This window comes from Anas acuta, chromosome 1, assembly GCF_963932015.1.
Source record: "Anas acuta chromosome 1, bAnaAcu1.1, whole genome shotgun sequence".
In the NCBI taxonomy this organism is placed as follows: Eukaryota; Metazoa; Chordata; class Aves; order Anseriformes; family Anatidae; genus Anas; species Anas acuta.
The window spans coordinates 81,620,794-81,740,064 of NC_088979.1; the positions used below are offsets into that span (position 1 = coordinate 81,620,794).

Below are 119,271 nucleotides of genomic sequence, written 5' to 3' on the forward strand. Positions count from 1 at the left end.
GCTATAAAGCAACTTTTTAAAGGGTCAGCGCCAGGTATGCAGGGTTCTTTCCTTTCTTAAATATAAAGTGATACCAAATCCACTGTTAATACCAAGGCCTTGACTGTTTTTTTTTGTATTAGGGGAAGTACAAACACTGAACAATCAAGACAGTTTATGCCCTTGAGAGTGTCTTTCTTTTATTGTCACAGTTTCCCTTCCCTGGTTGTCACTCTGATAATGCTACACTGTGTTGGGGCACGTGAACCTGACTGGCAACTGGCTACAAACACATGAAATAATTATGAAAAAAAAAAAAAAAAAGAGAAGTGGGCCAGGTTATTTCCATTGCCCAGGATAAATGAAATGCAGAAACTAAACAATCAACGCTGAAGAGTTGCTTATGAATTGAAGTTGTTTTTCTTCCCCTCAGTTGTTGAAGCTTAATGACCAGAGGTGGTCACAGTCCTGGAAGCGCACCTTGTGATCTAGCCAGATTCAATTAGCAGGAACTCATTTTACAGCGTGTGGGCTGATTATCAGGGATGGAGAGCACCCACAGGTTCTGCCTTCTAATGGAAGTTGCCACTGCTCAGCATCTCCGCAAATGCATCCGTGTCTCCTGCGAGACACCAGGCTGAGCTTTCTGTAGGGTTAGCACTTGCAGTTTAACATCAGCCCCCCCACTACCCGCTGGAACGTGGGCGGGCAGGCGGGCCCCACAGAGAAGAGGCTACAAAGAGGCTGTGGATGGGGCGAGCTGGGAAGAGCTGGCAGCAGGGGATGTAGCGTTGGAAGCCTCTGGTGTCAAGGTGAGGGAAGGAAACCCACTGATAGTGCTGCAGGAAGACTGCTTGTGTGGCAAAGCCTTGCTGGGGCAGGAACGAGCTGCAGAGGCTGCCCTGTGCGGGCCCCGAGCTGCCAAAGAGCCCTGCCTCTTTGGAAGAGGGCACTAACAGCGTTTCTCCACCACAGCATGCTGAAAAAACAGGAGCTTCTCCCCTCCCCCTTCCCCCTCTCTGAAAGAAAACAGAAACAAAATAGGAGCCGCATTCGCAGCACCGTGCCTGTGGTACAGTTATTCCACGGGGAAAACCTGATATATCCACCTATTGTCTGAGCCACTACTGAGGGCCCTTAGTGAATGACCCAGCTACGAAAACAGGTATCCTTCCTTAGAGATTAATGCGATATTTGCGTCTGATGTTTCCTGCCATGCAGCACAGATTGTTTGTGCTGATGGACAAGTGAGAAATATGGCTTTCCAGAGGGGGGGAAGGACTGTTGCCACACACCTTTACTGTCGTCCTCTGGAACAGCGTATTAAATTCGTTTTCCATCCATCCCCGTAAATACATTTCCTATAATTGCTCCTATGTCAGATGCACTGTAATCCGTCCCCTCCTACGTCAGCTGCATTGTTGTAAACCCCCCTCCCTCTGATGGCAGGAAAGCTGTAATCCTCCTCTTACGTTACACAGGAGCTGCATCTCTGACATTTTCAATTGCACTCACCCCAAGCCAGGCAGAGCGGGGATGGAGAACAAAACCCCAGTTTCTAGACCATGAACGTAATGAGTTCTCTGGGGTTTTGAGCGTGCATGTGGGTGTTTGAAAGTAAGGTCAAACACGTTTTACACACTCAGCTGGCTTTCTCCAGTCGCAGACCAGACAAAGATTGCTATTGCTGCAGAACATGAGGAGCTCAGCAGAATTTCTGCATGACATTGAATCATGCATCATATATCCTTACGTACTGGTTCAGTGTGTAGGCTGGGATGAAGGGTAAGACGATAAATAGCACTCCAGAGAAAAGGGTTAGCAAAAATCTTGCTTCATAAGCCCCGAATGGTGGAGTGACTCCCATGAAGGAGTGAGGGAGGGGGGTTGGCTCATGGTTTGTGAGTGGGACACCAAGACAATCTATTTTCAGGTACGTACGCGTCTGTTACGCTGCAGTCCCAGGAGCTGAGCAAGAGCCTGTGAACAATAACACACAAAAGGCAAATTTCTTACGTGCAAGTCTTGGCACAAGCCAGCTCTGAGCTTCCAAGGAAGGAGAACACAGGGCATATGGCATCTAAATATATGCGATCATGGATGACAAGAACCATGGAAGAACTTTTTGGACGGAGCTGTTTGTTAACATCCTGAAAATATCTTTCTCAAGATGGATACTGACAAGACAACTCAAATCCAGATGGTTCCCCAGCGATTGTTTCAAAAGAGCTCTGACTCCGGGGTGGAATAAGCAGCTTGTGTTACTGGAGAAGGTTGCTTGTGACTCCTCGAATGGGAAGCCAGGTGTTTGTACTTCGGTGAGAAATCCCCCTCCTGTCACACAGCTGATAGAGCCAGAGGGCACACAGCTTTGTCTTCGTACCCAGCAGGGCGTGCTATCTTCAGAAGCTCCTCATGTTCTCGACCAGTTTGGGGTTGGCTCAAACTCTCTTTCTGCTGACAGCCATCGCCTCTCAGAGGATCAGCGGTGATGGGTATTGACTGATTTGCACCGGGTCCCAGGGCAAAACCCCTTCTGGTGGGGCTGTGCGTGGGTGTGCGTGTGCATTACCCCACAGCTGCAGATGGCACATCCCATCAGAGGTGAAGATCTGGGACCGACAGGACTGGCCGTAACAGAGAGTATATGGTCTGGAAGGCCTCCAGAGACATCTCCTTACTTCACTGCTTGTCAATAAAACACAATCTGATGGGCAAACCTTTCCAGAGTCTCATTCGTTAATGACAATAAGAGATTACAGATAGGAAAGCCTATCTATTTTCTAGTTCATTCCTTTGATGGGATGGAAACATTTTCATTGCTTGAAATATGAAGCACAACTTAACCTGGGATCGAAGGCTTTCGCTTACAGCAATATCGGCAAATATTTTTCTCAGTCAAAAAGTAAATTTCTCACATTTGAAATCAAAGGGATATGTGCCTTCTCTGTTAATGCTGGAAGGTCCTCCTCCTGGTGCTTTTTGGGAAGCAGAACAAGCTGCCTCACAGAACATATATCAAAGCAGACGAGCACAAGCTCTCAGTGTGGTACAAACAAAGTACGGGGCACAGCAGCTCATCTCCACAAGCAGGATGGGGCTGTGGTGGAAACATCTACCCTGCATCTTCATAGGACTGGAAGGTACTATGGAGCAGCCTACAGCAGGCTCCTCTGTTTCCAGAACCTCACAATTTTTGCTGTTTTTCGTAAACAGGAGGCTTGTTAAATAACACAGCAGCTGCACGAGTGTTTAGAGAGGTTGTACTCCTGCAACAACATTTATAAAAGGGAAATATTGGTTTGGGAATTGGGGGCTAGAAAAAAATGCCAAGACCAAACCGACGGAATGAGCAATGAGTATTAAAGGCATGAACAGTTCACCAGTGATCCTGTGCTGGTCACTGAAGCTGTTCACTAAGGAGTTACCAGTGATGATGAACTCTCAAAAACTCTCAAGCTTCAGAAATAGACAATTTTTCCTGAAAATGTTGTTAATGGAGGCAGACACAGGTTTTGCTTTTGGGCTTCCTGTTCACTCAGGGGACAGTGGCACATGAGGCTGGCTGAAGACCTTGGAGAGAGGATAGCAATAGCTAGACTGGAATGAAAAATTAAAAATGAAAAGTAGGAAATAAAAATTAAAAAAATTGCAATGTTTTCCCCTCTTTCTGCATATGTGCTTTAGTGCCTTATGGAAACTCGCATTTCTCCCTCCATCACAAACACAAATTGCGCCTCATTGCAAACTTTTACCCTTCATCGCCTTTCTGCCTTCACTTCCCGAACTGTAAAGCACATAATGGCTCTGCCCATCCTTCCTGGCCTGAGGGCTGGCGGAGAAGGGCTGCCCCTGGGGTTCCCAAGGGCTCAGCTTCAGCTCCCAGCAGCTCCCTGGCCCATGGGGTTTGTTGTCTGTGAAAGCCCTCGCAGCTGTCCAGTCCTACATTCGCTCTGGAGCCGGGAGAATCGGGGTGCTCCAGGCTGAAAATAGTTTAAGACAACTGCATCCTGTCCACCTGGCAGTCCCCCCGCAGGTTCTTGCGGATGGCCCCAAACAGCTGCTCAACAGCTGTATTTGGGAGATGAAGGGACCTGTGTAGTGTGTTGAGTTGTCAGAGCTGCCTCGGAAAGGCACAGCGTGCCTGCCTGTCCTGCCTTGGCCGAAAATTCATGCACAAGGGAAAAAATAGGGGAGGGAAAAAAAAAAAAAAAAAAAAAAAAGGAGGCCTTTGCATCAGACCCCTGTGTGGTGTGTGCAGTTACACAGCTTTCTGGATGTGGCCCCAAAGTACCATCCACAACCCAGAGGGAACATGCTGATACCGTGGGCCCTATGCAGACAAGGCTGACAACCCTTCCTTGCACACGTGGCGCTGTTAATGCCGACGTTGTGTCAAACAGTGAAAATGAATGCTTCCCTAATAATTGCTCTCAGGAGAAGTCACATTGTAGTCTGCGTCCCACAGAAACATCATGAGTCAGAGGAGAGGTAATTCCGCGACAATTGTGCTGTTAGCTGGGGTCTGGGCTGTGATGAGCAGGCAGGTCCCAGTAGGGTGGTAATTTTCGTTCTGTCATCCTACATTTTCCTTTTTTACTGCTAAATTGTTCGTACTCTGAACCCCTGCCCAGGTGTATTTCATTGCCTGTGTTTGCAGGGGGAGAAGCACCCTTTAGATGCATGGTTTGCATCATTCATCACAGACTGTGGTCCTTCTGCTCCCGTTTTCTCTGTGGCAAGAGCCCAGTCTCTCTTTCTGACACTGTTTTGCAGGGCCAAGTCCCTTTGCCACTGCACTGAGCAGCACTAAAAGCTTTTCAATAGCTCATCAAGAGTCCAGTGACCCAGCTGCAGATGGAGATGCTGAAAATATTCTGATACATATGTGCTGATGGCATCTAAAGTTTGCTGAGCGATAAAATGAAGGAGGGATAGTGGGATACTCCTGGAGGAGAGCAGGGCCCTCCCTGGTGGGTCAGCACCTGAAATGCCCGGCTTTCTGTGGTGTGTGAGCTGTGCTAATGGGATGGACGTGTCAGACAGATGGGCTGGGCACCAAGCCTCGTGCAGTTAGTCTGTCAGATGGGAACGTCCTGTGCCAGGGGCTGTGTCTCACAGGCAAAGAGCTAAGCACGCTGTTGGCTCTTCGTAAATACCACATTAACAGCTGGCATGTGCAGGGGCCAGTGCTTCAAAAGGACACGCTGAGGAATGGGACCTCTCTGGGGGCAAGGGGGAGGTGCTGCAGATGCACAGGGACAGGGCGAGAGGCAACAGAAATGGGAAATTCTGATCAGACACTAGAAAAATAAAAGTCCCCATGTGGGAGGTAAAGGATGACCAGAGATGCTGTGCGATCTGCACCCTTGAGAGTATTCAGAGCTCAGCTGGATGAGTCCCCAGCACAGTCCTTGATGTGTGTTGGCCATGCTTGGAGCAGGGGCTGGGACCAGAAGTCACCTGAGGCCCTTCCTGACCTGCACAACTCACCGGTTTTATGACCAAGCAGGACAAGTCCCAGTGATTCACAGAGACAGCCTGAGGAGGGAGACTGAGCTAAATTCTTCTCTGCTCTATCACCATTAAATGAGAAGGTGCAAAAGTCACCTTGCTCACCCCGGGGACTGCGAGGAGCTGCTCTGCATTAGGAACCCACGAGATTGTGTGTCTCATGGCATGTCTCTAAGTTCATTAAGGCAGGAGAGTTTTATTTAGTTTATTTTATTCTCTCATTCATGAGAAATCACTGAATCACAGAACTGAAGGGGTTGGAAGGGACCTCGGAAGATCATCAGGTCCAACCCCCCTTGCCAAAGCAGGTTCCTCAGATGCTTGGCCCAGGCCAGCAGGAGGTGGCACCACCACCACCGCTGCCGCCATTTTGTGAGGAGCACCTGAAGCTGAAGGGAAATGGACAGCTCAGGGTGTTTGCCAAGGATCACATGAAGTGCTTCATCCTGTGCAAAGCTCATTTCCACATTTTTATTTTTTATTTTTTTGGCTGCCAGAATTACAAGGCCCCTCCAGCCCAGCTGTCCCCAGCTCCAGGCAGCAGCGGTGCCCTGGGAGCAGGAGCAGAGCAGGGGCACGGCGATGCCTGGCCCGTCTCAGCCAGAAAGTAAACACGATGGAGGCAGGGAGGGATGTTCACAGGATTTATGGCTGTCACCCTTGAAGCCTGCGGCTCGTTTTACTCTCTGTGGCAGGTAGTTTTCTCTGAATGAGTTGCAACACCACAACAACTCCTCGTGCTCAACCACAGCAGGAGCGCGTGTTTGTGACAGAAATTGTGAATAAAACTGATGGGATTTTTTTAGTTTTTAGTTTTTAAGAAGTAGAAAAGTAATGATATGAGAACTGAGCACAAGCACTTTCACAGGAACTGGCTGCTCTCTCTCGTTGGGTCGGTGTCTTCGCCCAGCACATAAACAGCACCGCTCACACAGCCCGCAAGGAAATCTGACCGGCAGCGCACGCTGCCTGGGTGGGGAGATATTTTTGTCCTAAAGCCCCAAAGAGGAAGAAACAATATTGAGCAGAGAGCATAGGTGAAAGGCAAGCTGTGTGAGACAAGCCTCAGGGCAGCCTGGGGAAGACGGGTGAGTTGCTGTGTGGGTGAAAGCCAGAGACCTCTGTGGCCATAGGGATCAGCCCAGGAGGATGGGAAATGGGAATTGTGTGTGGGAGCCGGAGAGATGAGCCCCTGGTGCTCCCAAATAGAGGGGAAGAGTGGGAGGAAAGATGAGCCGAGTTGCGGGCAGAGGCTGCTCAGCCCTGAGCTTTAAATGTCAGGGTGAGGAGGTAACCAAATGTGGAAGGAAAGAGAGCTGGATGGTATTGGAGGGATGGAGAAAGTGGGATGGTTTGGCTGGAGCAGAGAAAAAGATGACTGCAGCTGCCCTGCCCTGGATAAGCCAGAGAGAGTTGGGTAGGATGAGCTTACAAAGCGATGCAGTGCTTGCCCATCCATCAGGGAGCACAGAGAAGGTGGCACAGACTCGGGGTACGAGGGAAGCAGCGCTGTAGGGACAGGGGAAGGAGAGGACTTCATGATGCTGTGCACATGGGCAGCTCCTACCCTGAGAGAGGGAAGCCCTGAGTGCCAGAGGTGTGGTGGGCATGGATGGGCCATGGCCAAGCCCAGCAAAGAGTTGGGACCAGCTCTATTGGCGTTTTGAAATGAGCCTCACACACCCCATCCACCAGAGGTTTCCCCATGGTGGGCTCCTTGGGGAGCTGCCACCCAAATACAGTGCCTCAGCCTTGCAGGAGGGCGGTGGCTGCTGGCAATACCACTATACCTTGGGCTTCCTCTGTATGCTCAGCTGTGTCCCATCCCATCCCATCCCATCCCGTCCCGTCCCGTCCCGTCCCGTCCCATCCCATCCCATCTTTGGGATAGGAACAGCAGCCTTGGGAAGAGCTGGCTGAACAGAAGCAGTAGCTGTGCAAAGATGGTCCAGGAAAACTCAAAACTAAGAACCACCATGAAACCATCAACAGATGGGGCAGCAAAGGCCTGTCCCCAGGCCTAACACATCTCCACTGAGTGGTATCTGTGACCCAGCCTCCTCGTGCCCATGCACAGAGCTAGGTAAGGTGCAGTAAGCAGTGCTACAAGACCCAGGGAAGCCAGATTTGAAGAACTGTCACACCTGGGCTTTCTTAGAGCTCTGGTCCAGATTTGTTCTCCAACACCCCCAGTGACTGCTGCTTTTTGTGTCTGTCCTGGACAGCAGTGGTGGGGGGGACAGGACTGCAATGTAACCAGTCCTGGTGGGGGTAGGAGAAGTCCTCCTGCAGCCTTGTCTGCCAGACTGCTCTCACCCCTGCTGTCAGCAAGCAGTGATAGCGGAGGGAAAGTGTTGGTTTTCCAGAAAGGTTTATTTTCTTAAGAATTCCTATCCCTTGTAAGTCACTGGAGGATTTTCTGCTGACTTCAAGGGATGAAATCCTAGCACTGAGATATCCAAAAAATGTGTGCAGGGGCCAAGGAAGTTGCTCTATCAGCTTTTGGGACACCATTTGGCTCTAAGAGCACTCTGCATGGAAACACGGTGGAGATTTAAAGGCCACATCTCCAAGTGGAACTCACCAGTATGGCATTCCCAGTCTGAAAGATCTGTAGCCCCCCAAAACAAAGTGCTAGCCCAGTATACATTGAGCCCACTGCAGACTTAATTAAATCATTTCATGCTCCCATCCCATGCTGCTGGAAGAGCAGTTTGAAATATTCTCAAATAAACAGGCACCAAGTAAAAGCAAGGGTCAGTGTTTAAGAGCCCATGGCTTGTGTGAGGCAGAAGAAATTCTCTGGGTGCTTGCTAGATCACTTTAAAAACAGCTGGTATGGGGGAAAGGGATGCACTTACCTACAAATACCCAGTCTCCTGTAAAGAGAGTGCTATTTTCTGGGCTCTCTTCGAAACAGCCCTCTAGATGGGAGCATCCCGACCATCGCACAGGAGGCATTCTCAAACCACACGAATGTGCAGTGAGGTGGAGGCTCTAAGTGCTGGTCCAGACCTTCTGGAGAAGGTCAACACCCTGTTTAACTTCCATTAATGTTACTCCAGTCACTTTTGATGGTACTGAATAGAAAAGGAAAAAAAAAAAAAAAAAGTATAAAAATAATCTTAAAAGCTTTGCAAAAATACCACATTTTTAAAGACAGGCGCATTTGCTTTAAAGTGGTTTTAAAAGGAAAAGAAAGAATGAAAGGATAAACCTTTCTTCCCAGATTCCCAAATTCTGGGCTGGGCACTGACCAGGACATGATTCAGGGCTGGTCAGGCCGTGCTAATGTGGCCAGTGGAGATGGTCAGGTAGCAGCAGGGAGTGTGGGGCAGGAGGTGTCCCCTGTCAGCCCACACTTTTGGAGCAGCATGGAGTGAGCAGAACAAAAGTCAGGTTTTACCACTGCCATGACAGCTTGAAGGGTTGGAGAGAAAGGCCGTGAGGAGCAGTCCGTGTCCAGAAAGAAGAGAAGCAGTGGTCACAAGCTCCGAGTGACCGCAAGTGCTTTACGCCACGCATAAATGTCACACCACATTTTAACTACTGGATCAGCCTCGTTCAGCCAGCTCTGGACTGGTGACAAGTCTGCTGCACTGCTTTTCAGCATGTTTCCCTCACAGGATTATCTAGCAACAAACACTGCGTTCAGAAAAGTGCTGCTGCTGCAGTTCGAGATTTATTTTAACTCTCCAGAAAAACAAAATCTCTGAATCAAAACAAAAAGAGCCACGAAGGAGTGTGGGAAACTTTTTTCCTAGATAAACGTGAAGTGACATCGCCGTGCTCCCTGCACCCCGACGAGGCTGCTCGGATGCCACCCGGAGAGGAAGGAGGATGTGTGGGCTAATGAGTAATGGTAGGACTTCGCTACAGGGCTCTGAGTCAAGGAGCACCTCAGACAAATCGCTAATTGCCTGTGATTTACTCCCAGTTATCTGAGGAGCAGCAGCCCAGTCCTGGGAACACAGTGAATGTTTAATCAAGCAGATCTCAACTGCTGCTTTCAAACCCGGGCTTCTGAAGCATGCGGGATAGTTGCAGCATGTCCTTTAGCCCTCCCAGCAGTGGGGGCAAGCCCCCTTTCCAAATGCAACCTCTTGGCAACCTGCAGGGACCCCGGGCGCAGAGGGGCCAGCCTGTGCCCCCTGTGGCCATGGGGCTGGAAGAGGGTCGGCCATCAGCTGCGTGGAGCCGAGCCAAGTGAGATTTTTTTCAGGCATCTCAAGCCGGAGGAAGGTTAGCTAGTATTACTAGATAAGGCATTTTCCATCACAATATGACATTTGAAAATGCCCCGTTCCCAAATAAGCATTTCTGAGAAGCCTGAACAAAAACAAAGTGTCAGGATTCATTGGTGAGACTGCTGCATGCCGCTGCAACTAGCCCCCCGCCCCCCTGCCCCTGCGTGCTTCCCCCTTTGCCTTCTTCTTTCAAGGAAGAAAAATAAATGTTGAAATTGGAAGGCTTCCAGCAGAACTGAAATTTCATTTTCCAGCAGCCGGGACAGGAGGGTCGTGCAGGCCCATGGGGCTGGGGGCTGCAGCCACTGCTCCAGGGGGTCCTGGAGGTGGTGTCAAGCAAGGTGACAGCTCTACCTGCCCATGGAGCAGTGGGATCCACAGGGATGGGAGTGCTCGCTTTGTGCAGCTTGCTGTGGAAGCCAGTACTCCTGGATATGGCTTCCCTTATTGGGATTGTCCCTCACCTCCCCAGCTAGCACCCCATCGGCCTGGGGTGGTCTGCACGCACCTCTCGGGTGCAGGGCTGGGACCTCGCGGTCAAGCACCCCCTGTGCCAGGCAGCCAGCCAGCCCTGCACTCCCGCAGGGTAAGCATCTGAGGAGGATGACCCCTCTCTCTGCTCCACGAAGCTCCTGCGTGACATTCGGCCATTGCCCGCCACATCCAGGGGCAGAGTTCAGAGCCCACGCCGGTGACTCAGCACCTCGCTGGGCCACCAGCCCGCAGCAGGGCTCTCCTGACCCGATAACCAGAGCGGGGTGAATCAGCCAGTCCCTCGAGGCTGTTAACCCAGAGGGAAGCTGCTCCTCCAGAGAGCACCCCGCACCTTGTAGATGAGGCGAGGTGAAGCAGGCACCAGGCTGCTGCGGGCGGTTTTGCAGCCGCAGCTCTTTGTGCCACGGGTGGTTTGAAGCACCATCGGAGCCAGGGCTGCTCTCCCCACCTTCGGCAGCACAAGTGCAACGCCTTCCTGCGTTGCGGCGCTGTCTCTGTGCCAAGTCCTGCTCTGGCTGACGTCTGGCAGAAGTCTTGTCAGATAACCCCAGGGGTCAACACAGGGGAGAAAAACACCGCCAGGGAGAGTGCTCGATCGCTCGATTGCCACTGCCCTCGGCACTCGCAAATGTGGGGCTGGAGGGAAATCTGTTGAGAAAGACGAGGTCTTGCAGGGACCCCGATGAGGAGAGGGCAGCAGGAAAGCACTGTAGATTCACGTTTCCTAATTAACAGCATTGCCACACGACAGAAGAAGGAGAAGTGAAGCAGCATGAAGGTCACCCCCATTGCCTCCTCTCTGTCTTTCCTCCTGCCCTGTTCTCCTCAGCTCATTCTGGGTCCTGTTGTTGGGCATGCATTTATTTCTCCCTCTTACCAGCCTGCTGCTGTCACAGTGTCTCATGATGGGCGACCTATGTCATGAGACACCATTTATTCCCTGTTGGGTTTTGTGGTGGTTCCCCACAGTACTTTGTCTGCTAACACCCTTCTTTGCAGCCAGGACCCCTTCATGGCCTAGCTGAGCACCAGGACCCGTCACAGGGCATCCCCACACAGTGGGGCTCCAACCACCTGCAGCCTCACGGGCACCCCATGTGCTCCAAAACATCTCCAATGCTGTCTGTCAAGGGGGTGACACAGACCGGGCATGACCCAGTGAGCAAAGGGGAAATACAGTTCAGTTCAGTGACAGACAGCAGTCATGGGTATGAGTATCTCTGACAAAAACGCCCCAGTGTAATTGCAGTTCTTCATTTCCCAACCCTTTTCCTCTCTTACAGCTCTCTGCTAGCAAACCAGCCCAGCTTTTCTGCCTCCTGCTCTGTTGGCTGAAGGATCTCTGACTGCCTTGGTGGAGAGGAGATGTTGGGGGGTTCTTATTCTGCAAGGACTATTAAGCTACTAGGGATGTAACACAAGCACAAACACATACATGCAACGCACGGGTATTTATTTATCTAAGAGCTGGGAATGCTGCTGCCCTTTTTCTTTCAGCTGTAAGTTCACTTCTCCCACAGTGCCTCCTCCTGCAGATCACCCCACATCCTCTATCCCAACGCATCGCCTCCATGGGGCTTCTCTAACCCCCTGCTTAGCAAAAGGCTCAAACACACGAGAGCCCCCCAGCACCTCCTGTTCCCCCAGCAGCCTGCTGAGGCCACCCATGTAAAGCCGCTCCTGGGGGAAGATGAATAATTTAGGAACAAACTGAAGCCTCTATTGTGTTCCGAGCTGGCTCTCATGTTTGCTTATCACGGCGACGTCTGAGCCCCTTCCTGTAATGCATTTCAGCTATCTGATGAACCTTTGTCGTGTTTAGAGAAACATGATGAAGAGGAACCTAGGGTAGTCATGAACCACTCGTGGTCCATTAAGAGCTGAGGAACACAAATCATCTCCGAAGGGTTGCCACTGCGGTAGGCATCTCTTCCATCTGGGTCACCCATCGAAGCCACACAGACCACCAGAGCCAATTTAGGCTCTTTGATTTTTAAAATCAAAGGTTTTTAAAAGGGTTAAAAGGGTTCCTGGAGCCCTTCTGGAAGGGCTGTTCCTGGACGGGCCCACGTGTCGGCACCCCGGCCCAGGGCGCGCGTGTGACTGGGGGCAGCCATTTTGACTGAGGCATGCAGGAGGAGATGGTGTGATTTAAAATTTAACACCAGAGAGATTTTAGGTAAAAAAAAGAGAGTGTCCTAAAAAGATCAATTACCTACATAAGTGAAAATCTGGATTGGCAGTGTCCCGTTTCAGGAAAAAGTGTATTAAGCCATACCACAGGTCAGGAGCAAGACGCAAACTTTAAACGTAGGTACAAGCAGAAGCTAAGAGCGAGACACACTCACCTTCCCATCAGCTAAGCGAAGGGATTGCCTATGGGAAATGCTTAATAAGAGAAGAAAGGGTGGCTGAAATGCAACTCAATCTGCGCCGTGTATCTCATGAAAGCACCACACTGACAGACGCCTTCTGAGAAGCCTCGAAGCGGGATTACCGAAAGCCGGCTGGTTTACAGGAATACACAGGGCAGCTCGGTGTCTCCATTCACTGCTAGCTGGGGGCTGGACAGAGGGAACAGCTTAGTCACTGTTAGGGGAACCAAGAGCTGAAACCTTCACCTCTCTTGCAACAGAGGAGGAGTTGTTTTTTCCTTGCCCACCGCTGAAGTCACAGCTTGTGTGTGGCGGACAACTCTCCCCCACCTCCCAGCAAGCTTTCCATGTCACTGAGTCATACCACTGATGTCCCTGTAGGGAGGTGCCCGAAAATGAATATCTCACAGGGAACGTTGCAAATACCTTGGCTGAACAGCTGGTGGGACAGCAGGGAGCATGGGGGCCTGACTTAGTGGCCGTGAGGTAAATGCCGTCACCAGAGGCCAGCCCAAAAGCTCCCTGAGGTCAAAGAAGACTCACGCTGATCCCGGTGGATTTCTACTGAGGGGTTAAGGACTTTGGGTTAGGTTTCCAGAGGTGTAACACTAAGGTGTCGCCTCTCATAAACTTACTTCTCCTAAGTTACTTCTCATAACCATAAGGTTGGTCAGTCCTCTCAAAGCCTTCCTGGCAGCAGCATCCTCGTATCCAAGGGTTCAAGAATTGAAACGTCCGAGTAAAAGGGTTTAAACCCACATTCCCCATCCCACGTGGCACGACAGAGCACGCTGGGGTTGGAAGAGACGATCTCATTCCCTCCTGCTGAAGCTGTTCCACTTCACATAGATTAATTAAGTATTGATGCAAGTATTGATTACTCTTGTGCTACGTATCGGAAAACTTATCCTCAACCTTTCGTGGGCATTTTTCCATCCCTCTATAATTAGACACCTGGGCAGATACTCATCCCCTGGAGAAGGCGATGCTGGGTCATCACCATGTCCTGCAGGTCAAGACCAGTGCTGGGCAGCAAGGCAGTGGGAAGGAGCACTGGTGCCTTGGCAGGCAGGAGGAGAGCACTGCCCTTAGGCTCAGCAGCCAGCAGCAAGAGCAGTACCACCAGCAGAGCCCGCACTTGAGGAAGGTGAATGCCAGCCACTATATTAGCTGTTATATTAGCCATTTGTGCAATGGGAGTGTTTTACCAACCTGGGCTGCTTTGGGTCAACGCAGTAAAGGCACACACACATCCCTGAGGAAAGCCCACAAACTATTGCAGCAAACCAGTGGTGGCTAGGCTTGTGCTGAGGGAGATTGCAGCTGTCTTGGTGAGCAGCACCCTTCTTCATACCCCAGCTGAACAAAGCAAGCCTGTGACTTGTAGACATGCATTAATCACATCCCCTTCTTGCATGCAGACACCTCTTAAAAACACCTTAACTGTGATATTTTGGAAGCCCTTCGTTTGCAGGATGCCAACAAGGAAGAGTCAAAGAGGCCTACAAATACCAAAAGCAGAGGAGTGTGAAACAGTTCCTCCTAGTGTGAGGTTTGATCTATGCCTTCCCCAGGTTTTGCTCTGAGTCACAAGGTTAATGCAGGTCTTATATTGCAGAGCTATATTTCAGCAGAAACTTGTGCTCCCTGTGGTGAGGCAGTATACAAATGCAATGGTTTCATACTTATGGGGCAAAATTAAAAGGGAAATGTGCTTTTGTTCAAAGTGGTTGGTGGATCTTTCGATCAGAAGTCGATTTTCCAAGGAGACTTCAAGTAAGGTATGTCAGCACTGGAGATGAATCTGCCGGGAGTGCTCCCAGAGGGTGGCACTGACCCGACCTGGGGTTCTGCCCCAGCATCATTGATAAACTCCCCAATTTTTGAGCGAATTCATGCTGTGTGTCAGCACAGTTCATTGGCATGGGGTGCATTCGCTTCAGAAATAGGAAGTAAACAATAGGTCAGATAAGAGCTGTCACATGTTATTCACAAACAGCGAAAACAAAACTCAGAAGTTAAATAGGGCAGCTTTTCGTAACACCACCTAAGCTAAAGCTCTGCCGTTTGTCAATAAAAGCACCCTTGTCTATTTACTGGCACTGAGGGAGACAACTGAGACGTTTTGCAATTTATCATCCTCTTTGCAGCATGAATATTTGCACATGGCCGAGCATTTTTTTTTTTCTTCCTTGCCCGAAATCAACAGAAGAGTGCATGATTTCTCACTAACGACATCGCCAGTTTCTGCCAGAATCAATAGGCTCCAGCGATGCCTTTGATGTGGAGATGTGCTGGTGAAGCAAACTCACTGCGGTCTGCTTTTAATGCTTTCGGCGTGCATGTTCTCAGTGGCGGAGGGTGGAGAGAGGGAGATAAAACAAGAACACAAAACACATTTTACATGACACCTTATCCTACCCAGAAGCAGAGAGGCGCTCAGATCTCACAGTCCCTCCCCGAATGGTGCTTCGGTCAACAACTTGAAGTAACATTGCCTAAAGTGGCATTTATCTTTGGGGCTATCTATCAGATTCCTTTCTAATTTTGTTGCCTGCGTGTTCCTTGCTGTTTACGCCCTACATGGTTAAAGGGAATCTTTGTTGCTTCTCCGCAGGTTACAGCAAGGTCAGGACTCAGCACTGTTCATCCCTTCGCCTCCTAAATAGCGGACGTTCAGTCCTAAAGGCTCTGTCTCAGAAGGGGAAATGTACCCATGAAGATACCTTCTCTCCTGGCTGCCCATAAGGTTACCTTCTGCACACAAAGCTGGCCACGCTGGAAGCCTTTTCTGGAAGCCTGCCCCAAGGTCTGCAGTGCAAGAACGAGTTTATGTATGATTGCAGACAGAAATGAGCCTGTTTCTTCCTGCTTTAGGCTTACATCTGAAGCTCGGCTAGAGGGATTTATCCCTGCACTGACCTGAGACAGGCAAAGCAAATCAGGAATGAGCCGAGACCACCACCCAGGTCACGCCAGGGCCTGATTTGCTTCACCTGTCTCAGAAGAGAAACAGAAATGCATGGAGAACACCTTCTGTGAGGACACCTCTGAACATCCCTCCCTCTCTCCTTCACCACGCAAAGACTCAGGGTACAATGAGTTGCCAGGATGAGGAACCGAGTCTAGATTTTGGGGCAAAAGTTACACTTAGCAAATCTCCAGCTGAGAAGACAGAGCAATAACACGGGTCAACTAAAGATGAAATGAGGAGAAAACAGGGAACACCGTGCATGGTCAAAAGCCTGGATGTTACTCAGCTCGCAGAGCTTCCCCACCTCCTTGAGGGGTTGTGAAAGCTTGATTGATTCCTCCGACTGCAGGAGAGGAGCTGAGCAGGGAGCAGCACTATTAATACCTCCAACTCCCAGCAGTGAGCCACCGCGGTCTGAATCTGATGAATTTCAGGAGGAGCCTGAAACAGAGGGCTCCTTTGCTGTCTGTGGGGCACTGAGCAGCTGTTCGAGGAGGGAAGCAGCTCTGCAGAGGATGAGTCTGCCCTAAAAGTCATCGCTAGATTTTCGGGAATTTCTGGCAGTTGACTCCCTTCTATACTGCAGCTGTCCCAGCAAGGCTGAGTGCAAATGCACGCCCCTCTGTCTCATGCAGAAGCCTGAAAATCTGATAAAAAAAAGGCAAAGTTAACATCAGACTACCTGAATTGACTTTAACAAAGTTAATTTTTCTGAATTGCTCCCTTGAAGCTGGGAGAATAATCAAGAGCTTCACACTGAATCTATTTTACTGTCTTACGGTTTTGTAGCACCAGAAAAAGGTGGACGAATACCCACCAAAGCAAGCTCAGACATCCCCATCCCACATCCACCTGCATGGGATAAAATTTCCAGCAATTCCTGGAGGATCCAAAAGCTTGTCAGAGCCACTGAAATCTGGCAATGGTCAGTTAATAGGGACCAACAGAACGGGATGACCGTAATCTTGCATGTAACCTTAGGAAACCTCCTCGTCCACACATCACGGGGAGGAATAGCAGCCTCTACCCTATGTGAACAGTCTCACAGGGCTTTTCTCAGACCTCTAGGATGTCTATATGCACGTCTGTGGGTGTGTAATTGTGCCTCTGTGCAGAGCAGCACATACAGCAGGACACATCTTCATTGAGGACAGGGTCACTTATTAAGATTTTTTGTTATTATTATTATCTTTCCCTGAGCACAGTCAACATTTAAGGGCTGCGAGAACTTAATTCGCTGCTCATGTGCCTGGTGAGGACACCCTTCTGAAATAATGCTGCATTTATTGCTCCTGCAGACAGCAGTGCCCCTTCCAACCGCCCTGCCGGGGCAGCTCCTGCTGTGGTAATTTTTTGGGAACTGGCTTTTGCTACCTCACCCCGCAGGAAAGCCCAGGCAGGGTTTTACTGCAAAGCATCCCCGTGCAGCTGCAGGGGCCGGCTTTCTGGTGGGAACTCTGAGTAGGACGGGTGTAAGGCTGCCCTGCCACGTGCTCGGGGCTTGTAGGAAGGACGGTGGTGGGAATCAATAAACAGAGCAAGAGGATGAAGACACGTGGCCCCGTGCTCCCTGGAAATCCCCCGGCTGCCAGTAGGAGCCTGCCCAGGGAAGGGTTAAAAGCAGCGCCTGGAAAGTTTGGCCAGATGACTTCCTGACGGAGTTTATACAAGTGTAGTGTGCGCAAGGACGTCTGTGCCTACGTGCCACTTCTCCCGAAGCAGGCTGAGCCGAGCAGAGGGAGGAAAAAAAAAATAAAAGAATAATAATAATAAAAGCAGCGCAGATGGGACCAGCCTGAAAGCAAGCGCCTGCTGAACGCGCAGGGTCATCGCAGCCCTCTCCTTGCAAAGCTGCCAGGCAAACGTGAGCCGTGCCTCCTCCACCGTGCAGGGGTGTTCACAGCACCCCACTGCAGCTGGCGGTCGTTCAGCCCTCAGGGCATCCCCAGCAGCCGGTGAGACCGTGCAGTCATTTTCTGATGCTGGGGTGATGCCAGGATGATGCCAAGGAGAAGAAGCCTCACCTGGGACATCTCAGCATGCACACGAAGAGGGGAGCACTTGGCCAGGCGGGCTCCACCTGCCTCTGTGCTGCGTGGCAGCCCTCGCTGGCCTCCCAGACGAGAGGAGCAAGGGGTTGGGGACGAATCAAGGACCCTGCACAGTGGCTTGTCTGATGGACTGGCCTGCTCTCGGCAGGTCAACGAGAAGGCAAGCTCCACATCGCTCACGTTTCGCAGCACATCAACCTTACTCTTAATCATGTCATTCCTGCAGGGCATGCCATCCCTCCTGCTCCTGAGCGGGGTGAGAGGGCATAGCCTGGGGAAGGATTAAGCCCCGGTCCCTGTAGGGATGCTTAGTCAGTGAACCCGTGCTTCTCATTACATACTTTCAACCTGCTGTCATTCAACAGTCTTGTGGAAGGGTTTACAAGCTCGTGCTGCCTTGGAAATTTCTGCTTGTTCATTGCAGCTGTTCCAAGTGCATCTCTCATTGATACCACAGCTAATTGCATCTGGAGGTCAAAAGGAAGGTTTTTCCAAAGTGCCCACATTGCAAACCCAGCCTGCAATCCCAGAGTCGAGCCGGGCTTCTTACAGACCCATCGCCATCACCAATAGCTAAAAAGCTGCAGATACAATTTAGATAACGATGTGAAGCAAAAACAAAAAGCACAGTTCCTTTCCCAAGAGCTGTGCTGACTTTGGAAAGTAAGACACGTAAATAGTAGAAATTGGCCACCTAAGTAAAATGAGCATTGCATTCATTGATTGCTTTTAGACCAGAATGATAACACTGAATCCTTTTGTTTGGCCATCTAGATTCCAAAAACCATGCTATTTTATTCAGCTGGCCCCTACCCCCCCCTCTTTTTTTTTTTTTTTTTTTGTATTGAACTTATATTCAACTTAAGCAATCACAAATCCTAAATTCTTGGTTTCAATTCTCTGGAAGGCGGCTTTGAAGTAAGTGTTGACTCGCTCTCTCCATTTTCTGGCTATTCCTGCCTTTAAATTTCTAGCACAGACAGCGTCATTTCCATCTCGTTTCTCTAACACCCAAAGCAGACCTGGTTTTGTTACAGTCCAAAGTGCAGGCAGGGCAATTAGGAGGAAGAAACGTTGCTGTTTTGTGCCACTGTCAAGAACTCTGCTGAGGATGACAGGCCAGGGACCTGCTTCTTGCAGCATAAACAGATTCAGAGCTGATTTTCCACCTCTTGGAGTCTCCCCCTCTCTACAGGCTAGCACAGGCTCAAGCCAGGATAATTAGGATTAGGCTGAAGCGAGACACTGGAAAAGAAGTGATTTCATCTTAACGCCAGCGCCTCGCACCGGATTGTCTCCCCCTTGAGCTGACGTGCTAAAGAACGGAGCTGTGTGGTGAACTGTTTTACACCAGGGACACAGCCTGTGTCCCAGAAGTGTCCCTGCTCTGGACAAAAAAGAAAAGCGAGTTAAGGTCAAATACTTGCATCTGAAGCAACGTGACATGAAGAACAGCCCGCTTTGGTTGGCATCCTGTGTGGTTTACCAGCGGTCTTTTGGTCCGGGGGAGGAATGCAACATCCCGGACGCCTGCACAGCCCAAAGGCCAGCAGGCCCTGTCGCAATGCTGACAGCGGGTCACATTGCATGGGAGCACGCCATACAGAAAAGGTCGCACCCTGGGCTCCACACCAGCCTGCCCTAGTTGGAAAGCAGGCTTTTTTGGACGTGGCACCGCGTCTGCCTTGCTCCGGAGAACTTTGATCAGGCTCAGCTGCTTGCCACGCGGGGCAGATGGCACCCAGGTCCCCGGCAGCAGTGGCATTCCCAGCAGGGAGGCGCTGAGCTGGGAGCACACAGAGGGAGGGCTCGTTTCTTAGAAAGAGGGGAGGAACAGGGTGCTCCGGGGCTGGGCAGCCAGCGCAGGGTGTTTCACAAACACCAGACCCGTGTGAACCGAGCTCGACCCCCTGAGGGTGGAGAATCCCAGCTGAAATCCCTTGCAGGACAACTTCTCCTGCTCTCCCCTCCCCTCTGGGAGAGCAGGCGCCAACCTCCATGAGGTGATTTCGTGTCCCTCACCCATCCAGTAACCTACGGTGTTAACGGGAGCTTAATTTTGCCCCGTAGGGTGATGGCTTGCTGTTTGGAGCCCACCTCTCTCCTCATCCCCATCCTGCTCTGACAAGAAGCGCGCTGTGTGACTCGCAGTCACGCCACTTTTTCATGCCTCAGTTTCCCCCTCGCTATCTAAAAGGGGCTGAATTTGAAAACGCGCCTTCCCTTTCTTTGTGAACGTCTTTGATACCGAGATCTGAAGGACAACATAAGAGCTAACGTTGACCTACGCTTCCCTTTGCTGTGTCCAGACCTATTTAGTGCCTATTTATGGCAACCTGGTCATTAGCACTAGAAGAACAAATCCAGTACAAAGAAAGCTTTAAACCACTGAAGTGGGGTGTGCCGGACTGTCAGAACAGCTATTGTACATTACTTTCCTCCTTGCCCTATCAAAAGACAAAAGCTTCATTTGATGATTGAAGACACAGAGAAACCAGAATAGCAATGGAGGCTCCTCGTGCAAAAAGAAAGCAATTCCATGTTTCCTAAACCCCACATTTCTCCCTTCCTCTGCTCAGTCCTCTTGGTCCTCTCCACAAGGGGATGAGAGCAGAAGTCCTCCAGCAGCTTCCAGCTCACCTCTTGCCGCTCCTCAGGTCAGTGCTGGGCTGTTATTCCAGCAGTGCCAGAAGATTTGGATGTGTTTTGTTGCTTGGTTTTCAGGCAAACAGCTGAGCAAGCAGCTGATGTGAGATGTGGACAGCCTCTTTGTCACACAGAGAGCTGCTGCCACTTGCTGGCATCTTGTCATGTACATTTGAAAAGGATTTTCCCTCTGCATTTCTTCCCATGGAAGATTTCGAGGGTGAAAACGCCTTGAAAGGAGGCAATGTGCCTCCTGCTGAGCCTGGAGGTTTCAGTATCCCACAGCTCTCTCAGCACCCTTCTACTGCACATTTCATTTCCTTTTATTTCCTCCCTGTCCCTGTTCCTGAACCAGGGCTGCTAACTTCTAGCTCTAGACCAAGGAGAAGTCTAGGTGCCTTGGCTTCACTGAAACTCAGAAGTGATGAGAAGACGTGGGTTCATCAGATTCTTCAACACTCTGCCTTTGTCCTACAATCAGGCTGGAATGGGATATTCGTGTTCAGGTAGGACCAACAGGTGAGATTGCCTCAGAAATGAAAAATAAGAATCTTTTTGTGAGAACATAATGTCCTGGTGGGTTTCATTTTAATGAAAATCATTTTCATAGCAGCTCGATAACCACTGAAAACATGCACGGCAGCCACTGTGCATATCCTATCTGTATGTTTTGTCACTACGTCATTTCTTGTCTTTCATTCAATTCCACTTCAAAATGTCCATCTGGCCGACATTGCCTGCAACGTAGCAAACTAACTCCAGTCTTGACCAGTCCTAGAGACCCACAACTCTGTTTAAACAACACCGTGGAAGACGTGGGTTTAGTAACATTTTCCAGCCTGGGTATGGTGGAAATGGAAATCCATACCCTCCTCAAAGAGGCACCGCGTTGGGCAAGTGGATGCAGAAAGGAGGGAAATCTAAAAATCCAGAACAAGACGAGATCTTACGAAACAAGCACTTTACTTCAGGTGTCAGGTGCTGTGGGTGCTTGGAGGATGTTGTGCTGTCTGAACAGACCTCTTCTGGCACCTCCATTTCCTGAGAAAACAGGCTTAGAGAGATGTTAGAGTTGACACAAATACACGATCAGGAGGGGATGGATTCCTCTCAAAACATGCACCACGAAATCACCGGGGAACACCTTTCTGCCCAGGAGGAGAAGCCGTGCTGTGGAGCTTGTAAACTCAAGGAACACCCGTAAAGAGAAAGCCCTGTTTGTTTGATGACCGTTAGCAGGAGATTAGATAAAGCCTAATTAATGCACTCCAGTAATGCTTTCTAGGCTCAGTGCTTGACAGACAGATAAAAATGATTGCAGAATGTCACAGGCTTACCCCCAGCAGAAGTCAAAGGAAGAGAGAGCACTTTGGCTGCTAAGTCAAAAGGGTCTTTTCTACAAAACAAATGCATTAATGAGTTGTTACCTAGTCTGTGCTCACTGCCTCCTTTGCTACCAACAGGCTGTAAAGGGCATCATCCGGGGGAAAGCCCAGAAACAAGCATACCCTTCTAGGACCCCAAATATCTATTTTCTTTATTAATTTGCACATATTCTGCAGCATGGTGGAGCTCACCTTACATCCTTGGTAAAATATCAATTTATTTTTTATGTATAGTCACAGAATTACAGCAACTTCACAAATATCTTAGCAGAACCCTTTAGGGTCACGAGGACCTCCAAGTAGGTATTGATGGCATCCCAGTTCACAAAATCTTATCAAAGCCTTGCCACTATCCAAGCAGGTTCTCATGGAGCAAACTAACACATCACAAGGCCTTCCTGCCTCCCACCCAGCCTCCAAACGCAATGCTGTCTTCTGGCTCAGGGCAAACAATTCCTGTTTCTGTTACACTGACCAGTCACCTTCCTGACTAACCTGGGGTCAAATTCTTTCCTGGGCCTTGGTAGGAGTCAAACTGCTAGCTGGTTTTATAGCCACCCCCAACCTTTTTGTGGTCAAGTGGCAGCAAAATGGAAAAGAGATGAACTGAAACCAGGATGGTGGCTGATGGAGGGAATGGTAGGAGCAGTAAAAATGACTGCTTCAAGCTCCCCAAACCACCTCTGACTGAATCGGGCAACCAGCAAGGACAGAAAAGTATCTCAAAGGCTGCGTGAAACACCTCAGGATTGTGAACCACACACAGCAGGCAGCATAAGGGAGAGAAAGGGAGCTGGATGCATGCAAAGCAAACCACCCAGCGCTGAGGTTGGTGAGGCAAAACGCAGCAGAAAGACAGGCAAAAGGAGAGGTGGGGCCTGCCGACACGCAGGGCCCAGTGCTGCTGCCACAGTGTCAGCAGGAGCAGGGCCAAAATGATATTAAATCTGCAGAAGCATTGTCAATATAGCAAAACGCTAAATGTCGGAGGGTCAGCTGCAGGCCAGCTACCGAAACCCAGCCAGGCTGTCTGAAAATTGAAGGGAGGATAAGCTATAACATGCTAATATTGCAATTCGTCATTTCCATTCCTTCTCTGTAACTCACACAGCTTCTTGCCTGTTTTCTTATGGAAACAGAACACCCCTTCTGATCCCCTTCCTCCCTGACTTTAATAGCTTTTGAACCTTCTGGCCAATTTTGATTGAATTTACTGAGCAGAATATCAAAGGTGCTCAAGCTAGTGCAGGGGTGAGGAAGACAGAGACAGAGGAAGGTGTCCCAGCACCAGGAAAAGCTCTGGCCAAACTTACGTCTTAGACATCAAGGCCAGTTGAGCACTGGACACGCTTTCTTGCTAGTGATGTGTTTGGGAGACAGTCTCTTCTTAATGACACAAAACAAAGTCTCCTTTTGTATGCATGCACATCGAGTGATGCCCTCAGGTTCGGTCAGAGCTTGTGCTGAGGCCCTGCCCCGAGCCCTAACCAGCCGCCCTCCCAGCGGATCTGCACACACCTGCCTCCCCTTTCCACCCAGGGCAGAGTGGGAGCTATTTCACAAGAGTGCTCTCCTCCTGCTTGCTGGCTGTTTATAAGCAGAGCTAACAATCAGCCTGCACAAAGCAGCAGAATAGAAATGGAAAGCGTAACACGACAATCACATGCCTGGCAGCAGGCCAAATGCTGACAGGGAAGAAGCCCAAGCAGGCTTGTTAACCTACTAAAATCATGTAACTTTTCCCCACTGTCATACTCATAGATGGCTTCTGCCACAGCAGGTCAGTAAAGATTTATTTATCAGGTCTGAAGCACAAAGGGTAGGATATTCTAGCAGGACCCTGCTGGGAGGCTGCAGAAAAATGTGGTAAACAGCAGCAAAACGATGTGCTTGTGGTGAGCATAAGTGTTTTGGGGTTTTTCCTTTTGCTCAAAGCTCTGCTGGTGGCTACAAATCTTTCAGTGCAACTTGCAGTGTGCATTTATTAGTTACAGCACCAGCACGCCTTGTACCAGCCCGAGGAACCTCAGGAGAGCCTAGCATAGCAGCAGAAATCGTTTTGCAAGGAAGGCAGGATCAAGGAACGAGTATCTCAACGCTGATCTCTTCACCGCTCTGGCAGCAGCGCTAGGAAACTAAGGATCACAATACGGAGAACAAGGATGTTAATTCTGCCTAAATAACAGACTGCATTTCCTCTCCCCGGCTGTTCTGGGGAGCTAATTACACAGATTCCCAACTCAAAGAAATATAAAACAGTCTGCAAATGATTGCAATGTTGATGTGCTGGCAGTCCAAACCGTGACATATGGTCCTTCAGTATGCCATCCCAGAGAACAGGCTCACGAGCAACGCTCATTACGCAAAATAATGTCGTAAATAAGAGAAAGAGGCTGATTTTAGAAACGTGCTTGAGGTAGCCTCCTCATTTAGCCCCACAAGAAGACAGTCAGTGTTTTGCAGAGCTGCTACCAGTCTGGTGATAGGTTCCCAAATGCACCTCCCTTGAGGGGGAAGGAAGGTGAATCACACCCAGCCGGGATCCCTGCCCAGTCAATACCCACACGCAAACTTTGCTAAGTTTTTGGCACCTGTGCTCCCTCACTTGGACCCTGGCTGAGGAGCTCATGGAGTGAGGGATGCGTGCACAGAGTGCCTGTAGGCCAGGAGGGAAGAGGGGTGAGACACCAGTGCCCCAAGAGCTTCCACGTGCCTTGGCCAGCAGCCACCTGCTGCAAGCAGGGTTGGTGATCCTGGAGGTGGGCATCACTCCTCGTGGCACTGTGCTTGTGTAGTGCCCCACAGGGGAGATCTTTCCTCGCTCCTCATCCTCCACGCTGTCCTTGCCCAAGCTCTTCCTCCACAGTACCTGACTTGGTGTTTGTGTGACCTGGCCCACTCCCACCAGCCCACCCAGACCCCATCACCCACCAGTGCCCCCTTTTGCCCCGGAGGGTGCCTGGCCTTGAGCAGAAACCCTGAGGACCAGCTCAGCACTCTCCCCTGGCAAGCACAGAAGTGAACTTCCCTGTGCAAAGGTTAAGGACAGACGTAATTTATTTTCTCCTTCCCCTTGGGGAAACAAAGTTCAGCGGCTGGGACAGCACAGAGCTGCATCCCCACACCAAATAGCATGGAGACCAAGGTTATAGCCCAAAAAAGAGGTTCCCTAAGCTCCACTGCCTGCATCCTCAGCCCAGCCCAGCCAGCCCTCCTGCTGTCCCATCAGGACAGCATGGCACCAGCAGGGCAGTAGGGGAAAGGCAAGGACAGCACGACCAGCTCCTCCCTTAAGTCATCATTTTGCTGCTCGTAGGCCTGGGCAATGGGTTATTTTTACATACCTAACATCTGCCCTGGACACGAGTAATTTGTTGTGGAATTTATTTTTCCAGGAAAGAAAAAAAAAAAAAAAAAAAAGAGCACAGTGCCATCATTTTTGCCTTCATTACTGCCCACTGATATCCCAAAATCTGGAGTGCCGAGGGCCCCAGATAGCCATTACCTTGCCCTGGCTGTGTTTGGCCTTCAAGCAGGCAAATATAACTCTGGTAACTGCATAGAGGAAAGCTCAAAGAGGCCACTGGAGCCTTGTGCCTCTTGGGAAGGAGGCAGCAGATAAACAGGATTAGGGAATTTAGCATAGCTCAACCTGCCAATTTCTGCAAAGAGGAAATGTAGGCAGTGCCTGCAGCCCTGAATCAGAGGAGAAGCCTTTGAAATGCCTGCCAGGCCAAACATGTTAAGATACAAGCTGCTTTTCCTCCGTCCCGCGGTGCAGTGTGGGGACCAGCCCTCCTCTGTGGAGCCCACCCTGCGCCCAGGACACCGTCCTCAGCAAGCAGGCCTGATCCTGCGCTGCCCTCATGCAAACCTGCCAGAGGGTCAAAAATGAGAAATTTCACCAAGGAAAGGTTTCCCGGGATAATCTTCATTTATTCAGCTCTTTTTCGTTGGAGCCCATGGGGAGCACACTGGGAGAAAGGGCAGGAGCAGGAGGAAAACAAGCCACTGCTGCCTCAGCAGCTCTGTGGTGGTCAAGCCCAGCTGAGGCGGTGTCACTGGGCTGCCCTTTCGCTAATACTCGGTGTTATCACTAGCAGACGTGTCTTTTTGGCCCTCAGGCTCAGCTGGGGATCGTGCCTTTTGCCAGCTTTGAGCAATTCAGTGGAGCTGGGGAGAGCGGGGAGAAGGACTGAGAGCAGAAACCCCAATAGCCTCCACACCACCCCATGGCAGACCCACAGGGGTGCTGTGACAGGAAAGAGGACCCCCCTGACATGAGGGTGGCCCTTAATGGTCAGTCCTCCTTGGGGAGCCCCTCTGGGGCTCGGTGGCACCCGGTGCTGAGCTGCTGTGACACGGGTTTGCCCCAGCCACGAGCTCCAAGTCGGGGCGGCCATTTTCGTCTTTGCCCGGCCTGACCTACCCCCAGCAGGCACGAACACAAAAAGTAGCTGCATCCGTGCATTACTTAGCTCTCACCAAGCCCTGCTAAAGTAAAGTAGAGAAAACTCAACAACTTTAGTGCATTAGCCTAATTTTAAAAGTATTTATTTGCCGGTAGAGATCCACAAAAGGTTTTTTTTCAAGGTAGGTCTGGGCAGCCTTTTGTTTAAACTTCCTCTGTTCCTGCACAAATGGCATCCACCACTGGCGAGTTATGCAGGCAAAGAATTAAGTGGGGAATCACTTTTGTTCCCTGCATCTGATCTGAATTTTCTTTCTTCCACAGCATGTGATATTTGTTCTCTCCCTCAGGGTACTCTTGTCCTTGGATGAGATTTCAGTGATGCTCTTAAATCCTGTTTGGACAGACTTCCAGCGAGCCACAGACAGCTGAAAGCCTGGTTTTGCAGCGTGTGAGGTAGGACCATTTAGTACATGTCACGATGAGAAGGCACTGGGAGAAGCTGCTTCTTGAAAAAAGCCCTCACATGTGGTGGTCAGGTTTCCAAAGCAATGCATCACTTTCAGACCTGGAGGACTGCATGTACACTGCTTTGTTGGCTCGCTCCATGGTGTCCCATGTCCACTGCTCACCTTGACAGCCCTTCCAGGAGTTCCTCACGGACACCACCTGCCCCACATCACGTTCAGCCTGGTCCTGTTGATTCAGGAGCTGGCAAGAACAACTGGCAGAGCTCAGCAGCACCCAGAGGCAATGCTGAGGGCTGGGAGAAAGGTGGGAGACCTGTGAGTAAAGCAGGATGGTGACCACAACAATATGGTTCAATACCATGCCCATGGAGGTCCTGAGCTGTATCCTGTGTTGTCCTGAGCACTGATGCAGTTGGATGTTAAATGATCATAAACTTTGGACCCATAGCTTTATACAGGATCAAGCCCTCGAGAAGAAACTCAATTCCTTCTTAGTCTTTCTCTCTCAAGCATGATTTACATCAAGTTACATCTATGCAGAGGTCACTCAGAACAGACAGTAGAAGCTGCAGGTAAAGAAAAATGATCAAAGGAATGTTAAAAAATATCAAATATCCCACAGCAATCTGAAGTAATGGCTCAGCTGCTATAAAAGGTGAAATTAAACAGGACAATCTGTAAAGATGTGCCATTTCATGCCAGATAAAGGAGCTAGCTTCTCGTCTGCTAGACTGTTTTATCATCTGCTCTTCCAAGAATCCATCTCTGCTAGTAATGATGTCAAATAAATCTTCACTAAAATGTAAAAATGTTTATGATTGTACTTACTGACCCGTTCCTTTATTAAATGAGGACAATAGGATGATGCCCTGATATTTGCTAATGGGTTACTCCCATCTAACCTTTCCTTGTTCATTCAGATCATCTGTTTTCATTTCATCATACAATAGCTGCCAATAAAATTAAGCCAATTAAATTAAAGGTCTATTATGTTCTTTGAAATCAGGCGAGACCTTTTTTTTTTTTCCCTCAGTCAATGATCTGAGAAGACTTTTGATAGGGCAGCTGGGAAATCTGGAGCAGATTCTCATCTGCTGTAAATTGGTTTAGCTTTTCTGAAATCAATAGAGTGGCATCTGCTTACCCTAGATGAGGGCCCGAACCCTTATGCATATGAAGAAGACTCAAGCCTGCAGTTGTGGCAAAGTTTTAATCTGGATTTACTCCTTCATGCAATGTCAAAGTCCTTGTCTGCATAGGGAAGTACTAACAGTTACACATCTAAGTTCTGCAGGTAGGTATAGCATTAGCAGCCAGGTACGCAGTGCAGTTACACCATGATCTTTTCCCTGTGTTAAGTGCCCCTATTCCAGTATAAAATATGACCTTTTAGATTTCATTTTAAATGTGAGCTATTCCCAAGAGGCATAAGTTAGATCAATATAAGACTCCAATGTCACATACTAGTGTCTGCTGCCTGCTTTGCTACTCTGATATAAAACATTTTACTGCATTTTTTTTCCAGTCGAGGCAAGACCTTAGTATCTCATTCAGTGATTATTTAAATAAAAAGGCAAACAGAGGAGGAATGTTCTACATCCTAGTGAAATCCTCAGCTTTAGCCTTGAAATGCCATTTAATTATTTTAAGAACTAGTTCTGGACATTCCAGCTGAAAACAGTCTTTATTTGCAGGCAACGCATTCACTCTGCCACATCTCTGAGTGACTTCTCATTTCTGAGCCAGGCTTCCAGTAATTTATTTTATTTATTTTATTTTTTATTTTTTTTCGGCGGAAATCAGCTGCTTCTTGGCAAACCTCATGTAGCTAGATCATGGTGATTGAAAAGGCTGCGGCTGATAAAGCAGGGCGCCCGTAGTTTGTTCTCCTGCCTTGCCATGGGACAGACGCTGTGTGCAGGGCGGAACATGCCCCTTGGACAGGATGTGTAAGTGAGGGGGGCCGAACCGCTTCAAATATCCCCTGTGTGACTCACCGGCTGATGTGGTCCCCAGTCCCGTCTCATCTTCTTTTTCCCCGCAGTGCCTCTGGGATGCCTGATCAAAACATGACGGAAAAATGCCCTCTCATGTGGTGGGGTGGGGGCAGACACCTCCGGTCAGCCAGCGGGAGAGGCCAGGTCACAGTCTGGGTCTCCAGCCCAACCAAGGCAGTGCCTTGGGGTAAAGACGTCTCAGAGGAGACGTGCAAATCCCCTCGCACCTCCTCAGCAGTCGCAACCGGTTCGTAAGCCATATGTGGGACCGAGGCCGTGGCTTGCTGAGGTCTGGGGGCTGCTGTAGGAGGCTGAGCTCTCAGCCACAGCCTCCAGCAGCCTGCCTGGCGGAAACCCTGCGCTGTGGCAATCACAGCTGGGTGCAGGGATGGGGCAGCTCCTTCTGCAGGCACGGGCGAGCAGCAGCCACTTGTGCAAAAGGCCACGTGCCAGCATGTGGTCACGGGGGAGAGGAGGAGCTGCCGGAGCCGCTGGGGACTACCTGGAGGAGGCTTCCCGCAAGGTGTTGGGCTGCGGTCCCATAGCCTGCTGGTGGGGTGAGGGACACCAGCTGGGGCTGGCCAAGTGGTTTCCTGCCATAGAGTGAGAATGAGACCTGCCTTTCTGCAGTCCCAAGTGGCAGGCCTTGGGAGGACAAAGTGTAACTCTTGTAGAGGCCCAGGATATCCTGATTGACCCCTTAGATGGCGTAGAGGAGTGAGCTTGCTCACATCTCCCCAGGAGGCATTTTTCTTTTTGAGTTGTAGTGTCTTCTCCCTAATATTAAGAAGAGCTGTAGATCTTTTCCATAAAATTCTTACAGCGCTAGTGAAAATTTCAGGAATAAACCTGGCAAAGACACCATCCTTTAACTCACACTGCAGTCCTAGATCCTTTTTTTTCAATTTGAAAGCGTTGCATCTTTCTTAATACTCTCTCTGAATGCTCTGCCAGAAGACAGCTGCACACCCATAAATCATACCCGTACCGCTAGTAAATTTTAACCTCCACCCCTCTGTTAGCCATCACCCTGAGGAGCTGGCACACACCTAGAAAGTGTTTTATTTGTCTTCCTACAGACTTGATGGCAAAGTTAGCGCAATCCCCACCAAGCCTAGACAAACTCTGCTGTGAAAGAAAGGCAAACAAAGACCTGAAGGGGCTCTTCCATAAAGACTGAGAAGGGAGAAAATGCCTTCCCGCAAGCCTTAAAGCAAACTTGGGAATTAGCACTGAACAGCTTTGTGTGTACTTCTAAGTGAGAGACTTTGTAAGCAAAGCTTTATTTAACTCTCTGCTGTCAGAAATTCAAACAGCGAGACAGCTCCTAACCCTAATTAACTCAAAATGTTTGACATCTTAAAAGCTTTGAAGCACAGAAGGGCTCCCTATCAGCCAAACCTACAGTGCAGACCAGAAGTTTCCGCACTCAAACGTTTTTTATTCATATCAGGCATCGTATAAACTAGATGAAACCGCACAGAAGATCCAGCAATGTCTTTTGCTCCTGGAGTGCATTTTTCTAGGATAAAAGCTTTGAAGTGATCCACCCCACCCCTTCCTAACTCTAAGCAGAAAATCCCAACTCTGTTTCAGACCCTGGGGGCAGAAGATCAATACAACAGATAACGTCACGCAGCCTGAGCAAGAGGGACAGGCCGAGAGGAATGGGGAGGAAGGTAAAAATATCTCTTGTGACAAGATCAGGCCTTCCTCTGAGCTGATCTCCTCGCCGCCACCAGGCAGGGGACCGGCCAGAGACACCCTGCAGAAGCTTCTTGCCACCACAGTCCTCACTCGGGCTTGAGACTGGCCAAGGAGAGAGAGCCGAACAATCTCTTTCCTCAAAGGATCTTATCACTCATTTATGGGTTTCCAGCTCTAAACAGTCTCTGAGACTATGCAGACAAGAAGCGACTGCTCGCTGCCTGCTGATGACCCTTGTACGTGCAGTTTCATCAGCTCTGCGTGGAACCAATTTCTGCTGAACAGTCACAGCTGAGCTGCTGGAAACGCACACGTGTCATCAGTTTCAAGAGCCATCAAGGTGAAATTACTCCCGGGAGATCCACACCCCTCCTGTAATTGTCAAAATAGCGGAGTTATGTTGGGATAAGAGAGGTGTAAAGAAAGACAATACTCGCTTGGCTCTTGATGTGCTGCATCAGGAAAACTTTATCATGTCTGCCGTATCAGGCGGATTCTCTGATCGCTCACACCTTTGTAACACAAGAGGTGATTTTGATGAAACTCTTTGTTAGTGGTTACATCAATAGATGAAAAAAATACTGAAAAAAAAAATAATACGGCGTTTCCCATCCGCAGTGAGCGTATGACAGTAACTCCCACAGAGTGACCCCTTTCCAGAAGTGGAGCAGGGAAGCTCGGATGCCTGGATTTCATCAAAGCAGCAGGCAGCTTTACAGCCACTTCCAGTTGCTCACACGGAAGCAGCATCTTGAGATGCTTTACTACCCTCCGGCCACAGGTGGATGCTGCCTCTCGTCACATGGAGCCTGGGAGCCCCAGCAGGAGAGCCTGGTGCCAGCAAGACAGACAGGGAGGGGATGCTGGCAGCTGGCATGCTCACGGGGGGCATGGTGTTTGACCAAGAGAGGCAGCAGAAGAACGGCTTCTTCACCTCCAGATCTGCCTCGTGCCTCTGATTCACTCACAACAGTGGGTTTTGAGAGGAAATAGGAAGATAAAAGTAGAAACTCGATGAACGAGATAGTCTGAGTTTGGATATAGTGGCAAGCCAGCAACCTTTCCCTCAAAGAATCACTGTCTTCAAGGTGCCCCCATGAGGGCTAGCACCAAAAATGAAGTGTTGCTGTGGTAAGGATGATCCCAGGGCTGGGGAAAACAGGGTACCGTGTTTGGGGTTAGATCCTGCACAGTATAGGGCATGCAGCCGCAGCTCCCACACACGGCACCCGTGCACCTTGGGGGCCTGTCCAGCACCCATCGTGTGCTGGGGACAGGTCCTGCAGGGCATCCCTGGTATCTCCACCGAGCTCCCCTCAGGGAAGATCGCGGAGCCCTCTCCCTGAAGGCTCTCCCTGGAAGAGTGGAAAACCAGCAGCAGCTGTCAGCAGGGAAACGCAATCATTGTAAGAGAAAAGGAGGATGAGATAATGCACGGACGGGGGTGGACTGCAGCGGGAGGGAACAGCAGTCATTTTATAGTCTGATTTATCGAGCAGGGGTGATTTACGACAATATCCGTAGTGCGGGGATGGAACCACAACTTTCGGGGGGTGACGTGTCCCAGCTCAGCGCTAACAGCTGGGGCACGGGTCTGTGTCACGGGTCCCTGCTCTCCTTTCTGCCAGGTAGACCAGACTCCTGGGGTGTGTTGTGGTTTATTTTTTCTTCTTTCCTTTTTGTTTGCTAATGTAAACAAGAATCCCATTGAATTCATCTGGGAGCAAAAGCTGGGAGCGCAAAAATCAGATGTTGCAAGGCGTACAGAATCACTGCACCGATGTGTCTGCACTTTTCCAAATCCAGAACAACTGGGAGAGACTCGGCTAGCCCTCTGCCAGACACAGGGACACGTGGTGCCTTGTAAAACTCGGAGCAGAGAAGAAAGCGAAGGGGGACGGTGCAGCCCAGCTCCCTGCAGGTGCAGAAGTGTGAGAGAAGATGAGCTCCACGATATAGCGGGTGCCTTCCCCTCCACGCCAGCACCAGGCAACAGATAGCATTTGCTGCCTCATCACCTCCTCCTGCCCCTTTCGCTGGGGTTTACATCAGCCCAAATCCGGCCGGGCTCGTTTAAACAGAGCTGTCAAAGAAAATGTCACCGTGTTTTCCTAAGCACAAAGGGATCTGGAGAGCCTCGCGTGGCAAGTAGCAGTGTAAAACCCTCTTGCTTTACAAGCACAATCTTGCTGATGCAAACTGTAAGACACATGCTGAGGGAAAGCTGAACAGTCACCTGGAAAAAGCATTAACTTGAGCTACATCCATTTTCTAATGGCATATTGTGTAGGTAACAAAACGCCCACCAATAATTTCGGGACCAGGGATGTTCCCCCTTCTAATTGTTTTCATCACGGGGGCCGCCTGGGCTCTTACGTGCGCTTTCGGCTGCCGCTGTGAAATATGTGTTCCCTGTTTGTTCTTGTTCTGCCTCTGCAGGAAATCAGGGACTCTGGCTTCCTGCAGGCTGCAGATGCCTTATTCTTTGTATTCCCCAAATAGGAAGTCCTGGGGTCATTCTGCCAAATATATGGAAACTCGATTTCATTTCGACGCAGGATTAATCACTAGGAAGTGTCAGGACATTGATGGCCCGATAACGAGACAGTTACAGCAGAAACCTTTTACGGGCACCAGGGCTACAGCATTTGGCGACAGGCACGGAGCTGCAGGGCCCTGCATCAAGCGGGGAAGGAAGGCTACCTGATGAGAATTAACCCCGGCAATTGTGGTAGCCGTGGTGTGTTTTTGTTGGTTTTGTTTTGTGTGTGTGTGTGTTTTTTTTTTTTTAATGCCCTGTAAACCTCACCAAACTTTTATTCCCCCCCTTAGATTTTTCGGAGGAAGGTCGATTGCTCGCGATGACTAACCCCGGTTTTTGATGACTAAGCTCTGTGTTTTTGCTCTGCGAATCACAACAGTCTGCATGCAGCGGGCGTCCCCTCGCTTACAAAGGGCTGGCGAGCACACACCCCCGCCCAGCTGAAGGAGAGGCTTCTGCTTTGCACCCTCGCCAGGCCTCATCCGAGCAGGTGAGCTCCTGCAGGCCCCACCTCTCCGACTGCCCCCTGCTCAGCTCCTTAGATGTTTTCACACTTTTTTTTTTCCCTGAGGTCTGGTTTTAGGGACAGGTACAACGTTATTTTAGCGTGACACGGGGCCGTGTTCATCCCAGCTGGAGCTGTGACAGAAACGCAGCTCTGCAAGTGGTTAACATGCTTCATGGCAAGCCATTAAGGCAAAGACAGGGTTGCCTGAAGTGTTTCGTGAGTCAAATGTCACCTCCTGCCTGAGAGGACGAGGTCTGCCCAAATGTTAGGCTTCGCAAAGACAGCACGCTCCTAAAAACATGCTCGGATTAGCATTTTCTTGGAGGAACAGTGAAAGGGGAGGGGGGAATCTCCTTCACCGACAGCAAGAGCTCCTTCACAGGGACCGGCAGGCACACGGTGCCTGCTCTGCAGAGCCCCTACCAGCAGCTCTGCCCCCTGATTTATGTCAGCGACGGCTCCTAAAGGAGGCTGAGCTTTTATGTGGAAGGGGGTGATTTGGAAGATTTATTTGAACATCCTCCCCGAATGAAATAAGCTGTGTTCTTCCGCTGGTCCGAATTCTGCTTACTGCGTGGCTTTTCCTGGCCCACCTAACCTGGTTGGGGAAATAATCACTTTTTCCCAGCAAAACTTCTGAACGTCAGCTTGACTGGAGAGGCCGATGCAGCAGCAAGCGCACATAAAGGAGGGCAGCCTAGCAGAAATGAAATATAAAGGCGACAAGAGGCAGAAAAGTGGGATAAAAAAACAGGCAAGGAAAGGATTCTCAACTGTAAATCACTTTTGTCACGGGCAAAACCCAAAGGAAAAAAAAAAAGGCTAAACAGCTTATCAGAGAAAGAATCATGCTAAAAGCCTGTCACAGGCTGAGTCCAAAAGAAAGACATCAAAAAAAGGAGAAAATGTGGTCCCGAAGGACATGTCCTCCTCAGAAACGGCCCGGCTCTGGAGGACACAGCAACTGGGGATGTGAAGAAGCTGAGAGACCCAGAATAAGAGATCCTGCTGAAATCTGTTGAGATATCTGTTTCAGTGTATAAATCCTGAGCTGGAATAGACAAAATACGTGAGGGACAGCATTTCATCAGCTGAAGGGTTTCCCCAGAAGCCCTGGGCAGGTTTATGGGGTGCACACATGTGGATCAGCTGCAGCCCGTGGTGGTGGGTGCAAGCAAAGGGGATGTGTCCAGGAGGAGCTGGCACCAAGGAGGAGCCTTCAGGGCCTTCCCCAGCCCTCGGGAGGCTGTTCTGGCACCGACGCCTTCTGCCATGGCCCTTAAGGATGTCTCCACGCAGCTGGGAATGGGCAAAGGGGCGAGGGCTCCAGCAGGGATATACCGGGAATAAGGCGAGCAGTGAGCAAGAGTGACATTTCGCAGAAAAGAAGCAAGGAGCGGGATTTCGACACTTGTTCCCTGCTGCATGCCAGAGCAGGAACTGAATTTTGGATGGCTCTGTCATGGGGAGAGGAGGGAGGAGAAGGGAGCAGGGGAAAGGGTGAGGGGAGCACGTGGAGAAGGCAGGAGAGGAGCCCTCGGTGGCAGCCAGCACCAGCTGGGGCGAAGCCAGCATGGTCAGGCGTGAGGAGCACTTCATCCTCAGCATGGCCATTCATTTCCTCAATGTTTTTTAAAAAATATGTGTATTTATAGGACTGTTCAGGGTCGGGAAGCTCTTTGAAGCAGTGTCTGGCTGTCGGTGGCCGACCCCGATGAAGGCAGGAGTAACTCGGAGTGCTGCTTGCAATCCTCCTGGTTGGATGCCATCAGGGCTGCTCTCACCCGACCCTACACTGCTGTCACGTTGATGTAGCTCCAGCGATGGCTCTTACAGACCTTGGCTCACCTCCCAGAGCAATTTAGGGGGGCTTTCTCTTCCTGCCTTGACGTTCTTCTTTAATGGCCATCAGCTTGTGGAAGTGTGAAACCTCCCAGCTTCGTGATAGGAAATCCTTCAAATGAAGGTGCCTTCTCTGTCCTCCACGCCATCCTTGGAGCTACGCTTCTACCCTAAGGTGCCCTTGATGGTGTTTGCTGCTTGCACAGCACTCCAAAAAGCGTACTGCCTGTTCCCAAAACCCATGAGGATCGCCACGAGACAGCAGGGGGGGGACTGAGAACAGCAGCGTGCTGCTTCGCCTGATCTGGTGGCAGGGCTGCTAAGTGCCCTGAAAGCTGATTTACCGTCTCGTTGAACCAGGGCCTGCGCTGCCTGGGAAATTTGGAGTAACGTTTCCAGAAATACCTAAGGGCTCATGATGATTTTTGCTGCCAAAAAAAATTAATTTCCTTCATTTCCTCTTTTTCCTCCCACTTTCTCCCCTTATTCCCATTACTGTTTCAGGAGCAAAGAATTGATGTCATTGCCACGAATAGCTCTGAATTCATTTGCTTACAGTTTTGGGTAGGGAGATTTTTTTTATTTTTTTATTTTTTTTTTCCACCAGAAGGTCTTATTGCATTCATTCTCTCCTCCTTCCTTCTTGCACCTATGCCCGGCCTCTTCCTCCCTGCACTAGCATCTCGAGACTCCCCCTCGCCACTCTCCACGTGGAGGCATCACTACTGAGTCATCCCTCTGCATCCAGCCCATTGCTAATCCACCTCGTGCCGTTCCTTTCACAAGGGTTGCTCACTCTTCCTCCCCACATCCACCCCAGCGGTCCGTGCCTTCAGCATCTTCACCCTCAGTCGCCCCTGTTGCCCCCTCTCCGAATTTTCGCTCTCCTTCCTCTGGAGTCTGCATTTTTTAAGGTGCTGCCTGCCCCTTTCCCCTACCTGCTGTTTATCTGAGGGCATCCCTCAGATGTCCTCCCAAGCTTCTGGCCTTTATTTTCCCTCCCACGAAAGTCGCTGCCTTATCCTCATCCTTACAGTCACTGAGGGACAGTAGGGATGGGCCTGGCAACCTTCTCCTTCACGGGAAATATATTTCCCTCTGTGGTTTCTGCTTTTGTTTCCCTGCTCTGCTCCGGGAGCCAAAGTCCCGAGACGTCCTCCCGGAGAGGAGGCAGCCCCGAAGGGGCTGATAGTTACGAAGCAGGAGGCTGCGTGAGTTTTTGCATCAGGGTCAGGAGCTCCTCCACGGGTCCATACCAGCCTCTTCGTGGTTCTTGTCTGAGCGCAGAGTGGAGGTAAAAGACGGGTGGGGAGCAGGGTACGGCTCATCCAAAGACCCTTCTTTCAGAGGTGTGTCAGCACAGCCTGTGTTGCCACGATGTCAGATGGCACCCAAGTAAAAGGGAGAGTTATAGAAAAAAAAAATAAAAAAAAAAAAAAAAGAAAAATGTGTTGAAGTGGCAACAAACGATTCAGCCAGCAACAACCTTTCAGCAACTATCCCGGCACCGGCCATTCAGCCGGTCGCTTTTGCTGCCATTTTTATTAGCCACATAGGATGGAGGTTATACGACCCTATCCGGGTTACATTGTTAAACCAGGAAAAGATACGACAGCAAAACAGTTTTTCTGTGGCTTAATTAAATGGCCTTGATCCAAACCCCACTGAAGTCAATAAGGAGCCTTGCCGCTGCCCTTAACGACTTTGCATGACTGAATACTCCCAGCAGGGCTTTAATAGGGAAAAAAAGAGTGAGGTTCAAGCTGCAAAATACAAGATAGGCTCTGTACAGCAGGAAAGCTGCTGACGTGCTTCCATGGCATAGGTAGCTCACTGGTGGGAGAAAGGAGGCTCTGACCTGATGGGAGAGCCGCGGGGATCCGCATCTTTGTTTTCTCTCTGCGGACTCCAGGAGCCATTTGTGATTTCCATGAATAAAACATCTATTTTTTAATTATAAAATGAAATGCTGAAGCAAGTAGAAACACTTCCCCAGACTTCAGCAGGACGGCGATCTCCCCGGGAAGGGCTGGCACTGTGCAGGGCACGCTGTTGCACACTCTGGCCTTGCCGTTGCTTCGCAGACTCCTTTCTGTAGATGCTTCTTGTTTATAAGTAAAAGTACTTAGATTAACGGCGCAAAAACAAACAGTCTAATGTTGTTACATTTTAAGGGCACATTAGCTTGAAAGAGCAGCCAAGTTTGTTGACTAAAACGATTTACACAACTCTAAGGCCACTAAACAACTATTTCTCAATGTCTCATCAGCTGCGCAGGGGAGCAGGAGCTAAAAATGCCACGGCTCAACAAACAGTTCTGTGTTCCCGCTGTTGATAAGCACATGATGTTTCTTTGTAAATACAAGGCTGTCAGGGGTTGCTTTAATTAAAAAAAAAAAAAAAAAAAAAAAAGGCAACACCACAAACAAATAAATAACATGAATAATTTCTAGGCATGTACTGTCCTCTTTCCCTCCTTTCATTTCCCTCATATGACTCCATTAAAATATCCCCAACAAATCCTCTGCACTATGCCCAGGATTCCCAAATTACCTCCAAACAGGCTTCTGCCTGGCCAAGAGGCAATCCCTAGTGTGGCTGATATAACGCTACAGCCCTTCGGTTGGCAGGGACAGGAATGCCCACGTGTCACCACTTACATGAAGGGATCGTCTAAAGTGCCCAGGTTGACTGAGGGATGCTGAACATCCTCCACCACCAAGGATTTGGAAGAAATTAAAGTTTTTTTTAGAAGTCCCCATCTAATGCCCATTGAAGGTGGACATTGATTAAGAGCTCGGTCAGGATTTCTACTCTGCCCATCAAAGGCAAGTGCCCAGGTGCCTCACCAAGGAAGCCGGGTAAAGCGGAGATGTTTTTTAACAAAGCAGGCGAGGGAGGTGTAAGACAAGCAGATGGAAACTGAATTCAGAGAAAACATTGTGCTAGCAGGCATCTAATAGCGAGAGCAATCAATCAAGGAGCTCATTACCAAGGGACACTGTGCAATCCCCATTTCTTGATGTCTTTACGTTGATAGACTGGCAAAACTGTCCTAATGGGACACTATTCAACCAAAAGGTGTTGTGCTTGAGTTTAGGACCTGGAGGATAAAATTAAAAGCCTTCCACTCTACAAAGGTCAAGCAAGGTGAGCACAAAGGATTTTAAAACATTGAAGACTATGAATGGAGTCATTGAAATGCCTCAAAAACTTTTCATCTCTGTCAAACATGTAGGAGAAGCGGGATGGGAGAGCATGTTTTGCAGCAGGCAGGGAAAATACCAAGAGGTATTATACCAAGAGGCACAGCTCCATCTGGTTTGGTAATTTCTTCGGCCATGGCTGCCAAACAACAAAGACATCCTCGCTGGTGTGTTGACTCCAGAAGGTCTAGTGAGGCACGAGCCCTGCCAGCTTTCACAGCTACAGAAGGAGATGAGAACCACTGTTTAATGTCATCCAGTCACATAAAACATAAATATGTCCTGGCGGAGGTATGCAAAGTACTCGCCTTACTTCCTCTGCTACGCCAGCTCAGAATGTGTTGTGCTGCTGCAGTAAAAATGGTCAAACTACTGACTGTCAGATCTGGGGCGTACCTCTCCTATCTTACACTGTCTGTCTTTTCCCTTGGATTTCCATCTGTTCTCTGCAGGGAGCAAGAAAGCCTCACTGTAAGTAGACAGACGTCTCGCAAACTCGGTTCTCACTCGGGTCCTACATCCTTACTGCGCGTATTCGTTAACACAGCTCTGTTCTGCCACACAAAGACGTCTGGTCTTCTGCCTGTGATATGGTTATTTGCCAGAAATGATTTCAAATAGAGCAGGCAGCGAGCCTGTCACTTAGTTGTCTGATAATTTTGTTCTGTCACCCTGAGCCAAAATGATAATATCGGTGCTCAAACAGCTCCTACACAGATGCTGTCTGAGACCCCTTCTCCTCCCGGAGGCTTGCTGACCAGCACAAGACGGAGCAGGAAAACACCGCTTTGAGAGACATTTGGCAGTGTCTCCGGGATGCAGGGATAAGGCCATGCGCTGAGCTCTTTTTACATAAACACCAATAGGGGATAAGTCAGAACTCTTGAAATCGGTATGTCACCTTATTTCAACATCCAGCTAAAGTTTGATGTGAAAGTTCAGTCAGAGCTGTATCTGGCCCTGTGATTTATAGTGTTTACTGAACTGGGGAGCCAGCATGATAGTAAAATATCCCAGATATCTCTTTAATCTGCATAGTTTATTTCCAAAATCATATTTAACTGCTGAAGGATGGGGAGGAGGGAGAGTCACGTTTTGGACTGTGTTTTATGCTGTGCTTGAGGAGAGGAGAGGAGAGGAGAGGAGAGGAGAGGAGAGGAGAGGAGAGGAGAGGAGAGGAGAGGAGAGGAGAGGAGAGGAGAGGAGAGGAGAGGAGAGGAGAGGAGAGGAGAGGAGAGGAGAGGAGAGGAGAGGAGAGGAGAGGAGAGGAGAGGAGAGGAGAGGAGAGGAGAGGAGAGGAGAGGAGAGGAGAGGAGAGGAGAGGAGAGGAGAGGAGAGGAGAGGAGAGGAGAGGAGAGGAGAGGAGAGGAGAGGAGAGGAGAGGAGAGGAGAGGAGAGGAGAGGAGAGGAGAGGAGAGGAGAGGAGAGGAGAGGAGAGGAGAGGAAACACATCCATGGGGGAGGGCAGAAGCCTTGGGATTTCCCCCCAGATGTGTGCCACAGGGCAGGAGGCTCAAACGAGAAAGGCATGGGCCAAGCTTGGCACATGAAGCAGCTCAAATGACTGCCCCTCCCTGGGAGCGAACAAACCTCAGCAATTCAGTAATCCTCCCCCTGGGACATGTAGCTATGCATCTGGATTTTTAAACACCATTTTTTTACATTCTTTATAATATAAACACATGTATGCACATAAAACTCGAGAGACCTTTTCTTGAAGATGTTTAAATATGGTTGGGAAGCCGCCCCGCTTCCCTGCCGGCAGGGCCCTGACATGGCTCTCATGTCCAGATGATGGCCCTGACATGGCTCTCGTGTCCTTCCTTTCTCCACCGATGTCTTCAAGAGACAGTGGAGGTTTTGTGCTTGCTGCAGTCCCTCAGGATCTGCTGGGGCAAGGGATGAACCTCCACAGGGGACACTGGACGAGGTGTGTCCATGCTGACCCCATGGCAGGAGCTCTGCCGTGTCAGGGAGCTGTGTGAAGAGGGAGGCCTGCCACCCATTGGTGCCATGTCAGGAGCGGCAGGACCCCAAAGTGCCACAGGTCCCAGCACAAAGCTGCTGCGGGGGGCACAGGCACGACACAACACCAGGCCCAACACCGAGCCCACCCACAAGTGCAGCGTTGGCTTGTTGGGATGGTGACAGGACCAAACAAGGCCCATGGCTTCTCCAGGACACCATGACCAAGGCAAGGTCCGACGGTCCTCCCTGAAAAGCCGGCATTTCCCGACTTTGAGTCCTAAAAACACTCATCACCGGACACTCGAGGAGGCAGACCCGAGTGATTAAACCAGCAGGAAAATGCCAGAGAGGAGATGATTTCACTGCACTACTGAAAGCACATTTCGGCAGATAAGCCTAGCAACAGGGGCCCTGTCTCCAGGCTGGCTCCCAGCAAGGAGCTCCTGCTGCAGCTCCCTGTCAGCCCACTGCACTGCTGCGGGTGAGTGAATGAATGAAGAAATAAATAACCTATCGCAGCCTTCGTGCAATAAGCCGAATATTAGCATGTGGCTCTCAAGACGACCTTTATCGAAGGAAGCAGCATTTACAGGGGAGAAAAATTATCTAAAAATAAACGATTATCGCTCGTGTATACATAGAAATACCGAGGGCAAGATACGACTTTCTATAACATGAAATGACTCATTTTCCCCCTGAAGTTTTAGTGAGTGTCGAAGATATGCACTTCTAAGAGTGAATCACTCCAAATGGCCACTGGGTGACTGGCTGGGATTGAACTAATCTTGGGGAGGAGAGCTGACGTAAGAGCCATGGGACTGGGAATGCACGGGCTATTTGCAGGGCAAGGATGGCAGGCATTAGCACTCAGTTGTCACTAGTAAATCTTAGATTGCTTTGACAGGTGGCAGATTGCAAGACGTGAACGGCTACAGCTTCCAGGGGAACACTCTTTTCATGGAAAGTGGGATGAGGCCAAGGGAACAGCCCGTATTTCTTTTTTATGTGTGTGCGCAAACACACACACACGTGTATATATAGCTGTAAAAAATAAAGCGTATCTTTTATGGATAAGTAAACTAACTTGAATCCTCGTTTATATTTGCTAGCTAAACCCAGGAGTAAGAGCTCAAGCCTTCTGGAAGCAAAGCTCAATTGCCAGCCTCCAGAACAAGCCAAAAAAAAAAAGTTATGGTGAGTTATCTACAAGCCTCATTAAGCACGAGAGAATCTAATGGCTCCTCAGATATTCGTGGGAGAGCGTGAGGCTGGATTCAAACCACTCCTGGGACAAGCACGGACCAGATTGTGGTGCCTGAAGTGTTTTCCAGCCACCCCTGTGAGTATACCTTACATACACATAAATATCAGCTTTGTGTTGGATCCATGTCCAGAGGAGGGAAGTGAAAGAGAAGCAAGCCATGCCTTTTCAGACGAGCTCATGGCTTTTAGCAGTCTCCCTTCACACAGTGCTTACAGCAGCCTGGCTGATAGGGAAAGAAAGATCCCAAGAAAGCCCTGGCATCCGGAGGAACTCAGCCGCCTCCATAAGCAATGTAAGCACAGCTGTGCTTTGCAGTAGCAAATGCCAGCCATGCAACTGATCGCACAGTTAAAACAGGCTGCAGCAGCAATGCACCAATGCTGTGTAAATGGCTGGACGTGCAAGCTCATGTCGTACTGCCAGCTACTTGTAGTCCCCTGCCTGATGGATGTGTAGGTGGCTTATACCTGGTGAATGCAGTCGCTAAGCTGGGCACACGCTTTGCACCTTGCTAAGGAACTGCCTGGTATGGCTGGGTCTTCTGTTCTCCAGCCCTGTGGAGAGCAGCCAACGCATCTTGCCCTGCATTTCATAGGGATGTTTGTGGAAACAAGTGACACTGGGGTACAAGTTTTGCTGTGGGCTATAAGAAAACATGAAAATCGAGCCAAACTGATTCAAGCCAAACTTGTTACGAGTGAATGTTTCCTCAGAGGACAGAGCTGTCAAGCAGAAGGTCTCTTGGAGAACAGGAGAAACCTCTTTTGACTCACACCATCTGCCAGAAAGGATGAAATACTGGAAGGAGTTTGAGAATGACATGCGGGTATTCCCAGCACTGCCATGGTGATTTTGTGTGACCTAGGTGCAGTGGTTTGGCCCCTCTTTGAACCGTAAGCTCTGCCTGCCCTCCCAAGGCAGAGATGACAGGAATGCCTGCGGTTTCACCCCCTCCTAGCACACCAGACAGGTAGGGATTTTAAGCCGATGAATTATTTGCTGCAAACATTCTTTTCCACTTTGCTAATTGTTCCCATACCCGCTTGGGCGGCTGTAAATGTGTTTGTGATTACTGCAGAAGAGAGGGATGCAGCTGTGCTCCAGCCCCATGCAAACCCTTCACACCACGAGGCTGCAGTCAGCCCCTGTCCCACAGCACAGAGCTGTGCAGCTGCACATCCACAGCCAGCTGCTGCTGCAGGGAAAGGGCCAGCCTCGCTAACGAGCCTCACACGGGAGCACAACAGGAGGGCAAACCACTCGTTTTTTTTGCTGACATGGAGTTATTCAGTTGCACTTCCCAGTCCCATGGTACCTCGTAGCCAAAGCCACAAAGAAACCCCAAACTAACCTGATGAACTGTTCCAAATACTGGTATGTTTTCATTTCCCCTTCCTGAAAACAGACATATAAAATCACATGAAGCCCTCTAGCCTCAAGAAAGTGGAGCCCTCAACAGCGAGTAACTCATGGTTTCTAAAGAAGTGAAAGTTTCTGGGTTCTTTGGGGAAGAATTTCACCAGCTCTGCTCTTACTGTAATGCAGCTTATCTAGAGGGAAAGATACTGTACACAAATACAGACAAACTGGTTTCCAACCCCAAATCTGTGATTCCAGACCAAGTGGGTAAGTGTTAACTGCAGTTTCCATCCTTCAGCAGAGGACATTCAGAGGACTGTCGTACCAATGGGTGAGGAGACTACAGAAACCACACAGACAAGACCTAAAACCTTCATATGTGAGGCTAGGGACTTCAGCGTGACATGTTTATTTAACACGGAGCCAGGTTTGCTGTCTTACAGCATGCAATAGTTGATACCTGAAGGACAGACTCTGGCATGAGCAATTTTGGTTAAGTATATTCTATTTTCAATGCCTGAGATTCTCCTCTGGAGAATAATTAACCATGCGATATATGGTCTTAAACAGCCAGGAAAGAGATTGAAAATACAGAAAATTGAAAGGAAATTATTTCAAACCAGAGTGCTTTGACTCTGGAAACTAAGTTATAAATGCTTTTGAGAACCTGCATTTATTACTTGCAATAAATAACTTTTCTTCCAAACACGCCTTTGTGTGAGAGACAGATTAGCAGTGCAAGTGGAGCATATTTCTGCTGTGCAGAAGTTACTTATTTTAGAATAATGGACGTCACAAATTGGCCCTGCATAGCAACACTCATTGGAAAAAGATCACAGCTCCACTTAACACAAAAGTGCAATCTTGAAGCCCATTGAAACTGAAGTGTCTTCACAGGGCAAGCACTGAAGTAGCGCCTCGTTTGCGTAAAGCTGGACAATTGCTCCTCTTCCGTACACAAAAACCTGCTTAGATATCTGCTGTGCAGGGGGAAAGGCTCCTTAATCACATTACAGAAAATGAACATCCCAAGGTTAAGTCCTGGTGCTGTGGAGTACATCGGTGCTTTATAAAGTCATCTGAACAGGATTTATACCCACAGATCTCCATGCTGCAGTGAACATCCGGAGCTTACCTTTAAACTCGGGGGGGGGATGCTTCTTCCTTGTAGGAAAAGCAGTTCTGAAAAACAAATTTAGAATCATAAGGTCTGATTCTGCACCACATTAAGCCTGTTTTACAGTGGTGTCACTGCAGTGAAAATCAATGGAGTGACCCACTGGTGAAAAACACCACAAAGTAATGATGAGAATTAGCCCAGGCTCTTTAGAAGGCAGTTCATGTAGCCATTCCCTCAGGTTCTCTCCAAGTCCATTATGCTCGCTGTGGTGTGGCAAGTGCATGTAGGAAAAAAAGGCCGTGAGATGGCAAACCCATCCACCCTTGTTCGCCTGTTTTATGGCATTCCTGTCTTTCTGCCTTTGCATCATAACTCTGCTTTCCTTCAAGGAAAAGAAAACGATCAGACCTAGATTTATGCTCGCTAAGTGAGCTTGCTTTCCTTGCAGGTTTTTATTATTTTTTTTCTGCGAGAAGCAATTACACCTGGATTTGTTCCACTGCTTCTTGCCATCCTGGCAGGACAGCCAGGAGCACGGGCCATGAGTGAGCGCAAGGAATAAGTGGGAGCAGGGGACGGCTGCTGATTTACAGCGGCGGAGGCTCTGTCTCACGAGGCTGGCTATCAGGCGTGGCACTTCATTTCTGGAGCCTCCACTGACAGACGTGGAAAAAGTGCTCAAAATACTGCAGACCCTCTCAAAGTCACCTTGAAAGCGTGTGAGCAAAAAGGGGGCAGCTCCTCCGCTGCCACGTGTCCATCCCAGCGCCCGCTGCTCCCTCCCAGCTCCTCCGGGATGCCCTGCTTGGGGCTGGATCCAGCCCCACCAAAAAATTCATCCCAAAATTTGTTACGGGCTTGGGCACAACAATCCCGAGCAGCAGGAGGGCAAGTTAGGTGCTGGGACTCTGCTTGGTGCCACCAGGCCCAGCTGGCTGTGGAGGAGGCTGGCATGAGAGCTGGCAGCAGAGAATTGCACGAGCTGGGAGCAAAAGAAAGCCTTGATCAGCACAGAATTGCTTAAAAGAGGGGGTCACTCCTGGGGCCATGGCTCTGCAGAACTGCGAGGGGAAAGGAGACGGAACAACCAAGCAAAATTGTGGGGAAGGGGCAGGGCAAAGACCAGGACAAAGCACTCTACGGACCCACAGCCCTGTGTTTGAGGGCCATGCCCATGCTGGAACAGCTGTGGGGCAGGGGCATGGGGCTTTTCCCTTAGATTAATGACTGATTCAGAGGCCACGCAGCTGTCGTACCATGCACCCTGTTCCCATTTTAATTTTAGCAGCCTCACATACCTCCTGGGCTACTTACAAGGTTAGAAACGGGGGATTTCCAAGGGGAAGCTGCGGGCAGCCAGCCTGGCAGAAGCCCTTTGCTCTGGAGATGGCACAGCTACCTGGACATCAGCAGCTGGAAGACAAATTAAGGCTCTGCGAGGCGGCTGCGTGTCACCTGCATGGGGCTTCTGGTTTGGTGTCGCTGTCCCTGGAGGTAAAGATGGGGAGCCATGACTTCTAGGAAAACGGCAAAGCACGAAGATTAACTGCAGGAATTCACTCAGAGACAAAGTAATGAGGCAGGGAGGAAACTGTGCCTGCAGGACTCCCCTGTTAATCTGCGGCTGGATGAATTGCTCCTGACAGCGTGCTCGGCTTGTCCGCTGGCAGCGCGGTGGGCTGGAGTTTTTCCGCAGTGCCCAACCAAGTACGAGATCCATCGTTAGCTTGGGGGGACACGGGGATGGATAAGGGAAAGATATAAATAAGGGACATGCCGGGAATGGAACAAGGTAAAAAGTTGGCTTAGTCAGTGTCGTAGCTAGAGGGAAATACAGGTAAACACGGCTTGCCCATTTCTAATTCAGACACTTCCTTCCTTCACACACAAGGAAGCAGCCAGAGGAGTGAGTTTGCCCACCTCCTTCCTTACCATCAAGCCACACTGTATTATATTTAGTTGAACAGTCAACAGCAGCACTGACCTTTAAAGCACTATACGATCCTTTGTAACCCTCCTGTTTAATACAAGAGCCCTCTATCCTAGCGACAGGCAGCTGGAGACACCGAGGCTGTGTCTGTAGCAGTGCATCAGACGTGCCCAGGTCTGTCCTCTGGCACTGAGGCTGGCCGGGATGGGATGTTCCACGTCCAGGCTATTGAACTTTCTTCCCTGTCAAACCAAGGCAGTTTCATCTCAAATGCCTATCGGGAATGGTGTCCAGGCCCCGCTGGCTTCCAAGCCATGCCTGGGGAACATCTGAAGGACCACAGGCGTGCTTCAGACATCCTAACAATTTCAGAGCACAGATGACTCAGCCGTAATGTCTGGGAATGTGCCCTGGCACCACGTAATTGTGCAGCAGAGAAGTAGCTTGAGGTGCCGGAGCACTGCAACTCCATCTAAAGCCAGGGGACAGTCTGGCAGCCCGTGGCAGCCCGTGGCAGCCAGCCCTTCCGCGGTCGGAGCTGAGCACCAGCACCCACAGCACCGAGAGCACAGCAGCTTTCTAAAGCCTCTTTGTTGTGACCGAGCCACTCAGGCTCCAGAAGATGTGTCAGCATCACCACCCCAGAGCACGTCTCCTATCTCCTACTAGAGAGTGATGTGGATCATTTCTCTTTTCCCCACGGCACCCTGTGTAGATGCAGCTGCAGAGGAGCCTGGAAGCATCCTCTTAAGAGCCCTCTGCCTTTTGCCCCAGCTTTCTGGACAGTCTTCTCCTGTGGCTGAGTCGTGGAACCAGCACTGAGCTTCATGACACCAATGACAGCATGAAGTTTGCTAATTAACGACAGGAACACCAGTCTGCTTGCACGGAGCTGGCCACATGCCGTGCATTTTTAACATCGCTTAGTAAACAGCGGTGATGAAACGCAATAAAGCATGCCAAATGTGTAGCACTGATGCGATGCCCAGATAGGCTGGGGTGGCCTCTAGCAGGCCGGGGAGAGGGTGAGCTCCTTTTCTTTGCCATCACAATAACCCAGCAGTCCAACTAGAATCGTATCTGCAAGATCTCAGAACTAAGCAGGATGTCCTGTTCATAAATCAAATCCCAGCAGACCTCTCCCTCGACAGGCTTTTCCCTTCCTGGACTAGACTTTCTGGAAACTTAAGGTTTAAGGTTTTAATCCTGCGAACATTTGTACACATGTTTTCCTACCTAGAGGCCCCATTATTCGAGCTGAATGTATGCACAAACGTTGGCAGCACGGGCCCATGCTTAGGAAGCGGTTCTGTAACGCTTCTGTTCACCAACTTGCCGACTTCTAAATACGTATCTGTGTTTTTCCACATGACCTCATCACTCTGGGGCACAACGAGAAGCGTATACACCCACCGAGTGACATTACAATCAGCTGTCTTAGCAGCCTTGCCCTACACAAGATTTGGGATGTGCCCGATGGAGTACCTCAGATATTGCTCAAGTCGGCTGCACTTCCCTCCCTATTATTTAAGCAATAATAGCTGATGGGGAGGGTATTTCCTGAGTCATCTGGAGAAAATGAGGTCTCTGCTGTAGGCCCATAATTCCGCTAGGAAAGCATGGCCAGGAAGCCAGTCCCCACCCTGTCCCCCCTATGCTGGGACCGTGGCTGCGAAAGCAAGCCAGCACGGGCGGCTCGGTTTGGGATTTTCAGGTATACAACAAAATACTTCAAGAATACACCAGCTTTTTCCCCAGAGACCTATTTCTAAGGTTTGCAGAGTGGCTGGTGACACAGAAGGCCCTTCTACTTCCAAAGGGAAATTTTGCCCCAGAGGGTCAATGACTTGCGGGATGCCAGGCTGGAAAGGGGTGGGTGTACAGTGGGGAAATAGACAGTGATGTATGGATTGCTGCCGCATATCGTGCATTGATGTCTGGGGTTATACAAGCCACAGAGGGAGGCTTCACAAGCAGCAGGAGATGCATTTGGGAACTCTCTGCTCTGTATAGGGACAAAGCAACAGGTCCAACTACACGCTCGGAGCAGCCGCAGTGGCAGGGAGCAGCTCGTTAAGCTGGGTTTGGGGCTACAGTGAATTCCCGGAAAGCTGCACGGCAATCAGAGCACACAGTGGAATCTGGCCACTGTTACTTTATAACAGCATTTTTCTGGCTGGTATGCTCACTGCTCTGCATAGAACCTTTTTTATTTTTATGTTTATTTTTATTAATATCATTAAGACAGCAGGACTTACCCTTCTCAGCAGTTATATAACTATGTAGATACATACATAGGTATATATAGACACCTATATAGTTATATAATTCCTTTTTTTTTTTTTTTTTTTTCCTAACAGAGAAATACGAAAACATCCCAGGGATTTTAAAAGCCATGGATTCAAACCTGGAAAAACTCCAGCACTGGAGTTTTTGGTGGGGAGAGATTTGGAGCCTTACTGACGACGATAACTGTGAAAAGAAGAAAATGTGTTTTGGATCTGTACCTGCCTGACTACAAAGGCACGACCATGCCAGCAGCCCGCAGCTCTCACGGCCACAGCGGAGCGATGCGTTCACAGGCCGGGTCAGATTGATGTGCAGTATTTGGAGCCACGGGGTATTCTCTACAATTACTCCTTGCTGCTGCAAATTAGCACGCTCCTCACTTTAACGGGGAGCTGTTGCCGTCAGCTGAGGCTGGAGCTGCAAAGGTTCCTGTGGGTGTAGTAACACCAGGACTAACAGGCTCCGGTTTCACAATACAAAGCCACCGGCAGCTATGCTGGCTCGGGTAATCAACATAATCCTCCCTTCTTGTCCGGTGTCATTCCCTTGCCCTACGTAGCACCACTGCCTGTGGGGCCAAGTTTTGGACCGGCTTAGGCAATGGGTTCGGCAGAGAAGTAATTAAAACATGAAAACACAACATCCTTGGGTTTTGACCCAGCTCGGGTGTCCCAGCTGTCTGACAGCAGTGGACAAAGGCAGCGTGAGGCAGAGGCAGAGAGCTGAGGGCACCAACAGCTGAAGCCCACAGGGCTGATGAAGACATGGCAGGGCAAAAACACAGCCAGGCTGAGCAACCCCGGCCCTCCAGGCACAGGGCAGCTCTATTTGATGCTTCTGCTGCCTGCACTTCCAGCCGACAGCTTCTTGTGTTTCAGGGATTTCCTGAGCCAGCTGTGAGGCCTGCAACCTGTCTGGTGATGCTCTAGTGGATTTTTCTCCACAGACATGTCCAGCCTCTTCCTGGATCCATATAAGCTCCCTTATCACCTGCAATGCCACAAGTGAGCTGGATCTTTTGAGCTTCATTAACATCTACAAGCCCAAAAAGGGGAGAGCTGCTCCACTACCAGACCATGGGATGGGGCCGTGCAGCTGTGGGATGGGGGAGGCCCACAGGCCAGGAGTGAGTGCCTCCTGGCAAGCCTCACTGAGGCCCTTCTTGGGGCAATATGGCACAGAACAGGGGTCCAGAGCAATGGGAGGGGGTGTTATGGGGCAGGAGAGACACTGCAGTGTCCCCTCCTGCCAAAGAATGGAGTGGTGGCCAAGGAACACGTGGCAAAGGCCAAGGGAAGTACTCGTGCTTCAGAGCACAGGTGACAGCAAACAGGAGGGCTCAGGATGAAAGTGTCCCAAACCCTCCTAAATATACGCATTCCCCAGATCTTCGGCATCTTTCCTGAGTGTGTCTGGTGGTGTTCACAGCTGGAGAGGGCATTTTGGCTTAGGGGTTGTGATTTTGGCTGGTACAGCTGCTGCAGAGTGAAAAGGACCTGTCTGCAGGAAACACCATTCTAGCTGTTTCTTTAGAGCTGATTGCTTGCACATTTGGGGCAGGAATGTCTGGATTATTGCTGATAAGAGTTACGGCAGTGTGTCGGGATGTAAGCTCCTGGAAGTCTCCTGACGTCTTGCACATGCCACTCAGAAGCAAATCCTGGCACTTCATGTTCCCACCCTACCAAAACACCAAATCCTCTCACGTGACAAAAGTGATAGCTTTCTTATAACCACTTTGCTTTGTCTCTCTTTATTTTAAATTGCATACACACCACAGAGTGGCTGAAACCCGTGGCGTACAAATCAGTTGAAATTGAGTCACTGGGCCTGGGAGAAGCAAACAGACGTCATCGTAAAGAGAGCAAAGCCCCGCTTGGAGCCCCGTCACCCTGCTGAGTTGCAAGGTTAAGGAAACACATAAAATTGTAATGAATGAAACAACCATTAAACATTTTGCTAATACTCGGAGAAATGTTGCCAAAAAGACAAACTAGCTAGCAGACTAACATTTACATTATAAAATGTAAATTCACAGTGTTAACTTTCTCTGGAATGAATAAACAAATATTTTAATCAAGAAAAAAAAAAAAAGGAAAAAAAAAGTACATACTTTCAGCAAACGTCATCTTCTTACACTGGGGAAATTCTTGTCATGCTTAACCCAAGTGTGACACAACATCTTGTAGCAGTTATCCATTATTGAAGTTTATCTGGGCTTGCTGATAGCCCGGCATTCCTGTAGCATGTAAAGGAATGTGCATTTCATCCCATCTAGCTTGTACACCACACTTATTTATTCCACCCACTGCTTTCGGAGGTTCAACGCCCTGTATGCTCAGCATAAACCAAGAAACACTTGGGTGCTTTGAATGACTCACTTGGGGCTCCATTCAGTCTTTGGAGAGCTGACAAATCTACCAACTCATTTAGATGCCTGAAGTAAGGAAGGATGACTTTTTTATAAAATATCCATCTCAGGAGCTGAGGGTTTGGTTCCCAGCATGGTTTCACCAAAGGGAAAGGCACTGTAAATGACTTCTCAAATCTTCCAAAAGATGGCTTGGAAATAAGTTGGGGTTTCTTTTGAATCTGCGAATCTGTGCTTCCCCACAAGCTCTCCAGGACTGCTGGAGAGTGTGTCCTGTGATGAAAATTAAGGCAAGAAAGGGGAGGTGGTGACAGAGAAGGACAAAGTCTCTCATTCGGGGAATCATAACACAATACCGTGCCCTGATTTTATGGACACAGGGAAGGGCAGAAGAAGTCTTTTCTAAGAGCACCTTCATGGACTGTCAGGAGTGTGCCAGGGCCCCTAGCTGCTTCTCTGGCGGGGACACCCTGTCTTGGAGTGATATGGGCCACAGGGGAAGGTTTTACTGGCAAAACTATCCTGTGTACTGAAGATATGGTGACACCACTGATCTGACCTTCAGAGGTCCTCTTCAGGGCATCTGTAAGATGCCTAAGGAGAAGCCTTTTGCTAGACCAAATTAAAATTAAAATTGCCTGCGCAAGCGAACCACTGGCAGGCTTGGGACTCAGTTTTAAGTGTAAATATTGCTGGAACAGGCATGATTCAATGATAAAGGGTTGATCTGTTCTGCCTCAGGTTACACTTAGGCATCCTGTGTCTCTCCTAGTGACGTGGAGAAGGGATAAGTCTTCCCACTTCACACAATTCCTTCTGTTGGGAATAGCAGCTAAAAAGCAGTGTTTATCCTCAAAGCAAAGCACACTGTTACTAAAGCTCAGCTGCAGGAGAACCTGAAGTCTTTTGCCTTGTACCTTTTCCTGCCATTTAAATATGTTGGTGAATAAGTCAAATGTATGCATGGGAAGCAACGAGGAGAAAGGGAATGGAATAGAGACGACTACAAACCATGCTATACTCTTCACTTCAGATTCACATTTCCTAGGCACAGCATGTAATTTTCGTGCTGCCTCTAGACATAAGGATAACTGCTCTTCAGGAGCTACTTTGTGTGTTAAACAAATATGACATTTACGGATTGTTTTCTCTCACTATTTATTTGCTGTGTCCTGAGCTAATGACCTTAAAAATTGATCTCTCTTATGGCATTAGTGTTAGGCGATTTCCAAAAAGCATGAAATTGCAATAAACTGTCAAGTTTGCACAGGTGCATTAGAGATTAAGAGATCAGCCACAGAGCCATTAAGATCTATGGCAAAACGCCCAATGGGACCAAGATCAAGCCTTCAGAGTGTTTTTAAAAATGTCATCATTAGTGGAGAGATTCCTTGCCTGGCAATCCCAGGAGCTCAATACAATGCTGGATGTTAACCGTACCCTTCTGCGCTACTCCTCTGAGATGGCAGCTGCTGGAATTTCTTATTCATTTCAAAACAGATGAAGCAAATATTAGTTCTGCTGGAGCAAAGATCAGGGGAACGTCCCTGCTGAAATGCTGGTGTACACTACACAAGCTTTCAAATTCTTCCTAACCTGCAGGAAGAGGCTTTTTCTTTATGCAGGTGCAAGAAGCCCACTTCCACCCCTTAGCAGGGATGTATTTAAAAAAAAAAAAAACAATAAAAAATTCTACGGAGCCAGTTTTTGTGACAAATCACAAAGGCCATCAAAAGGTGGCTTTGAGATCTGTCTTCTCTGCAGCTACACAAGTTTTGTTCTTACCCCACCAGCTTTCCACATGGAGGGACTCTGCCTGGGAAGCTTCTGCTAGATGGTGTGGCCAAAGGCAAAGGTCTCCCAAGCTCCCTGCCTTCACAGAGAAGGAGTGGAAAGAAATCAATTTGGTGTTCAAAGTCTCGCACTGCTCTCCCTGATCTTTTTTCTAGAGAGACAGATAAGTTTCATTTTAACTGCCAGGGAAAGAGCTCTAGAGCATCTCAGCCCAAAGAGCCACCAGATGTGCTCCAGGCAAACAGGCAAATGCGGAAACATTGGTGCTGCAGGAATGCAGGTGGAGATCTGCTTAGCAATGCTCACGTGTGGGGTTGACTCTGCATACATGATAGATAAGGTGTAGAGCATTCGCAATGGCTTGGGAGTGCCTTTCCATGCTGCTCATCTGAAAAGTAACATCATCGACACTGAGGTTATGTTTTGCTTCAGTTCTATACCTGCAAACTCCCATGTCTGCATGTCTGTCTTTTTGTGCTCTTGCTTTTGCTCCATATTGTGAGTCTTACCCCACAAATGCAAACAGAGAAATAAAAAAACCCTACTCCGATTTATTTTGTTATTATTTTTTTTACAAATTTTGCACGTTGCTTTTCCCAAAAGAAAACCTGGGACCTTCATGGAAACCTGTACCCCATATAATAGTGCTAGGCATGTACTTTCAGTTACTTCTGCCAATGTATTTTAAGATAGAAAAGCAGAGCAGGAGGAGGGAAATGACTGGATCTGAGGGAACACATGCGTAGCGAGCTGAGTCACCCCTGAATCCAGCCAGCTGCCTGCAGACAGCTCCTCCGCTGCTCAATTACAAATTAGTTCTGGCCTTGTGCAGAAAATCTGTTAAACAATGCATAAATGGTGCTAATTTGGTAACGTTTTATTGGCACTGATCTCGTCCTCACCCCCTCCCAGTGTGGCTCAGGCACCCGAAGCCCTGCAATCAATAGCATCATCTGCATGATACTGAAGGTACTTTCTGCTTGCCTTTTCGCAGAAGTCCAAATCAGACGAGCATTAGGTCTAGTGCTGCTGACAACAGACATATTCCCGTAGCCACAGCAGTTCTCAGCCTTTTTTTCAATACAAAGGCCTCTCTGCATTTTTAGTGCTTAATCCCTGTAAGGGAAAAGAGGGTGGGCTAGGAGAAGGGGCCTGTCTTTGTGGAAAGGAGCAAAAAGGGCAAGACATGGGAAAAGACTCCCACCTTCAGTCACGGGCACCTAGGAGACCTTCTGCCCCATCCTTTTGCAGCTTTGGCCTTGGCTGCTACTCTGAACTCAAGGACAGTGAGATTTCCAGAGTGAAAAAACAACCCACACCCTGCTTGGTAGAGGAAGGACGGGAATCACAGCGAGCCCTTGGGGAGGGTGAGGGTAAATGGCACCTACCTGCCTGCCTCCCGTCCTCTCTGCAGGATTATCCACGGAGCTGACTGAGGCCATCAGCCCATCCTGGGCAGCTCCTGGTGCCCAGCTCAATAGTTCAAGGCAGACCAGGAGGCTTCATGCAGCACTCCGGTCACCGCCGCTGCTGTTTTCCTTTCTCAGCTCTGCTCTATCCCCTGCAGCAACTGCTCATTGCTGATGCAGGGAAGCAGAAGCACCAGCCTGCTTGGCTAAGACAGGATTCGCAGCCCTTCGGGGACAGCCTCTCTGCAGCTAACCCGCTGTCAGCTCGCTAGATACACCGTCCGAGCCACCAGCAGGCTCTGTGGTGTGGGGAAGTTGCCTCGTGAAATGAAGGAAGGACATTTTTTGAGACCCCACAAGTTGAAGGGGGCTGAGAGGGTAATCCTGGGCTTGGCTGAAGGTGTGGAGGTGCCACAACCTGCAGCCAGCATGATGCCACAGGCCCAACCAGCCTTTGTGGGCTTCCACTTAGCAGCAGGAACAAAGCATGTGGGACATTTCCCAGTTTCCAAGACACAGCCCAAAGCTTAGGTCACCTGCTTCTCGAGAATTGATTTTACTTTCCAAGGAAGCAGAGCCCTTCAAGAATGAATGGATTTAACAGTCAAAAAGCATCCGGCCCCGCAGCCCCTAGGGGAGGGAAGGGAGCCAGGCCTGGAGGATGAAGGAGCACAAACATGGACGTCCTCACGGTCCGGCCCGGGGACGACAGCGTGCCAGCACCACGGGTGAAGCAGCTGCAGGTGGTGGCTTCTGCTTCTGGTCGACAGCTCCCCCAGGGGCAGGCCCACCACCTAGCCCTGCCTCGAAGCACTGGTGATCTGCTTCGTCATTCCCCGGGCTTTAATTTCCTTCCTCACTTGCTCCACAAACAGCATCTCCTTCTTTCTACGTCACTGTGCTTAAGGGTTGAATCCTTGGAAACTAGTTTCTTTTTTTCTCTTCCCCTCAGTGCCAGGACGACCTTCGCCCTTATGTCTTCCTTGGAAGAGTCCAGAAAGCCGCGCTTAATTCTTTGTTTCCTCCTCTCTCCTCATGTAGGCTCTTAGTGCTCTCCCATCTGGAGGGGCGAGGAGCACAGGGACGGACTATTTCTCCCTCATGTAATTCATGGTGGCGAGAGCAGCAACACCAGCTTTAGCCCTCCCTGAAATGCAAGGCCTGCCCCTCTCAGTGGCCCCATCCTGCTTTCACAGCACGAGGCCCCAGAGCTCACACTGCCCAAATTCAGACCGCTGCTCCCCGAGCCAGGCAGGAGCAGAGCACCAGGGCCTTGTTTCTCCATGGACTCCTCTACAGCCTGGCAGGAGCAACATCTCCTGGGCTGGAAAGGTCTCACAGGACTTTGCAATGAGTCCTCTTAGCAGCCCTCACAGCCCTCAGTCACCGTGACTCACTTGTGGCCACCAAGTGAGATGATGGCCCCGTGGTGCCCACCAGCCCCTTCCGATACTTATCCCAGGGACTTCTGCAACCCACATAACAGCGGTCAGATTAAGGCACGAAGGAGGGGGAGTCACGTGAAAAGAGAACAAAGCAGAAATGTAATTTGGAGGACCGAATCCTCCAGCATGCCCCCTCTGAAATTAGGAGTGCTCCTCCAGAAGCTCAGCTCCTCAGCTAATTCAGCCCACAGGAGGCCTGTGGCTGCACAGGGTACCAAATCCCGCTCTTCTGAGCCCCAAATGAGCACCCCAGCAGCTACACTCCACCTCATCCCGGAGGGCTGTGTCTCAGGCCCCAGCATTTCCTCAGCACCAGTGGAGCACGAGACCTATACCACCCTCTTGTGCCTAAGGAAACTAAAATGAAGACCTAAAACCATGATTTAATCACAGTACTTCAACAGAAAAGCTTGATTTGTGTAATAATGATATTTTTTTTTCAGCATTCCAGCAGTGTCTTAGAAATGTTTTCCAGTCCCTCTGTGTTCTTCCTGTAGCAGCCTTACAAGCGAGAAGGTTTCCAGCAGTTTCACTGTGCCCCCATGCTCACAACCTGTCCCCAAAGCCGCCCCTCTCCCCAGGCCACTTACACCATTACTTTTAGCAGCTCAGCTTCTCAGCTGGCTTCACGATCCCCAGAGACGGTCTCTATTTTTTCTGACTGTGTCCCAGGTTGCCACTGGTGCTCACAAAATGACTCCCGTACCTTTTGGTCCCTTGCCATTTATAGCCAAGAGGGAACCTCCTTTCCCTCAGCTTCCTCGCCCAAGACCTGTCTGCATCTCGATTAGCTGCCTGGGCACCGGCAGGCCCTGGCTGTGTCTGACAAGCAATCTCCGAAGGTTTCCGGGGCAGTATTACACGCTGTCAGCAGTGTTAAGGCTGAATAGCTCAGCGGCTGCTCAGGGCTGTGCGGGACATCGTTGCTAGAGAGGCTTCCTGAAGGGGCTTCCTTACGGGAACCGGGGTGACTCATTGCTACTCAGCGCCTCTCCTTTCAGGGAGATTAAGTTTCTGCTGCAACAGGGTGGTAATGAAAATGAAAATCGCTCTGCGGGAATGACCCGTTACCGGAACAAAAAGAAGAGAAGCTCTACGTCTGGGAAGAGAAGCAATCACTGTCGGTAGCTTCTCATTACTGAACGATTTCCAAGCGCATGGAGGGCTCCGCTCTTCTTTGTGTCAGGCACGATGTGAAGCTGCAGCTCCCCAAATGCAGCTGCACTCCTTCAGGCTGCAAAATGCAAAAACCCGGTCACAGGAGGGCACATAATTTTGTATGTGTGTGCTGGGGATCTTGCAAGCACTACGACACGCCTACACATGCAAATCGGAGGTGGTGTCCACAAAATGCAGGTTTGTAGACAACGAGAGCTCCTCCACACAGCCCCCAATTCACGTTATATCTGATACCATTTTAAAAGGAGCAAACTCTTCTGGGGATGCACTCAGGCAAGTCTGAAACTGGGCTGTTTTTACCTAGCTCCTCATAAGCCAAAGGAAACGTGGTGTGAGCTGCAAGGATGGCCACAGGCAGGCATGTGCCAGTGCCCCCGGTCGGAGCAAAGCCAGCCCAGCTGCGGGGACAGGAGCGAGGAGCATCTGCTCGCACGCCCTCCCCTCCGTGCTCCGCTTGCTGCTGCTGCCGTCAGAGGCCTCGCTGCCTTTATCGCTCATGCTGGGCCCGCTTCCAAGCAGCAGGTCACAGCCACGCATTTGCAGCACGGCAGGAGTCCCTCGCCTCGTGCTGCAGGCCTCCCTAAGCTCTCCTGGGCCGATTAAAGTCTCCTCTTACGAACTTTCGTGGTCGTTTACGCTGCAGAGGGAAGGGGCACTGGGCTTGAAAGGCTGTAGGCAGCTCAGCCGCGTGTTGAGCTGTCCTTTCGTCAGAGAGCTGCCCTGAGGTTTCCTCCGAGGCACAGGGGAGCAGCACCAGCAGCCAGAGGTGCGGCAAAGCCAACTTACACCCACCGAGCCCTGGCCCCAGGAGCAGCTTTCCAGGTCTAAAAGCTCCCACCCTGCTGTGGCAGCAGCTTGGCTCAGCTCAGAAGCTGCCTGGCACCCCCCCCCCAAAAAAAAAAAAAGTCTCTTTTGCATTCACTGCATCCCTCGTGCCAGACCAATTAAGCCCTGCTGGGAGCATTGTCAGCAGGACGGGCACTGCCTTGCAGCCCCTGTGGGGACCTGCACCCATCGGCTGTCCCCTTAACACCCTGGTGCTTTGCTTCCCACATGGACCAGCCTGAAGACCCTTCCCCCTGTTTCTGTTTCCTTTCCATCACCGTGGTGTCACCTCGTAGATATTTCACCTTATATTTGTCCTGGTACATGCTAAGGGTATTCCTGGCCTGACCCTACAGTGAATGCACAGATCCAGGCTCCCACCACAACGACCTGGAGCTGCTTGTTCTTGGTCTTTCAGTTCCTGGAAACCCAAAGGCTGAGCAAAAGGAAAAAGCTCTCCTGAAGACCCATCCTTGTGCTGTACCAAAGGGGTGGCCCTGCTCGAGAGGGGTTGGAGCAGGTGGCCTCCAGAGCTCCCTGCCAGCCTCAACACTGCTGTGATGTTGTGAAGTTGACTCTGGACACCCCAGACTGCTCAGGACAAAAGGGTGCAGAGTCAAGTCCTGGGCCTTTTTTCCTGCTTTTTCAATGTTCTGTTTTGTGCTAATACAGGATGACTCTTACACTTCACTTGACACCGGTGGCAATACAGCAACAGAAGAAAAAAAGGCATTTATATCTCTGCAGAGAGCTTCAGAAAACTCACCTGCCTTTCTAACACCCGCCACATTCCTCTGCCGTAGTTCAAAGTGACACCCAAGTGGCATGAAAGCCACTCGAGTAGCTCAGTCGGGCCTGACTTTCCCCATTCAGCTGGGAAGCAGGCAGGTTGTGTGCTATCCCGCCCTCCCCCAGCCCGTGTCCAGGCCCTCACCAACCCTGCCCTCTCCTGCCTGCAGCCAAACAGCACGGAAAATGAAAAGCACGCCTTCAAAAAGATTGAGCACCTGGCATCAGAAGTGCTTTAACTGCAGTCGCGCCCACAGTAAAAATTATAGTCCTATAAATTACACGTGGGACTATAATTTGGTCAAGGTCTTTTTAAGGTTTCTGGCCCAGCAAGTTATAGGTTGTAAAGGTCACCATAAAGCATTGGAGACGTTAAAATCTGTATGACCTCAAGAGTTTGCTAGTGACTTTTACCAGCTGCAGCTTGGAACTCATATCTTGGAGAAGGAATTGGCAGTGGCAGAAGTTCTTGCAGGGAAATTACGTCCCGAATAACACGGACATGTCCAGATGCAGCTGCCCTGGGGATGCTGTGGCTGGAAGGGAAGGGGCAGCAGTTCCTTGCACAGCCCTTGCCTTGTGGTGTGCAAAGGCACTGGTCAATGTTAAGGGAGGAAACAGAGGTCCTTTTTTCCCTGGTAAAACTCCCTTCTCCTCACCACCAGCATCCCTCCGGACTGGAAGCAGTAGGAGAGATGAATCACCCAGCATTTGCACGACTTGTAAAATCTTATCGATTCTGACGTCCCATCCTGCTAATCACAGCCTATCACAAGTGCAGATGTTAACCCGAAGGCGCTGGCACAACCAGATGAAGCGCAATCAGCCCAAAGTTCACTTGTGGCCGTACCACCAAATGACCACCCGCTGCCATTCCTCCTCTTCCTTCCCTCTCTTCCCAAGGGCCAGCAGGCAACCACACACCATTTTCCCTTAGGAACGGGACAGCTGGCTGCCCTTGTCAGCCAAAATCCCACAGGCCCTTCCAGAGGACGCTCGTGCTGCCATACCTGCCACTCAGAGCCTCTGGGGAAATCCAGAGGTCTGCCTTCGGGCTGGTTCTTACCGTCTTCTGCTGAGGTTTTCCAGCCAGCTCCTGCTCAAAACCTACCTAAGGACCTCCACAAACAACTGGTGGGGCAGTGCGTTGCATAGACCAATTCCTTAATTTACAGACAACATGTTTAGAGGCCCCTCATTCGTTTTTCCTTTGCATTTAATCAACCATCAGCATCAAATGTGAAAAGGGAGCATTTCCCAGGAGTGCCAGTGAACTGACGTAATTTCAGCAGCTTTGTGTGCAGTACATAAAACTTGGAGGAGTAAAGTTCAGTTTTTAATTGTGCAGCTGATACTGTGAAGTAAACGGGTTATCTCCTACAGATTTTTAACAGAGATTTTTCATCTTTTGAGATGGTTTAGCGTAAGAGTCGAATTCTTCCTCCAGCCATATCACTGTGAATCTGGAGCAACGCCGATAATCTTCTCAATCCAGCACCAAACATACATTTTCTTCTTCAACTGAAACTGTGAGATTGTGCAACGGAGGAAGTGACAATAATGGAGTACCTCCGGACTTTGAGCAGGGCTACTGAAGCTTTCACTGCCTGAACTGCCTTGTCTCCTGCAAGCTGGTAAGGTGGCTGATGAGTTACCATACAGAATAACCCAAACTTTTCAGCGGGATCCAGAAAAAGCACCCAACAGATGAAAACGAAGAAAGAAACAACAACAAAACCACTTTAAAGCCAGCATTTCCAAAGCCTACATTGAACTCTGGTTTTAAACCAGTAAAGCTTCCCAGTGGCCCACAGCTTCAGGCTCAAATTTCACAGAAAATTAAAACCAAAGATTTATAATATATATTTTAAACAGTCTTTAACTACAGCAGGACAATGTAGTGTCATATTGTGTTCTATATACCACCCGTGTTCGACTCGGGAGTGTTTCACAGACGGGGTGACTCCTTCTCATTTATCAGTCTCGCACAATCAAACCCTTAGACCAGAAAAAGGACTTTCTCAAGGTAGGTGGCTCACTGATGGTGTGGTTCTGAAGAAGCAGTCCCGGCGAGCTGTGCCTGAAGAGCAAGGCATCTGGGAGGCAGTCAAACACTTATCGTCAGATCTGAGCAGCCTGCTGGGCAGAACTGCAGTGTCCGGACTCACCTGTTTTAAGGTGGCTGCTAAGTGCTGAGCACACCCGAGGTTTTCGGTGGACACACAATTAAAATAAACAGCCCTGAGTGTCTTGCTTCCTGGTTTCACATGGAAATTAGGTGCAATTGCATTGCTTGTCCCTCTTCATACCATTTACATGTGTCAGTCAGGCTTCACCAGTTCTGCTGCTCACAGAACTACTTTTCTCTTTTTCTGGTATTTACTGGCTTCCAGAAGTTTGATGAAAGACTTTCATGAGCAGATAGCCATTAAATGAAAAGTGGATGCCCTTTAGTGTTTCTTAAAATTGAACACTTTCATGAGTTGATATTCCAGGAAATTATAGGTTATCACTCTGATCCCTTTAGGATTAAACTCTATGAGGTACAGCTAGGATGGCACGATAAGAAAACAAATCCAAAGAAAGCATGCTTTAAAGAAGATTTAAGCCTTCCAAAAATTGGCACCTGCTAAGTTCAATGTGGTCTTGAATCAGACGAAGTGGAACCCCATGCAACCCTTTCGTGCATGTGAGATCTGTATCTTGTCCTTCACGTGAAATAGTCCCAAATCAGACTGCTACCATCTGTAGTATTTGAGACAATTATTCCAAGTGATTTGAAGCTGATATACGGCATTTCTAACTGCAAAAATTCATCGTTCTGCAAAAAGCCTTATAGGAAATGCTCTCATGCCTATACCTTAACCTACACTTTTTACAATGGTCTTCCTGTAAAGCTACGTGCCAATCACAGCATTTAAATCCTATGTATTTTCTGTACAGCTCGGTTAAAAGAAGTTCACGCTGAGTTTTGTTAGCATGTTGGATCCACAGCTGAGGCACCACAAATTTAGTATGAAAAAAAGTTGCTAACACAGCGCTGCATTTCTCATTTGCTATTCCCTCGGACAGCATCACCTATCTGGCTGTCATCACAGCAATGGACACTATTTTTTTTCCAAAATAAATGTGTAAATCCCACCAACACAAAGCAGATGTTTGCATCAACCAATGAGGTAACCAGGTTATACAAAGAAGCTCTAACAAGCGACACAGCTTTGAGGCAACGCAATGCTGTTCCTGACAGAGGCAGTTTATTTGGCCTCTTCAGTGCACAACGAGGTACCACAAACAGCAGTAATTCATTCCTTTTTTTTTTCCAGGCCTTTTGAAAAAAAAACAATGGTTCAATTTCTGGAATGCTTGGCAGTCACAAAATGCGTTGATTTGCAGGTCCAGTGGATTGATGTGAATTTTGAAAACAGAATCCATTACACGCCATAGAATGAGAGTTTTCTTTTATTAAAATGGAAAGAGAGAGGAGAAATAACAACAATAACACCAGAACTTGGGATGCATACTGACACAAGAGTTAGGAAAAGCAACAAAGGTTTCCTCCAGTACAATAATTCTTAAGGGTGGACCAGAAGGATTATTTACCACTGCAATAAACAAGGGATTATCCATGTATGAGATGACTATGCTATTTATTCCCTATACGTGATAAACAGACAACATAACCTGTATCACTTTGGAAACCCATTATCAACACAATTCTGCTCAAAAAGATTAGGTCTTTCCCGTCTCTACCAGATCAGCTAAGGTTATATTTGGACAGGTAAAATCCAACACATTTTCCTCGGTATGATTTTACTTGGGTTAGGTAATTTCAGAAAAGGATTTTGTCAGAGGAACTTAGGCTGAGTTTTTTTCAGTCAAGACTCATTTCCAGTAACTCTTGCAGCACAGAAACACAGGAAAGACATCAGCAGTTGGTGTCACAGAGCTTTTCTATGCTTCATACTCAAGTATTTTAAGATCTTCAAGTAGTTCTTTTGCAAGTGCTTGCAGATCCGCATTGCGGCTCTTTGTCAGCGCGATGATGCGCTGAAATGGCAAAGTATCACGCATCTCAGAGGCTGACTTGGCTAACACTTCTGGCTCCAGAATCATGGACTGGAGGAGCCGCAGCACATGCAGGCAGACTTCTGTATCCGGGTCTAAACATGGGGGAGGAAAAAAAAATATATCCAGAGCTTATTAGAAGCGAGTCCCAAAAAAGTAAAGTTCGACGCTGCCATTCCTCATGACCCACCACGTAGGTGGGGAAGAGCTGAAGGGCCGTAACTTGCAGCTGCTGGTGGGCTCCAGAAGGAACCTGAAAAAAAACCACCTAAGCCCTCCTCAGCAGCTTTTGGAGGGACGGACAACCAGAAACCTTCCTCTTGCCTTTCAGATTTTGAAAAGGTTGTAAGTGAGGACATTTATCAACTTGAATTTATTCAGTCAGGAACCAAGATGTACTGGATGCAGTCCAATTTGAACGCACAACGAGCTGTATCCCATTGCTACTCAGACTTAAGAAACAAACAGGCCAGCTAATCAAATCAGCAGTAAATCACCACGCTTTCCTTTAATTTCTTTCTACATAAGCCTTCAGGTTCCTTCAAAGCTCAATAAAATATTAATCTTTACAAAACTTTCTTGGTAATGATGTATCAACCTTTCAAGTGTTTAATTCGGTCTACACAAAATTGAAATGGGTACTGAAGCTAAGCTTGGGCTGAGGCAAGTTCTTTTATTTGCTGGCTGATTTAATAACTACACCAATGGTCTGAAAAAGGAGTAAGGAGAATTATTCATTAAAGCATGAGGGGAAATGCTGAAAGCACCCAAGGGAGAAAATGGAGTAAGATGGACAGCGAAAATGACTATGGCTTTGAGCAAGAAACTATCTGTTCAGATGGGAATTTTTAAGCAATTCCCATTGGCGTAAAGCTGAGGTACAACATTAAAGAAAGTGACATCTGATCTACTCCCACAAGCCAGCCATTAGCTCTCTGCCTCCATTTTCCATCAATAAATGAGAGATGGAGGCCTTTTCTACCATATCTTCTTCCCTATTTGAGGTGTAAACCTCTGAAGAAGTCGTTCTCCTGAGAGATGCAGAGCGTGGTATAGCTGGAGGACACAGGAACTGCCCCAAACCACTCAATAACATGCGTTTTCTGAGCTCTTGTGCAACAAGAATCTTAGTCACTGGACATACTGGACAACTTTAGTCATCCAAGTCAGTATTTAAAAACAACAACAGCAACGATTAGTGCTGCACGCCCCACAGAAGTGACCGTGCCCATAGCACAGCTGCTGCTCCTGCTGGCTCCTGGGCTGAAGGCCCTACAGAATTCCTTTTCATCATCATCTCCAACAGGAGCTGGAGGAGAAGTGGAGCTTTGTGAAGTGATAAGGAGTCAAAACTCATGGAGGAGTGCTGCAACTCAGCCTCACATACAGCAAGGCTTTAAGCCCGGTTTCTTGGGCAGCAACACTTCGGTAAACCCTTTTGAAAAAAATGTGGGTGCAAGGTTTTGGTTTTCCGATTTATGTTGACCTCACTAAAAGCCTCGAGTTCTTCCTTCCATTTCTTCCATTTTTGTCTTCATGCCTGCTAGTCCTTTTTAAAAATTCCTATATTTTTTCCAGTTACAATGTTCAAAGTCTGCACTTTTCATCTGCACCCTTTCTCTGTACTTAGTATTCCTCCCTGGAAAGAGCAGTAATAAGACACAGCCCAAACAGTCAAGAAGAAAGAAGCTTTTCAAAGTGAAATCTATGTAGCTCATTACAATCTTGCTCCATGTGAGATTTCCCTCCATGAAATAAAGACATTAATACTTATAGTGACTTGCAGTGCTGCTGGGAAGCTTCATGCATGTAAGATGTTGTAAATCTCTGGATGAAAAGTGCTCCATTATTAATGCTGTTACAAAGCATCTACATTAGCATTATCTGCAAGCGTCTAAAGGCTGTAGAAAGTAAAGAATTGATCAAGGAAGATGTGTTAAGCAGGGGAGGCAATGAGATTAGTATCTGTAGGAGATCAGGAAATGACTTCCAGCTTGACTAGCAAGAATCTTTTCCAGTAAGAGCAAAGAGATTCTAGGAAGACTCTCCACCAGCAGCCAGGGAAGCCCAACAGCTTGAGTCACTCAAGTGAAGCACAGATTAGGCACTCAGGCACACAGCAAAGGAAGGAAATGGTCCTACACCAGAGGATGACATAACATGCATTTAACCTCTCATTTCCAGGGCTGAGTATGTGTTCCGAGATGCTCTGAATTAAATAAATACATATGCCTTGAAATATGCTCCCTTAAAATTACATATGGTTTTGAGAGGAGTACTTACTACAGAGAACCACATTTCCTAGGAGGATTTTTAAAAATAACCCTGGAAGTCTTTCTCTTCCCTCTCCTATATCATTAGGGATTTTTTCTAAAAGACCCATCTAGAGAATGCTCGCAAGAAATGTGAGGAATCTTCATTATTCAGCATTATCTGTATTTCAATAGCTTCCAGATTTAGTCATTTCTACACTAGCTGAGTAACATTTTGTTTGTACAAGATGAAAAAAAAAACAACAACCAAAACTAAAAAGCTTCAGCTGCAATCAAATCATTGCACCAACAACTAGCGCACACGTCTCCTGCCCTGAAACTTCAGAACTGCGATCATTATTTCTGGGGAAGAGGGTAGGGAATCAAGCTGCTTGCCTCAGTCGGGGACGACACGTGGAGCGTAAGCCAGCCACCCTCATAAAACGCTGATGTCATTTTAACAAGGTATTGAAGCTGCTGGAGTTGGCTGACGCTCTGTGAGCTGCCAGCAGCGCCGTTTGATGTCACTGGCATTCGGTCACTGACAAAAGCAGCTGATAACGTGGCCAGGTTTTAGTCACATCTGTCATTAGCACCCTGCTCGCAGATGAACTGTTCCCTACAGCGGGATTGCAGTAATTGCATTACATCAATGCTAAACAGCTGATCTGCAATTGGCTCTGAGCTGTGTGAACTCCATTCACACGTGCGCCCGTACCATTCCCCGGCCACCTGAACACAAGATGTATTCCCAGCCCGCAGTTTACAGCTACGCCTGTGTATGACAGCAGTATTTCAACAGCTCCCCACCGCTGCTGCTGGTGTAATTCAGCTCAATCACTGTCTGATTCTAGCACAAAGGGACAACCTCTCCCTTCCCTTTTTATGAACCTGTCAGACTGCCCGTGTTCACGGCGGGTCTAGCAGGGCCACAGCTTGTAAGATCCCGTGGAAGATCTTACATTGCTAGCACTGGTGGAGCTGAGCTGGTAGCTGCAGCAATGCAGGGTTTTCAGGACACTTTCATAATGCTGAGAGGTCTGAGGAGCCAAGAGGTGTTGCAATAAAGGCCTTTTGTGGGGAGGAAGCAGGGAGAACACTGTGGCAGAAAAAAGAATGAGTTTTGCTTGCTGTTGCAATTCTTACGGATCCAAATGTACTTTCTCTTTCCACATGCTTTCCCCAGCTCCTGTAGAGCAGCTGGGCTTGCTTCGGTCTGCTCCCTGGCAAAGAAACTGCTCTCACTATCAGCCATGGAGTTCAGCTAAGCAGAATCCCCCACTCCCCTACAGATACCTGCCTGTCATGCTTTTATCAAGGAAATCCTTGAGAGAGATTCGCGGACTTCCCAAGAGGAGAAGCATCATGCTCCTCAGGAGAACATCAGCTTGCACGAGCCTGCTGTTAAGTAGGACGAGGACCTGGTCAAGAAACTCCTGCTCAGCGGTACAGACAGCCACTTGGGGCTCAGCTGGAGCTCCATCTAGACAAACATCACTTGCAGCAACTGCTCAGAGAAGAGCGTGGAAAAAGGGCAGCATTCAGCAAGACCTCCTCTAGCCACTCTTCCAGCCCCTTGTCCAACAGTGGTTCAAGGACTTTCTGCGTCAGAGCTGATGTATTTGCATGCAAGAAAATGGATGTGGTCTTTAAGGGTGAGAAGGGCAATCCTCTTCTCCAGCCCAGTTTCACAGCCCTGAGACTATGAAACTGTTGAGAGCCTGACAGCCCGGTAACTGAGGTTTTGATTCACGAACCAAAATTTGTTTTAATACAGACACTGATTTATAAACAGCGGGGCTCTGTTTGTCCAGATGTCTTTTAAATAACATGCTGCCATGCAAATAACCCGACTTTCAAAAACTCCGACAGCCACATGCAATTCAAACAGAAAAGAAAGGCATTAAAAACCTTCAGGGTTAGTCATGAAAAGCAAATATTGAAGGTTGCAGGCAGCATTAGCAGAACGAGAATGCGCTTCCTATAGACATTTATAAAGGAGCCCATCATTTGCAAAGAATTTGGATAAACAAGGTCAGATTTCCGTATGGAACTGCTGTGGATGAAACTGAAGGGAGAGGTCTAAAATTAGTCCTTGTCTCTTGACTTCTGTTTAATGAAGTACCTGCAGCAATTTCCCAGCTATGGATGGGAAATGTCACTGACATACTGCCTCTGAATTCCACCTTTCTCATGTATCCAACGAGAACACTTTTTTTTTTTTTTACTGCAATATGGGAAAAAAGGGGAAAAATAAAACATTTGTTTGTAGATGTTCTGTATGATCAAAAATTTAAAAAAAAGAAAAAAAAGAAAAATGAAAAAACAAAACAGTATTTACTATTAATACCTGAGCTGAATGCGTTTTCTTACTCTTCAAAAGATCCTTGGAAGAGAAAAGTCCCAGTCTACCTCTTGGGAAACTACAGATTGAAAGTCTTATTGCATCCACAGAAGTAAAGCACTGGAAAAAAATAATACTGAAAAATCTCAAGTGGGTTTCTACACAAAATTATACAACATCTTTTTCTCCTGCTGGGGACGGGGCTTCCTTAAATCTGAAAGTTACATAAAACCTTTAGCCAAGATACCAACACAGGGATGGCAGATGGAGATGGAGAAAACTAAAGCTGCCTATTTTCTCCAAGACAGTAACAGCTGCTCCACACACAAATGGTGCTCCGCAAGAAGAGAACTGCACTAATCCCACAAGCTGCTCCGCAGACAGCAATCTGAGTCATCCTGCACATGTTTCATGCTGGTGCCAGGCTGGGAAGGTACAGGCAGGTACAGGTGATACCTATACAACAGCTCAACAGCTATCGGACTGTTTTCTTCAGTGACCTCTGTTGTGTATTAAAGGATGCTCACCTTTTAGACAGTACATAAAGGGGGGAGAAGGAGAATAGTCGCAAAGTGCTAAGGCTAGAGAGAGCTGCATTACCTTCAAAAAGTGTGTCAAACATTTGTTTTTCTCCTATTTTCAGTATAGCCTCCAGCAGAAGGAGCTATTAAGAATTCTTTCTCGTGAATGTGAAGACAGACTGGCTCATCCAAATTTTCTGAAGGCGGCAGGACAGACAAACCCAGTTTGTTGTTAACATTCTCACTCCAGCAGGAATCTTCATCGGGTTCACTTCCTTTCTCTTACCAACCGTGTCTTCAATATCAAGGCATATTTCAAAAAGCCAACCTCAATCAAACCCCTCCTTGCTTTAGTTACAGCAATTTGGAATAAAGAGAGTCCAGTTATTTATTATTTGCTCTCTTCTTCACTTAATGGGAAGTGCATTCTTCCTCAGGGGACGAGAGTATTGTGAAGGGACTGAAAGTTCTGAGAAAGAATCAAGGGATTTAATAGCTGTGTACAAGCAACTGGGAGAAAAATGGCCTTGATGTATCGTATGAGGTCACAGGCACTTGTAGCCTGGTGACAGCAAAGCAAACAGGATGATTCCCTGAAAATAAAAAAGGCAGAGGATGATTTCTGGGGCCTCTCTTAGTGGGAACGGTGATAAAAGCTTAGAGAACCGTGGAAAGCTGAATCATCTCATAAGCCTTAACCAAAACACTCTCTGAGAAAGCTTCCTGCAGGAAGGCAGAATATACAGGATACCCTGACAGCAGAGTGCATTGCTCTGCTCTTTTATATGGAAAAAACTGTGAGGCCTTCTGCTGTAGCAACTCCAGATGTATCTAAGCTGAATCATGGCTAGCAGAAGCTGAAGATGCTGGCCACGGAAACAGCCGAGGAGCACATGTGGGAGGGAGCTACTGGAAAAGTTTAGAAATGGATTAAATGCAGAGAAAAGGATTGAGATCTCACAAAGAGTGACGGGAACAAGACTGGGTCTTGGATCTGACCTCTCATCTGATATACAAACTGGTCAGCCATCTCCCCTGACAGTAAGCAGACTTCCTCTGAAGTCAAAAATCTGAACCAGCAGATGGAGTTTATCTGAGAATCTTACTCCTTTGCTGTAGCTGGAGAAAATTATTATCAAAAAGTAAAGGAATTAGCCATGCCCATCTTTTCCTTCCACCACCCTGCCATACGTGATTAAGGCTTTCAAAACGTAGAGTAGCTTTTCAATTTCTTATTGCCATTAACAGCTGCAAATTATTTATAACTGTGCCCTGTTTCATCCTGTTATATGACCTGGGAGCCTTCTTCAAACAATAGACTGCATCAAACAAGATTAGCTTCCTTGTCTTATCACAACATTTGGAAGGGTACATTTGGGAACTCACATTTAGACAAGGTTTTTCAGGTTTTGGTTTGGTTGTTTGTTTTACTAGAGCAACAGCTTACGTATATACTAGCCAAACATCAAGTGAAAGGAAATCTGAGCTAACATATGTTAAATTTCTACGTACGGCAGGATAAAGGATGATATACTCAGTTCTCTCTGAGAACATGATTCTTCTCATACTACATTAAAAACTATAAAACAGACAGGTGCTTTTCAACAGTGTTAGAAGGATTACTAAATTTTCTAAGTCACAGAAGAGTGAGCCTATGGCAGTGCAAAGCAGTAAGTTGTTAGGTAAAAAACGTGAGCACCTACATTGTCTTTAAAATAGTTGAGGGAATTGTGAGAACTGTGAGCAGCTTCCAGATTACCTGCCCAAGCCTAAGCTTTTCAAAAACTTTGATATTAAATTAGTGCCTCGAAAAAGCAGGTGCCACCTCTGCCACTTCAGCTACCTTTTGTATTTACTTCTTGTATTGCACAGCAGTAGAGAGGACTAACCTCCCCGATCCTATGAACTGCACACCGAAATCTTCTCATGGTCAAGCCACAGAAACTGCAGAAACCCAAGACGGGGCAAACTCCAGGAGCAGTTCACAGGCAGGGCAATGTCACGACTCTGTCCTTACTGCTGTCCTTACTGTCCCTGACAAGCTGTGCATGCAGCTGCCAGCCAAATTCCAACGCATGCTACCAACGTCAATCTCTGCTGGCTCCTACGCAGGGATTTGGAGCCTCTGAAAGAGCAGAGCCTTGATGTCAGTCTTGTAGCTGACAGTGGCAACAGAAGTCCTTGAAGTCCTGCACTGACCAAAGGCAAAGCTGGGAATAGTACTCAAGCCGGGCAAGCTCAAATCCTATTAGAGCAAAATGCCAGCCTTAGCTGAGGAAGGGGTCACTTTTGTCACAGGCTGAGCGTAGCTCCGGAGATTGGCTTATTTCCCCCAAATGTCTCAGAACACAGTCACATTTTCTTTTGTTAAATATTAGTGATAAATAGTTTCACTCAGGTTTTATTCTCAAGTTGGCACATGAAAACACAGGTGGCTTTTTTGAAAGCACTTCACAAAATTTCACCGTTTCCTATTTGTAATACTACCACCCATAAATTTTGTATTAATGGAGTTATTACACACAGCACCAAAAATGTGGTGGGAAATGAACATCTCCTGCTATTTGACCTTTTTGTTTACTTTTAATCCGAAAAAAGCTTTACATATATCAGGTTACACATAAAAATTTCTATTTTGGTATTTGCAATACCTATTCCCAAACCACAGTTCCCAAAGTCACAATCTGCAAGGTTCTCAGAACATCTTACCGTTCAACAGCCACCACAGCAAAGGAATAAAACCTGGACTTTCACTGATGTACTTCAAGCCTTTCAAGTTGATGCTCACGTTGTAAAGTGACATCAGCATTAGCCTGAAATGGAAAGGGAAAAGAAGTGACGTTCTTTGATTTCTTTGCGTCTTTTGCTATTTACACTCATCACATATTGATGCAGAGGACAGAACCAATATCCTGCCTTCCAGGTAACACGGGAAGTCGTCGGTTTGGCAGCTAGAAAGCATTTACTTACTTGGGAACTGAAAAAGATCTAACATGACACCTCTGACAAACAGAAACCAAGACCGCTGTTATTGACAGTTGCGCTGCACATCAGTGTGCAAACCACACAATAAAAATACACATAGCAAGTCTACAGTAATTTTAACCACATTCTGAAAAGCTTCCAGAAACTGCATTTCCTAATTTACCAGCCCCCTAAATAAGGAAGTTCATTAGTCATTTTTAGGGCTGCATACCAAACAGGTTATAAATTAAGCCAAAGTCTCAATTTTCCTACAGAGGCGAAACCAGATTTGTTGGAGAAGGCGCCGCGTGTGAAAAGGATGGCTCCAGCCTGCCAACCCCACCAGCTTCTCCCAAGGAGGCTTCCACTGCAGTTATCACAAGCAAGAAAAGCTTCAGCACGGTCACTAACTTGAAGAATCTGAAAACCATTAAGAAAAGCGGGGTTGACTGCAGGTGCCACCTCAGCCTCAGCTTTCCAGTGCTACCCAGAACAACTGTTAATGCAGAGGATTTTGCTGGTATTAAGCCTTCTCCTGCAGCTTCTGCTTTCATCCATCCTTCCAGCGATATTCTCCTGCTCTGCCCTTTACGCAGAACATCTGTGCAGCTGTGCAGTAGCTGGGAAGACAGGATATTAGCGCATTTTATGATTTGCTACGGTTGATGTTGTTGTGAATCTCTATTTATTTTCCAAAGATGACAGCGTGCAAGTCAGTTTTCTGGACAACGGAAAGGGAAGAGGAATGAGCCCAGCTCCTCCAACATTTACGGAACATGTCATCATACCCACCCACAGCGCGCTGCTGGGTTGCAGACAAAACAATAGCGGAGAAACAGGAATGGGTTGGAACTTGCTGCTCTGTTCTGGGGCCAGCTTGGCTGTTGTTATCTCTCCTGGCTGCGATAAACCTGCCTGCCCCTGTACTGTCACCATTTCCAAGCAAGAGGGAAATAATGTTGTTCCTCATGGACTTCACACCTCATGTCCTGTACTCAAACAAGCGGCCATGCCTGAAGTTACTATGCCACCACCAACATTTCTGAAAGTACTGTCAGACAGCAGGAATGGAAAGCAACACGAGTCAGTTCAGGCAGCAGTGGAAGAGGTGTGAGTTATATTATGTGCTGCACTATTACCAGTTTGATCACCTAGGCTCTTAAATAGGTAGAAGAAGGAATAGTAGATAATTAAATCTGCTCCATCAGGGGCCACCAACAAGCAGCGTAAGGTGCTGTGGAGCTGAATTTGCAGCTTGTAAAGCCCATGTGTTGCTTTTCATACAGCCCCTGCAGCTCCTGCTGGGTTTGAGAATCCAAGCCCTGACAAAGGACAGCAGTCATAATTACATATAATTAGCCAGAATGAAAGGGATCAAAAAGACAATACCTTATAAAGGAAAGTGGTAACATCTCTTGGCAATGTCTTTCATCATTAACCTGTTTGACATTTGTAGTTAGAAATAATGTGACGTAAAAAGATGCTATGCCTGTATTTTTCTCTTACTTGTTTGCTTTGTGCAGACGAAAGAGACAGCGTAGTGGTGGTGATCCAGGAAAGTGCTGCTGTTTGGAGTGGCAGAAGACTTAACCCACACCAGAAGCCAATGTTAAATGGCTAGCCCAGAAGTAGCAGCATATTATTACTAATTAAACACGCTCACATGGGCACAACATAGAAACTTTTGCAGATACTTCAAACCAGCCTCACCTCTTGCACATTCCAGCAAGTATTTTTCGAAATCCGTATTCTTATTGAAGGAAACCTGACGCACAGAATTACTTTATAAACAATACTTTCTGGGTTTTGTTAACATGAAAGGTTTTTTTTAGTTATGTACTTTGTAGTCTTCACACTTAGGCAAGGCTAAACTTAATTAACGTCATGTACTACTGTATCTGTCAATGCTTTCTTTAAAATCTAGAACTAAAAGCACAGCTAAAGTCCCTTCTCTTTTCTCTTTCACTGATAATCCATGGGATTAGTACATACAACCAAATCTTTTCACTGTCTGCTTTCAATTACCACATAAGCAAAGTTGAAGATTCTTAACAATTCAATATAAACAATTGTGTAAATGTTATTGATTGCCTAATAATTAAAAATGTTGAACAAAGCATATACTAATGAAAAGAAAATCTATTATCTTTCAACACCACTGTTTCAGAAAGGCAAAGAAACCATGAGATTTCAGCCCTAGCACTCATGTAGATGTCTTGGTTATACCTATAACATGCTCATAGACTAGAATGGATATTGTAGCAGTGCTGGAATAAATGAGTTATTCTCTGTAAATGTTTTATTTATATGCTGTTACAAGTAAAACATGATTGCTAGAACTAAAAGAGAATTCTTTTTCAGTTTACTTTGCGTTTGATACTGCTGTGTAGAATTAACTCAGTTTCCCCTGATTTGTCACACAGAAAAGAAAAATATTTTTTAAAATATAAGCTAACAAAGATTTTTAAAACAAGAAAACTGAGCAAAGAACAAACACACCCTTGAAAATATGAAGCCAATTTTTCTCTCTTATTGCTTACATTTTAAGTTGATGTTTTCCTTCCATGTAACACCATGGTGATGTTTTAAGAGAAACACATTGCCTTTCCACAATAATGGACATTTCCATCTATGAGATATAGCTGAGAAAATCTGTCTGTCTGTATGTATATATGAGTGTGTATGGGTGTATATAAACGTAATTCATGATGACTCTGTCTATATATAACTCTTAAATTTCACTATAATTTCTGTTAACTATCATATCTTTATCCTGTGATTGTCTTTCATTTTGAACTACCTTATGTTCCTTATGGCAGAGAGTTCTTCTGGCATGTCTGCTTAGGAAAATGTTATTTAGAATCAACATGCAGCCAAAAAGCTCACGTGCAGTGAACAACTTAAAAACAAACAAACAACCCCCCCAAAATAACCTTCTTTGCTGAGCTGGGAGAGTGGAAAATCTCCAGAAAGGCTAATGGAGAGGTAAGTGTTAGTAATGAGTTTTAGGAACCGAACACCAACAAGACACATAGGGAGCTTACAGACAAAAAGGAAACCTGACCACAGATGTAAAGACAAACACAGGGAAACATTTTGTGCTAAAACATTTGAGCAAATTAGGATCCTTCATTCCATGACAAGGCCATGAAGAAATCTCATTTCTGGCATTTGCTGTAATGTCACAATACAGCATTGTTTTGGGATTGCTTGTTTTTTAATCAAATGGCAAGTTCAGAGTAAGAGGGGAAAAAACCACCACATTTCTATCTTTGTGAAACACTGGATAACATTATCATAGCACTGAATTCAAGCTAATGCAACATATGCTTAAAATTTGAAGCCACATATCCTCAGCTTTTAATAGCTCTGAGAAAAAAGGAAAAGCCAACAGTTTATTTAATTCCTCCACCACCTGGTAAGTACAACTTTTCCAGTGTCTGAATAGTGTGACATGGCCTTAAGGTCTTTTCTTTACAACTTGGCATCACAAGGTCTCTTTACAGGCAGCACCTTTTAGAAATGTAAGTGCATGGTGCTTCTGGCTATTAAAGTAGGATAAAGTAATCTAATTTTTGCTTTTAGCAAACCACATTTTTTCACTAAGCAGATGTAGAATTTTACAGTCTTCTTCACATTGGAAAGGAACAAATATGAGTCCACATTTCCCACCGTTATTATTTAAAGCTTGACCTCACACCTTTCTTATCAAAACATGAGCCCCTTGTAAACCAGAGGAGCATATCCCTGCTCATCCCTACAATATTACAGTGCTTAAGAGACTTTCAAAGAGACACACACCCTGGTTGAAGCCAGCATTGCAGCCAAGCCTAGTGCATATGCAAAGAATGCTGCTGTGAAAACAGTTTTCCAACCATTATTTCTCATGTCACCACCAGATTTAAATAGTAGGAAGAAATTCTTTACTCAGAGGGTGGTGAGGTGCTGGCCCAGGCTGTCCAGGGAAGCTGTGGGTGCCCCATCCCTGGAGGTGCTCAAGGCCAGGCTGGATGGGGCTTTGGGCAGCCTGGGCTGGTGTCCCTGACCATGGCAGGGGGTTGGAACCGGGTGGGCTTTAAGGTCCCTTCCAAACCAACCTATTCTGTGATTCTGTGATCTCCATGAAAGGAAATAATGGAAGAGTGGGAAGACTCCTGTAATCACTGTGATCTGCACTGTAAGGTAATGGATTTCATTTGAAAAAAAAAAAAAAAAAAAAAAAGTCACCATACACTTTGAATTTGGTACAGAGTCCAGGCTTCATGTCTCCCAGGAGGTGCACCATTGTGTCCAACAATTCACGACTTGAAGTAACCAGGAACTCACGGCCACATGCCAGCGCAGCCACATCTGTGAGAGAACACAAAACATTACTCTAAAAATTCATGTTTCAAACAAAGGTTTATGCTAATTATGAGGACAACTAAAAAAAATGTCAGCTGTGAAGAATGAACTATGGCATCTATATAAACTTCAAATTATAACCATCTACACAGCAAATACTGAAGCGGCAAATGATACTGATTAAACTCCTTCATAATCCTGCTTTGATAATTCAAATATTTATTCAGGGTGGCCAGTATCCTAATAGTAACACAGTGAATCATGAAACAAAATGTTGGATTTAAGCAGTTGGAGCTGACATCTGCAAGTAATGTGGGAATGAAGCAGAGCTGATCATCATAGGTTCCGTTTTACAAAAATGAGATTGCAGATTGTTTTACAATCAGTCAATCCAATGTGCCTGGCACATTACACAACTGAAACGCTTGTGAAAGTCTACTCAAAAGTTCTTTTTCTATTTCTCTGCAATATTCATGCACAAACCAAAAGGCAAAAACATTTCCGGCAACTACTGCTCCAAAACATATTTTCCTGAAATGCTTTTCCTTATGCTTGCCCCATAATTCAGGGCATCCTCCTATGCAAGAGGTATCTTCCAGCAACCTTTATCATGCTGAAGTTTCAGCAACCCCTTTCCTAAATTACAAACAGAAAAATCTTGGCATTAACAAATTCACTGGAAAAAATTGTATAAGCTTCAGTGAGGCAAGATTTCATTCCACCACAGTGATTCCTGCTCAGGCAGAACACCACCATCCTTCCCCATCCAAGCCTTTAAACGTTTTCTTTGTTCAGACATTGCTTTTGCTATGATTTCTTTTTAATTTTTCCTCCAATGAGGCTATGGGAGAGAACTGCATCACACCTTTACTTGGTACAGTGGCACAGTGTGCCACATCCTGTGCTTTATTATAATCTTCAATGGAACCACGACACCTAAAATCACACATTCAAGAAAGCTGTTAATGCACGATTCCCTGACTTGTATAAATACCCATTGTTTCATCTGCCTTACATCATGACATTAACTAATGCCATTTTGAGAGCTGCACCATTTCACAAAAATGCAGCTGAGATATCGTCCCCATTTCCAATAGCCTTCCAAGTCAAGGGCAGCCAAACTAAGACAGATGCGTGGCTTCTAAAATAAATATTTAGTATAGAAGTTAAGGAAGTGAGGTTTGTTAACTTTTACTTCTCTTAGCACCATGGAATTGGGAGATCTAGAAGACAGTGAAGGTAGAGTCCACCTGGCATCAACAAAATTCTCACACAGTTTCAAAATGCTGAACACATACCTTGAGGTGGCTGCACCATCTGCAATTAAATTGAGATTAGAACATCTCTAAAATGTTAGAATTACCGGTGATTCAGAAAGTGTACTGCTTGACATTTACAAAGTAATGTGAATATAAATGATGGGTAAAATGGCCCTTTTTTTTTTACCTTAGATTGAACAGAAGTTTAAGGAATTTCAAAACTGAATGGCTTTTATGCATCTAATCCTGAACCATGCTACAGAAAGTACAACTCCTCACAGAGCTGCCAAATGACAAAATCTCTTAGAACCTTAAAAGAATAGGAAGTCACCAAAATACTACATAACTGACTTCGAAAAGCTGTAATTATTGCAGTACCTACATGGCATGTGGAAAATCCCAGTGCCTACAGAATGCTATTTTGAGAGAGAACATGAACTCACTTGTTACAATCCCTGCCAAAGCTAACACAAACTGATTTTCATCAGAATCCAAATCCTGCTGTTTCATGTCTTCACTTAATGACTTCACAAAGCTCTCCATAGTCTGTGCAGTGATTGTAAAAAACTTTGCTGCTTTGCTCTGCAAGTGTGGAGGAGAAAAAAAGGATTATGCACACTACAGCAACAATGATTATTAGATGCTACAGCCAGCTGGACAATCTGCAATATTCCTAAGACATCCAGTCACCTCACAAGACAGCGGAAAACAGCAGGTACACACTAAGTGATGTGTTTAATCCTCTAATATTAGAAACCATTAGCTCAGGAGAATATGGGAAACTACTCAATGCTACATTTATTTCTAAGACTATACTATTGTGTATTGACCTTCTAAACCCACAGGAATACGTATCAAACAAATAATTTAATCCTTAGTCTCAACACTGAGGACAGTAGCTTTTTGCTTTGCAGTAGTCGCATGAGGTGTTTCATATTAACATTTCAAAACAGCCATTTGGGTCAACATCCTATCCAGCTGAAGACTGGACAGCTGCCTAAGTTAGTGGTTTGACATGAATTTCCTATGAAAACGGATTAAATGCCCAGCAAATAAGCATTTGATTGGATCCTAAAAGGATTCATGAATTGCTCAATACAGATTGGAGAACAAGTGACTACGCAGAAGTTCCTTGGAAAAGGAAATTGAGGTCTCTTCTGGGTCACAGGTTGGATTTTGGTCAGCAGTGTCAGAAGTACAGCCCATAATTATGTGATGCAATCTTCCCCAGGCAGCACAAGACCTCGGCAGGAATACTGCTCTGTTTTGGGGTGTCTCAGTTGAAGAACCAACCGGCCAGCACAAAGCTCATAGCAGATCAAAGAGCCTTGTCAGAGGGGCAGGCAGAACCCACAGAGAAGAACTGAAAGAATCGTTCCTGTTTATTAGTAATTCTGACCTGTAAACCATTGCTGAAACACTATTTCCCACTGAGAATTCTGTTTTTTGTAAAAAAATAAAAAATAGCCTAACAGGAAGCCCAGATTTCCCAGTGCATTTAATAATTTTGCTAGTTGTTTCAGGAGAGAGCTGAAACTTCTAGTAATTTCCTGCAGCAACCCAGTAAAACAGCCAGGCAGTTCAAGAAAGTGCCTAGAAATTACGATCATTTTGTGAAATTCCAGAGCATCTATTCATTTTTCAAAATGACTGAGAAATTCAGTATTTTATCACAACCACTGTCGTCACAATATGTACAAATCTACTGATACCGTTCATTTATTCCTCCATTGCTCCACATTGACCACATCAAAGACGTATTTTGGGAGGAAAGGAATACAGTTCCTGCGGGGCGATTCCAGCAACAGGGAGTAAAAGGCAGGGTCAGCCAATACTCCATTTCTTCACAAATTAAATTGTGGTCCCCGAAGAACAGGAATAAAGGGATCATGGGGAAGAGAACATAAGAATGCACTTCTGCTTTGTCCGGATGTACTTTAACTACTTATATGGGCAATGTCCCTCAAAAAAGGTCATTTTAACATAAGCAGTGATGACAGTTCAAGCAGCAAAGCACATGAAATAAAGTGAAGGAAGAGAGACTACTACTGCAGACTAGAATAAGCTATTATAAAAAAGTGAATTCACATGAAAACACAAAAGAGTACTAAGCAAACCAAGTAACTGGTATGTTGCACAGACCCCAAACAAAATTTTTTGTCAGTCTCTTGAGGTGCCACTGGTGTCCTCTCTGCTGAGCCTTCTTCTTTCCAAACAACCATTCCTTAACTAGCGGGGAGGTCTGAGAAGCTGAGGCAGAAACCAGTCAGGTTTATAAACAGCATGTTACATACTTTGCACAGCCTAATCAGCTTGACAGTGCTTTCATGGAGCTGAAGAATCTCTCACTCACAGGCATGGAGATAAGGGCAGCTCTGAGAGCAGCCATTGACGTGCTTGAGCTCAGATGGTGTAAGGAACCCTTGGCATGCCAAGGAAACCCTGAATGAAAACATCAGGTACCATGCCATAAAACACAAAGCCATTTTTCACCATAGCAGGTAACTGAAATAGCCGACCACTCTGTAGGATCTAAAATTTCTCATGCTGAAGTAAACCCTGCTGCCATTCTGAAATCAAACCTTCAGTTTCTGTTTCAAAATTAGAGCCCTGAGAAGTGAATATTCAGCTGCAGGTTTTTTTTTTGAAAGACATCTAGAACAATCTCATGGGAATTAATTCATCTTTGGCACATGCAGGTAGGCATACTTGAAAACTCTCATGCTGCTTCTCTGGATGCTTCTCCAAGCTCTAGAAATGTTGAGCATGGGTAGGAACACCTGGCATTTCTCACCCAATGCCTTGCAAACTACTTGTGCTACAGTTCAAATTTGCTGCTCAAGTTTTGGCTTGCCTAACCCATATGGACACGAACGCTCTATTAGTCACAAACACCATTTCAGTCAATCTGCATTACAGAACTGTACAAAAGACCTACTTCTGTATCTGTGCAATGACTGAAAAAGCTGAACATTGGTCCCTAAGGCATGAAATTATCTTGAATTGATGCCACCCTTCCCCACACAGTTAAATATGAGCAATAGCTTGAAAGCACTCCTGATGTTCTTATACATTTGTGTAGTTCATAGCACCTTCTCAGGGGAAGGGGGAAGATGCTACAGGCATCACAGCTTGTCCAAAAATAACACAAACCAAAAACTTTTTATGACAAATCTCCATCGTCTCTTAATAACCTGACTCACTGTCAGCTGTAATCTGTCGTCGATGCAATGCCATGCAATCCTTTTATGTTTTTCCTAGTAGTCTTGGTGCAAACCCAGCCACTTTTCTTATCATGTTATGCGCACCAACACAAGAAAATGATGTCCACGAATTTTGCTATGACCTTCACTGGAAGAGCAGAAGTTCAGCGGGCTCTAATGATTGCTAGGAATGACTACAGCAGAAGCATTCTGCCTTTCAAATAAGCTTATAAACAAAAGTATGGCATCTTCATAGTAAGGCCTTGCACAAATCATCTCTGTATCGATTTTGGTTTTACTCAATTCCATTTAATTTTGATATTTAAGACTGCTTCCAAAAAGGCTTCCACTAAAACTGGTAATTTACAGCACTAGTGTTTTGTTTGAAGGGAGCGTGCCCTTTCAGTACCGTTTCTCAAGTCAAGTAATGATGGCGAGTCACCAGACAATTGTCTGCTCTTACAGCTATAAACTGTCCCGAAATACGCGATGTGGTTTTATACTGTTTTTGTTGCTATGTGGAGGCTTTGTAGCACCTGCTTGCCTGTCAGTTTTTTTGTATTTTGTATCTTGAATTACCAAAAGCTATCAATGAAAGGTATCACTGTACAGCTTTTTAATACCCAATACAAAGTTATACTTGCATTTTGGTGCGCCTGATCTGAAAAAGCTTTTACAAGCACACTGGTTCACCACTAATTGTAATGAACTAACACTATTCACTCAGATATTCACCATGCTGCTGAAAAATCAAGACAGAAGAAACTGTGGCATCAGTTCACTCAGCTTCAGTAGAAGTTCCTCTCATGTTGGCTATGACAAGACTGAAAATTGTATTTTTGTCAGCCTTGTTCTTCTGATCCCTCCTAATTCCATCAGCTGCACGTGGCAGTGAACTTGTGTTGGCTGTAATATTACCATTGTCTTTAACTGTTGGGTTGCTTTGTGTTTATTTGCATTTAATAACATACCTGTCCATGTTCATCATTTAATGAGATTCAGTAGACTTGAAACAGCTAGGCATTCTAAATATTTACATGAGTCTTGGAAATTAAGTTAGCACAAAGACTGTATTAGGATGAAGATTTAAAGGAGTTGAGAATTGATGGATGTATCTTCTCTTCCATGGAACTGGCTCCTCCAAGCTTTCTGCTGGCATGGGAATCGCTGCTTGTGCACAGTGCAAGTCTTTTGTGCAAGTAGTGTTAGCTTGCTAAGATATTTACGTTGTGCTAGCTGTAGCCTTGCTTCCAATTTAACTGTGTGTGGTGGAAAACAGTTAATCCTTTGATAACATGCAATTTAATTACTGCACTTATTCCCAGACTGCTACATATTGCTAAATAGCTCCAGCGCTTCTTAAATAAAAATGGATTTTCCCCCCAAAACATACAAATCAGAAAACATTTTTACTGTCCAATTAGTTTCTGAGATATATCCCTACATTAAAGTGTGTTACAGAGCAAGGTACGTCTTGTAAATACCCAACAGCATTGCCACTGCTAAGCGTTCCCCTGCCATACTTACTCCTCCTAGGATGGTTTTAACAGCTTCCTCGTTGCTGGAGACACCCCACAGCAAGGTGCACACCGCTGCACCCATCTCTGTGCAATACTCTGCTTGCTGCAGGAGCTGCTGCTTAGCCTCATGCAGGTGCTGCCGGAGGTCTAGTTTCTCCTGAAACAGGACAAGGAAATTTTGGTTGCGTTTTCTGTCAGCCCAGGTGTTTAGGCTACAGGACAGAACAAGAAACATCATCAAGGCCATATATGAAAGAGGGGGGGGAAATTCACAGCAGTTGCAGATGCAGACCTTCTCTCCTGAGCTCTATCTGAGTCGTGTGTCTATCATGTAGGCTGACAGTAACCAGAAGCCTGTCCACAAGGTCAGCCCAAGTGACCCACTCAGACTGAGCGGCACCTAGAGAAGCCTGATAGGAAAGTCGACTCCTGAGCAAATAGCTGCATGTCTCCGAGAAAGGGAAGGATTTCAGAGGTCAGCCTTTCCAGCCACCTTACGAAAGATAATGGGCACATCTTACAGGAAGAGAGAGTTGGATTGTTTTTCCAAATGGACCGCCTTAGCCAATGTGGCAGGGTTGCTGGCTATCTAGGATAAATCCTGTTGTCTCTTCCAACTTCTTTCAGCTGGCACATTCCTGAACAGCAGTGGCAAAATGAGACAGAGTCCCTACAAAAACAAGCCTAAGGTTTGAAGTTTAGAGTGCCTTTCCCGCTTAGGACCAGAAAAGCCCATGCTCTACCATGCATCCACCACCTGAGCGAGCTTGCAGAAAGCACAGAGCAATTCAATACAACCAGGACACAGTTTCACTTTGCCAGTACTTGCTTCCAATAAGATGGGAAGCTGGCCAGAAGATATCATGAGATTTGGTATGATTCTATGTCTCACTGGCTTGCTAGAAAATGCCACGGGGTAGTGAAGCTGCCGCATCTCATTCTGTCCATTTTGGGGGTATGTGATTTTCAGATTCAGCTCAGAAAACGCCCTCCCCAACCCAGCCTTCCCCATACATCTGGTTATCACAATGAAGTCTGCGGAATGAGAAGGGATCTTTTCTACGTCATTTTGGAAAGTAAGCAAACACAACAAAACTTTCAGGCATGTATTCCCAATGAGATTTTAAAATAAGTATCTTGTCATTTTAGGGGTTCACCTCAATGGTTTGGAAAGAACAGAAAGGTAAGCTCATCTGCAAATCTAAGTAGCATGTTATTTACAAAGTACAAAGCTGCTTGTCTTCTGTTTGTCATCAATTACCCACTTAACCTCCTGTACCACATCTGACAGACATATTTGAGTTGCTTTATCATGCTGCTAATGGAACACACAGAGTGTAGTTTGTAAAATTCAAATTAAATTTATGAAGCAGGTTGCTGTGTGTATTTTCTCTCCGGACTCTCTCTCACCTTATAATTCAATACATGCAAAAGGCTGTTGATTTCTTAGGCATGAAGTGCCAGGAAAAGTCTCTTAACTCTTAATTCCTCTGTAACAATGCTGAGACACAAAACTCTGCCATACCATAGAGTTAGATTCCCCCAGCAATGATGCAAAGCCACCACAAGAAATGCCAGAATTTTGAATACATCGAAAGCAACACCAGAACAAAGGTACGAAGCAAGGAAAACAAAGTAGTCTGTTCAAGAGCCAAGAAAACAAATAGAGCCTGCAAAAGCAAATAACCTAGCTCCTAGCTGGAAGCAGCACTCCCGAGAGTTCACATCACGAAGCAATTACTGTGCTGTGCAACACCACCATCTTCAGGAAATGGTCAAAGCACACAAATACAGCAGCACTTCAGTACCTAACTACAAAAAGGCAAGGAAGGCATTAGCCAAGAATAACATGTGCACTTCAAGTTTTGCTCAGGTTCAGAAAGCAGCGCAATTCCCTAATCAGCGACACAACGCTGCAAAGAAATTTTGGAAAACGGAATGTTGATTGCTGATCCCCTAAGAAAAGGGCACTGCTCAACCAGAAAAGGCATTTACTTTATGATCGTTTCAGTGTATCACTTCCTTTTCCTTCAGGAGATAAATAGGTAGAAAATAATTCAGGAACTATATGCAAGGATGCCTACAGCAGAACAGCAAGCAAATGAAACACACCGTGCAAAGTGATTAACAGGAACAAAAAATCACACACACACGTATATATACACACACAACATCACCATTTATCCCAAAGAGCTAAAGGATTTCATAATGTATATAAGCTCAATCCACTCAAATAGACATTTGTGGGATACGACAGGAGCTATTTAGACAACTGATGTATAGTGCTCTACAGCAAAGACGAGAAGAGCTTTGATCTGGAACACAAGAACAACTACTCTAAGTAAACTATCTGTGCTTGAACTAGGAGTTTCATCCAAAAGAAATCACAGACCTACACCACCTCCCATTCGTTCTGTAAGATTAGCATGCATAAAAGTTGGGGCCCACTTATTGAGTAGCTACAACAGCATTAAACATTAATATCTAAGCAGCATGAAATACTAGAGAGATTTCATCCTGGATGCTTATACAACTAACCACAGCAAAACTAAGTAGCTATTTCAAAATAGCTGTTCCCAAAGATACTTCTTTTGAAGTAAGGAGTACACAAATAGACAGCTATTCCATCACACTGGCTACCAAACTTCATTCCAGGATGACTTCTCCATACAGATATGCCCTAAAACGGCAAGTCTTATCTTTTCACTTATTTATTTTTCAAAAATGAAGTCATTTCTGTAGACTCATCTGCCTTTGTGCAACCCCCTACCTGGCAGATGCTATCTCTAGAAGCCCAGCAAGATGAGATTCTGCTGACTACAGGAGACAGCTCACAGTTCCGAGGAAGTGAACTTGCACAGGCAAATAATCAGCACTGATTCACACATCCCTCTCAAAGATTAAGCCACTGGTCTGTGTGATCCTGTTTGAATCCAAAAGGCTTCACGGAAGATCTGCAGTCTGAGAGGTCATGGTCTGGGTTATTCCTTCACTGTGAACAACTTTCCTCTTATAATCACTAAGCACAATATTGACATAGCAAAAGGAGCACTGTAATTCTGTTTTGACTCGCAGCTGTACATGGCAGTTGGATCAATAAGTGCACTGAGAAAGGCTATTAAAACTAAACAAAGGTACACAGCTTCAAGCAAGCCAAACAAGAAACTAGTTTCATTTTCTATATTGCGTGGCTTACATTATCTTCTATTTTTCTCTTTGAAAATATGTCATAGTTACACTGAATTGAAAAAAAAAATGATTTTGTAAAGTACCGTTTCAATGCCAACCGCACCACAATCTTCCCAAATACCCATTGTTTTACTTCAGCATGTTAATAGAGGCAAAATGATAATGATTGATTTTTAACACTCCTAACACCAGGAAGAACCCTACCAAGAAGCCCAGAACACAACCCCACACAGCTGCACCTCGCAGGATAAGCAAGCTCGAGAGATCTATGCAGTTATGGAAGAGTTACGTATGTAAGTGACAGACTGCCTGCTCACTGTACTTGTATCCGTACATGTTGAATACTGTTTTGGTATCTTGTCATATCTTATCTTGTTATAATATTGACCTTTTTCCCTTTCGACTGGGGAAAAATGCATCAAATGGTAATGAACTTCTAGGTAAGTAGCTGACTCATCATCTAACTACATGAATAGAAATCCCAGACTGTTTTCCAGGCTGATGATGTGACATGAAAATGGAAAATTGATCGCTACTGCTCTTGTTCTCAAAGCTCAAGAACACAGGTATCAATATACCACCAACAAATATACCTTCTTCTCTCTCATGCAATCTGCCTGGGCTGCTTCCAGGCGGGCTCTGAAGTGTTCACAATCCATTTTTAACTGCTCTAGTTCCTCCTCCTTTTTCTCCATGCCTGTGATAGAATAAATTAAATAAAGGAAATAATAAGTTACGACCAACTGGCTTGCATTAAAAAAAACCCGAATCCACTAAATGCAGATGCGTTAAATATTTGCTTGTGTTAGACCACCTCCTAGTGGCTAAAGTGACATACAGCAATCTGCCACATAGCTCCTACAAAATCTAAATGGACAAGATGTTTCTGATTCAAAACAGGGAAAGACTGAAAGAAACACATCTATCTACTAAATACTGTGTGCTGATAAAACACCATTCTGGAACCGAGCTCCAGACCCCCAGGGATTTTTTAAAATGTAGTCAATTTTCTACTTTTTTGGTCTCACAATCTGTCTGGTATCTTCAATGAATTCAGTGAATACAGAGAAAATCTAAAAAAAAAAGAGTACCAAGGTCATTCAAAAGTGATTGGTTCAATATGCAACGTACAAATTATGTGAATAGTAAGAATGTTGTGCAGCTATTTCAAGTATTTAAAAAATAATAGTTATAAAGCATTTAAAAAAATGGTAAACCATTTTAACATTGTCAGTGACAAATTTTATCACTGACTCCCTTTAAAAAATGAGTCTCTGATGTCATCACGTCACGTAAGACACATGCATTTCACATTACAATTTAGGTGCTTTATTTTAGTGAATGGAAATCAAGTTCAAAGCACTATATTTTGAAATACCAATATCTTTAAAAAAATCACCCTGAAGGTTATTTTTAACAATTACTGAGGTTTATATAGAGATATAGTATTTTATTTTAAAAACCATGGTTCTGAGGGGTTGGTATTTATACTGAAAAAAAAAACAAAAAACGGGAAACACATTTAAGTAATTCCAGGCAGTAACTGTATCTACTGTATTTTTTTATTAGCTTAAAAACAAGTTACACGCCACTTCAAGCACCACACCCTTGAGTATGAATGTTCAGTTTATAGCTTAGCACACTTTATGTACTTCGCCTTATACGTGGTCAATATTTTTGAATGTGTTTACCAATCAGCATATCATATTAAACCATAAAAAGATAACGTGAAAAATACAGCCCTTACTATCCAAAGAGGTTGGATTCTGGCATTTTGTTTACTAATTCTACATTTTTTGGAAATAAATTCCTTTATTTTTGTCCTAAGGGACAAAATATTATAATCTCAAATACACACACATTGCTTTGAGTAGCAGCTATAAACGAAGATAATTTAGCTACATACAGCTTTTCTAAAAAGGTGGAACATATTTCCCTCAGCTCTTGTGTGACTCTAAGCCACCTCACTAAGATTTTTTAACAGAAACCACAGAGGCAAGGAAAGGGTCCACTCCTAAGAAATAGATATGTGCCAGGGCACGTTCTCCAAGCATTCAATTCTTTTCAACCTGCAACTCAAGGGAAAATCATTAAAATGAAAGGAATTGATTGAATTTTTGAGGAACTACTCAAGTTAATGGTAGGAAACCTTCTCTTCCCTGAAGTGAAGAAAGTCCAGTCCCACACACCTATTACCATGTGAATGTGGGTCTTAAGTGCTTGAGGGAAAGGCATCTTGAGTCAGAGCAGGGCTCTGCTCATCAATGCAAGAACCTCTTCATCCTTGCCAAGTACATGCAGTGGAACCAACCCCCAGGGAAACCCTCTGGCTCTAGAAGGAAAGGGGCTCTCCAGAATGAAAAGAATCAACTCCTGCCTATGGGAGGATGGATCCACCCTGAATTCAGCAACAGCACAGCCAGCAGGCACACAGACACTGCATCCTTCACTGCTGGACTTCAAAGGACCTGGAACCAAAACTGAGCCAGGAGAAAGGGAATGCCATTAACTACTGTGTGTCAATACAGCACTACACCTTATCTTTTAACGTCCTCCAGATAAAAGGGGAAGTATTATACTCTATAGAGTATCGTGATGTTTTACGTCAAGGGAAATGAGGCTTAGGTCCACCCTATATGAAAAAAAAAAAAAAAAAAGGTAGTGTTTTAAGTTGATAAAAAGAAACCTACTTCTAGCTATGTCTTGTTCCTGGAAATTCCCTCTGTTATGTCCAATCAACTCTCCCAGCTGTGTACTCCTCTGCTCTGGAGTGAATTCAAGGTTGAATGCACCAGTCCCAACATTTGACAGCCCCTTACCACACAGCAGTTTAATGAATGCCAGAATAAACACCAGGCATTTTGCTGGCACCAAACACCACCACAGCTGTGCTGCTCACCGCCAGCACACCATGGTCATGCCAGCACAACAGGGAAGTCTCACCAGTTCTCCCACTGCTTGCAAGTCCCAGCCCTCTAGTAAAAAAGTTCCTTCCCTCTGGAGACTAAAATCTTGAAGCTGACACTGTCTACTTCATGCAAGTGAAGAGGAAGCTTTCACTAGCAACTTGGATGAGCAAAAAATATGAATATATGAATGACATCTTTATACACGCAGGAAATATATATTACAACTGCAGTAGTAAACCTCATTTTGGGAAGAAGTGACGTTTTTCTCTATGAGTAACAGCAGACTCACAAGCAGGCTTTGGGCAGGACAAAATAAGTGGCACATTTCAGCCCAGGTGGGCTCATTCTCATCCATGCTATAGGTCACACCAGGGTGTTTTCTAGAACAGAGATCTGCTCTCAAAGCTCTGGCAAATGGAGAACTGAGTACAATCACAATGAACGCCAACAAGCGATGTAATTCCAAGACTGCCAGCAGCTGTGCTGGTGTCCCTGTGACGTCCCATCTTCCGTGAACCAAATCTTCCCCTCAGCATGCTTCCGCCACTACAGAGGGGGAGGCAGAGTGGAGTAGCAAAAATCACTTGACTTGTCCAACTGTAGTGCAAAAGAGTGGCAAAAGACTGAATAAATATTCAAACCACATCATTAATTGGAAGGGAAGTCTCTGTTGTGGGGATATACGTGAGATAATCTGAAGCTGACTCAGCTTCGGGCCTACAAGGCCGAAGAGCCTACAGAGTACTGGCTAGCCAGCAAAACATTTGGAAAAAAGCTTTAAAATCCCTGTGCCAACACCACAAGCCTACAGCTAGAAGTCCCTGACACTGTCACCCTGATCTGTGGCACAAGGAGCGTAACAATCAGTGAGAAATCTCCACACTGAGCACTGAAAAAAATGGGTAAATCAAGGGTCTGACTAGATGAGGATCTTGAATCCTTAACCCAACTGGAAACAGTCCTTGATGTTGTACAACAACACAGACCATTTCCAGAACCTACATCACTTCTTATGACATGGATGATGTCCTGAGTGGCAGCAAGAGGGACAGGTGGCACAGTCTCCTCATCTCTATTGGTATTTGATGGCATGGAAAAATCCTTCCAAAGAGTGGATCATGGAGACAGCTGGAAACTCGGCCTCAATATACTACTTGGTATCAGATGGGCCTTCAGGCTGTATCTCATTCTTTGGAGGAGAAAAGGATGAAAAGTATTGGCACTAAGGTTCTGCCAGTGACTGCAGCAAGTCATAATGCTTAGCATACAGTTCTGAAGAGGAGGAACCGCTGGAGAACACGAGCATTTGAGCCACAATGTTTTCTAGGTATTCCACTGTAGTTCTCTCTAAGAAAGCTCGGTAAAGAATTAGTTAATTGTAGAAAAGCAACCCGAAGCCAAAGGATCCTAAGAAAAGTGGTTCCACATTTGTCTGACACCAAGACGTCATTTCAGAAGGCCTTCTGAATGTGGACACCCACACCAGGAGGTAGGGACGTGCTAGACAGATCCTCCTTGGCCTGGCTGCTTGGGTGTTTGAGGGAGTCCCACACAGCAGGAGTCAAGAACAGACTCAGCACCAAGACAGACTTCTTAGTCAGACTTTGCAAATTAACCTTCGATTAATCACTTAATATTCCAGAAGATACACCCTTTCTAATCTGTTTGAATACTTGTCCCATGTCTTTTCAGACAAAAGCGATTCCTAGGAGAACGAGTGAATTGTATTGCTGCACGTAAGCTACATGCTAGGCACGGATCTGGCTCAGATTTGGTCCTGATGTCATGTTGGAAGTGATTTAGTTGTTGGAAAAATAATGCAAAGAGAATTAACACAGAACAAACGGACTCTGGGGACAGCAGTAAAAAGACTTTTGCAATAGTGTCTCCAATGTTTTTATTATTATTATACTTACGGCCATAAAAAATATACAAGCAAAACCCAAGACAAACTAGATATAAAAATATTACCTCTTCAGTCAGATTTAACTTCTTATCTGCTGCAATTCATCATTTTTATTATTTTGGTTTTTGTTTTTCATCTCAGAAGACGTTTTGAAAAACAGAGTACTTACCTCTTCTCTCAAAGAAGAATTACTTTCTTTTTTTTTTTTTTTTTTTGGATACAGCTTCCTTTACTGCTGAATTAAGTATGTTTTTGTCCACAGCAAAATATTTTTAAAGATTAATTTGACATAAGTCTAATTATTTCTAACGTAGTTTCTAATTTTCCTCATTACAATCACATCAATTTAATGAGGCAGTCATTGAACATTATAGTTTAATCTGGATTACCTCAACAAACTCTGTAACCATTCAAAAACCAGTTTATTCTAAGTAGTTTTGACAGAAACTGCAACATGGTACCACTCACTTGACTCAACAGCATCCAGTTTCTGGAATGTCCACAAGATATCCCCATTTAATATTTTGGGCAAGAAATCCCGCAATTGCATAACCTCAGTTGTCAGCCTTTCCAAATCACTCCTTCTAACCTTAACGAAGTCCTCTTTGGTCTCAGCCTTCTGAAATTGGGAAAAAAACAAACAAACAAACAACAAAGACAACACACACACAAAAACCATACCCACAGAACACCACAAAAACCCTCCAACCAACAACAAAGACACCACTACTGCTCTGCAGTACTCCTTCTCTCTCAGACAAAAAGATTGTTCTGTATCACAGCATTTCAGAAATTCGTAACCTGATTTTAAAAAGGAACTAGCCAGTAATAATTTAAAACAAGACTCTGGAATAGAAACTCTACGACTGTAATCTAATTTTTGCCACTCTGGCCTGAAGGAAACCATATTACTTCTCTTCATGTTTCTTCACCTAAAATGTGTGCAAGGTCCCTCAGAACGTTGCAAAAATTAACATTCACATGTTTGAAACTGTTAACAGATGTACATATGCTGAGCTATTGTTTTGAGACAATTGTTTTTGTTGTAAAGCATACGCTATAACTGTTTTTAATTAACTCAAGTATTTGCAAGATCTTCAGTCACCTTTGCTAAATTACCACAGCTCTTTCAGAAGAAATTATGTTTTTCAAAATAATTCACCTTTTGCAAGGAGCAAAAACAATTTGCAATCTAACCCCATATAGGAGTGACTCAATCCCAAGTAAATACAAGAAAAACGTTTACTAATTTCCCCTTGTGCCAAGCTACTCCTCTGAAATAACTTCAATTTTGAAATCCAAGAGAACATGCATTAATTTTAAGACGATACAGAAATTTCTGTATAAAAACTCCTAAACTCCAGGTGTCTCGCTCATAGCATTCAGACAGTTTTTATTTCCAATATAGGCAGCACAGCCCCCCACAGCACCCAGCGACCAGCACAAAATGGCGGCGGCTCCCCCCTTCCCCCGCCGCCCTCCGCGCTACCTGCGCGTCCCCCTCGAGGCCCGCGCGGCGCCGCATGGCAGGGCGCGTGACGTCACGCCCAGGTCCCCGTGACGTCACCGGGGAGGAATAAAACCTTATTTGGGCAGGGCGCGGGAAGAGGGAGGGGGAAGGAAGGAAGGGGGGGGAAGGTTGGCTGGAGGAAGCAGCAGCAGCGCGATGACGCCAGAGGGAAGCGCCGGGACGGGCAGGGCTGTGCTGGGCCGGCAGCGTGCGGGCAGAGCCGGGCTGGGCTGTGCAGGGCAGGGCAGAGCCGGGCTGAGCCATGGCTCCCGCCGCCGTGCCGGCGCCTGAGGTGCAGTTCGCGCAGCGCCTGGCCGCCAACGAGAAGCGCATCCGCGACCGCGCCGTCAAGAAGCTGCGGGGCTACATCAGCGGCCGCACGCAGCGCCCCGACGGTACTGGGGGGGAGGGGGGGAAAAGAGGGGGGGGCTCAGCTCACTTGTTATTTTTTTTTCCCCTTTTATTCTTTTTTAGTTTATGTATTTGTTAATTTAGGGGTCTGCTGGCCCACGTGGAGCCCCGCGTGGCTGCCCAGACCTGCCTAGACACCAAGAGCTCAGCTGGAAGGCGCATTGCAACCTAAATCCTTGCAGAGGCGCTGAGGAACGTGTTGTTTCTTCCCTTTCCGGCTAATATTTGAGCTATTAGCCGTGTTTAACAGAGGGAGGAACACACAAGAGCAGCCTTACTGCGTTAGGCCAGCAGCTCATCCCGTTTCTGGCAGTCACCATAGACCTAGGGGATGCTTACGGATCAGTAATTGCAAGCCCATGTACATGGCTATTCCCCCTACATATTTCCAAAGCTTCCATCTGTTTTTAGCTCTGGAGACGTCCTATGCTGGATATGACATCCATATATTCCATACGTCTCTGCACATCTTACCACAAAGCACAAATTCCTCTGGAGTTTGTGGAAGTAGCCGGCCAGGTGGAGAGGAGCACCCTAACTGAGGGAAGTGGTTGCATATTCGGCTAATGCCTTAAAATTTTAGGAAACTAACACGGGGAAACCACGAGCTGGAGTGTCAGCCTTTTGCATGTTAAGGTTAACCTGCCGTGAAAGGCAAACAACTGGGAAACCAGAGTGACTTAATTTCCAGTGCTCTTAGATGGACGTGCTCTGAGGTGCTGTTTAGGCCGGTAATATCAAAATTTAAGTTATACTTTCTCTGCAAGTCTGAAAAAGTTTATGTTGAAGAGAGATTTAAGTTATTAATGAGCAGGTTTATATCCGGGCACGGTTCTGCCAGAGATGAGGGTCACGTCAGGTAACCCAGCAAGAGACTTCAACTCGAAGTAAGGGTAAATGTGTTAAAAGAGGAAAGATTGTGAGGTGTGTTTAAGTGCTAGCTGCGTTTACTTGAGCCCAGTTCTATAAAAGATTTGTAAGTGTACCATTCCCACTGAAATAAGCTTGTGTGGGTCCTTGGAGATTATCTACGATAAATCAACAATTTTAACTAGCATTGTCAAACCAGAATAACTCCCAAACAGAAATGGTAACAAGACTTTCATTAAAGTAGCATGCCTTCAGTGGTCACTTATGAGTGATTACAAGCTCCCACACTGTACATAGGGACAGAGTTACAGTCCAGACATGAAGGCCAAACTTTCTCAAGGTACCTTTTAGGCAAAGAAGGCCTTCAGTTTTGCGCACTGCATTTAGGCTGAGATTTTAAAATAACCTTGCCAGAATGATTTTTTGCCAGCAGTGGATGGTGACAGCAGGGCTCGCAAAATGGAAAAATAAAATTTAAAAAAAATAAAGTCTTAAAAAGTACTTTTTGAGTGACTGGGAAAAGGAACATACTCTGGACCAATTTGGTCAGGGTGCTTTGTCAAGATGACAAAGGGCCACCTAGGACACTTTTAAAAGCCCGCAGTGTCTGAAAAGCAACCCTGTGGGAAGCCCATGTTCCTGAGACAAAGTCTCTTGGGCCATCTTTATAGATAGAAGCTGACTTCCCTGCCTAATAAGCCGATGTCGCCATAAGCCTAATATTTGATGCCTCTATAGAGTTAATGCTTCTTACTGCTACATATGTAGCATATGGATCTGTTAAAAAAAAAAAAAAGTGAATATTAAATCAGTGAATCAAATGGTATCATGTTTAATCTTAACATCACTGACAAATCCAAGTTAAACTTTTAATTAATACTAGTAGGCATACTGCTTCCTCCGCATGTATTTTGCATATACCTTCCCCCACCTCTACTTCCTTTCTTTTTAACTAAGCGTGACTGTAGATGATTTAACTAAGATGTTTACAGTTTTTTGTCTGAGTAAAGAGTGGTGCAGTAGTGATGATTGCTTTCAGATGACTTGTTTCCAGGAGAACATGCTCAGTTTGGATCTAGCAACAGGCTGTAGCTTGAAAATAGCTCTGGTAGTTTTTTGCAGCTACTTTGTATGCTGTTAAAATTCTCAGAAATGTACTTGAGATCTCTAATTGGTTTTTAAAGCTTTCTTTCCAGTTAGTACTTTCTGTCTGTAATGTGTGCTTTTGGCTGCAATGTGAATTTTTACACTGTTTGTAGTGAAAATAATCTTTGCTGTTAAAATTCAGGTGATACTGTACCATCAGGACTAAATGCAATGGAAAGATTCTCATTACAGTTAGTCAGGCTCTTTGATTATGCATCTTAATGTAGAGGGAAATTTGTTGACTGTCAGAAGTGTACGCTATCTAATGAAGCCACATCTCATCTACGATTTCTTTGAAATCTTTGTTACTTTGGCACAAGATAGAAGCCTAAAGTCATGGAATGACGAAACTATGCCGAGTGGCCTTCCAGTTAGTCTGCTTACAGTGGGAATCAACATTTGGCTAAGAAAATATAACAAAAGTGAAGGAGAGCAGAGAGGAGAGAGTACTGCTTGAAAGCACGTGGGTGGAAATTTGGTGGATTTTTCATTTTCATTCAATCTTCTTGTATTCCACAGGTGGCTTCAGCCAGGATGAACTGCTAAAAATATGGAAGGGGCTGTTCTATTGCATGTGGATGCAGGATAAACCTCTGCTACAGGTATAGTAACTGCTTTTATGTTTGCCTGAGTGGGTCTCCTAAAGCATACTAATTTACAATAGTGAAAATGGCTGTGGTGCGTCTTGCACACTTTTCTTTCTTCCCCTACTGCTCATATGTGGCGTGTGCAGGAGAGGTGACCAATTCTGTGATCCTCATCACACGAACAGAAGCCTAAATGGTGTGGTGCTTGCAATCACCCTTTCCAAGGCAGGTGTAGCTGTTTTCCTTCCAAATGAAATACACGTAGTTATGAAGTGCATGGATTTGGTGGGACTACAGCAGTAGCAGCAGGTTGCCCTTAACTGTAACTTCAATGTACATATAACCTTCAGTAAGTCTAGTTCAAAACTTTCAAACTTCCTTTTTTTTTGTTATTATGAAGAGTTTGGTGGCACGGGCACTTCCTCCACTTGAGTTTTTGCTTCCTCCTCCAGTTCGTCTACCTGCTTTCAAAGGATAACAGTTTCGAACTACCGGGTCTTGGTAACCTCACTTAACCAGTTTTCAAATCACTTGTTTCTTTCCCTGAACAAGGTTTATCTCGTAAGTAGTACAGAGTTCTCCACCTACAATTAACCTACATTAAAACAGTACCTCTTTTCTTGGACCTAAATACAGTGGAAGGACAGCAATGGTGCTAAAGCAGCTGCTAAGAGAATATTTCTTAATTTTGAGGGATGCTTTTTTCTATTCATACTTGCTATTTTCTGGTTGAATGTGTAGTGAGGAGACCAAGCTCTGAAACATGCTCTACTAACTGTATTTATGTACTTTTAGGAAGAACTTGCAAATAACATCGCACAGCTTATCCATGTGATTCAGAATACAGAGGCTCGTAAGTACTATTTCATTATCTGACTCATTTTAAGCCCACTGTCACAGTCCCAGAATAGAGACAGCAAGATATGGGTGGTTCCTTTTTTTTTCCTTTGTTTGTTGTCCATCTGGAATGTGTGATTGCATCAAGGGAAGCATCTATGCCCTGAATCAGATGCAGTTTGTTTCTGGTTGTTGCAGGGGAAGGTTTGTACCTCCAGTGCAATAAAGGAGAGATTTCACAGGCGAAGCAAACTTATCCCCTTACTTTGCCATTCTGCAGCTACTTGTTTTGGGTGTATCGTACTCAAAACCAACCTTGTTTCATGAGCTGTGAAGTGTACAAACTGCACTTGAAATACAGTGCTTGGTCAGTGCCAAAACTAGCATGGGTAGACATGAGTGCAGAATGGGTGTTTTGCTCTAACTTTTGCATATATAACAGAAAATGTACATATATAAAGCTCAGGAATTTTCTTTTATTATAATTCTCCCTGTAGCTGCGCTCACCTTTAAAAGCAGCTGTGTGCCTTTTCTGGTGTTTTTCTGAAGTTTAATCAACTTGTCCTTGTACTCATCTCAAACAGGTCTTCCCTTAGCTCTATGCCAATCCTTGGGCAAATCCCCAGGCAAAAAAAAAAAACATCTCTTCCTCATGTTGAAGTGACTCCTTGAGATTTTTAGGTTACTGAAAGAAACTCTTGTGCCAGATGTGCTGATGATTTTTTTTCTTATTTTCTTACAGGACACTTGTTCATTCAAACTTTTTGGCAAACTATGAGCCGTGAATGGAATGGGATAGACAATCTGCGTCTTGATAAGTATTATATGGTAATACTAATTAGCTCACTTGTAGATCTTTTCTGGTGTAAATGGTGGTGGTGTGTTGGAAGACAGCTTTGTCTGCACGTGCATTTATGTATATTGTAAGAGAAGACAAGTGACCATCTTCGTGATGCATTGCAAGACACTCATTTTAAAAGCTTTCAGTCGCTGTCCAAGATCTTAAAGTAATTATTTGTCATGCCATGAGTGCTTTTTTGCTTGTCTTCGTTTATAACAGTAATACTTCTCATGGATTTTCATCGGGAAAAGCTTCTTAGAGAGGAAGCTATTTTCTTGCATAAGTGCCCTCACTACGTATTAATACTGTCTAGGTGGACACTGCATCAGCATCAATAATTTAGATCAGACTATTTAAAGACTTTTATGACCCTATATAAAAAAGCAGTTGTCACTAGAACACCCGACTTTCCATCACTAATGCACCCACTGTAGTAAGTTCAGCTATCAGTTCTTTCTACAGGAAACACTATATTAAAAGACAGTAAAATCAGTGAAAGAACACTCTTAAAAGACCTGCCTTTGTAGAGAATGAAATCAAGGTAATCTTTTTATTTGAAAGAAGCTAATTGCAGGCACATTTGCTGCTGTATTTTGTTGTTCAGTGTTAGCAGAAAGCAGGTAACTCAGTAAGTGTTCTGAGCCAGTTTAATGTAGCTGGTTTACATGTGGCTGTCTCTTAGCGAAAGGTTCCAGTCAATTAAATGATTATTGTTATAATCTGTCTTTATTGTTGCCTCCAGCTGAAGTTGTGGGTTTTTAGATTTGGCAGCACTTAATGAAGAAATCGGGGTGATGGAGCAGGAGAAAGCTGTATGGTAGAGACAGTCATTGATTTTGCTGGGCTCATGATATGAGAATAATTTATTGTCTTTGGAGCCTTGCAGCATCCATCTGTAGCTTGACATAATAGACAAGTCTGTCAGTGTTTGTGGGAGGAAGCTTTTCATCTTCTACTATGAAGAGCTTTACAAAGAAATCTATTCCTATTACTGCACACCAACTCTTTATGAATGCGTGTAACAGATTTTGTACTTTGCAGCTAATCCGTCTGATTTTGAGGCAATCTTTCGAAGTGCTGAAAAGAAACGGCTGGGATGAAAGGTAGGCAGACTTCTGAATGTAATTTCTTCATAGTGAAGTTACCCCATTAATTTCTTATCTACATTTAATAGATCCTTTTTCTCTGCAGATGGTGCTGTCAGGAAGTCTTAGCACTAAGGCGCATTGGTTCTCTGGATCTCTTATGATACGTAGCTTAGAAATAAAGGAGTCTTGAAATACAAGACCTCCAAATATATGATGGGGTTTGCCAAATCTTTTTTACTTAGCCAAAAGAGTTAGCAGTGGAACATCATCTCTGGAGAGATTAGACTGAGTCAGCATCCCAGAAAGCACAGAAAAGGAATTTATTCTTGGTTGTAGTATGTTTCTCGCTAGCTCTGTCTTTTCTATTTTTAATTTTACTCTGTTTGATCATGGTGACTTGCCTTTTCATGAGGCTGAACTGGAAGTTACTACTGAGTTGTATACAACAGGGAGCCAGTTTACATCAGTGAATTTGTTTGTATTTCTTTCATATCCTATCAAATGGCAAGTAATTGCAGCCAGCTTGCTCTGTTTAGAGCATCTCTAAGATGCGTTTAAACCAATGAAGAGCTTTAAAGTCTTTTAATTGTAGGCCATCAAGCACTTTAAGTTTATCCTTTATCTCTCATGCTTTCTGGAATGCAGATGCATGTAGGTGTGATATCATGGAAACAGAAGGGAATGTAACGCTGAAGTACCTGTCATCCCCTCTGTTTTACCTTAATTTGGTATTGGGTAAATGACCACAGGTTGAAGAGCTAAAAGTGCTCCTTAAAAAGCAACAGAAAGTGTGGGAGGAAGGAACTGGAGGAGGCTTGACAAAGCCAGTACTCTTTCCCACACACATTTCCATGGCAGAGACGTGGTCACCCAGAGTGATCTCTGACAAAGTGTCATTACTTAGCCTGCCTTCCTCCAGCTTCACTGGAGGTATGGCCTGGAGGACCCTCCCTCTTCATGAGGGGAGGCAGTGTGGGAAGAGAAGATCATGAATTCCTCTCGCTGCAGAGTGAGGGGGCTCAAGATCCACGTTTCCCCTTTGGCCTTCCTCTGCACAGCTTTCCAGCCACTCTGCCCCAAGCCTTTAGCACTGCATGGGGTTGCTGTGGCCAAAGTGCAGGGCCCAGCACTTAGCCATGTTGAACCTCATCCCACTGACCTCTGCCCATCGACCCATCCTGTCCAGGTCCCTTTGCAGGGCCTTCCTACTCTTCTGCAGATCGACACTTCCCCCAGCTTGGTGTGATAGCATGTCTCTTTGAGCCATGTGATTCCAGCAGTGGGAAGTATTTGTTGGTAGTCCAGAAGTTACTTACTGAACAGAACCACAGCCCTTACAGCTCAATCACTTCTGGCTTGAGCTCTTGGGATGATGACATTTCACACCTAACAGCCTGCAGTCTGTTCTTTGGCGTAAATGTTTTGCTCTAAGGGACAGTGGATAGTATGCTTCAATGCAGGCAAAGTCTGCACAGCTGAAATGAGTTTGAGAAGGATCAGTGTTAAAATTTAACTGTTGGGTGCACACCAAAATGAAAATGTTCTTGTAAAACAGCGGGTGGAAGGTGTTGCCTATTAAGGATGAAAGTGTGAGCTGGGGCTTTAGGAATGCCCTGCTCAAGTGGCAGAAGCCCTCATCCTATCCATCAACCATATGGGATAGTAAAGTTCAGTCCGTGTTAAAGTGTGAATTTTAAAAACATCATTTCCACTGCAGCGAATTGTGCTGGTTTGTAATGCTACAAAATACTCCAGAATGTAAGGTGTTCTAATTATGGATGGATTATTTAATTGTTTTTTAAGATGTGAAAATTCATCACTGGATTTATTTCTTGCGGCTGTTGAACAGCCATCTTAAGAACTGGTAAAACTGGGAATGGCTAGAGTTTGTTTTCAAAGCAAACAGAATCTGAGCAATTGAATATGAGTATCTTGCTCTCTTTTTTTTTCCCCTTTTTTTTTTTTTTTGTAGTCTAAGAGAACTATTACTGCAGCTATTAATGAAAGAAGTTATGGACCCAGACAGCAATACTCCCAACGGAATAAAGTTCCATCTCATTGACATCTATCTTCAAGAATTGGCTAAAGTTGGTGCAAAGGAGGTTAGAAAATGTCTTAATTTTCTTCCTGATTAATGTCAACTGTGGCATTCAGCACTTCAGAAGAAACACAGTTTTTGTGTATTAGTGTACAAAGTGAGTAGTGTTAGAGTACAAAGTGTAGTGATATAGTAGTTTCTCTCAGGCTCCTGACTACTGATATCCTCTTCAAATTGAGGTTGGAAATAGCAGTCAAAGTGTTTTACCATTCTCATTTGTGTGTTTCACAGAATGGACTTAAATTCTTTTCCCTTGCACGAACATGTTTGCTAGTCCTTGCTTTCACAAAGACTGACACAAAGCCTGCTCTTGGCTGATTCTCTAATACACCAAAATAGAGGAGGAAAATAAGCTTTCAAAGGTCTTTTTTTTTTTGTTGTTGTTATTGCCTTCAGACCTGTGCATTAAGCAAGTTACCCTCTACATTGAGTTGTTTTGCTGATGACAACTGTCTTTCTCTGCTGTAGATTGCTGCCTGCTTTTGTTCCAGGTGCCCTTAATTTTGGTAGATGCTGTAGAGTTTTGCAGCAGCTGAAAGCCTGTTGCTGACTTCTCTTACGAGTGTTTCTCCTGTTAGTCTACAAGGCTGAGCTGTTTGCTGCCTCGTGCTTAGTTTCAGGCTCATTTTTCTCCTTGTTTATGGCATCTGATACTTATCATATGAAGTGGCTGAAAGTGTTAGCAGTTTTCCACTAGTATCCTTTTGCAGTCAGTATTACAAGCTATCCTGCCTGCAACTTTTGTTGCTCCAGATTGTGGAGTGAGAGAGAGGGCTCCACAAGAAAAGCATCTGGTCTTGGAGCATAAATAATGTCTGCAGCTCCCTAGTAATAGAACTCTCAGTCTATGGCTAAGCCACTTCAAGTGACCGTGGGGACTTAGACTTGTAGACTACTTGAAATCACAGGCAGTGTTTATAAATTGAGTTGAGGGAGGGGTCTTTAGTAGTATTTTAAATGACATTGTTTTGGTCTAGGCTGTCAGGTTAAGAGAAACACAGATCTTACTCATGTTTACGCTGCAGGCTTTCTTTGTGAAAGAGCACCGAACAACTTAAGGTTTCTTGGCCTCACTTTTCCATTTCTGAAATAAGAAGCCTCATCATATTTCCTCTACTCAGAAAGTTAAAGTTTGCAAAGCAGTTAGCATTTTTACAATGCTTCCAGGGAGTATCTGGAAGTTAGTGGTAGCAGTGGTAAGAAAAAGTCACTGGATGTTCCTGTTGGTTGGAATTAGACAGCGTGCTGAAAGACTGACATAATTTCTTAAAAATAATTTCCCACCACACCAAACATTGAAGGAATTTGAGTGTGCATGTACAATATTTACTGTGCTAATTATTTTTTTCTAATCATACAGCTCACAGCAGACCAGAATCTCAAGTTCATTGAACCTTTCTGCAAGTTTGTTGCCAAATCAAAGGAGTAAGTTTAATGCGAGGATAAATATTTAAGAATTAAGAAATTCTGCAACAATGCTCTGCATCCAAATAAACGGGTTAAAGAAGATAACATAGTGTAACTTCAGAATGTAGACAAAGAAAGATATTTTACTGTGTATACAGTCGTTTGAAGATAACTGATGTTTATCAAAGTTACAAATAACTATTATGGATTTATTAAAAAAAACCATCTGGTTAGTTTTGTTTTTAATATGCATAATACAGCTGATCTGGTTAGATTTCTCTGTTGCTGCAATGTAGTGTAAAGCAGTATATAAACACAGTGAAATTTAAGAGGGGAACATTGGCAGGACACCTACTCACCTATGATTATTTCAATTTAAAGACTTGCTGTTTAGGAAGTACCAGCTTCACTTTCCTTATCTGGAGAGCTAGATGCCCTTCTACATTCTTCCTTCTTAAACGTTTTCCCTATGTCCCTCAAATTTCCATTTTTTTGAATGTGAGAAGGCAGGGTTTGAATGCTTCTGCCTTCCCATTCTCATTTCTACTCTCTTTTAATACAGTCATAGCGTGATGCATGCTGTAGCCAGTGGTATCCTTGAAGTCATTGTGGATCAGTCCCCTTATGCCATTGAGGACCTAATGAAAGAACTGGGCAGTGACAGTGATGGGGAAGGCGTGTCTGACAACGATGAACACGGAAATGATGAGGTGCTTAAAACCAAAGGTGAGGAGAAAATTCTAAGTGGCGTTGGTAATACTAGGATCACAAAAATTCTGCTTTTTAGAAATACATTTCTGTTCTGAACCACTCAAGCACATGTTGAGAGGGTGATGGAAGGGTAATTGTGATTTGATCCCCTCAGATGAGCTTAAACAGAGTGGTTCCTCTAGAACACGTCACAAACATGAGCGGTCTCTGTTAAACCAAACGAGAATCAGCTTTCCACAACAGTGGGAGATAATCTGGTCTGGCTTTTGGCTCTTGGATATTCCGAACTTTTTTTTTTTTTTTTTGAAGGTGTGGTTTTGGCTTCCTGTGAGGGCTTAAAGTTTAGAAAAGGGAAGAAAAGGCCAAGCAGGAATGTTTTGAATCCAGATATGCTTTGGTACAGAGATGATTCAGAAGCACTCAGATAAGCAATGCACTAATGATGACATAAAGTAGTTAAATCAGTACAGATTTCCAAGATACTGTGAAGAAAAATGCACCTATATGAGAGCTGTGCTTGGCATGTCTGTTTTTACAAACTAAACATTAATATTCATTCTTTTTTTATTGCAGCAGATAAATGCTTTTCAAAAAAATCAGCGCAGAGGTCTGAAAAAACAGAGGATGTTAATGAAAATGCTGATGACAGTATTGGGCCTGTTCTTCAGGTTTGTTGCTTGCTTACCTTGTTAATAGTACTTTCCCTGTTTTCTTTTTTTTTGATCCTTTTCAAGAAGTCCTGAAATAAAGGGTGTTAACTGGATAAACATATTCAAAAATGTTAATCCCCTCCTACCTTAGTGTACGTTGGTATTTATGTAATGTACTCTGGGTACTTCATAAGAAAATAAATCCATGTTTAATGGATTCCTTCTTCCCCTCTACCATTCCTTCTGGTCTTCCTTTCCCGTTTGAAGAGTTCAGGAATGTCTGGCAAAAGCCAAATCACTATCAATAGTCAAGCAGTCAGCGTAAGTTTTATTGACAGTAAGAGTAAAAGTAATAGGTGATGGGATGCATAGGAGGAACAGTAACATGTTGCAGTCTGCATTTTCAAGACCTTCCAGTGCAGTGTAGTGTTTTTGAAATATCTGTATGAATGCGTTTGGATCCTCTTCACGGAGCTGTGGCTTTGAAGCAAGGATTGGGATGTGTCATACTTTAAATCTGGTATATAAATGTTTTGGGGAGTTTTGAAGTTGGTTGGCTTCTCTCATCAATAGGAATTAAGGTTAGAAATGTTTTGGGAAGTGATACAAAGTTCAACAGCTCTGTTAAAGAAGCAACCATCTGTAAAAGGCAGTGTACATGTGAGAAGGGGTGTAAATTTCAACAGAGAAAACTACTTTGGGTTTAAAGGATGTTATTGCTACTTGAAATGTTGGTAATTTTTAGTTCTATTGAGCAATGTGAGTTTCATTGCATGATAAGCCAACTAAGAAAAAATGTCTCTTACTTTCCTCCAACAGTTTGATTATAAGGCTGTTGCTGACAAACTCTTTGAATTGGCGAGCAAGAAAAATATACCTGCGCGTAACAGAAAGCGTCTGTACAAGCTGGTCAAAAAGTGAGTTCTATTGAAATATCACATCTGCTGCAGCTGTTTCTCTACACTGGGTGGCATTGTACTGCAAGATGACATTAGATTGTGTTGCAAGATGACATTAGATCGTATATGACACAAGTTACATGGTACAGGAGAAGTGTTAAATTCCTGTTGTCTGAAAACTTCCAGGTTTTGGGTTTCCGAGGCACATTTCTTCTGGAATGAGCGCTTGTATTTTCCTGTGTAAAATACGTTGTTCTTATTTTGAGAAAAATATAATAAAGTATGGTGACACTATGCTGCTATTGGTATCGTTAGTACTAAATCAGTAATACTCTTGTTTTCCTTCTCTCCCTCCCTCCTCACCTCCAGGTTCCAGGACTTGTCAGAAGGTAAGAACTGAGCAGCGTACAGAGATGGTTTCTTTTCATTAAATGATACGTAATGTTCCCCATACAATATGTATTGTAAATCTTTTTGTAGTGTGTATGTCAAGGATTTCGTGCCCAAAGAAGGGCAGTGAAGCTGGTGAAGCATCTGGAGATCAAGTCGTAGGAGAAGCAGTTGAGGGAAATGGGGTTATTTAGCCTAGAGAAAAGGGGGCTCAGGGGAGGCCTTATTGGTCTCAGCAACTACCTCAAAGGAGGCTGTAGCAGTGTAGGGGTCATCTGTTCTCCCAGGCAGCAAGTGAAAGGACAAGAGGAAATAGGCTCAGGTTGCACTAGGGGAGGTTTAGGGTGGATGCTAGGAGAAATTTTTTCACTGAAAAGGTTGTGAGGCATTGGAACAGGCTGCCCAGGGAAGTGGTTGAGTCACCATCCCTGGAGGTGTTCAGAAAACGTGTACATGTGGTGCTTAGGGACATGGGTTAGTGGTAGACTTGGCAGTGCACTTGATGAAATTGGAGGTCTTCCAACCTAAGAGACTCCATTCTATGATACTGTAGTGTTGTGTTTTGTTTTGTTTTTCCTTTAACCTCATTAAGACACATTGTATGTTTTTGCTGAAATGGCCAAATCCTCATCACAGTTTGGCCAGCCCTGTGCTTTGTCCATAAATATTTATTTTTACTTAAATAAGAACCATTGGTATGATTTTCTTTTGGCCTGAATGGGGAACGGGGAGTTGATTTTCTTTCTGTGGGAGTTATGCTGTATATGCACAGCGACATAAGAATACCAGTAGTTTTCAGGTACCTTATCCTTCATCCTCAACAGGAATCTTCCCCGATGATCTTCCTGAAGATGTTTCTACAGATGAAGATGATGATGCATTCAGCAGGGGACGGCGAAAGAAAAAAACTGTCAGACCTTTGGAGAAAAACAATTTGGAAAAAGTAAAAGGTAAGGCAAGATCAGCCTTTGGAAGAGAGACTATCTATAATCACTTGTGCGATTAGGCAAAGTATCAGAGCTGTCAAGACAGTCATCTTGAAATCAAATGACTTAAAATATAGGAATTTGGGAAGGTTCTGGAAAGGTGAAGAACTTCTAAGAAGTACATGCAAATGTCTCTAGCATCATGGTTTATACTGACAGGACAAATGCTGAATTGTACCCAAAAATATTTCACCAAATTACTGAACCTGAGGTAGCCTTCTGGTGGGCTTACTAGGCAGGTAATCACTCTTTCTAGCAATATTACTATACAGAATAATGTTACCACAGGGAATGGCTTAGATATCGGCTGTGACAAGGTGAGATCAGCAGAATATTAATTAGGCTAGGAGCTGAGAGAATGCAACATCTTGATTAGCTGTAATAGTAAAACTTCAGTGATGGTTGGTAGCAGGAAAATGCTGTGCCTGTTGGGGGTGGGCAAGGGGAATAACTCAAGTTGCTCTAAGTTCCTTTGTGTTTCACGTCTGTGTTGTGTGGTATTCCTCTTGGAGCAGACTCAGGGAAGGATGAACAAGAGGCTTCAAACGCACAGGAGACCTCAGTTCATCAGAAGAGGAGGAAAAAAAGGAAGAAGCGGGACAGCCCAAGCGCTGATTCTGGAAAAGCTGATGGAAGCTGTGAGGAGGGAACAGCTGAAACATCTGGATCTATTGTGTTTAACCAGGGAAACGTGTCAGAAAATAACAAGGAAAGGAAGAAAAAGAAATTGCTAGTAAATGAGGTGAATGAGACCAAAAATGTAGTAACTGACACCAGAGATAGGCATAGCACCTCTGTGCAGAGCAGTCAGACTGACACGGAACAGAGTAAAAAGACTATGTCAAAGAAAACGAATCCCAAAGTGCAGAACGTTCCTGCAAAGCCTGCATGTCAGAATGGACCTGCTAATGCCAACGGGGCAGAGGATGTCAGCCCGTCTGTCACGCCACTCATTTCTAAGGTTGTGAAAAAGAAACAAAAAGCAGAGTCTGTCCTGGTCAATGGGGATGCCTTTTTGCAGCAGACTGGCCTGAAGTCCAACAAGGAGAGCTTGCCTGGGTTGCCGTCAAGAGATGCAGACTCTGAATCCGTACTCTCTAAGAAGGTCAAATTGAAGAAAAAGGCAAAGCTGGTTAGTTTGGAAGGGATGAAGGTCTCCAGCCAGAAAGCAGCAACCCTGAAAAAGAAAAGAAAAGTGAAAGAGGTGCTAAACTCTGTTGAAGCCAATGGAGTTATGGAGACTGCGTGCAAGAAAAGCAGACAGGAGGTACGTAGATCTCTCTCTCTCCCCACCCCACTCCCCAGCCTTCCTCGCAAACTGCCAGGTTACTTTTCAAGCCTGGCTTCAGCTTTCTGAGTGTGGGACTTGATGAGCAGTTTGCGTGCTGATGTCATTATGTACTGTTACCAAAAGGACCAGGTTCCCAGAAATCCCCACCCTTGCCACATTCTTACGCCTTCTTATGCAATGGCATTAAAGCCTGGGCTAGGTACTCGCCTGAAAACCTCACGTAGCTGAGGTTTGTAGTATTTCGGTGTGGGTCTTTGGTTGTTTGTTTTTTTTTTCCTCTCCTGGTTATTTATTCATTTGCACTGGGTCTGTGGTTGAGCTTACAGCACGCTTACAAAGGGCACATTTTGGCAAAAAGGTGGGAATGCGAAAAGGGTGGCAGCACTTGTTTGTTGGCTGACTGGTCAGTCAGTACACAAACCAGTGGGCCAGTTTTTCCAAGTGTAATTCCAAAGAAACAACAGAACTTGCTGTTTCTTGCTCAATCCATGAAGCTCTGTGTGTGTGTGTGTGTGTTTTGGGTGGGGACGGGTCATGAAAGTAATTTTGGAAGTGGAATCAGGAGAAGGAGAGTACTGGTTTTAAGTGAACAGAGTAAAACTTAAAAAGAAAACATAACTATGGAAGAAATCAGGCTTTGCCAATTTTTTTTCATTGCTTGAGAAATGTTTTATTTCCTAGTTTTAGTAAGGTAATACTGGTCTCTTATCCAGAAATTGAGTGAGATATTTATAAAATAAATAAAAATCTTCAAACATTGAGAGGGAGAAGGAAGAAAAAAAAAAAAACAAAAAAACAAGTTCAGCCTTAATTCAGCCTTATTTCACAGTTGTTTCCAGAATTCGGGAAGCTAAAAGGCTTTTGAAGCAGAAGTGACTTTCAAATAGAAGCTGTATCCCCAGACACTTCACAGCTGTGCTGTGGAAACTGTTTCAAGAATTTCAGGTCTCTAGGTTGCTGTGGAGCACAAATGAAGTTTCCTTTCACAATAGTCCCCAAACAACAGGCTGGAAGGCTCTGGAGCAGTACGTTTGATTAGTGGCACTGCCATTGCAGGTCCTGAGAATTGCCTTGTGCTGGAGAGAAGGGTTGCTTCAGATGGCAATACTCACTGTGAATCTGAGGCGAGGGCATCAAACCAGTAACCACATACACTTGCTGGATTTCTTGAGTGTACACAGATCACAGAATCACAGAATCACAGAATTTCAAGGTTGGAAGAGACCTCAAGATCATCGAGTCCAACCTCTGACCTAACACTAGCAGTCCCCACTAAACCATATCCCTAAGCTCTACGTCTAAACGTCTTTTGAAGACTTGTCACAGTCTGCTTTTTTTTTTTGTCTCCATCCCAGCCTAAAGAGGAATTTGTTCATTAGCTGAATCTCTCTTCCATTTAGAGGTACCATGGAAGCGATTTTGCTTAAAGCCAAGAAAAACAAAAGACACCATCAGCACTTAACTGGCTATAGTTAGCTACAGTGCTTTTGTGCTGAGAGGATTTTTTCCCTTCCCTCTTTCCAGGAAAGCAGCGCCTCCCTAGCACCGTTGAAGAAAAAGAAGGCAAAACCAGGAAGTGATTTTGTAAAATTTGAAAAATCAACTTCACCAAAGCCGGTATTCTTCAGGAAAGCCAAAAGCGCCATCTCTACCCCCAGGGCCTCCATGCAGGTAATGTGATCTCACAAATGACAGCGAGGTCTTGCCACAGGTGTCTTCCCAAAACACACACCCAAACTAAGTGTGCGTGCATGTCCTTACTCATGCTGTCTCTTCCAGTCTGTGTTAATCTCCTGACACAAGCAGATAAACCCAGAAATACTGTTGCGTTTCCTTGCAGACAGAGCCACACATGGCTCCAGAGTTTCAGAAAATGAGTTGCAGGCATCTTTAAAGTCTCTTCTTCCTTCCACACAAATCTCAAAAATACCTTTCTGTTAAACACAAATCTCAAAAATACCTTTCTGTTAAAAGGATGTCATTCTGAACCTGCTCGTTTCACAAGAAAACACAAGCATTAACTGACTTTCAGTTGTGCTAAGGGACTCTGAGCCTCCGTTTCTTCCCGCTTGCAGAAGCTGGTAGCAGTGCGGGGCTTCAAAGGACTGCCTTCTTTTCTAAACCTTTTTAACATTCATCTTTTCAAGCCCTCTTTGAACTTTGAGGCATGGGAGTATTGAAGCCAGTGTGTTTAAAACACAAAATCTTGTTTGTTATTGAATTATGTGAGGACCTTAGGGGGAATGTCACTTCTCTGCACATTGAATGTTTGCTTTTAGCTGGAAGAACGGTGCTGTCGCAGCAGAGGGCGGTATCTCAGCGGTAGAGAATTGGAGGGGATGGAGGTAGAAGAATTCATACTGTTGCCTCAGAAGTCTTATTTTATTTTCTGTCTTTATTTTGCTTGCCAGCTGAATAAACTGCAATCGTCCGGCTCCAAAAAAGTCACCTTTGGCTTGAATAAAAACATGACTGCTGGTGAGTAATATGTCTCTGTGTGTCTCCACAGTCTCTCGTGTTGCCAAGGAAGGAGGAAGCTGTCCACATTCACATACCCTCCCTCCCTCTCTCTCACGGTCTCATCCCTTTTTGTCTAAATACTTGTGGACAGTTCATGAACTGGTTTATAAACCATCCTCAAGTTCCTGTCCAGAGGAGGTGATGAAATTCAGGATGTTCCGCCCAAAATGCTAGACTTGGGTGAATTTAGGGTGCTACTTTACTGACTGGCAGATGGAGCCTTGCAGACTGAAAACAGCGCAGCAGTGACGAGCTCTCCTTCCTGAGCCTCCCGTTACGCCGGGCGCCTCTCAGGAAGCAGATGCACTTCATGTTCTTCGTTGCTGAGTGCTGTTTATTAGAACAAAGGAGTTGATGTGATGAGCTCAGGCTGCATTACAGCAAAGCTTCACTTAATTTTGTTTGCTGCTGATTTATTATAGTAATGAGTAGATAAATATCAGCCCTGCTCTGGATCCCACGTGTAAGCAGACAGTTTTCCCTGTTAAACTTTTGTGCTATGGAGCAAGACATTTACTTATTCCATGTATTCACTCAGCTACTCTTTTTAATCTGACGTGTGCTATAGACAAATGCAGAATAGAGGGGTTTGGTATATGTGTTTATGTTAATATAACACAGCTGCACAAAGAACAGAAATGCACATCTACTAGCAGAGGGGATAACCAGGAGTCTCTAGAGATGTGCTGATTAAATGTAAGAATAGCACCACTGCTTACCCATTGTGATCCTTTAAAAGAATGTGGGGTGTTTGGGGTACACAGAACACTTGTTTCTGAGGAGTAGGCTAAGTCTCCAGCCTGTGAAACTTTGAGGAATGGTTCACAGCCTCTCTGTATTGCGGCAGACCCCATTCTCAGAGACTCAGCCAAAAAATGCATTTCACCACCATCTTTCTCTTTTTCCACCAAAGTCTTAGGCTAGACTTGCGTGATCCTTAGTGATGGACTTACAGGTCTAAAGCAAATTTCCAGGGTCGGGTAGTTCCACAATTGATTGATTGGACCTGGGAATTGCATTGCTTTTAACCCGCTTGCTTGGTTTTCAACAGAATTTAAAAAGACAGACAAAAGTATCTTGGTGAGCCCAGAAGGACTGTCCCGTGTAGCTTTCAATCCTGAGCAGAAACCCCGTCACGGAGTGCTGAAGTCACCTGCAGGTACCCCAACAGGAGAGTCGAAGCTGAAGAAACCCTTTACTGTTCCAGCTAAGAAGAAATCAACTGCTGTGGACTTCTTTTAAACCAACAGATGTGGCCTACTTTTGTACAGAACATTTTGCTAAACTAGAACGTTCTCTGGAGGTATTTTGAACTTGTTTATTTTTTTAAGTTAATATAAATTGTATATACAAGATTCTGGTTGTGACCTGGGACATTGCTATTTTGACACCACTTCAGCTGTATCTTGAAATATTTGTTTTTTTCTATTAACAGAAAAGAAACGAAATCCAATCTTTGCTCAGGTGTGGTCTACAAAAAGTCTGGTCTCTGTCCATGTAATTCCCAAGAGACCCATGAATTTAGTAAAGGAAAGTTGAGGGTTAGATTGTTTTGGGAAACTTTTGAGCCAGTTAAAGAAAACTTGCACTTCATGCTGTTAAACTGTCTCTCACTGGATAGGGCTTAAAGAGGAAAAAGACACAGATTTTTAACCCTATTAGTTGTTCGTGTAACTTCAAGTTTTACCCCCATCATTTTTCCTGTGTCAACCTTCTCATCTCTTGATTCTTCTAGAAATAATGATTACCTCACGTCTCTGCTTAATACCAGCTGGACTTGCTTAGCTTTGCCCAAGTAAGCAAGCTTCTCCTGGAATGATAAATGCCTGGCTGCTCGAGTGATCACTGATACAAATCACAGTGGGCTGCCTGTAGAGCTGAGAACCATATTATTTTCAGTAACACAAGTGCCAAAGCTGACTTACACTTGTCATATTGTAAGTTGGCTTCTTCTCTCTACTGTAACCAAAATAATGCTCTCACATGAAAGAAATCCTTGATATAACTCCAGGTGGTCTCCCTCCCACCCCTCCGTCCCCAGTGCTGACTTCCCTGAAGGTCTCACGAGGATCCTAGTTTCCCTCTCTAGCAGCTGGTGTCACCACATTTTACCAGAGCTCAGATCTCATTCAGTGAATGAACTTCTGATTGTAGTAGAGCTAGATCAGCGCAGTGCATCCTTGGCTATAGGGTACACGTCTCTCAAATTTTTGGTGCCTCTCAACACAGGGTGAAACTCTACAGCCCGAACAGTTTGGTTTTGGCTTTGATGTAGAAGCGGAAGGGAGTTCTTTCTGCAGCATTTCCTTGTATTAAGTTTTTATTTGGAATTTCTTACTACCGCTGTGCATGCTTTGATTTTTTTTTTTCTTTGCTTCTTTGGTACAGAATGAGGTGTACTTCTCTGAGAGTCTATGAATGTATTTTGAGGGGGAACTGTGAGGAAGGGGAGAGCAAACAGAAGTGAACTGCTGATACAGTTGAAAGATTTGAAATCTTTGATTTAAAGTTATGCTTATGCAAATAAAGAAAAGGCTTTGCAGCAGATCTCTACATTAGAGTTCAGTTTCAATGCACGACCTGGTGGCAGAACAAAGCTGTTCATGAAACTTCCCACCAGCTGCTTCCAGGATCCATTAAGAGAGGGAGTAGGCCTGCAACATTACTTTGTCTTAAAACTGATAAACATCTGGCTGCTTCAGCCAGCAAAATTAAACATTGTGGCATAATATATTTGCTTACTTAAATACTACTTTTTAACAGTCTTTGATACTGATTGTCCTCTGACAGATTACTCCCCACAAGCAACTGGGTTGAAACCACTCTTTCATAGTTCCCCTAGAATTCCTTCAAAATACTTGTGTACTTGTAGATTGCTAGTTGGTCTGGTTACTCAATTCTAATCCATGCTGCTTCTTGCACTAAATTTGTGGTACTGCCATCAGTGTTGGAAAGTCATTTTGCTCTTGTCTTTTCTCATATAAATAAAGGACTGATTTTTTTTTTGTTGTTAAGTTTCTATTGGTTTAACAGATCAGTAAAGAACTCTGGAGAATACATCTGATAAAACTGATAATATCTGCTGTTCGAGCAATTATTGTTAATCTTACTTTAAAATGTCATTGTTTATTAGCATAATGAATTTTTCTGACAAGACAATAAGTATGTTTGTACCTTTATCTTGTCCTGTGGGTGAGAAGTTGTCTGTGGAATATGCATAAAAGAATTTGTCTGTGCATGGCTGTAAGTGCAGTATGTTGAAGATGCAATATTCCTCCTAGGATAGAGACACCAGCGATCAGTAGGTGGATCTGGTTTGCATAGATAAATCAAGGATTGGGCTGCATTGGGATTTGGTTTGTTATTTATAACCTATTATGGAAATGTATTTAACTGATTGTCTAAATCTCTTTCAATTGGCTCTGAATCTTTGGAACCTGTTGCTTGTCCAAATGCCCTGTTGCCCACGGTACTAAATGGAGCAGGCAGAAATGGCAGTCAATTTTTTAGCTAAAATTTTAGTGATGTGGTTGTGTGTTGGGATTTATGCATAATGGTGTGCCATGACACTGATACAACGTTTTGTACATATGCATGCGGAGTGTGTATTGTCTTCAGCAGTGTCTAGAATTTCATTCAGGACAACTTCACGAACAAAAATCCAATGCTGTCGATTCAGTTTCATTGGTATGGTTGGGTTAAATTGAGTAATTTACCCAAAATATTTGCATAGTGAAAATTATAATGAACATTGAAGACAAAAAAAAAAATAATAATAAAGGAAAAGAAAAATGGATGAATGTAACACCTGGGATACCCACTGCACAGACACAATGGCACTGTAAGGAGAGGTGTATTTATAGGGGGGGGAAAAGTAAAAGAAAAACTGATCTAATCTGTTTGATGTCTCTTCATAGTTTTTTTCAGAGTTATTCCAATTCTACAGCTGCCATTCACTCTATGAGTTAAAATACATTTCTGGCATACCTTTTAAAGGACAGTATTTTAGAATGGTTATCTACATTTATGTTACAAACCTGATCAGCTTTTGCATTTCTTAAGCTCAAATAGTTTATAATTCTTTATAGCTTCAAGAGAACTCAAGAGAACTCAAAAGCACAAAATTCAGTAATGTAAAAAGTTGAAACTATATTTGGGTTGTTGGGCATGTAAGATCTTTTGTAGTCTATCAAAGCTTTGTGACTTGGAAGGCATCAAATGCCCTTTTTTGTATTTCCTGTGCTTAGACTCATTACATGCATTAAAATGTTCCGTGCATCATTTATGTACCTCTGCAACAGCATTGTTAATGCAAATTTGGTGTCTAAGCATTAAACCATTTAGTCTCATTCAATAAATCATTTTTTTCTCTTGTGGACATTGTGTTTTGGGTAAATTTGTTAATGTGGGGGGTGAAATATGGGGCCTGTTTGAAAGAAGGAACTTCTTGTGTTCATGCTGCTTTCTCTCTTGTTGTATACTGTATGAGGTAACCAAAAGCCATGAAGACTGTCTGAAGTAGTGTAGGGCTGTGATACGATACACCTGGAGCTACTGGCTTTTGGGATTGCACCATAGAGAAGACAGCAGCAGCTGAGCAATTGCTGAAAAGAAGCAAAGTAGCTCCAACACTATCAGTCCTTGGCAATTGAGATCGGTAACTGAAGCAATAATATGGTGCAACGTGTACTTCAAAGGTGTAACAGTGCAGGTACCAAAGTAGGTAAGAGATGGGCACCCTAAAAGCTCTTTCCATAAAGGAGGCTGTAACGAGGTGGGGGTTGGCCTGTTCTCCCACGTGCCTGGTGACAGGACGAGGGGGAATGGGCTAAAGTTGTGCCAGGGGAGTTTTAGGTTGGATGTTAGGAAGAATTTCTTTACCGAAAGGGTTGTTAGACACTGGAACAGGCTGCCCAGGGAAGTGGTGGAGTCACCATCCCTGGAGGTCTTTAAAAGACGTTTAGATGTAGAGCTTAGGGATATGGTTTAGCGGAGGGCTGGTTAGTGTTCGGTCAGAGGTTGGATTCGATGATCTTGAGGTCTCTTCCAACCTAGACAATTCTGTGATTCATGTTGTGTAGGATCTTAGTCACTTTGGTGGAGTGCTGTACAGTGGAACTTGCACTGCCTAATGTGGATACACTTCAACGGATCATTGTAGGATGCTGCGTCCTCATAGTTCTTTATTTATGCAATCTGTGCAAGCAGGTTGGACCTGGGTTGGCATCTCAGTGATCCAGTGACTGGCTGATACTTCCAGGAAGGTAGAAAACGTCTGTCCTCATAATATTCTGCAAGGTAACACAGGTATATTTTACATTGGATTCTCACCATGCAAGTCAAGGAGAGATACAGTGACTCTTTGAAGATTAATATAGTCTGCAACAGAACTAGAACAATAGGAATTTGTGTGTCCTTCCTACGTAAGAAGTCTTGACTGTTTATTTCTGGAGATGAGAACAGGCTTAAAATCCTTCCTACAAGTCAATTGTGCGTGGATTCCTCGTGGAGAGTTAAACCGAGAAGAACATTTAATGGTGACATCATTCCTTCAGGATTGTATGCTGGTTTTCTGAATTACCACACAGCGTTTTGGATTCAACACCAGCAGATAGTAGCCAATGTCAGAGCTGCTTTTAACAACAACAAAAACCCTCCAGTGCCTTCGCTGTGGGCATTTTACAGTGTTCCACACAGAACACGTAACGCGCTGTAATAGTCCCTAGGCTACGCTGTGCCTTGTTTACATTTCTCCTTCAGATGTTTGTCTTGCAGAATAAAAATAAAGCCCTGGGAGGTTTTGGATTCTGCTCACTATAATTTTTTTTTTTTTTTTACACTATGTGTAATTTCTTCAGTCTTGGAAACTCTCTCACTCTCTCCTGTTAGCATTCCTGCAATGTTTGTTGTTGAAGTTAGTCACTGTTTCTTCTGCTGGTTGACCTTCCAGGGAGGCTCACAGGGCTAACCAGATGGTGAAAGCAATGCTCAATGTAAAAACATGCATTCAAAATCAGGAAAAAAGAATTACAAGGGAAAAAGGCTGAAACCGGTGCTCAAGATCTTAAGGGAGAAGTTTTCCCTTTTTTATTAAGTCCACTAAGATTCCCAGGCATTCAATTCCTTAGCATTTCTTTCTGTAGCTGAAGCATTAGCTTGATCAAGGTTTGGTTGGACTCCAGTCTTGACCATTCTCTGTGATCCTGCCCAGAGAAGGACATGATGCCCAAATAGCTCTCATGGAGGTCATTTTGCTCTTCACAAACCGTTGTGTATGTGGAGAGAATCCCTGATTAAATCCTACCTCTTTGATCCAGATCTGTTGAGAAGCATGGAAGTGCCAAGACTTCAGCTCCACAGGGAAATGAATCCCACAGCCTCTTAACATAGGGAGCAGATCTCATTCCAGGCTGGAGCCACGTTTTCATTGGCTTTAACACTATAGTAAACATCTGGGAGATATTTGCAGTAAAATGAAGGCTGAAACTGTAAACGCTTGTATAATCCAATCTGCATACTCGTCTCTGCGGAGTATTGCCACGGAGTGATTTTGTTCCTGGAAAGAAAGCCCCCAAGTCTCACCCTGTCATTAATCCCTTTGAAAGGAAGCACAGGAATCATTCACGAGGTCTGTGCTGTCTCCAAGTGGACTGACAGAAAGGAGAGAGCGCCCAGTGTTTCTCCCTTAGAAATCCGCTCTTTTTTCTTTAGGGAAAAGGGAAGAAAATGCTGTTTGATGTTGACAGGCTGCAGAATTGGCCACTGAGGGCTTGAACTCCACCACTGCTGCCTGCCAAGAGTTGAAAGTACCCTATCACTCCCCGCATACGCATACTCCAGAGCACAGTGAAAGAGCTCCTTGGGTGGAACATGTGAGTTTTTAAGTGAATAGAGCACAGTTCTAGGGAAAACAATACAAATGCCAGGCACAGCAATTTGCAGTTGACTCCTGCCATGTTTAGGGCTTGCATTTAATTTTTGCTGATTATTTCTAACCAGCTATGGACAGTTTGCCAAGGAACCTTGCTGCTGATGACAGGCAGCTCATGAATCTCTCAGGACCAGATGAAAACTTACAGTTTTTGCCCATTCATCTCATGCAATCTTCCATCTTTTCTGTATTAGTTTAGTGTATTTAATGCAGGCTGTCATAGGGGAAAAAAAACCTTTGCTATGAAACCTGCTAGTATCTTGCTGGATGTTTTTCAATATGCGGTGGTGGTAATTTTTACATAAAAGGTTCTGTCTTTTCTCCTCCCATCCTAAAGTACCAAATTTAGGAAGATGAAAAGCCCTCAGAATAAATAATCTTTGTATGAAGCATCCTGTTTTCACTTAGGCAAGAGTCTGAAATGAGTCGAAAACGGTGTTGTGTTTTCTGGCTCTCCCTTGGCGGAAACTTAAATCCACATTCTGTGGCTTGCACACAACTGCATGGCTCGTACAATGGCCTGTAGTCTTAGGTTCTGGTCTTATTCCTTCTTATTTAGGTACTTTGTATTCATTTGCCTATTTTTTTGCTATTTACTATTATCACTGTCTTGCTAGTGAGCTGATGCTAGATGGAAAACCTAGGCAGTTTGGTTGCAAGCTTACTGAATTCCCTTCAGGCTTTTAAAGGTTAATTTAAAGTAGAAAGCCTCTTTGTAACCGCTGGAAGGAAAAGAACAAAGTGAAATTGCCATTACCCAGGTAACAGGACTAGAAACAGAGGCAGCATTAGTCAACACACCATGTACTCCCCGCAGCTTGAACTCGAATGCAAATCTGTTCTGCTGGGAGCGCAGCGGTGGCCTGACTTCCCACTACTCCCTGTGCACATTCCCCCGCGGAGGGGAATAAGCAGCAGGGCGATGCCAAGCTGCTCTCCCGGAGCAGTGGGGTCTGAACAAGTGACTCACGGCTGCACGACGACAGCATCTGACGCAGGAGACACACGCACACACACACGGGACAAGCTGCTGAGAGAGGCAGCTCGTGACTGCGAGGTTTCTTCCTGCACGCAGGAAAGGCCTTGTTCTGCTCCAGCTGTTAGCAGGCGTTACAAAACACATGTAATGGGGCAGCTCCCATCTGAAATCTGCACCGAGCAATCTTCAAGGTCAAATGTTAAAAACCAGATACCGGAATCTCCGTGAAATCAAACCATTCAATGCAATGAAGCAGCACCTTTTCCTCCCCCTTTTTTTCCCCATGTGCCTTAAAAAGGAAAGAAAAGCAAAAGGAAAACAGCGTATGCATTTCTCTAGTGCTATTATTGCCGCTGTATTGCACCGTAGCTGCTTGTGTCTCCCACCTTGCTGCTTGCCAGAGCAGGGCTCAGGTTTGCTGCAGGAAATATTACAGCCAAGTGGGCTTGCTTAGTTTATAACAAGAATATTATCCTCGTGGTGAGGATCAAGAGTCCCATACTACGCGGTGCTGAACAGTGTTCACCTTGTGTTTAAGCATCTTAAGGAGAACGTTGTTACTGCTGGCCCATCTCTCACCTCGACACCCAGCCCCTGGTGTGTTATCCCATTCCTGTCCATAAAACAGCTCATGTCAGGATTGACAGACTGGGCCTGACAGCTGGAGGCTGGTACATTTCATGATCTTCTCCCTCAGGCCCCATTGGGAAGATATTTTGGGAAAATGCTCAGGATATAGGGAGTTTCTGCAAGTTTGTGAGAAAAAACAGTTGAATCAGAGGTGTACGAGGATCGATAGTCCATTCTTGCTCTTCTGATACTGTCCTCTCCTAATATAAAAAATTACTTTTTTTTTTTTTTTTTCAATTGCTACAAGGCGAGACTATTCTGGGGTGTGGGAGGGATTATTTAGGTCCTCATTCTGCAAAACTGCAAAGGCAGTAAGAGAGTAGTTTCCATGACTGGATCTGGAGGACACAATTGCAGGTACTCCTTTCATCATTAACTGCCCACTCTCAGGACCGTTTCCCCCAATTCTGGTGAAATGAGCACTGTGAGTGCTATTCTCTGTGTGCTCATCACTGGTGCAGTCGATACGGACATAAAAACTGACAGCACTCCACCAGAGACCCTACCCATGCTGAATATGCTGCAAGGATTACTTCATGTGTTTTGTGGACTGTATTTTTGTTTGCGCAGTCCAAAAGGTGATTACCTTCACTGCAATGCTGATACTGTTGACTCACGTTAAACTGGTTATTCACTGTAGTCTCCCAATTTCTTCATGCACTGACAGCTGAAATTCCAGAGGACAGCAAGACAAACATCAGAGGGCAGCAGTCTGTGCAACAAATGGCCCACAAAGGTGTTTGTCCTGCCTGCCCACGAGGGTAGGTAAAGATGTGTATCTTCTTTCACTCTTGGCTGGCCAATTTTCATGTGTATTGCCCTAGGTCTGCCACAAGGTGTTTTGCTTTTCGTGCATTGATAAGCAAAGCAGACAAGCGGGGAGATGTGAGAAAGAGGAGAGTTGTAGAAGGAGACTATGGAAAGAACACGGAACATTTGTGGAACGTTGCCATTTGCTGAAAAGCTGTTGTCTTCTGGACTATCCTCTCTTGATCAAATGATGATCATCATCTAACTCAAAATTCATTGTTTTTGGACACTATTCTGCTCTGACCAAGAAGAACTGGTTTGAGGGGTTGAGTTACCCTAAAGCAAATAAAGAAACACAAACAAATGGCAATAAGAAATAATAAACCTCCATGCATAAAATGCCATGCAAAATCCAGCGACAAGGTCAGGAGCTGGAGAAGGTGCCATCCCAGCAGTACCACAGCAGCAACTATAGTAGCCTAGGATTGCTTCTCTATTTGCCTAGATGTGATCTAACATAGACTTTTTTCTTTTTCTTCTCGTGAAGCCCCCTGTCACATACTGAATGTTTATTTGTTCTTTGAATAGTCCTATTCACCCCCAGATTTGGAGGAGTACCTGGGAGTTGTTTGTTGTTTTTTTTTTTTTTTTCCCAAACAGAACAGGTTTGAGGATAACATGGCAGAATGCACAATGACTATGGATCTGAAGCCTAGCTTTACTGTCTCCTGTGACATGTACTCATTTTCCTGAGGAAGGGGCCTCCTCCTTAGGCTAGGTAGGGCAAAATCTGCAGAAAAACTACTGCTCAGAAATTGTGTGCTCACAGGGGAATGAACTGTTTTCTGGACAAGGAGAACAGATTTGTGTCCTGCTTGTGGTAACTTATTTTAGCGAATAGGCATAGAGGTTCCTCCATATTTTGAAAAACTGGGTGCTTGATACTCACTCTTGAGTCTCTCCCTTGCTAAGTTGTACGGTGGTGCACGTAAGTTCCACTGCTTAATTCATTACATATACACGTGCAGCTTAGAGTATAAGGGGAGGCTTCAGATACTCCTCTGGGGTAAGCATAAAGACTGTTAGGAGTCTTTCAGAATATTAAGAATGCAGTAATCCTGCACAGAACGGGTTTCTCCATTTGCTTGTAGAAACAGCGTGTGCTCCCCTCGAACAAATACCCTTTCACTGCCAGCAGCTGCAGAGGAAGGCAGAAAGCTCTCTCTTTGCATGCTCACTGCCTTCCTACCAAGGGCCTCAGCATTGCTTCACTCCCGTACACAAGCGTCTAGTATCAGCTGTTCTCTGCTACGTGAGGCTTCCCCGAGCATATTCCTTGCTTTGACTACGTGGCTGAGTAGCTGCAGGAGTAGCCGCTGTACAAAACCTAAAGACTTACTGAACGCACGGGGCGTGCTTTCCTTCTTGGGGGAGGAACGTGCTCCAGTGAGAATGTCAGACGTGCTTGGGCAGTTTTTAGAACCAACAGCTGTAAGTGCCAGAACACTTCTGGCATCTTTGAGCGGTATATCACTGTCACGAAGGGAAAGATAGAGTCGTGGCAGGCACAAAAAGTACAGAGCCAAACCAGTAGTGTCAGCGCACAACTGTTTTTACAGAGGCCCAGTTTCCCCTGACAATACAGCAGAACCCACAAGATTTCAGTCATGCCCCAAAGGAATGTATGCCGGTCTGTATATATCGTATGCTTGCAGTCAGAGCAGAGTATTATGCCCTATTGCTGGGGAAAGGAGGAAAAGCCAAAAAAAAATGGACAATATCTATATTCCAACAATTGCCCTCTAAGCTAGAGGAAGGCAGAAGATAGGTTACTCTTCAGTGATCCAAGAGCTATGGAAAAACACAGGATAAGAGCATTTCAGCATTTGTTGTGTTGTGCTTGTGGAGGCTTTAACAACAGTAAAACAAAGGCACATATGCTGCCTGTTCCAAATATATGAAGCAATAGTCACTCATTTGAAAAGCGTAGGACACAGGCAGCAATTGCTACGAAATGAAAAAACAGTGTTTACACTTCGGGCTGAATGAACAAGTTGCTGAATGAACAAGTAGGTTTCATGTTAACTGATGGCAGTGTGTAAAGGTTCAGGCATGTATTGCAAAGCAGGCTGTGTTCTCCGAACGTGCATCATGAAGAGAGGCATGCGTAAGGAGAAAGTGTGGGTGGCGAGAGTACGAGTGGGAATGGGACAAAGAGTTTGAAGCTGGACAGGAAGACAAGAAAAAATGATGGTAGGTTAAAAGTGGAATCAGAGACTAGATAGCCAAGGACATGGACTTGGGAAACACAGAAAGAAAGAAGGCATGGTAATGCTGCTGGTGAGAGATGGCAGAGTTATTGGGGAGGCCAAAATAAGTCAACGAAAAAATAGAAGAAAGACTATCCACCCAAAAAAAGAGAAGAAAATATGAAAGAGGTTAACAGACCTGGAAAGCAGTGTTGGCTCTAGGAATACTAAGATGGTGAGAGGAGAATAATTAAGGCTTGGGACATTGCAGAACGAGGGATATGGGGTGTGACTGAGTGGAGGAAGGCAAGCAAGGAGCCTGGAGGTGGAAAATAGAGATGGGTGAACAGAAGCTCAGTAAGATCACATGCCCTTAACCAGCCACACAGATCTGCATCCTCCTGAGACAACCTCCTCACGTGAAATCCTGTTTTGTTACATCTTCCCAGACTGCTGTATCTTGAGCATACATGGCACAGATCACTCCCAACTTGAATCAGTGTTCTGAGCTTATACTCCAAGGAGATGCGCTAATTTCTGAAATTAGAAAATACTAAATTTATAGATGATGGAAAAGTAAGCCTCAGCCTTAACTCTGCTGGAATCTAAGTTCCACTGTAACACTAACTAAAGCTTTAGAAAGAATGCACTTCCTCTTTCTTTGTGCTACATTCAACCCCTTTAAGATTAATATCTCAAATATTCATCTGACAGTTTATTCCTCCAAGTGTGAGTAGCCAGTGCAAAGAGGAAAAAAGAAGGTTTTTTTTTGCAGAGCTTTCATATCCTGTCACCAAACACTGAATAAGGTACTGCAAACTAGAGTAGAAACTGTTAAGTCATGAGGCCAGCTTAGAACAAGCTCTAAGTTCAGCAAGTGGAGTGACAAAGGAGAACACTATGTTCCCTCATTTTCCACCAAA

The 119,271-nt window shown here is 45.6% G+C and overlaps 2 protein-coding genes and 2 long non-coding RNA genes across 15 annotated transcripts in view; 2 read left to right on the forward strand and 2 right to left on the reverse strand.

Moving 5' to 3' along the window:
• The window catches only part of LOC137857974 (uncharacterized), a 10,648-nt gene extending 644 nt beyond the window's left edge, over positions 1-10,004 (reverse strand). The window contains exons 1-2 of the long non-coding RNA XR_011097447.1: positions 8,900-10,004; positions 8,355-8,573 (exon numbers count right to left, since the gene is read on the reverse strand). This is a non-coding gene — a long non-coding RNA (uncharacterized lncRNA). The remainder of the gene's footprint in view (positions 1-8,354; positions 8,574-8,899) is intronic.
• A 29,753-nt stretch (positions 10,005-39,757) lies between these two features.
• On the forward strand, positions 39,758-48,713 carry LOC137858012 (uncharacterized). The gene is made up of 2 exons (XR_011097473.1): positions 39,758-41,656; positions 48,351-48,713. It is a non-coding gene; the product is annotated as an uncharacterized lncRNA (long non-coding RNA).
• Positions 42,792-90,210, reverse strand: HSF2BP (heat shock transcription factor 2 binding protein). Of its 11 annotated transcripts, none has more exons than XM_068685287.1 (8): positions 89,036-89,946; positions 84,346-84,449; positions 80,571-80,720; positions 76,284-76,422; positions 74,470-74,587; positions 69,983-70,086; positions 45,375-45,548; positions 42,792-44,122 (listed from the first exon to the last, which is right to left on the reverse strand). In XM_068685287.1, exons 1-7 carry the CDS (start codon positions 89,487-89,489, stop codon positions 45,379-45,381), a joined length of 1,239 nt encoding a protein of 412 aa, XP_068541388.1. In that variant the 5' UTR covers positions 89,490-89,946; the 3' UTR covers positions 42,792-44,122; positions 45,375-45,378. The 11 variants fall into 11 exon arrangements, 9 of the variants coding, with proteins under 9 accessions (XP_068541388.1, XP_068541407.1, XP_068541440.1 ...); XR_011097460.1 differs by lacking the exons at positions 42,792-44,122; positions 45,375-45,548 and adding exons at positions 50,749-52,832; positions 56,005-56,532 and having other exon boundaries at positions 89,036-89,945; XR_011097458.1 differs by lacking the exons at positions 42,792-44,122; positions 45,375-45,548 and adding exons at positions 50,749-52,832; positions 53,833-56,532 and having other exon boundaries at positions 89,036-89,945.
• Positions 90,211-90,240: 30 nt separating this feature from the next.
• RRP1B (ribosomal RNA processing 1B) lies at positions 90,241-111,187 on the forward strand. 2 transcript variants are annotated; one of them, XM_068685259.1, is made up of 16 exons: positions 90,241-90,472; positions 93,024-93,106; positions 93,887-93,944; positions 94,671-94,756; positions 95,811-95,872; positions 97,830-97,959; positions 99,316-99,380; positions 99,925-100,088; positions 100,647-100,741; positions 101,543-101,640; positions 101,992-102,011; positions 102,837-102,962; positions 103,514-104,265; positions 105,814-105,960; positions 106,701-106,767; positions 107,861-111,187. In XM_068685259.1, the coding sequence occupies exons 1-16, from the start codon at positions 90,340-90,342 to the stop codon at positions 108,049-108,051; spliced, it is 2,277 nt and encodes a 758-aa protein (XP_068541360.1). In that variant the 5' UTR covers positions 90,241-90,339; the 3' UTR covers positions 108,052-111,187. The 2 variants fall into 2 exon arrangements, with proteins under 2 accessions (XP_068541360.1, XP_068541369.1); XM_068685268.1 differs by having other exon boundaries at positions 100,650-100,741.
• The last annotated feature ends 8,084 nt before the right edge of the window (positions 111,188-119,271 follow it).

Excerpts from the sequence above, each read along its gene's own strand:
- RRP1B (XM_068685259.1), top strand. The coding sequence starts at position 90,340 with ATGGCTCCCGCCGCCGTGCCGGCGCCTGAGGTGCAGTTCGCGCAGCGC. Across the intron at positions 97,960-99,315 it reads CTAAAGTTGGTGCAAAGGAG|CTCACAGCAGACCAGAATCT; the intron begins GTTAGAAAATGT and ends CTAATCATACAG. Across the intron at positions 101,641-101,991 it reads CTGTACAAGCTGGTCAAAAA|GTTCCAGGACTTGTCAGAAG; the intron begins GTGAGTTCTATT and ends CCTCACCTCCAG.
- HSF2BP (XM_068685278.1), bottom strand. The coding sequence starts at position 89,489 with ATGAAGAGAAGTAATATGGTTTCCTTCAGGCCAGAGTGGCAAAAATTA. Across the intron at positions 70,087-74,469 it reads CTCTGTACCAAATTCAAAGT|GCTAATGCTGATGTCACTTT; the intron begins GTATGGTGACTT and ends TTTCCATTTCAG. Across the intron at positions 62,252-69,982 it reads GCTGTGGTGGCTGTTGAACG|ACCCGGATACAGAAGTCTGC; the intron begins GTAAGATGTTCT and ends CCCCATGTTTAG.